A 144,179-nucleotide genomic window follows, 5' to 3' on the forward strand; every position below is an offset into this window, starting at 1 on the left:
AGAATATTGCAAGGAACGTTCATCTGGGATGGGGTGAAACCGCGAACCCTCATTGGAGTTTCGTTACGTAACCGAGCGATTCGACCATTCGCTGAACGTCACTTCATCGAGGGTCCATGCTTGGTGAGACTAGTCTTCTATACTTTAGTCCCCTTTTGGCTGTGTCTTTATTTTTTACTCCTAATACTGCAATAAAACGCACAATATTATCATGTGCCATGTTGATGGTTTTATACAAATGAATACCACTAGGTGAGATCGCACTAATACATGAAATAGGCCTATAATATTAATTATATAACATATCATACGAGCAAAGTGGTGAAATGGGTCTGATGACTGTACAATATAATACCATCTACATGTTACCTTGTTGTCTCTAAATCACTGAAGGGGCATGCTGACCATGAACTAGAGTAGATGCCACATGTTCATCACCATCCCTTTTATCACTGACACATGTACTTATATTATTATTGCATAATATTGCCGTTCGTTTTTACGCTAATTCACTGACATATCGTTATACTTTCTGACCCATCATGGATTCAGATTATGTATATACCTTCTCTTCAGTTGACGAGGCATACGATCGCCATGTGAGAGAGGTAAGATAGTGTATACAACTTGAACTACATGTTGATTGCAATCATCAACGTTCATCCACTGCGCTTTAGCATCTATAATGAAATCCAATATGCTGCTTGCGCCTTTGTTGTGCCGTTTCGTTCTTATATTTTGTGTCCATGAAATAGATGTCTAATTGCTCACTAATGAATGTCATCCGATGTGACTTGACTAGATGACCAATTACAAATACTAATTTACTCTTACTTCATCCCGTTGGCGTTAGCCTGTATGTTTATGATTAGAAACCTGGCGCTGTATCATTATGTAAGAAGTTATTTATTTTTGTTATCTCGAATTGGGGAACTTAATTTTACACAGTGTTTTTTGTAGTTGGATTTGGGTTATGTATTTATTTATTTCTTCTCCGCTTAGTACTAGTATGAGAGACTGCACTTGTCAGTGTTTATGAATGTACTGCTTTTTTATAGTTATGGTTTATATAGTTATACAGTTTTCCCTAATTTGAAGTGGCAGACTCTCTCGATCGTTCAACTCCATCTATGCATGGAGATATAATATCTCCATGAGTTACCAAACATCCTAAACGAGGATAAATGCATGGATATATAAGAAGAGATCTCCATGATAAATGCATGGTCAAGCAATTCATGTGAATTGTGATACGCATGTCTTCAATAAACTGAAAGTTGATTTTCCCCATATATTGGGGTCTATGGTCAATCAACAGAGCCGATCGAGGCAGTTCTGCCTACAAAAGTAATTTAGCAAAATAGCCTAATTGTTACCGTTGATGAGAGCGGTGGTGGTGGGGGGAGGGGGGGGGGAGGGAGGCTGTGCAATCAGAGCACTGAGTCACGTACATAGAGTCTACATTGTCTATAGATTCAATATAGGACTTATAATTATGATATACATGACTGACATTGATATACACAATAGGTCAGATACTAGTGTTTCAACAATGTGATTGCTATCGCCATCATCTGAGCTATGAAATGACCAATTCATGTACTTGACCGGTTGACCACTAATTCCAAGGAGTTTATGCCTAGAGTTTATGTTCCGCCGTTCTTGGGTAGCTAGGTAAACAATGTACAGGTCGTTCTGAGAATCGCAACTTGAGCGGAGGGAGGCTAGCGGAGCGGATCGTGGTAGTGTGTGTGTGTGTATTGGGTTTTTACACACGTGTAGTGGTGTGTGCATATTAGCCTTCCTCGTCGCTGGAGAAGCAGGCTTCGGTCCCCGTTTCTTCCCTTCCATGTTTATATCGAAAAGTATTAGCAAAGCCAGTCGTTTAAAACCGTTAAAATGTCACTCTCTAAATAAATCGAGATAGTATAATTATGTCAAAAGTAGGACCAGAGTGCGAGCAACGACGATATAATCAATGAACAACAGATGATGAACGCGAACGATAGGGAGGCAACAAAGTGTGTACTCTGAAATACCGTGGATCGATAATAATAATGCTGCTTGCCTGCGCATTTAGCGGCCACGAGAGGGAGGCAGAGCGGTAAATTTCAGAGCCTAAAACAATTCGAAATCTAACCGTCGGAACTCTCTCACCGGACCACGAGAGAATTCTAATTTACCAAATATATCAATTAGTAGGCGGTTTCCCGGCAAATTTTTTATCATCATGTATTAGTCAAAACATATTCTTTCACATGATTGGTAATGAGAGCTTCCATTTCATTTTTTGAAATTGGGGCGTTACCAATACTGGTCTTTACCTTTAAATTATCATATGTAAGTTTTATGCAACTCTTGCCGCAATTTGTTCATGTCATATTTGTATTCACTGTTTTTAGTTATATATATATATATATATATATATATATATACTTTTTTAGAGTTTATTATAATCATATTATATATATATATATATTTATTTTTTTTTTTTTTAACTTCCCTACCAGTTTCACTGTATTTCCTAGCAGTATGGATATAATACTTACAGAATGTTTATAACTCATATTTTGTTTGCTTTTGCTTCGATGACGGTTTGTCAGAGGAATGAGATATTTCAATATAAGGCGAAGGTCCCATTTCAAGGTACATACAGTTTGCATTATTTATTCAAAGAGATGCAGGTTGCAAAGAACATAAAAAGTAAACAAAAACTGACTGCCCAAATGATATGGATGCTTGCCTATTCATTAATTTGAACGGTGCAGGTGCAAATTTGAATGCATTTACGTGCATATTTAATTTGAACGCGCTTTGTAAACGTTTATCTGAGAAAATCATGAAATTGCATGTTAATACAATTAAATTGAATGAACTAGTTAGCTTCTTGAATGCTGATCTCGGTGATCATTCAAATTTGCCCGAAATTGAATGATCGCGTCGTTAAATCGGATGCAACGTTGCCGAAATTGAGTGGAAAAAACTCTATTACAAAGATTGGATTGTTCTCGGTCGGGGAAAGTTTCTCACTAAATCGATATGGATGACCCCGTACTTTAAGGCACATCGCAAGAGGGACGGGGAGGGATTATGGGAGTGTTACACCCCACTCATAATTCATGTGGGCAAATATGCCACCTCTTTTGGTAAAAAAGGGAAGGAGAAAGGAGGAAAGAGGGGGGGGGGATTAGGAGAAGGGAGAGCAAAACAAGAGAAATGAAATTATAAAGAAAGAAAGAAGAAAAGATAAAGATGCTATGAAAGAAAAAGATCAGAAAAGAGGAGGGAGTAGAGACATGAGATGAAAGAGATAAAGGATTAATAGGACAGAATTAGAATGTTCAACAGAAAAAGGAAAACAAAAAGGAGTAAAGAAAAAGCGACAGGATGGATACATAATAAATTAAGAGGAATGAAAAATTAAATAAAAGAAAGAAAAATGAGAAGGACAAAGAACAAGGCAGCCGAGTGAAAATGTCCCAAAATGTGAGTATCTTTGTATGGTACGGAATTTGAAATTCACACTGACCATAAACCCTTTATTGTACATACCCCAAAAACAGGATGACAAACAAGCGCATTATGAGATGGAATCTTGGAGGCTGTTCACACCGCAATGAGATAGCGCGGTCTATCGTAGCACCCCCTTTTTTCTAGCGCGCGCAAGACCGCGCTATCTCTCGTGGACCACCCCCAAGAGGTGCTCCAGTGGCACGCCGTTTTGGCTCGCCGTGGCTCGCTGTTGGGTGGACCGAAACGACGTTGTACCTTCCAAACCGCAGGGATAGCGCGGTCTAGCGCGCGCTATCTCTGCCGGTGTGAACAGCCTCTTTGAGGCTGTTCACACCGCAAGGGGGGTCCGCCCATTGGAATTCGCCGGATTCACACCGCAGTGAGATAGCGCGGTCTATCGTAGCACCCCCTTTTTTTAGAGGTCCTGTTGCCATGACGCGTGACGTCATGAGGTCAAAGCGGTCAAAGATTTCGCGCGCTATTACGAATTAGGAGTGTTGAGTTGTACCGATTCAGATTCAGATCGCACCAAAATAGAATGAGTATAAAATTCCCCGCGTGTAGAACGATGACTTCCGGCGTGCTATCGTAGCTCGGGTTCACACCAGCAGAGATAGCGCGGTCTAGCGCGCGCTAGACCGCGCGATCTCTGCGGTGTGGAAGGTACAACGTCGTTTCGGTCCGCCCAACAGCGAGCCTAGGCGAGCCAACACTGGAGCACGATAGCACGCCGGAAGTCATCGTTCTACACGCGGGGAATTTTATACTCATTCTATTTTGGTGCGAGTTGAATTGAATCGGTGCAACTCAACACTCCGGGTTCGTAAAAGCGCGCGAAATCTTTGACCGCTCTGACCTCATGACGTCACGCGTCATGGCAACAGGACCTCTCAAAAAGGGGGTGCTACGATAGACCGCGCTATCTCACCGCGGTGTTGATCCGGCGAATGCCAATGGGCGGACCGTGGGTCGCGCTACGAAAGCGCGATCCACGGTCCGCCCACGATCCCCCCCCCCCTTGCGGTATGAACACGCCCTTATAGTCTCCAAAAGCATAGGTTTCACCCCTTGTCTCTGAAAGGATCGGAAAATAAGGCTGCTGAACTCATGAGCTCTAATTCATTTTGTTTTGATGTATGTTTATTTTTATCCTCTCCAATATTGGATTTCCGTTTTTAGCTCCCCCTCCCCCCACCCCCCCCCCCCCCCCAACGAACAAAAAGAAAAGAAAATTAAAGAATAAAAAGGTACAGATGAAAGAGAGTGAAAGAAAAAAATCTAGCGACGCCGGGTAAAAAAAATAATTAAAGATCCATTCTGGATTCATTTTTAGTTAAAGCCGACTTGGTGAGATTTTTTTTGTTTAAACCACGCTCGCATGAGGAATTTTTTTTCTTCTAAATGTTGTGCTTTTCTTTTCTTGCTTCAATCGTTTTAAGGCTGTGAGGTGCCTAAATACCTCCTTAGTTGGGCATCGAGGTGCCAGAATATTTATTTGACAGGTAGGTGTCTAAATATCATCACATTCGGAGAGCAACGTGCCCGAATATATCTTATGATAATTCTGTATTCAAAATTATATTTTTTTACCACGGTTGTTTGCTTCGTTCGCTCGGAAACATGATAAGTATGGTCAACGAGATGCCCGAATATACTACAGCGGCGTTTATCGAGATGACCTTATATATGATTTTTACTCGAGGTGCCTGCATACCTAATTCATATAATCTCATCTGGTGTGTTTGGATAAAAATAAAAAAAATCTTTACCATAATTACATGACATTCTTTAGAAACAAGTGTGTCCATACGTGTGTACATGGGATTTGACGAGTACCAGAGTGATGCAAAATGAATCTCCTGTTATGATTTTTTGATATGGCTAACGCAACACTCTTTGTATTCTTAAAATACGCTTTGTAGGAGCACACTATATTTTTCTCTGCAGTTCTTTAAGAATTAAAACAATTTAAAACTGTTCACTGAGATGCCCTTTAATAATAAAGGAAGTCTAATGACTAAAATCTATCATCTTTTCTTTTTGCTTTTCATTTTTAAAGTGTATATTACTTGTGTTTTTTAATTTGTTGTTGGTAATATTTTTTTAAATAATTATTTGTAACTATTATCAATATTATTCTCTGTTTAGGCGAGGCGTCAAAAATAAATATACCAGCCAGCGGCAGCTAACTGCACTTGTGCGTCCTGGCTGCATTTTTTAAATTAGCTCAGCCGGCTACCGCTGGCGGTAGGAAATGGCATTCAAAAGCATGCGCCGGCTGCCGCCTTTCGAATGGAAACCGAGCCTCAGATCCCAGCCTGGCGCAAGCCGGCTGGGCTAATAAAAGAAAAATAATTGCCCCAGCCAGGCTTCGGCCGTAATTGCAGCCTCGATGCGCCAATACGTGAGGCGGCAGCCTGCTGGTATCGATATTTTTGACGCCTCGCCTTAATATGTTGTCTTCTTTTGCACACGTAGGCCTACATGCTGAAGGCAGGTTTCTTATCATCGTTTCGAAATCATTTGGAATTCATATGTGAATGTCAAACCGGTGAATTTGTTATCCGAAATGGACATTAAAATTACAAATAATATTCCTTTCTCTTCGATATAACGTAGGGACTATGCTAAAGATATCTTATAGTTGGCATGTTTCTCTATAAGCCCCCTTCACCTTCAACGGAAAAGAATCACGGTTGTGATGCAATCATACCTGAGCTACTTTGCAGTGGAGTCGCCTCTAGTTCATGTGGGTCCTGCAGCTGCTTTGGGAGATATTCACCTGCAGGAAATATATGCATAGTTATTCATAAGTTATGTATGCATCCATGGCTCGAGAGGATTGAACATCAAAGCATATTTTATATTTAGATACGAATAATATTTAAATTTCAGAAATCAACAATACACCTTAATACAGCTTGACTGCTAGGCTGATCAAATTTACTTTTGAATATCATGAACAATCACACAATAAAGTTCATTCAGTTACATTTAAGTTACTGATTACCTTTGGCCAATTTCTCTCCCAATCCTCCAAGCTCCATATCATGAAGCTTCCTGGCCAGGATCGATCGTGATCGACTTGTGTCTGCTTGTTCAGTACTCCACTTGATCAGTATTTCCGTCATAGCCTCATTGTAGTTTCCTCGATGTTTGGCGAGAAATGATTGATTCCAATTATAGGAGTACCCCATGGCGTCGCACAGTTCGGAGTAGCTAGTATGAGGTATGTCTCTCGAAAGTCGTATAAGCTCGACTTGTCGTAGACACGGTAAAGGCTCCATTGTTCTGTGAAGGGCAACAAATAAATGTATTACACGGGTTAACCTGGTGATTAAATCAAACCAAGGAATTGCTAGGCGATCAAACAAGTGTTAAACTGGTAATTATCGAATAATCAAAATCATTTCAAGAAAGTGAAATATTTCACATGGTTGAGATAAACTTCTTTAATAAATTTCCTAAACTAGTTATCCAGAGGTTACTCGAGATACTTAGGAATAGATTTTTCGGTTAACCTGACTAGAAGTGGTCAATCATAATTCCTGTGAAAAAAAAAGACATAAAATGCCAAATGCATGGTGTAAAGAGTTGTAACTATTCCAGGAAGAATGAATGTATAGTTAAATATTTGTTGGTACCAAAAGTTAATTATTTATTGCATTCACTTCCAGAACTAAACTCGCAAATTATAAAAGACATAATTATAAATCTTTATTTTGTATGCATTTGTATGGGGAAGCAAATCTGACAAAATATGCAGAGAGCAAATGTGTCAACTATACAATAAAGGCGAGGTTTAAACGATTTAATTTAAAGAAAAATCATGCATTATCCTTTAAAAGCATCGTTTCACAATGTTAAATCTGAGATGCACGGCCCTACGTGTTATCAGTGTCTGTAATACCGTATAATATTGAAGCCCTAACAAAAAAATCGTGCTTCAAAATGATCAAGATGTACCTCAAAAAAGTAAAAATCTTTAAGTGACCAGTTTTATCATACTCATTTTCCCCAATAAACTGTAGTGTTATGAACACCGTTTGGCAAACGCAAAATTTGGTTTCGACTTCAAATCATAAATATCTTGATAATCAGAAAGGCGATCGGCTTGTAAAAGTCATGGGGTTCCTGACTGACCTAAAGGGTCATAATAATCGTTGCAGCATGAGCTACATCCAGGATTTTGTTTCAGAATCTGAGACAAGGTTACCGGATCCCTTTAAGATATAATGGATGGGAATATTTAACCGATTCCGAGGTTCAAAGTTTCATTCCTTCTCTTGCCATACTTTTTTTCATGAACCTTTTTTGGAAAGAGGTTCCTTTTGCTTCACCCCTTTTGGTTGAACTTCGTATTGATGACATTGCATGTGAACCTCTCCATAGCAACCCCCGAATCAAAGCGAATTATTGATTAGTTTATCTTAGGTCTTGGACAAGGGCGACAGAGTGTCTTTCAGAGTGGGGGTGCAACAACAAAATGGACACTTTTGTAGACAAAAAGGGAGGCAATTACACAGGATAAAATGAAAGGGATTTATCTTTAAAATACAATATTTAGCCAGTGGCATATATCCCTTACATTGTGATAAAAACATGATCAAGGATGATTTTTGTTATCAATTTCTCGATACGTGGTCAAAGATGCTACTCCAGCACGATACTTTGCAGTTGTGTGTGATTATTAACTAAATATTAAAATACGAGCAAGCGAAAAAAAACACTTATTTGAAAGGAAAATGTACACGTGTCAGTAAAAGGGATAGTTATCAGACATAAACACAGACAATTATCGGAGGTGAAAAGGCAAGGGCGGATCTAGTGGGTGTTTCGGCGGTTCAACCCCCCCCCCCCCCCTCGGGCGGCCAAGTGAATAAAAAAATAAGTACAACGGTAAAACGGCGAGATTTTGGGGGGAAAAGCTACATCCGCCCCTGAAAGGGGTTTTTATAATTAGGAAAGAGAAAGGAGCACTTATTACAAAAGGAAAAGGGGCACCTATAAAAAGTGTAAAAAACACTTATTTGGAGGATTGTCAGAGAATGTTGTAACCAACTAGCATACGAAACTCCTTATTACATTTTATTCTTATCCTCCGAGTCGTCACTTACGATTTACGGAATATTGTCCATTTAATATATATAACGATATTAAACGATATATACTTACTTTGCTTGTTGTATAATAAGGCCCAGTATCAATTTTGATTCGGATTCTTATTATGAAAATAAGAAAACCCTTAACAGATTATTCATCCTGTTGATGGTAATATCATAGCAGTGTCGGATCTAAGGGGAGGAGGGGGGGGGGTTTAACCCCCCACCTTGGGCTGCCAAGTGAAAATGTGATGTGTATAGAAAAAAAACACCATCATGTGTCTAGACTCACACAGTATTAGTAGATGTTTGTAGATGCCAGGAAAACATCACTTACGAGGGTTCAAAATAGCAACCCCGAAAAAATAATTGGGTCAACTCTTCCCCCTTAGCAAAAAGCTGGATCCGCCCCTGCATAGTAATTAGTAGCAGCAGAATAGAGAATTCAGCTGCAGTTACTGCCAAAACTAACATCAATGTATAGAGGTCGAACAGATGAAAAGGGACAAATAAAATCAACGTTCAGTATATCTTGTATATGTTTACGATGCAATGATCACGTAATTTGAAACTGTAATCGGAAATTAAAATTTCCCTTCTTATCATGAAAAAATATTAAATATAAAAATAATGAATAAAATAAAGTAGGCCTAAACGTTTATGCAAACGTTTTACATATTCCCCCCTCCCATTTTAGTTCTTCATATACTACACGCCTAAACGTAAACTCTAAACGTAAATAATTGTTAAACAATATTCACACTGCTGACGCTATTTCGTTGTAACCACAAAATATTTATCATCAGTTTTTCATTTTCATCATCACTATCAATAATGGTAAATAATGCATTCTAGAGATCACCCGTCTTCAATCTTGGAAAGAGGTAGCTTTAAGAAATCTGTACTGCATCATTCTTATTTCCAGAATCACAGAGAAAGCAACTGGTCTCACTTCTACCACATCCCTTCTCCGTAACCTCCACTGGCTCCCGATCAACAAGCGGATTCACTTTAAGATCCTACTTCTCACCTACAAGTCTCTCTCTAACTCTACCCCTTCTTATCTGTCTGAACTCATTCACACCTACACACCCTCCCGTGCTCTCAGATCCCAGAACAAACATCTTCTCCAGGTTCCTCGTTTTAAGACCCAGTACTACGGCCGTAGCTCCTTCACCTTCAATGCTCCCACCCTCAGTAACTCTCTCCCGCTCGCCATTAGAACTGCATCTTCCATCCAGACCTTCAAGACTGCACTTAAGACCTACCTTTTTAAGAATTAATTATTATCATGCTTTGCTATCTATAATTTCAATTGAAATTGTATATGCCTATAACTTGTAATATATGAATACAATCTTGAACCATAATTGTTGTATCATTATTTAAGAATGAATTATAATGTTTATTTATCTAGTTACTGTTAAATTATTTTAGTTAAGATCTTGTCAGAATTTTTGTTTTAGGATAGTTCAATAATAGATGCATGTAATTAATTAAGCTTGTAATACAATGTAAAGCGCATAGAGACATACCTTGTATAATGCGCTATAGAAATATAATTTATTATTATTATTATTATGATTTGTTTTTGATTTTTTAAATGTAAGACCTTCGATGTACGGTGGAATAAACTAGATCAAGTTTGTTGTATAAGTCAGTGGCATTTCTCCAATTGTAATGAGTGAAGAAGAGGAAGAGAGGATGGGCGCATTGGCCAAGGGTTCAAATTCAATCTTCTTTCTTTCAAATTATTCAACCTGATACTGATGAATTCATCTACCATGCGAATGCCATGTGACGATACGTAAAAATAGTACCACATTGTCATCTATTGTCATCAAAATATTCAAATAGCTTCAAAGAGACGATGAGATAAGAAAAGACAAAAATGTATGAAACAGTCACCACCTTTACTCAAACCTCAAAGGTCGCTGCTAGCGTTTCCGCTAGCTAAAATACCAAAAAATAAAAAATTACACTATCGCAGTCAAAGAAATCTTAATATATGCGATTAAACTCTCAAAAAATAGAAATAGGGCGGTATTTGATTGATAATTTATTGAATGAGATGATTGTATCCTCAGGGAATGTCAACGTTAACACTTATGTCGATATATTTAATGTTATGTGAAGAACGGGAATATACATAGACATTTTGAGGGATAATCTCATAAAACCAACATTCAAAGAAAGATACAGTAAGGACCCATCCAATTATAGAGGGATAGCCTTGGCAAGCTCCCGTGCAAAACAATTTTCAAGAATACTCTACAATAGACCTAAACATACATTGAAGAAAAGAACAGAATAACGGCTAATCAGATAGGCTTTTGAAAAAGTTGCAGGACTACTGATCATATGTTCACTCTAAGAAGACTGGTAAATAGAATGTATAAAAATAATAAATATGTATACGTGTGCTTTGGATCTCAGCAGAGCATTTGATTATGGGAACAAAAACGCTCTTCTCTTAAAAAACAAACAAACAATATAACCGATTCATTCCATTATCATCGAAAATATTTATGAAGATGTACGATTTCCTGTTAAACTGCAAAACAAAATAACTCAATAGTTCCCTACTTCGTTAGGTTTAAACCAATGTTGTGTATTAAGCTACCACTTTTTTCTCTATTTAAATGAAATTATAGTTTTATTTGGAAATAATTTTCTCCCAGTTTAGGAGAAGAACATAATTTATGTTATATTCATATCACCTGTAGATAGTATCTAAAACGGAGTGTGGACTTCATACAGCATTAAACCACTTAAATGAATATGGTGTGAAGTGGAATTTATAAATTAATACGAGAAAGACAAAGATGAGGATTTGTTTGTAAGGGAGGAAGAGTGTTTAACAGAAAATATTTTGCATTTGATAACACCCGAAGAGAAACAACAAACGAATACAAATATTTATGAATTATCCTCAAACCATCAAGCACGTTTACACGCGCAATAAAAACCTAATCAACAAAGCCCCAACATGCGTATTTAGCCTACGATTTTTTTCCTAAAGACTAGATATCCATTAAAGGTAAAGACCAGTATTGGAAACGCCCCAATTTCAAAAAATGAAATGGAAGCTCTCATTACCAATCATGTGAAAGAATATGTTTTGACTAATACATGATGATAACAAATTTGCCGGGAAACCGCCTACTAATTCATGTATTTGGTAAATTTGTTTCTCTCATGGTCTGGTGAGAGATATAGGGTAGTCCCATATACATCTTTCTGGGTATAGTGCTTGTAACTTTACGAAGAATGGGCCAAATTTCTTATCATGTTGATGATTCCAGAACCTTGCAGATGCTAGATGCTAGATGATCGACCTTTTCTGATCGATTCCACAACGTTTCTTTCACAATGCAATCGCATGACCATTACTGGTCTTTACCTTTAAAACTTTTCGATACCGGTATAAAACCAATTTTTCTTTATAATTTTGAAAATGGGGGCTTGAATACTGGATCGACAATACGAAAAAAAGAGAAAAATGCTACAAAACATTCCTACGCGTATCCCTGCAATTGATTTTTTGTAAAGCTCTCATTGTACCAACAGACCAGTAATGAATAGCGCCATCCTAGCGGAAACCGAACGATTCTCCCTCGCACTAACAGCATGAATCAATGTTGTTTGCTGCTGGCATCACATGATAAAATCCTCGAAAAAAACTTGGTAAAACAATCTTACGTTGAGGGCCAACCCTTTAACATTAAATATTGCATACACATGAAATCCTTATTATTACTCATATTATATATAAAGCCTGTAAAGACAGTCAATCAAATGAAAATAATATTGAATATTGAATATAAGAGATTACAAATTGGAAAACCTTGTATTACTCGATATTGACGAATCACGTTATAGCTAAATACACGATAGTCAGAATAAGCAATAGTAACTGCATGATCGAGGAAGGTTGGTACTAACAAATTACAGTAATATATAAAAATATGCCCCCTTTTAAAACTGACATTGATAATGAAATACACTTTCTAACAAAATGTACACACTTTAAAAAAAGATCCCAGATTTAAAACATACTCTAAACTTTACAATATACAATTGGAATTTCAAAACCTAAACGACAATGAGAAATTTATACGAATGGTGTCCAATGGCGGAACCGACATAAACGCAATAATATTTGTTTGAATAAGCGAAATGTACGATAAGACCATAAATGAGATAAATAAGTCATTGAATGCTTTGTCGCTGCTGTTGGTTTTTCCCTTGTGTATTCAAACGGAATATTAATTGTTACCATATTAAATATCTCATCGACATTTATTATTGTAAAATGCATTATTTAGTGTCACTCCCATGACCACTGTCTTCCACCTGGTTGGTTTTGGAAAAGGGTAATAACGTTGGGAGGGGTTGGTAAACACGAATACAATATAAATTGTTTTACTATCATGTTTTATTTTGTTTTAATTGCTTGGATACGATATGAAACAAAAATACACTCATTTGACCGAGTCGTCAATATCACATCGAAAAATACCGGGAGTTACATATGCTAATTAAGATCCTCTTAATCGATTTTACGTGACGCGCTTCGGACCAATCACAACTTGTATCTATAAGAGCTATCTAATATACTCTACTGTGCTGTGATGAAAAAGGAAAAAAATCCTAACAGCGATACTTTACGGATACAACATAATAAACTACTGACAATCTTCTCAAACCAAGTGAGTCTTCGACAAAGATTTGAAGACGGTAACAGATGAGGTTTTTCTTTGAGGTATAGCTGTGTACTTTAATTGATAAAGTATATGAGTATGGATGTGATCAGAATATAATAATTCAGACAAATTATTTGACGCTTGACCATTCAAAGGTTAGTCAATAATAAAAAGCTTCTTGAATGCAGTTACATACCTTATTAACAACCAGTGTAACGTAATAAAAGCGAGTGTCGTAATTATGGGGAAAATGAAAAGAACTGAGCTGAAATTCATTATTTGTAAGTCTGGCAAACCAATCGTAGTAATAAACAGCTTACTTTGTTGATATGTTGGGGGATACTACATTTAATATTTGGTTATGATTTTATCATGACATATTTTTGGTCAGATAGCTGACAATTTCTTTCAAAAGTCAAGATGAAATGTAAATGTTGGGAGTTTCTGCGTTTTCAAGTCGTTTTATGTTTGCTTAATAGGGTATATATAGAAACTACTTGACACCTGATAATGTAGTAGGTTACTGTATATGTAGGTATACCATTTGGTTCTGACTGGTAAACAGTGTAGATTTAGTCGAGATAATTTATTATTTTATTTATTACTGTATTTATTACTGTATATATTACTGTATTTACAACTCTACAATAAACAGAGTACTCACGGTTACGTTTATTTGTGAGTGCAGGGCTTGGCAACCCTTATCTATTTAGATATATCTCATAAGAGAACATGCAGATACCTTTAACAAGTTTCTACCTTTGTAAAATTTCAATATTCTTTTCTTCATATGCCGGACAGTCCTTCATTGTTACAATTTCGTACAACCCTTTTGTTGAAACATATGCTTGAACTCTTATGAACTTATGATGCTTCACTCTGTTTCTCTCGCTTTCTCTCTCTCTCTCTCTCTCTTTCTTTCTCTTCCCCACCCTCCTTCTTGTTCTTTCTCTTTTTCTCCTCCTTCTTCCTTGTAAATCATATTCTCTTCTTTTTCCCCTCTGGTTTGATCCCTTTTCCCTTTTCTCTCTTCCTCCTCCTCCTTCCTGTTCTTTTATATTTGCTCCTTCTTCTTCTTCTTCTTCCTTGTCTGTCCTCTTCTCTTCACGTTCTTCTTTCTGTCCTTGCACTAAACTCGCTAGTTTCCCTTTTTTATCCTTGAATATAAGTTTGATTTTTTTTTCTCCAAAAAAGGCGACTTATACCTTTTGAAGCTTTGCTGTTGTATAGGTTTTTCCTATTTTTTTCAGATCAGGATGTAAATAAGAACAATTTTATTTTCCACTAATCTTTGATAGTGGTACAATTTAAACGTTCAGTAAACATGATTTAATATTTGCAACATTATCATTGTACCGACTTTGGTAATGCACTGCTATCTTTTTGATCATGTTTAATTACACATGTAATGAGAAAGTGGAAATGAACTTTAATTGTAACAAAAACAACAACAAACATACAAACATGATAAATGTATATACATATTAACATGAATTAAGGACATTTGTTTTAAACTGCTCTGTGTTGTTATTCTTTGATTTTCGCACACTCATATAAACGCAACCCCCTCCCAAAACAACAAGTACAACCCCACACTATAACACCCGAAACAAACACCCATCCACAGAAAAGAAAGCCCTTTAGATTGTTAATATTATACATGTACTTCTAATCAGATTGATGCATATATCAAATCTACTCATAATCTATGTTTGGTGCTGTTATTATGAGTTGTTTACTTTGTTGTTACATTTTAAAAACTATCTTTGAACTACTCAACTACATATATTTTAATAAAAAATACTTTTTGTTTGTTTAGATTTTATATATTTTACTAATACAAAATGGAAATTGTTTACTTTAATGAACTTTGATTTTCCTTCCTTACTATTTCTTACCCCAACAATTTTAATGCAACCCCTAAAATAACATTGGTTTAGGGGTCTAGAGGTCTCGAAGTACTCGCACAGGAACTCGAATTAACAAGGACCCCTGCATAATAATATGTTTATGTTTTGCGACCATCTTAGCAAAATATCCAATAACACGGAAACACCTCCTCATTCACGTAAAATCCGGACGAGAAACCTGGAATCGTTTTTACATATCCTAATATAAATAGACCAGATTCTGGCGGGTTTTAAAGGCATCGTTTAACAATGTTAAATCTGAGATGCACGGCCCTACATGTTATTAGTGTCTGTGATATGGTGTAATAGTGAAGCCCTAAAAAATTGAGCTTCAAAATGATTAAGAAGTGCCTCAAAAAAGCAAAAATCTTTGAGTGACCGGTTTTACCATATTCGTTTTCCCATTAGACTGTAGTGTTATGAAAACTGTTGGGGAAAACGCAAAATTTGATTTCGATTTCCAATCATAAATATCTTGATAATCAGAAGGCGATCGGCTTGTAGAAGTCATGGAGTTCCTGACTGACCTAAAGTTTATTATTATCATTGCAGCATGAGCTAAATCCAGAATTTTGTTTCAGAATCTGAGACAAAGTTACCCAATACCTTTAATAGGTTTCCTTTGATCGAGTGCGTGCAAACGCGCTCACCCCACGAATTCACCTACCAGGAAGGAAAAAAGGGCGCGTATATACGCCGTCGTAGTTCTCTTGCACATATACTACTATTGCCGCTACACGTCAACAGTTAATATGCTATCACTCCTGAGTACATATGACGTTTTTGTTCCTCGAAAATATATAACAGTAAGATATACTCACGTATTGTGTATAGTCAATCAGTAGTCCATTAATAAGTGCAGGTCAATTACGCCATTTAACGCCTTTGGTTTAGGTGCACGATAATGATAATTGAGTAGTATAAAATGAACTATAAGCAACTGGCTCAGGACGTTGTCCGTAATAATATTTCGTGTACTAAAATCCTGCCCAACGAGTACAACGTTTTATAAACGGCTCAAACTGGTGTAAACTGTGAAAATGAAAAACATTTAAACAAGAATCTTTCGAATCAAAATTCCAGCCAAATTCTCGAGTGTCTGATTTTGCTTGTATTGAAATCTTTTCATTCGCCAAATGCGATGTAGCTTGCTTTAAGTTCAGAAAGTATGAAAAGATCCGAAAGTCGACTCCTTTTTCCGAAGCGACCGACGCACAGCAACCTACGAGGAAATATTAACAAACAGCGTCAACAAGTCTAGTTGAACGCGATCAAATTGAGGGAATACACATAAATTGAGCAATGCCTCGCTCACATGGATGAGCATTATAGAGATATGTATTATTTTGTGACGATGCAACTTCAATAAGATTCTTGGGGACGGGGGCGGTGAACGTGTACGCCGGTGCCATGCACGATATGCTTAATGGGGGCGAATAAAGAGAGGGATTACTGAGTGTGTGCGTTGAAGGGAACCAAAACCTTCATAGTAAGTTGCTTTTATTGTAAAGTTTAAGATATATGAATAAAATCAGTGAAAATTTGAACAAAATCGGGGTAGGAATAAGGAAGTTAAAGCTTTCTGAAATGACTAGTCACTAGAGGGCGATATTCAATTTGATGACATCATCTGTGCACAACTCTCCTTGCCTTTTGTACATCAAATTTCATGTTTTTCCTCTTCCTTGTGAGTAAGATAATCTACTCCCCTGAAAGCAAGATATAAAATGCAAAATGATGTTCTACTTCACATGTTATGAAGTCGGATTAAGAACACGAATAAAATAATACAAAGAAAACGAAAGAATTGTGAAATCTGATGTACAAAAGGCATGGAGAGTTGTCCACAAATGATGCCATCAAATTGAATATCGCCCTCTAGTGACATGTCATTTCAAAAAGCTTTAACTTCCTTATTCCTTGCCCGATTTTGTTCAAATTTTCACTGATTTATTCAAATATCTTAAACTTTACAATAAAAGTAACTTAGTATGAAGGTTTTGGTTCCCTTTAACGGAAGAGAGACAGAGAGAGAAAGAAAGAGAGAGAGAGAGAGAAAGAGAGAGAGAGAGAGAGAGAGAAGGATTGGAATTAATTGTGAATGAATGGGTTAGAAAGATAAAGCGAATCGGGATTGAGTTTTAGAACCATTGCCCTACGCTTGCAATATCATCAATGGTATGAAAGCATAATCATGATAATTCCACTAAAGGTAACAAATGAAACCGACTAGATTTTTAATGTTATTCAACGGTTTAGAAATACAGAAAATGAACTCAACGATATGTAATTTGGAAGATTAATATAGAGAAAAGGGGTTTGGCTTTTATTGATGGATCATACATGTATATGGTCAAAGAGCTAGAGTCGTGCGTTTGTTACTTTGTGTATTAGGGGCCTGTTCCATTTGAAAATTAAACTTTTATATCAGGGGATTTGCCTTTAATGGTAGCCAGGCAACCAGACAGTTGAATACATATCTCTTGCCTAGTGAGACGGAGAAGGCATTATGTTTATCGCAAATCAGACATTTGGCATGGGAATATTAGAGGAGTATTTATGAAACTGGGTAGTGTCTTAATAGAGAGGGTGTGCATTGACATGAAAGACAGTGTGAGAGAGTAGGTGTGTGTGTGTTCGTGTCTGCGAGAGAGAGAGGGCAAAAAAGGAAAGGGAACAGTAATCGAGAGAAAGAGAGATAGGAGTAAGAGAGAGAGAGAGGGAGAGAGGGAGAGAGAGAGAGAGAGAAAGAGAGTGGTTGGGCATATGCCTGGAAATACTTTTATTACAAAAAGGTCTCTGGTATAGGTTTTTAGAATATACCCATGGATTGAAAGATGTCACACTTATTTGCAGGTTTAGGCTGAGGATGAAAACTACATCGAACATGAGGAACTTCAACTAAATGAAATCTGCCAAATGAGTATGGTAGAGAGGAAACGAAAACGTAGATTTTATGGCAATCGGTTATTCGGGCATTAATTCTAATTCGCACGATTTAGAAGAATTTGTGTTTGCTTTATGATTTGCTCTATCTGACGAGAAACCCAATATGACAGGATTTGCATGTAGCCAGAAAACCAGACAATCGAATACATATCTCGTGCCCAGTGAGATGGAGAAGGATTTATGTTGCAAATCATATATTTGGTATGGCAAGGGTAACAGAGTTATTTTCAAAGGAGGCGGGAGAACCGACAAAATGAGGCATTGCCTGGCAAAAATGGGAACCCTTAAAGGATAATCTCAAATCGTGAAAATTACAAAATTTAGATCTTGTAGATTTTCCATTGCTTCAACACCATACTATGTTGTTGTGTGTAACGGTTTGAAAATGGCTCTCAATCATTTACATTGAATTACATGTTAGGGAGGTTCCACTGCCCACAGAAGACAGTGACAATGACAATTTGCATTGTGTCATTCTAAATTTGGGAAGACGACATTGTCCACTTTTTTGTCTTGTGGAATAGCAATACTGTATTAAAATAGGAGGCAAATATTTATTTAGTAGATCAAACATGAAAGTAGGAATTTATAAATCCTTCAAATCATATCTTCTCAATTTTGGAGTTGCATGTTATAGATGCAGGAACTGCCATTTTCTGCACAGTATACTTTTTAGTAGTCTTATAAGTGCTTCACAATACCTCTAACCGGCAATAAAACATGTGGTTGAATAAATACATAATATAATGATATCAAAGTACGTCTAGGAACACAATTTCGAATTCTAAGTAACAATTCAATTTCCTTTACCATAAACTGATTTACAAAACGAATATTCCAAGACAGATGTCTATCAATATTAAACTTAACAAAATCAACCTCTAACATTTCCTCTCCAGCGAATTTCAGTTTACCAGTTTTACCCATTTTACCCATCCTTTTACTTATTATTAACATAATACTAATCGTGGAAAACAATGTATTATCGTTTTCCTTTCAGATAGCAATTGACCACATTGAACAAACATAAATCGTTTACTAAGATAGTCCATAAACAATTCAAGAGGTACACATCGAATAGCACAATCAGATAGTTTACCTGGTAAAACATGTTATGATTAATTGTGTTAAATGCTGTCTTAAAATCGATGAAGATACCAAGAGTTACTTTCCCGTGATAAATATATTTAAACGTTAAATTTATCAAGCTGATGAATGACAATTCAGTACTACAATTCTTCCGAAATCCATATTGATGGTAATAGAATGCATCATTTGTTTACAGAAATTGGATTATTCTGATATTTATCAATTTTGTGTGTGTGTTAACCTAGAAGAGGTAGAACCGATACTGATATGTAGCTACCTGGATCTTCTATAGGCCCTTTTCTGTGTAGGGGAGCAACCTTTGCAATTTTAATTTCATCATGAACCTCGCCAGTATCTACTGATAATTAAAATATATTTGTCAGTGGATGCGATAGAGTTAGCACTATTAATTGCACTGGAATTGTTTCGTAACAGCAAGCATTTTTGTTTTCAAGTGGCAAAGCTTGACGTCTATCTTCAACTGCAGTTATTTGCTTCCAGAATAAAGATTTCTGTTTATTCTGCCCCAAACCATCTTATGTTATCTCTTTATTAGGTAGCTGTAAATAGTGTTCCAGGGTCTCATTACTACTGTTTTTTATTGTAAGATATGCTGCCTGGAACAAGCTCGATAATGTTGTGTATAGTGGTTGCGTAGCTTCAATGAGGGGGGGGGCACGTACATTTCTTCAATCGTACTGAGAGAGAGAGAGAGAGAGAGAGAGAGAGAAAGAGAGAAAGATAAAGGGAAGGGATATAGCCCGGGGTTAAAATTCAGTTTCTTTCAGGTTATTATGCCTTGTAATGATGAGTTTATCTGCAATGCGGCTGCCATGTGACGGATCCTTATAAATAGTACCGCAATGTGTATTGTCATCAACATTTTCAAATGGCATTGTAGAGACGATGAACCAAAAAATCGAAATAACACATCAACGTTCACTTCATTCTATCTCTGCTTGATCCTCCAAAGAATAAAATCGACCAAGCGGAATCACCTGTTAAACGAATTATTATGAGTCCTACCAGAAATACTAAATTGCCACGTCATGACTGGATTAAAGGGGGAACGGTTGCTGCTTAAATTCAGCATGAGACATAAAGCTAGATAAAACTATAATAAGCAACTGTATAAGATGAAAATAGTGAGTACTGATAAATGTTCGTTTTGTAAAAAAAGAGCTTGAAGATATCGTACATTTCTTTTACAATTGTGAAATCAGTAAATCAATCTGGAATGAAACGATGATGGATAAATGAAGGTTCTCGATTACAGATAGAGTTTAATTTAGAAAATGTAATGTTTGGTTTTGAAGACAAAAGAAACGATGCTTTAAATTGCATGGTGACTTTGATTAAGCATCAACTATTTTTTCAAAAGCTTAATAACAAAATTCCAAATGTTAGTTCTTTGAAGAAGAAATTATTCACTATTATGAAGACGAGAGATATATTAATTCTATATCTGGTATGTATAACAATTTTTGTTACTAAATGACAGCCACTTCAACATTTGTTTGTATGAACAACAAGGAGAGAAATGTGAAAGTATCCTGTTTTGTTTGAGTTAAGGAAAGACTTAATTTCATTGGATTGTAAAAATGTTTATTTGACTCAAAATAGCCTATGGAGGGCTAAAAACTTTTTTTTTAAAGAGATAAAACTATAATCGACAGAAATTGAAATTATTTTTAAAACAGAACATATTGAAAATAGAATGAATAACAGGTTAAAATGATCATGCAAACAAGATTTGTTAATCTTCCAGCACCAACTAACCAAGCACAAATCAGGGAAAATGCAAATAAGAGTATACTTGAAGACAGTAATGTAAAACCTGATGCTTGTTGTTAAGACAATCAATGAAAACAAATCAGAAAGGTATGGGCACAACCACTGTCATGACTGCAATATTGGTAGATCATTTCCGCTGCAACTTCAATAAGTTTCTAAGGGGGCGGGGCGGTGAAGGTGAACGCTGGCGCCATGCACGATATGCTGGATGGTGGCGAATGAAGACAGGGATTAAGTGAGTTCGTGCGTCGATGGCAGAGAGAGAGGGATAATAATTGATTATGAATGAGTGGGTGAGATAGAGAGACACAGAGAGAGAGAGGGGGGGGGGAAAGGAAGTGAGTTTGTTGAATTATTTAATGTCAATAGAAGAAATAGGTCAATGTAGGGAAAGAGAAACAGCAAATTTGAATGAGCGAGAGGAAGAGCGAAATTAAAAGAAACGAATAATTAAGTGGTCAATCACAGCGAGATAGTGATAAAGTGATATTGTGTTTGTGAGAAAGAGAGGAGGGAGGGGGGAGGTTGGAAGAGGAAAATTGAAATATTAAGTGTGTGTATGAGAGAGAGAGAGAGAGAGAGAGAGAGAAACAGAGAGAAAGATGAACAGATGACTGATGGACGAACAGTGAGAGGGAGATTAATTTTCATTGTGTACCAGTTATTATGTATGCCTTTCAGAAATTGAAATAAGTCTCAAATAGTTATGAAAACAAGTGTGAATATGAATATGTCATCACTACGTCACTACACTATACAAGGAATCAATTATGCGTGAACCCTTTGAAGAGCTTTCCTTTTCAGGGGATTGTTGTTTTCGTATTCTTCCACACTAAGGCCAAGTAAAAATCATTCCGAGTTTCTCGTCCCCGCAAGCATTCCTTTTGCGCCTGCTTCCAATTTGTCATTTTTTTTGTTTTCGTGTTATTTGATATTTTTACTATATTAGGATACCAAAATAATTTGGTAATATCTTAGACGTAGAGCTAGCATAATTTTAAGCGAAAGGGCATAGTATTGATATCTTTGACAAATATTCCATAATTATTGTAAGCATTAAATTACCATTTTAAAGTGTATTTAATGGTAACTTAATTAAAGTCCAAAAATAAGCATGGATGTGATAACGATTTAATGAGTGGTCTCTCCAAACTGTGTCAAATGATGTAGTGCAAAGCAAATTTTATGACATTAAAGGGACTTGGTAACATTGTTAAGATGAGAGATAGTGGTGCTAAGGTAGTGACTTCCATGCAAGATGTACAATTAAAGATAATCTTAAATTAGAGTGAAAACGGACCATTATTCATGGTACAAATAGGAAAACACTGATCTGATCGATTCCTTAATTCTCCCAACTATATTATTACAATTTAATTACATTTTAGGTGAATGAAAATCGTCACAAAGCAATACAATGGCTCTACATTCCATTCCGGACTTTTAAGTGTTGAAAGATTTTGAATAGCCTGTTTTATGTCTTTTTTTCATGGAAAAAAGGTTGGGAAAATTCAAAAATGGTTGGGAGAATTTACTGTTTATCACTGTTAGAGGGTGTCATAAATCGACCGTTTCAAAGAAAACCATAGATATCTTCGTGGTTTGAGATTTTTTTCCGGATTGTTTGCATGTCAGAGGGTTAGTACAGTAGAAGGAATATGGTAAGCAGCATTATATACAAAAATTAAGCAATTTTTTTCATCAACCTTCAACAATGTTACCAAGTCACTTTAATAGCGGTTTCCAAACTGAATTAATTCTGATTAAATGGGATTAAGTTTTGATCTTGAGTGTCGTTATGTTAACAAGAAAATGATACAAACTACACTAGATATGTGAATAAGTTTGCCTGAATTTCCTCCAAAATTAGTCTTAACAAGTATAAGAATATATAAAACAATTTAGTGCAGCGCGTTGCCGACGACTCGCCAGCTGCTTTAACTGTAGGGTGTGCGCAAGGGGGCATTACAGCCAGAGCTTCAGGGAGGAATCCTTCAGTAACACCCCACCCCATCCGCTTAGCTGGTGACTGCAAGATTTGCAATAATACCAATGATATAAATGTATATACCGCAGCTTTTTATATATAAATATAATACAGATATTGACCAAAAAGTAGTGTTATATAACAAGTGTGGACCACCGTAGGAACTTTCAAAGGGTTATATTTTCACGAGGGAAAAATATAACTCATGAGCGGTTCAAAATGACATATTCCACATTCTACTACTCAATATTTCCCATTATATAGCGTCCATTACCATATACAATTTGTAATATATAATGAAGGTTATTTGTGATATCATGCCGCTTAAAATATTCGAGTAGTCCAACATTGCGCTAGTGCATGCGGTCAGTATTGCCTGGATACGGTATGGAACCAAACTATACTCATTTGATCGGGTGTCACTATCACATTGACAAATGACCAGTAGGTAAAATGCAAATTACGATCCTCCTAATCGATTTTACATGAAATCGAGTTTGGGACCAATCACAATTTTGTATCTTTAAGATCAATATAATATGCTCCACTGCGCTGTGATGAAAAAGAAGAAAACAAAAACAAAAACAAAAACAATTTCATACCAAGCGCTGCTTTGCGGACACACAATAAATAAATTACTAAAAAGCTTCTAAAAATAAGTGGGTCTTCAACAAAGCTTTGGAGACGGCACAGATGAGGTTTTTCTTACGTCTAGTTGTAGGTTGTTTGAAAGCTATGGAGCAGCACAACTGAGCTTCTTTAATTTAAGGTATAGATGTATACTTTACTTGGGGAGTTATTTGAGTATGGATGCGATCAAAATATAATAATTCAGACTGTTAATTTGGCGCTTGACCATTCAACGGTTACTAAATAAGCAAACGTATCTTAAATGCCTTTTTACCAACAAATGTAACGTAATGAAAGTGATTATCATAATCATGTGAAAATTTCGAGGAACCGAACACAAGTCTGGCAGAGGCTTTCTAAACACGCTGCCAATTCATTATTTGTGAGTCTGGCTAAACAAATCTTAATAACTAACAGCTTACTTGTTCATATTTTGGGGGGCATACTACATTCGATATTTGTTATGAAATTATCGTAACATATTTTTGGTGAGAAAGCTGACAATTTCAAACTTCAAGATAAAATGGAAATTTGGGGGTAGTTCTGCGTTTTCAAGTCGTTATATTTTGATGAGGGTATAGAAACTACATGACACGTGCTAATGTCGTAGGTTACTGTAAAAGTATGTTTACCGTTAGGTTCTGAATGGTAACGACTGTAGATTTAGTCAAGACAATTTATTATTTTTTCGATGTTACATGTATTTTCAAACAACATGAATAATAACAGCAAACTGACATACATGATGAATACATATACATATCGTCATGAAGAAGACTGTTTCTAAACTTTGTTCTGAGGTGTTATGCTTTGATTTGTTTTCAGATTAATTGAAACGCAACCACCTCTCAAAACCACGTGAATAAATCTAAACTCACGCCCGAAAAACAACACCAATCTACAGAAACACGCATAACATTAAAAAAAATCCTTCAGATTATTAATAAATATGCATGTACTAATAATAAGTTTGATATTTATATCGCAGCTACCTTCATAATAATGCCATGTTGTTATTACGAATCGATTACTTTTTTGGTTATATTCTAAAAAATATATATGAACTCAACTGGTTGTATTGTAATAACGAATCCCTTTTTAAGTTAAGACTTTATAGATCTTCTTAATTCAAGATTTCCATATTTAATTTCATGAAATTAGATTTTATTGGGGGTCTAGATGAACTCCCACAAGAACACAATCTTACAGGGGCCCATGCACAACATCATTTGTATGTTCGGCGACTATTTAAGCAAAATATCAAGTAACATGGAAACGACTTCTCCTCACTTATGAGAAATCCGGACGAGAAACTAGAAATCGTTTTTACATAGCCTTATATTAATAGACCAGATTCTGGTGGTTGTTAATATTTTACCTGTGATCGAGTGCGTTCAAGCGCGCTCACCCGATGAATCCACGTACCTGAAGAAAAAAGGCACGTACGCCATCATAGTTCTCTTGTACGTAGAGTTGTTATTAGGGATTTTTAGATTTACACGACGAGAACGTGGACCGCCACGTGTGACATCATTTAAAGGTAATGTGACGTCCGTTTAAGGCATTGCCGGGCACGGCCCAGTGCCTTTACACAATGCCACACGCGGCATTCCACGCTCTCGTCGTGTAGATCTAAAAGTCCCTATTACTACTACTGCTACTACACATGTGATTTTTCTCCAAAATAGAAAACAGTATGAACCACTCACGTTTTGTGTATTCTCAATCAGTAGGCCTTAAGTGCAGGTCGATAACGTCATGTATATGCCTTTAGTTTAGGTGCACGGTGAGTTGTTTCGATGTAATGACGAATTGAGTAATAATTTAACTATTATCAACTGGTTGTGAATGTTGTCCGTAATGATATTCCGCTGAAGATAAAAGCCTGCTTTATACCGAGTACGACATTCTATGAACGGCTCAAACAGTTGTAAACTGTGAGAATGAAGAAAACTAAAAAAAAATCTGGAATCACAACTACAGCCAAATGATCAAGTCCGATTAAGATTTATTGAAATCTCCTCATTCCCCAAATGTGATGTAACTTGCTTAAGGTGAGAAGGTATAAAAGTTCTCAAAAGTCGACTCCCTGTTCCAAAGAGACCGACATGCAGCAGCCTATATGAGGAAGTATTAATGTACAGTGTCAAAAAGTCTAGTTGATCGTGATCACGTTGAGGAAAATAAAACGAAACTTAACAATGCCTTGCTCGCATGGGTTAACATTAAAGAGATATGTATTCGTGACGAATCTCAATGTTGCACTGCAGGAGTCCTTCAAAGTAGGGGTGCATTTACAAAAAAGGGCGATTCATGGGAAAAAGGGGCGTCTACAAATTGTAACCTCAAAAGGAAAAGAAAACATGTTTTAGACATGGGTACATTCCCTCACATTGTATCTTGGATAATCTGCAACATCTCCTCTTTCCTGCTTCCTGCATTATCACCACACACACGTGGGAAGGAAGCATCTATCATTTTGAATACATTTACTTGATTAACTACTTCGCATTATAAATCACGTAATCAAGAAAATTGCTATGCCCATGTCGTGCTGGTATAAACTGTATATTAGGCTAAGAATGTCTTGCGATATACCTCTCATACACTTTGGTGGGGAAGCTTGTAAATTAAAGGACAATACAAAAAAAATTCTCTGAATAACTAAAGTTATTTCTTCGGGTGAGGTCTCCTTTAAGTTTGCACCTCGTGAGCCGAAATCACTGAACTATACAGGGCTGTTTGAAAGAATGGGTAAGTTTTCAGCACTACAGGTGTTATTTTGTGCATGCTGTTTGTGTGTGTTCTTTACCACTATATTGGGTGCAAATGTGTTAGCACTAGTAGTGCTGTTTTGGGGGCTCTAAAAGGGGTTATTTAATGTACTAAAAGTGTGGTTTTGCGAGCTGCATGCGTCTCATAGCACCATAAGTGTAAAAAGGCTTACACTTACAGTGTTTAAAGTAGCACTTGGACTGGTGTTGAATTATAGCACGTGTAAAGGTGCTACTTTAGCACAATTTGGACAGTCCCTATGAGTGCCCTTACAGGTGCTGCCTCCAAATCTTGAGGTGCTAAAATTAGCACTTGATTTTTTAGAGTGTAGATTTGACATTTGTTATGAATTTATAATACCATATTTTTGGTCTGAAAGCTGACAATTTTAAAAATTCATGATGAAATGCAAATTTGGGGTAGTTCTGCGTTTTTAAGTCGTTATTGAATTGAATTGAATTGAACTGAATTTCTTTATTGTCATGCACAAAATAAAATGAAGGCATAAAAATCGTTTTACAGCTAACATTTGTATAAATATAACAATACATTAACATATCATAGACAGTAAGTACAAATAACATAAATAACATAACAATGTTATATAATTTAACCTCTCTGTTGAGAGCCAGGGGAATTATTTGATTATGTGTACTCCCCTGGCTCCCAACAGACAATACTAACTTAAATAAATAGCAGGAAATGTACATGACAACAATCAATGTCATATATTTTGATGAGGGTATATAAACTACATGGCACGTGCTAATGTCGTAGGTAACTGTAAAAGTAGGTTTATCGTTAGGTTCTGAATGGTAACGACTGTAGATTTAGTCAAGACAATTCATTTATTTTGTCGATGTTACATGTATTTTCAAACAACATGAATCCTAACCAATAATAACAACAAACTGACATACATGATGAATACATATACATATCGACATGAAGAAGACTGTTTCTAAACTTTATTCTGAGTTGTTATGCTGGGATTTGTTTTCAGATTCATTGAAACGCAACCGCCTCTCAAAACCACTTGAATAAATCCACACTCACGCCCGAAAAACAACACCAATCTACAGAAACACGCATAAAATAAACAAATTCCTTCAGATTATTAATAAATATGCATGCATGTACTAATAATAAGTTTGATATATATATATATATCGCAGCTACCCATATAATAATGCCATGTTGTTAATATGAACTGTTTATTTTGTGTTGTTTTATGTTTAAAACTATCTATGAACCCCTCGACTGGTTGTATTGTAATAACAATTTTGTTTTGCATAGTTAAGACTTTATAGATCTTATTTCAAGATTTCCATATTAAATTTAATGAAATTAGATTTGTCTTTCTTTGCAATTTACCCAGAATCTGTTTATGCAGACCACTAAAATGGGGGTCTAGATGAACTCCAACAAGAACACAAGTTCACAAGGACCCCTACATAAAAGCATTTGTATATTCGGCGACCATTTAAGCAAATTGTCAAGTAACATGGAAACGACTCCTCCTCACTTACGAAAAATCCGGACGAGAAACTAGGAATCGTTTTAACAAAGCCTAATATCAATAGACCAGATTCTGGTGGTGGTTGATATTTTACATTTGATCGGGTGCGTTCAAGCGCGCTCACCCGATGAATCCATATAACTGCAGAAAAGAGGCGTGTACGCCATCATAATTCTCTTGTACGTAGAGTTGTTATTACTACTATTGCTACTACACGTCAATAGTTATTATGCTAAGAATCCTCAGTACTTGTGAATATTTTCTTCCAAAATAGACTGATGAACTACTCACGTTTTGTTTATTCTCAATCAGTAGGCCTTTGTGCAGGTTAATAACGTCATGTAGGCCTTTAGTTTAGGTGCACGATGAGTTGATGTGATGTAGCTTGCTTGAGATGAGGAAGTATACAAGTTCTCAAAAGTCGACTCCCTGTTCAAAAGAGACTGACATGCAACAACCTATATGAGGAAGTATTAACGTACAGCGTCAACAAGTCTAGTTGATCGTGATCACGTTGAGAAAAATTAAAATAAACTGAACAATGCCTTGCCCGCATGGATTAACATTAAAGAGATATGTATTCGTGACGAATCTCAATGTTGCACTGCAGGAGTCCTTCAAAGTAGGGGTGCATTTACAAAAAAGGGCAATTCATGGGAAAAAGGGGCGTCTACAAATTGTAACCTCAAAAGGAAAAGAAAACATGTTTTAGACATTGTACATTCCCTCACATTGTATCTTGGATAATCTGCAGCATCTCCTCTTTCCTGCTTCAGCACCGTACATCGCAGATCTGTCTAACTGCATGTCTGAAGATTCCTTTCCTAGCACTACACAAATCTATTTAATGTATAGGCCTACGAAATCTTCACTCCAGAAGAGCAAACAATTGTTTAATGATTTTGTTGCGTTCAGACAATTGCAGTTCAGAAAATAAAAGCTGGTGAATGAAATTCATTATCACCACACGCACGTGGAAAGGAAGCACCTATCATTTTGAATACATTTACTTGATTAACTACTTCGCATTATAAATCACGTAATCAAGAAAATTGCTATGCCCATGTCGTGCTGGTAGACTGTATATTAGGCTAAGAATGTCTTGCGATATACCTCTCATACACTTTGGTGGGGAAGCTTGTAAATTAAAGGACAATACAAAAAAATATCTCTGAATAACTAAAGTTATTTCTTGGGGTAAGGTATCCTTTAAGTTAGCACGTCGTGAGCCAAAATCACTGAACTTCACGCACTGTGTAGAGTGAAGTTAGTTGACCGAAACATGCCGCGTGTTTTTGTATGGTGTCTTCAAGGGTATTATTTCGTCACGGGAACACTTGAAAAATATCATATCTAGATAAAATTCATAAGATGGTGGCTTGGGGGGGGGGGTTACAGGTGGCATTGCAATTTTGCCAGATTATACACTTTTATGAAAATGTTGTTATCATCAGAGGGTACACTTATAAAAATTTCACACCAAACGTTAACAATATAATGGTACTGAAATTAGGTTGAAATGCCATATACGTCAGTAGTGGTATGGCTGTGTAAAAGACTGGCAACAAAGGAAGTTACGCATTTTTTATCCGAGCTCTGTGTTTTTAGACAAGAAATGTCGAGCATATTACACTTCACGGCATCTTATAAAATAAGAGGGAGCCATTTCCCTTCATAGTGTATGTTCCTGAAGAGAATAAAACAGCAGCAACCGTGAACCAAAAACATCAGCAACAAAAACAACGAAGGCAACAAAGACGAGGACAAAATCATGAAAAGAATGTTGATCTAAATTGGTTGATATGCCTATGAATACAAAATACTGGTAATTTCTTTTTTGTCTTTCGCTTTCAAAAAAAGAAAAGAAAAGAGTGGAAAATCTCGTGCATCATAGCGGTATGTCAATAGCTAAATATGGTTAGAGTTGTATTGATGCATTATGTACTAAATGTTTATGATACCATAAAGATCAAAAGCTGTGGGTGGCCATATAAAAATAAAACAAACTCAGTAAGACAGGATTTACTATACTTCTTTAAAGAGAAGGTTGAGTTCTGGGAAGAGGTGAAACACAATTTGTAAGAGTTATTATTTTCAGTATGCAAGTGTGGAAGAACATCAGATAAAACATGGTCCCTGAAAAACATAGCTCTTTAAATGCCTTTATATTCTGAATATGGCATGTAACAGCATAACAATCGGGACAGATTTTTATGCCACATGTTCGTCTAGTCACTACATCTTTCTGTGTACAATGCTTGTAACTTTACCAAGACAAAATTTCTTTTCATTTTGATGATTCCGGAACCTTGCAATACACATGCTAGATGATCAACCTGTTCTGATCGATTCCACACCGTTTCTTTCACAATGCAATCGCATGACTTTGGCTTTAACACGTCGTACGTTATATTAGAGACTTCAACTCTTGGTTCGGAGAAGTGACGTGTGCGATACTGATATAACATTTTAACGGTTATATCATGGCAAAACTATGAAAAAAAATCTTTGCAAATGAACATATGAATCAGGGTGAGGCAGGCTAACCCTGATAAGCTCGTACTAAATTGATACAAAATCAAAATATGGATTCAGAAATACAAAATAATACATTTAAACAAACTAAAACCTTAAAGGCATACGAATTTATTTTTAAAAAACGCTATTAATACTACTAATATTGCTATTACTACTACTGCTACTACTACTTCTACTGCTACTACTACTACTACTTGTTGTTTATGTAGTCTAGTCTGAACCTGAGAGTACTGTGCAAGGTGACATAAAAATGATTATAACACTGTATACATTTTTATGAAGTGGTTTTCTGGTTGTGCTTAAAGACCGTCAATAGGCCTACTACTGGGCCAGAAGGGATTATACCACCCAGCCAGGTCATTGACAGGTGGCTATCCCATCAACTCAGCTCTCAACTAACATAAGAAAAAGAGGATCACGGGGACCAACAGGCATCGATTGGGGAAGTGTTCTATATAGAGGGAGCAAGTAGCTACAAGTAGGACAGTGGGGCTTTAAGCTTTGCTTGAGAATAAAGCATATCCTGTCCTTAATGTTGCCTTGCTATCAACGCAACGTACAGATCTTAATCTGATTTACATCTACAGGATATCAAAATGATAGTAGTAGGCAGGGACGTAAAGAGATTTAGTATTACAAATTCAAGATCAGACAAACATAGCCATATTGAACACTGTAACATTGCAATTTTTAGATGTATATAGTGCGTCCACATTTGTAAGTTATATGGAAGAAATTATAGTCTTTCGTCAATGCTAAAAGCTCAAAGTAGACCATGCTGACAAAATATATGTCTAATGAGTTATAGCTTATAATCTCACCATGAGATATTTCAGTGGTTTTGTGGTGACTGAACACATGTCATTTCTTTTTGAAAACCTAATCGTAGCCTATTTTTTTCGTAAGCGAAGTACACAGTGAGAGGGCGCTCGACAACAATGCATTTTAGTGCCGTTGATTATAGGACAGTTTGTCCAACACGGATCGAGTTGGGCCAAATATGGCGAATACTGCTTTGTTCGGATAGCATCACCCCCATACAAAAGAATATACGCCATGTTGTCACCAATTAGAACGCGGCAAAATCCTGTGTATAGATGGCTTTAATCCTTTTAAAAGATCTTTTGAATATAGCGAAGCCCACTTTGAGTTTTGCGCATTTTTGAATAATCATAACAAATTAGTTATCGAGGTGCCTTTCAGAATATATTTGAGTGCCTTATTGAAAACATACTTCCGGCTGTCTACCATCGCGGAAGTGGTTTCTTCAAGCTCCCAAGCCACCACATAGTTTTGTCTTGTGTGGGTCCTTACAATATAAAAATGATAGTAATAGGCAGGGACGTAAAGAGATTAAGTATTACAAATTCAAGATCAGACAAACATAGCCATACAAAACACTGAGGGCGCTCGACAACAATCCATTTTTAGTGCCGTTGATTACGGGACAGCTTGTCCAACACGGATCGAGTTGGGCCGAATATGGCGAATACTGCTTTGTTCGGATAGCACCCCCCCCCCCCCCCCGTTCGACCCCCTATGTTCTTCTACATTTACTCCTGATCTGTGTGTTTGAATAATTATTACATGATTTGCATGACCACATATCAGTTGTCATCTCTATGGCCCGAATTCACAAAGGAGATTTGTCGACAAACCTTGGTTTTCGTACGTCATATGACGCGTTTTACGCGTTTTTTACAAACCTGGTTTGTAAAGAACAAAAGGAGGTTTGGCGAAACGAAAGGAGGTTTGAGCTCAAACCTTGCTTTGTGAATTCGGGCCTATGCGTTTTGTACTAACGAATCCTTTGATATACATGCGCTGATAGTATCTGCGGACTGGAACCCCCCCCCCCCCCCCCCCCCTTATCACGCTCTTTGTTATGTCATCCCTCCGATATGGGCAAGAAGATGGGGGGATAGTCCTCATGTGTATGACAGTAGAAAAATAATGCAATCCTAATGGTAAATGGGTTAAAATAAATCGGACCAATAATGAAAGTTTTCTGAAAGTTTGAAATATGAGATCACTATAGCTATGCGAATCTCAAAGTGCAAATTTTGTCAATGGATTGTAACGTACTCAAGGACAACTGTCCCGTTTGTCGTGTACAAAATATGTTTTCCTCTATTTTTCTCTTACATGCCATTTTTATTTTTGCACTAGTAAATATTTATCATAGATAGCATGTTATTACAAGTCCTCTAAAAAGAAAAAACTCCCTGAGTCATATTTTGTTTGTTTGTTGTTGTTGTTGTTGTTGTTTGTTTGTTTGTTTGTTTGTTTTTGTTTTGTTTTGTTGTTGTTTTGTTTTGTTTTGTTTTTTTGTGTTTTTTTTGGGGGGGGGTAACATGACATTTTCGTAATATTTTTGTTGGTACAAGTGTGGAAACTGTCCACCATTACATCACAGTGACATTACTGGTGAGTGCCAATTTAAGTATAGTGATTACAACTTTCAAAAGTTCATAGCTGTGATAACTTAGGGACGAAAATAAAACCACGAGTTACACGTCGGCTACCGGGTTTCAACTGCACAGTTTTTCATGTGGTTTATTACAAAGTCAGTCACAAGGTGGCGCTAGAATAATCCACTCATGTTAAGGAAAGAGTCATCATTTGTCATGGATATCTGTGTTAGCATTCATGTTTGCTTTACACATACATGTTATATGCCACAATTTCTGGAATCAAGTACTAGATTGATAACTTGCATTTGTCACTGAAACAAATTGAAAACGTACACAGCATGGACAAAGTAAATAATAAGACCGCACTGTTTAGATGCGTTTGATGATTTACCTGAATGTATATTGCCCCAAAACATAAGAACTTGTTTACATTTCCATCATAAATACAAAATAGTAACAACTCGATTTCGTTTCTATGCTGTTAGCTTCAAAATCGGTAACTAATCGGTAACTGATCTGAAGCTGGGGTATACGATGCATGATGAGTATGATTCGTGAGAGATTGAAGGAACAATAAAGAACAAAATACAAAGAGGTTTAAAATATAAAGCTGGGGTAATTAATCTTAGAGCATCTTGTGCTCTTTGTATGACGGATATGAGCACAATAAAATATCAATTATTTAGTTAATTACAATTCTTTTATTTCATTCCCTTGTGTCTGTTATTATTATTATTTTTTTCTGCATTTCTTCCCTTGGTCTTCAGTATACTTTTGGAGCGGACCTCGAGAAGGGTTTGATCCGGCCACTTACACATCACCTAACCCCACCGAACTTGGAGAAGAACTATTGTCCCAAAGCAGTCTTAACACCAGTCACTCCAACACTAAGGAAATATGTAGACCAGGTTATTCCCATCAAAGATCCTGTATGATAAAGCCTACATTGGCAGGAAGATGTGTGACTCCAGGGATGTAAATGGGGTCTTTATAATAGTCACTTCTAAAGTAAAGAGACAATCTGACCAAGTTATTTTCCCCTAAAGCTCCTGTACGATAAAGCATACATGTGCAGAAGGATGTGTTTCTCCGGTAATGTAAAGGTAGTCTTTATAACAGTCACTTCTACAGTAAGGAGACTGTGAAAGTTGTAATTTTGTATTTGTCAGTTAAAGTCATTTTATTTAGTATTTATTGATTTAGCTTGACATTGCAATAATAGAACAACAGAAGGCGTTTGGTCAAAGATTACTTTGACCAATCCTTAAGTTTTTCTAGTTTAAAGGTCAGAAACTGGTTTGGCGCCAACTGTTGTTGGCTGATTTGAAATGATCATGTTTGCAAAATGATTTCTGTTTTGTTAGGAAAATCTGGGGTTTTCTGGAGCATCCTTTGTTCCTGAGAGCTGTTTCTACAGTATTTTGGGGGCACAGACGTTAGTTAAACCACATATTTGAGCATTATGAAAATGAATGTAAAAAAGGTAGTTTTTAAGATGTTAACATTGTATAAACCTTACACAGTGGCACAGTAATTTGTATGGCAAATGTATAACATGTGTAAACTGTGTACCCACACATATGATATTACAATTACCTTCACAGAGATATCTTTTGAACATTTAATATGTCATTACATCTATAATTGATGTTTTGGTTTTGCTTGAAGTTGAAAGAAATAGTAAAGTTAAACGTATGATGCAGAAGAAGACATTCTACGATGAAAACGGATGAGGAATATGTTCCTATTTGTGTGAATGACAGGTCAAGGTCATGACTTTGTTGTGTTCCTTGACTTTGATAAAGTCATTCAAGCTCGTTAAATATGGTCACATTATTAGTTGAAATCGTGTTAAATCTGATTTAGACATGATAAAGATGATGCAAGTTTAATTGTGTGTTTACTGTGATAGTCTATATGAAATTTAAAGAGAGTTAGACACTGAATTCAGACAATGCCTTTGATTTAATAGAATGCTATAGCTGCTAAAATGTTGTGAAACTTATATTTATGAACACATACTTTTATATTATGCATTTCTGTTATGCTCTATCATGTACAGTTTTCACGGAGTGAGGGTACAGCGAATAATTAAACGCCAAGGAGAAGAAACCGACACTCCCGTACAAAAACCTGAGTCATTGTAATTATTCAGCCTCGCAAGCAGTCACAGAGACACTCAGACCAAGTTATTTCCACTATAAAGCTCCTGTACGATAAAGCCTAAATGTGTATAAAGATGTGTTATTCCAGTAATGTGAGGGTAGTCTTTATAACAGTCGATTATACAGCAAGGAGACACTCCGACCAAGTTATTTCCACTAAAACTCCTGTACGATGAAGCCTGTATCTGCAGGATGATTTGTGACTCCAGCAATACAGTAAGGAGACACTAGAACCAGCTAATTCCAATGAAAGGTCCTGCATTGCTTTTGAAAAATCGCACTTAAAACTTGCAATAATCTAGATATTTGCAGGTGAATTGCTTGCGAGTTTCCAATGTTATTACAAAGTTTTTCAACAGGACCTCTGGCATTCCCTGTGCAAGTCACGTGAATATTTGATTTGTACATAAATTCTTGCTGTTCCAAGCGGGTTGCTAATAGATCCAGTAGTACACTGAAATCCCCTTTAAAGGGATTAATCTACCTTTGCCTCGATCACTGTCTGTAAATGGGTACATGGCAGGACTCATCAAGATGATATTAATGGCAGCCATGCTAATAATCATTTAGCGCCAGACAATCTGACAGACATGAGGGCTTTACAAGATCCCACTGTTATTATTACTATTACAGCATTATTATTATTATCACATTGGCAACCCGGTCTCTAAATATGATGTCAGCCTCTTACATTTTAACCTTTGTTGAATGCAAGAAATTGTATTAATTATATTTTGATCAAAATATATATGTTTCATGCCTATCTTGATACTATATCACGGATTACATGTTCTGTCAGGCACCCCCATATAAGATAGGTCTACTATTCCATTAACATTTCAAAAAATGGAAAGTTTAGGTCATTCTCTCATTCAGACCAGTGGTGAATTGCAAAGGGATGACATCACAACATTCTGACCGCATTGCAAATTAGTCTCACAGATTCCAGGATTTTCATGATTTTGACGGATTCATAACTTTCTTCTTGATTGTCTGATTTTTCTCAAACTTTTAGTGAATTGTTTTTCAAATTGTTCTGCTTCTATTAAAAATAATTTAATATCAGGGTGAAATTCCCCTTTAAATGGTTTGCTTGATTCTTTACAAATGTCAATTTATTTCATCGTTAAATGAAAATTTCCTGTTCAAACCGCTGACTTATAGTTATTTTTGTTATTAACACCAGTGATCATGTCAAAATATTCTCATTTTTTGGGACAAAAAAAGGCATATTTCCTAAGCGATACATTGCATACAGAATCACCCTTAAGCAGTTTCTGTTTTCGAACAGTACATATATGGGAGTGCCACTATAGACTTTTGTCACACAAACAGTGTGTGTGTGTATATATATATATATATATATATATATGTATATATATATATCATTGTTGTCAGTTTATCATCTATAAGGGTAATCAAAGGTTGGGTAAAGACAAAAGCAAAATATATCTGAGAAACAAGTGGTGATTGATAGAAAATTAGGAACACTGAAGGAAATTGTTAATATTGAAACTTTAAAAAAGACGTTCTTAAAAGTGTGGGTAAAATGTGAACTGGCAAATCTGGCATGAGACTGTAACGTATTTCTAGTTTTTTTTAAAATAGTTTATCCAATTTTGTTTGATCAAATTTTCTCCTGCCCTTTTTTAAATTTGTATCTTAAAGCTTTCCAAATAGTTACTCCTGAAAAGATTTATTGCATTTGTATGACTGTTTTTTTAAATATTTTATTTTACTGTTATGTATTACAAATATACAACAAGCAACTAGGAAACGACAGGAGTGTATTAATCACGTAATGTCGAAACATTACTAATTTGGTAACGAATATCCCTATTACGATATTGTTTTCAATACCAAAAAGGTTAATTATGTGAAACCTGTGTTTAAAGGCCACTCAAGGGAGACAACAAAATCAGTCTTTATAAGCAGGTAAATCTTCATGTACATTTTGTATAACTTCCTCCAATAAATAACACATTTCGAGAGAAAAAGAAATAAACGAAGTCTTTCATTTAGAGGCTCAAAAACATTTCAGATTAGTGTTCTTTATAGCATCGTACTCGGATCGCAACATAAATCATGCCCATAGCTGGCGCTATGACCCATAATCATTGGACAAAATCACATCTCCAAACAGTGTATACAGTGCAGAAAACAAAATCAGCATAGAATGCTATAAACATGATATGAAAGAATACAATAAGCAAAGTTAGCAAACAGGTCAACAAAATACTAAAATATAAGCAGTGTTCTCAATATGGCAGTATGAAAGATATGTATATATGCATCTACAACTGATGTCGAGATGAAAATACACAAATTAGCATATTATAATACATCATATACCGACAGAAATGAATGAAAAACAGGATGATTATGGAACTGTAAGGCAACGGCATAATATACAACCTATGGAAGTGATCCTATGATTTTTAAATACATGTTTAACAGTATATATTAATACTAAATCAAAAGCAATCAAATATATATCAAACACTTTGTGATAAGTGGTTTATCCTATTTTTTCAAAAACCTTCCTACATTTGATTTTAGGTGAAGGTGAGATACATATGAATGACTCCTTTTTTTCTTCTTTTTTCAATGTAGATAGATTACGATCCTACATTTCTATGGATTATGGAACATCAACACTATACAGTGCGTCCCATAAGAAACGTAACCAAGAATTATCGATGTTTTGTCATAACTTAATTGCCATTATAATTAATAAATTACACATGTTTGTAAAGGCTTAGATCCTCCCCTTTCATTTGATGCAACTCATATGATGCATATTTCACGCATAAGTGATTAAAAATATTTGAAGAGAGGAATTAAAAAAAAAATCATCTGGCGGGCAGTATCTGAATTTCAAAGTTAAAACCACATTTCTAGAAAGTTCAATTTCTGTCCTTTCATATGACACCTCAATCGGGAAAAATGAGCCAGAAATAACAAAGTTTTATTTGTTTAAAGTAATGCTTGGATTTTCATAATTGGATTAAACGTGTTCGTTTTCACTTGCTGCCTGCCATAGCAACACACAGAGTTGACAAAAGACTTAACTCCGTTTTGTTTTGCATTAAGTCTTTGGAAGTAACGTTTGTATTTGTAATATCTTCTTTGACATATCTGCTTGCAATATTTTATATTTGTAAAGATTACATAAAATATTGAATATTTCACATGAAGGCCGTATTTCACCTAAGAATCTGATTTTACTGATGCCTTGTAACAAACCAAGATGGCAAAGATGATAAGATTGGCCGTCGCAACAACAAGAGCAATACCAAACGATATGAAGACTGTGTGCATCGAAGATGTGACATCATATATGTGCCCTGATCGAAATGAGATAAAGAGAACAGTTAAGTTACATAGTCATGTCAAAATAATAGAATCTGAATGTTATATTTTATCATTATCATATGAAACAATGATAGGCCAGTGATGTGGTTAACGTGATACGCCCCCCCCTCCCCCTTGCCTTCTGCGGTTATTTTAATTTAAAATGACCATGCTGGACCATACAGGCTTTATTAAAAGCCCTCATTGTTGCTATAACTATCCACAAATCGCTGAATCGGCAATACAGTCGCGACGGCTGCTGAGGTCAGATTTGGATTTTTACGCGCCTTGTGAATGATATCATCTTCCCGTTAACAATAGTAACTGAATGTGACATTTATGAATAATCCTGAAATATACTCTGTGTTGCTGAGATTTCCACAAAAAACACGCTATTTTAGGATCTGCTGCTGTACGTAAGTACTTGAGAACTTGCTAGCCGCCGCAAGTAACAGGTGTAATCATATTTAAAGTGAAAAATTATGCATGTGATTTTTAGAAATTACTTAAACTACACATTTTACTTATCTAGCTTATGCTTTTACTATAAAGATTTGACTAGTTAGTAATTATTTATTTTGTATGAACACGGCTTATTGTTTGTGAGTTCATTTTTCATGGACCTATATTTACCCTGGGCTGTCAACAATACAGTGATGCACTGACATTTTTTTGTGTATATTTTATTTGAAAAATTAAAAGGATAACACAGAAAACATTTTGAAATGCATAATCAGTACTTGCACTTGTATTTTCATTGGTAGTTTAGGTGGCGTCAATAAAACATTGTTTGTGAGGAGAGATAAGCATATTTCCCAACAAACCATAAGACAAAAATTTTCGCCCCTGACAGACATTTTAAAAGAGGAAAAGTAAAATTATGGAGAAGGAAAGGAGAATCCCATCTCTCTCTCTCGCTCTCTCTCTCTTCAGACCAAACCTTTTATGTGCCTGTTTAAATAAGTAGATTTAATCACCAATAATTAATCCGTGCATACCAGGGGCCTGTTTCATATAAATTTCAATGACAAATTTGCTCTCAGCCAATCAGATGCCATGATTTCAGTAGCTTATAACAGTAGCTTGTAACTTGTTATTGATATCAAGTTTAATGAAACAGGGCCCAGTACCACCTATGTATATATACCTGATATTGTATCTCCTGCTCCTACACCTACTGCTTCCAAGAAGAAAAAGAGGGAGAGTGCACTTGGTATATTCTGTGCATCTCTTACTGCTAGCTTCGCCATCACGGATGAAATAGTTCGAACCACGAACAGGGCTAACCCTTGAACACCTGCCATTACTGCTAAGAAGACAAACGTCGAGCTGAGTGTGTCCAAGAAGAAAGAGATGGCAGACACCAAGCAACAGAAGATGATGATGATTGTTGTGTCGTAGTTAAAGTGAAGGAGGACCAAAAAGACTATGCTTCCAACTGTACCAGCAATGCCTGCAATCGAAGACAAAAGTACGGCTCTTGATGGATCTATTCCCAAACCTTCTGCGTGAGGGACTAGGAATAAGAGCCAAACATAAAAGACGTAGTTAGCCAAGAAGACGGCAGGCATAACTAGTGTACATAATAGCTCTTCGACCAGAATGAAAGATTTTAAAAAAACTCTCCAACTGAGGGAAGAGAATGAAAGAAGTCTACTACCACCTGCATGTATTCCGTGTTTGAGCGTGAGAAGCCATCATTATCCGATTCAGTTCCCCAATTTGCACCTCCTTGATGCTTCTCGTTCTCTATGATAGAATGGCTATCACCTGATGAATGTGTGACCATAAGCTGCGTATTTTCTTCTGTACTCGAAGAGAGGTCCTTTGGTGGTCTAAGAATCATCGCAGAGACCACAGCATGAAGTGAGATCCCACCTAAGATGAGACAGGCACCGTCATAGCCATACGCTTCAAGCGACCTCTCGACAATAATGGGTACTGTGAAGACACCACATATGATACCAAACTGCGTTAGTGAGTTCGAGAAGATAAAGGACTTTGGGAAAAATCTGGCGAGGGTAACCAGTGTGGAGAAGACTGCCATAACTATTCCAAATCCTATAGTAAAAAAAGAGAAAGAAAATTGTAAATAAATCACATCTTAATTTTGATAATAATGTTGGTCTTAATGCATCAAACTCAACGTATTTTTTCTTCTTCTTCAAAGACCGGTTTATGGTTTTAATTATTAACATTGAAATTAATTTTAAAATATCTTTGTCTTCAAAACACTCAACAAACCTTATTTAGAAACATTACGGTTTCATGAGAATTAATAGGCGAATATCAATACCTCAAAGACAATAATATCTATTAGCATAACACAAATTGGGTATTTATTCTTTCAATAAATAGCAAGGTTCCGGAGAGTCTCGATGAGGGGTTAGGAAATGAAAGAAGAAAGGCTTGTCATTAACCCTTACTTTACTGTGGGGGAGGAGGCGTTCGCCATTGTCTTGATAACGTGAAGTACTATGTAAAGTCGTTTATCAAGTAAATGTATTCAAAATTGTTGCTGTGTGTGGTGATGAAGCATTTCATTCACCTGCTACTATCTTTTGTACTACAATTGCCAGAGCACTAATTGTATGAATTATCTGATGCTCTTCTCAACTGCTATAGTTTAGTATTTTTTAAGGAATTATAGTAACAATTTCCCCCCTGTTATATTTTGTTCACAAAACATAATTTCTCTCTTCTTAGATATGATTTTTCCTCATTGAAAAGTAAAGGTTTTGTTAATAAATTTTGAAGGAGGTTCATTGATTTTAAGAACTAACTTTATTGTCATTATTGCAAAGATGAAACTTGTTATATTTATTCACAAAATATAATTTCTTTCTTCTCAGATATGATTTTTCCTCATGAAAAATGAAAGGATAAGAAAATGAAGGAATATGTCGCTTGTAAACATAATAAGACGCCATTGTATTTTCAGCTGCATACACCGCGGTATGTTCGGCGTTTCAAGAGGTAACAGATGCTGTCCATGCTATTATTCCAGTTTTTTTTTCAATTTGAAATGGTTGTTTCTTTGATAGATCATTAACCCCTATCCTGTGTATTTACCAACAAAATAATTCAGTTATCAGAATCGGTTTCATATCCCTTTAGAATGGTGTAAAATTCCATAACATTTATATACACTAAACTCATTATAATTTGAGAAATAAGAGCATTGCAATTGTGTTCATTCTTTATGGGATGTCGTCTGCTTGGGCATGATTAGTTCATATTGTGAAGGCTTTAAAACATCGTCATTTTTCTGGCGATTCTCTCGCATATCTCAGATGCTATGGAGGTGGTTTTATTTATATTGTTTTATAAATCACCCGATTTGTAGTTGACCTAAAACTTGTACGATAGCCATCTGTTACATTACCAGTTTTTAGTTATACGTTATTTGCCATATTTGTGATTTTCTTTAAACAGGCACTTCAAATTCTTTCCAATTAAAGCTTGGTACATGGTACATGTATAACTTCACATGGTACGTCACATTTTCAAGAAAATAGCTGAGCCCATGTCATGCTAAAAGGCATCAAATCATGCCCATAATATCTTAATTTATATATCTCTTTTACATTTCGTTAGAAATATTGTACACAAAAGGGCAGGAATACATCTAATTTTTATTCTTTGGGATGAGGTTTCCTTTAAAACCCATTATCTAACCGACATGATTGTGATATGTCGAATTCCTTAGATGGGTTATTTTTAAACAGTTCCGGGAAGATATCACAGTCAAAATAAAAAAAAAGGAAAAATATCGTGGGGTATTGCATAGCTCTAACCGTTGCGATTTAATGAAAAGGTAACAGATAAATCGAAAACTGTTAATCTAATTACAATTTAGTCTTCATAAAGATTTAAGGTAGTATACATAGGCTTATACACGCGGCTCGTTTTCTTCCCCACGTGCATGGCCCTTTACATAACTGATTGCTATCATTGCTATGTTAATCCATTAGGCAACAAGAGGTATTTGAAATAATAACAATAGAGGGCAATGTATATTGAGCAGGGCAGTGGCGGTTCGGGGAGGGGGTTTCAAGCTTCTGAAATTGTTTTGCAAAGCAAGAACCCCCAGGTCCCTCTCCAACCACCCCCCCCCCCCTCACCCAAAATTCATTATCATTATTATTATCATTATTATTATTATTAGTAGTAGTAGTAGTGGTATTATTATTATTATTATTATTATTATTATTATTATTATTATTATTAATATTATCATCATTTAATATTATGATGATTATTATTATATGCGGGACAGAGAGACAAGGAGAAGTTGGCCTAATGACGTCATGTTTTGTGACCATATCATAACCAGGAATTACACGTCTACTTACCTGTTAAAGATATCAGTATACCGAGTTCAAAGACTGAGTTTGCAAGCGGGGCGCACATTATAGATATTGCGGCCAGTAGTCCACCGAATATTCCTAAAGTTCGAGGCTTCATCACTTTCAGCAGGACATTAGCAATGGGAGCTATTGGGGTTAAAGAAATAAAAATTAAGAAATATAATATACATGAATTTAAAAAATCACAGCGACAAGTTATAATGCTGCATGTATAAATGTTGTTGTAGCACAAAATGGTGAAGCACATGCTTCATAATTGTAGACTTATTCGGCAATTATTAACAAGCATTCTAATTCTGGCTATAAAGTATTGTTTCATGTTTACTACTAATTTGTGTTTACATGTCCAAGTTTTGCTCCACAGTATATAAATACACTTGTAAGAACGAATATATAGTACATATTAAGTTGGTTCACTTAAAACAGACGATGAGAGTTAGAGATCAAATAACGTTATGTTTTTTTCCTTAGTTTTAGGTATTCTGTAATTTCCTATACTTCTACGTGCAAGAAAAAAGATATTCATTGGTATTACCAATATCAATGGATATCGTCTTAGAAGCAGACACAAATATACTGGGTCGGTGGAAGATCGTATTAACTTAATCGTGGCAACTTGATCTAAGTAAGAGCGTAAGGACAACTAATGGTGTAAGTCAAATATTCATGGAATATTTATTGCTGCACGGAAAAACTTACGCCGACTTGGCGGCCACGTCTGAACATGGCTAATGTTCGAGTCCCGCCATTCCGTTCACTTGAACACTTCCTTTCACTTCCATTGTTTATAATAACGTAAGAAAACTACTGTATATCAATATTATGAAGGATTTCGATGTCATGGTATATCGTATATATTATGCAGACGCGTATTTGTATGTGTGTAAACCCCCCTTTGCTTGTTGTTTGTTTTTTTTAATAATAAAAAAATAAAAAAATAAAAAATAAATAAATTATTGCCATGCTGACCTAAAAAAGGTGACCTTACCCCCCCCCCCCCCCCCTAACGAAGCAAAATGTCAAATTTTCAAATTTCGAAAAAAAGAAAGAAAAAAAAGTGACCTCTTACCGCCCCCCCCCCCTTGCCTCCCCCCCCCCCCCCCCCCCGCTTATTCAGCGGCTGGCTGAGTCGTTGCGAAATTTTCGGCCCGATTTAAAAATGTTAACCCCCCCCCCCCCCCCCTTGAAAAAATCCTGCGTATGCGCCTGATATTATGTATGTCAAGTTATCTTTAGTCTTTGTACGTTTATATATTGTGAGGAAATCAAATTTCCAATATCGGACAATCAATTGAGATTGAAAAAAAGGAAAATAAAATTAATTATATTACCTGTCATAAACATCAGTGAATGCAGACTGCAGATAAAAGCAATTGTCTTGTAGTCACTATCGTACCGCTCCACCATCTCGGGAATGAGAACTCCAAACGATTTAGCCATTCCGCCATCCACAAAGAGGACTAGACACTTACTGAGAACTATGGCGTACCGCTATGGATCTTGGGAATCATTCAGATGTTTATTTTGAGCCATTGTTGTTGTTGTATGGCGCCCTTGATGTTGTTGTAAAGAGACACGAAAAAAGAGAGTAGGAGGAAAAAACTAATTCTCGCTACTCTAAATAGGTACGAAAATCTCGAAATTCGCGAGACGAGGTAATTTTCTCTCTCTCGGGTCGTCACTACAACTTCCGGTATAGAGTCCCATCCCGCTGGCGCTAGCGCCTGTGTTCGCTGTGCAGAGTTTTCACGCACGCTAAAATCAATGCCAATCAGTGTAATTTGTACAGATTATAATATATGCATTAAATTTAGTTTGTTTTTATTCAATTTGAATATACAATAAAAAGCAAAAAATAGTTTACAGGAAAGATTTTATTTTTATTCATGTTTTTTTTCTGTTAATCTAAAAGTTAAAAAAAATAAGTGTCTTAAAATTGTGCATGTAGCGACCAGCGTCACAATCACGAGCAAACGATACAGTAAACAGTGTAGAGACAACACTCAGTTCATGTATTTCTCGTCGACCACAAAATGAATAAAAAAAACAGTTTCGGAACTTAAAAAAATCTTAACGGACAGAGGAATACCATGCAATGGAAAGCTTCGGGCAGAATTAGTGACTTTAGCACAAAAGGCCGTTAAACTCTACCGTGAAAGAGAGGGTTGTGATCACGAACTTTCCGAGCGAAAGCGACGCTGTGTTGTTGTGGAGGACGGCACAGGAAGCTGTAATGTCGAAAAGCTATCCCATAATGCAATGCGCGTTTTCAAGATTTTCCCCGGATCTCGGCAGAATCGCTATTTGGGGTAGCGAGAATATGTGAGCCTTTATTACTGGTTTTAGGTTTACAAGCCTTATTATCCATAGCTACAAACGTAGCTAAGTTTTAAGCGACTGAGAACTCCGTCTTCAGACGACGAAGTGCGAGGAGAAAGCGGCAATTTTAAAACGAATGAGGGATGCGCCACACCCATCAGAGTGTTAACAAAGCTGACTCTCACTCTACGCAGGGAGGTGATAGAGAAGGAGTGGAAACTCTTGTAATTTATTGAAACGCATGCGTGAGTTCTAAGCGTAACACTAGGGACTTTTAGATTGAGTGGACGAGAACACGACGAACGCCGACTGATCATGCGTGTCAACGTACTCAACTGCCCATGTTGACTACAATTAGAAACCTTTTAAATTTCACATGTCACATGCATATGCACCAGTTCTACACATTTTTACATAATAGCAGTTATTTCGACATAACTATAAACTGCTGATTTACATTTTGATATAGTCCTTACGAGCAGTTCGTGCATGCAGCTGCTCAAATTGGTGTAAACTGTGATAACGGCGAGGTCTACTTGAATCTTTTGAATAATAATTCTAGCCGAATTCGTAACCGTCCGGCTCTGATTGCATCAAAATCGGCTAGTTTGCCAAATCTAATAATGGTAATTCTTGATATCAAGAAATATGTTTTAATGATAAAACTGCTTGCCATAAGATCGCGCCAGCTCGCCACAACTCGAGGCTCCAACTCGGCTAAGTGGGAGCCCTGCTTTACAAGTCTTTGGTATGACTCGGCCGGGTTCGAACCCACCACCTCCCGTTCATGCGAAAAGCCCTTGCCTCCCCCCCCCCCCCCCAACAAACCTAAAAAAAGAGAGAAGGAAATGAAGGGAAAGGGAAAGAGAGAGAAAGGGAAATATTTTTTTTTTTTTAAAGAGAAAGAAGAAATACTTTTTAAGCCTTTTTTGAAAAAAAGTATATACTAAAGAGAAATAGAAAGAGAGAGAGAAAGAATGAATAGTGACCTGCCAGTGTCACAAAATAATGAGGTATCAAAATATGTTTTAATGATAAAACGGCTTGCCATAAGATTGCGCCAGCTCGCCAAAACTCGAGGCTCCAACTCGGCTAAGTGGGAGCCCTGCTTAACAATGGGACCTTCTGCCTTCTAGCTAGGCGCTCAGCATATTAGATTAGAGAAGGGTAGTAATAACAAACTATGTTATGCAGGGCCCGCTGGAAGAGCAGTTTCATAACTGAAGTGGCTACCCCCGGTAAATAAAACGTCACTGAAAATTCACTTTGCATCACTCTGACACTCGTCATTTGCCATGTACACACGTTCGGGCATATTTGATTCTAAACTTTGCGAGAGAGCGGAACCCTTAGAGATAACCTGCGGCACCCCGGTTAAAAATGATAATCGTCAAGATTTGAGGGGGGATTGACCAGGTCGTTAGGGTAAATACTCCTTGCCGTAAAAGAAAGCAGTACATTTTGAGAATCAGACAGGTGACATTTTGAATAAAATCGCGCAAAAATTATGAAAATTAATTAAATTGTAATTACTAGACGTACGGGCGATGAAATTGGCTAATTCAATAATTTGAAGGTCGGTAGTGTCGGACAACTTTCTTTTTGTTGTATCAACCCACACAACTATTATCGCTTGTATAAATTGATGACTCAGGAAGGCCTTTTCTAGTGATTTTCTTTTGATAATATATTTTAGTAGTGCCCAAGGCGAGAAGGTATACTTAGGAGGAAAACAGAATTAAGGATATCTTTGTACACGACAAATGGGAGTTGTACGTAACGACATCATGACCATTACATAAATTGTCAATTTGAGATTCACATTGATTAAGGGGTTGTATGTATATTCATTCATAACGCTCGTATTACTGTCTTGTCTGATTTATTTCAAACTTTTTTCCACTCTGATGTTCCTTTTTTGCTTCCATACAAGTGAACTTACTTACAATTAAAAGGTTGGACTGCCATCTTAATTATCACAGTAAACACGGCACGCATGGAAATATGAATAGCACCATCTAGGGCTAATCATTGTTTTGCCAAAGCAGTTTTGCCAAAATAACCTCCCTTTTTCGATTCAAGGTAGCTCTCATTTTCTTCCATATTTTCATATCAACAAAATACTCAATTATTTATGAATATAAACAAAATCACGAAGGGCATATCGTCTGTTTTAAAACACGAAGAAGACGTAAGTTAAATAATTACAATTATTGGGTTATTCCGGTCCGCCTTAAATATAGATATGAGAACGAAAGAGATTCAGAGAAGTAAACATGAAACGGGAAAGAAAATATAAGAAAGGGGAAATGAATTGAAGGTAACGAGGTTGTAAACATACTCCAACAAATTACAAGACAGTTCAAAACAGTTATACATAAAGATACTGTATATATTACAATACACGAGATATAACTGAAAGAGCAAGGTTAAAACTGATACTGAAAATATTATAATCAATCAAAAACAAACACGCAGTCCCATCCGGCGAACATTGTGCTGTTTTGTTTGATTTTTCTCTTGGAAATGTAAATAAAACTGAAACTACATCGAATTATTTGTTTTGTAATCTTTGCAGGCTTCCATTGTGATTTGTGAAGATAGATTTCAGCGAGGTTTGTGATTGTATATACCACGTATTCTTTCAACATGGTTAGTTGGCCCTGGAAGTGCCCACTCATGCTCTATCTCGATGTTTCGATAGGTTGTATCTATCGTCTTCTATTTATCATGAATACGTGGTGTACCCGCAAACCTAGCTCAAATATATACTTTGTATCATCACGAAAATAAAAAGAAACACAATTATAGCTGACCGTAAATAGAATATTAAGTAATAATTGAAAAAATAGAAGATAGAATGAGTGACAATTAATGAGAGCTGTAAAGCATTCATTCATTTTTTTATATTTTTTACTAAGCGCATTGTAAAATCTCATGGCATCTAAAATATTAACTTGCCTTTACACCAAGAGGGCGCACTAAATCTTGCCTATTCTTTATAGAGCGTCATAATAAGATTTCACTCCGAGTTTATAGAGTATGATGAAAATGGTACATGTACATGTCAATTGCAAGTGTCTTTTGTATATAATAAAGTGGAAATGGTGGCAGTTTTTGTTAATAAAGTTACGAATAATATACGGTGGTATGTTTTATTGAATTTTTAAAAGGGTTGTCAAGAATAATATGAAGAGCAATTCATTAAAGTCGAGCAATGTAGTTACCGTAAGCGCACCACCCCTATCTCTCTTCCTCCTGCTTCTCCCTCTCTCTTCATCTTTCTGAATTATCTCCCTCTATCAATCTTTATAAAGCTCTTAATATTCCTCTTTCTATGTTGCCCTATATGTCTAAAGGATTTAATGACTGTTATTTTTTACTTTTCATTTAATATTATGTATTACAAATATACAACGAACAACTAGGAAACGATAGAAATGTATTAATCATGTAGTGTAAACACATTTATAATTTAATAAAGAATATCCCTAGTACGATATTGTTTTCAATACCAAAAGGTTATTTATGGAAAAACCAATGTATAAAGGCCTCTCAAGGGAGACAAGAAAATCAGGCTAGTTATATAGGTTTGTCATCATTATGTATAACTTCCTTCCATGAGAAACGCTCTTAAAGGAAATGATAAACATCTAGAGTCTTTCTAGACGGGCGATCTTATTTTTTTTATACAGTTAAAACATGGTGATACTGTGTATTGATAGACGATGTAAGTGTCGACCATCATGTAAATAGTAATTCGCCAACAATGTGTTATGATGCCTTTTAGTATGAAGTCATAATAACAAATACATCTAGAGGCTCAACATATTTCAGATTGGTGTTTTTATTAGCATCATATTTATTATCAACATACATTGTGTCGATAGCTGGCGCTATAAACTATGTCATTACAGAAAGTCACATCTCCAAACAGTGTATACAGTATAGAAGAAAAAAATCGGCATAGAATATAGATATGACAGAAGATAAAGCAAACAGGTCATAAACATTTAAAACGGATATTGAATCAACACAATACAAAAATGGAAGCAGGTTTCACAATATGGCAGTATGAAAGACATTTACATATGTATGTATCTACCATATGTCGAGATGAAAATACAAAAACACAAGCATATTATAATACATCATATACCGACTGAAATGAACGAAAGACAAGATGGTTATGGAATAGTAAGGCAACGGCGTAATATACAACTTATGAAAATGTTCCTGTGCTTCCTGTATATTAATGTATAACAAATATCAATACTAGAATAAATGCAATCAAAGCTAGATATCGAACACATTGTGGTTTATACTTTTTTGGTTAAAATGTTGACCTCTCTATTTCTCCGATGTTAAAGGTACTATATCCCATTTGCAGGTCCAAAAAATGAAAAGGATAAATTCCAACGGCATTTGAAAGATAATACTAATTTAGAACTTCCCTAAAAAGGGGAGCTTGAAAATGTCTTTAAGTGGGAAAATAACGACTATTAGTTGTCGAATCGACTTAAGAGCTATAGAGCCAGTAAGTAATAGTCTGATTTTCAGACCATCGTTCCGAATGGTCGTACGTTTAGTGCTGCGCAAAGATTCAATCAGTTTCATTTTGGCCATTACAAGAAGTGGGTTATTGCTGTAGAAAAATGCTCATGTACCATTTACAGCTCATGTTACGTATGTTATTACCAAAGAAGAAAAAGGCCAGTCAGTCACTCAATAGTGTCTGACAGTGAAGTCTAGCAAGTAAACGGGTTTCCTTGCATGATTTGAACATTAGGACACTGCAACGTTTACATGTAACGGATAGGACATACCTGACATATTCATAATTCCTGCAAAATTCTACATAATTTGATGTTGGCTGCAAAAGGGACATAGTATCTTTAAAACTTTCCTACAAATGACTTCCTGTAAAGGCTAGAGGTATTTATATGATTGTCATGTTGCATTTTTTTAAAGGAAAAAATATACGAAACTTGTTGTACCACATTTATATAGATTATCTAGCAGAGGTCAAGAAAGAGACCTTTTCCAATCAAGGTGCCTATTCAAACTATAAACAACAAATAATATAGTCTTTGTAGACGGGCGATCATTTGTATACAGTTGAAGCAGGGTAGACGCTGATGCTGTCTCCCATCATGTAAATACTCACTGGCTAATAATGTTAAACGATGTCTTTTAGTATGGAGTTATAATAACATTTTCTTTTAGAGGCTCAAAACATTTCAGGGTGGTGTCCTCTATAGCATCATACTCCGATCTCTACATAAAGTGTATTGATAGCTGGCGCTATAACATATATTATTACATCAAACAGAGACAGAAAATTACATCTCCAAACAGTTTAAACAGTACATAAAGAAGAGAGCATGGAATGCTGTTCACAGGAAATGACAGAAGACAATACGTATTAAAACAGGTCATAAACATTAAAGACGGATATTAAATCGACATAATTAAAAGATATAAGCAGATTTGACAGTATGGCAGTATGAAAGACATTTGAATATGCATACACATGTATCTACAACAATTGACGAGATGAAAATACCAAAAACATATTCATAATATAATGTACAATATATCAACTACAAAACACATAATTATTGCAATTGTAAGGCAACGTCATAATAGCCAGCTTATACAGTAGGCTTACAGTTCCCCAATCTGCAAATCTTTCTTTCTTGAGTGTGTGTAGTCCTAAAAAGGAATGTTGGTAGTCCTGAGAAGGACTGTTGGTAATCTTTCTTGAGTTTCTAGTTCTAAAGAGAACTACATAGCGGCTGTAAGTGAGGGTGGGTAGAAGGAGGGGCTAAACATTTCAAACAAATTGAGTATCCACCGTCGGGATAGGAAATAATCCTGTGCTTTCCATGTACATGTACAACATGTTAATACTAGAATAATGTTTTAAGATGTAATTTAATAACGAATACATTTAGAGGCTCAACAACGATTCAGGTTAGTTGGTGTCCTTTATAGCATCATATTCGGATCGCGACATACATTTTGTCGATGCTGGCACCATAGCCCATATCATTGCACAAAACAGAGACAAATTCACATCTCTAAAATGTTTTACAAACAAAACAAACATATAATGCTATACACAGGATATCACAGGACATAATAAGCCAACAGGTCATTGTACATTAAAAATGGATTAAAATACTAAAAGCTACCTCAAGTGTTATTAACAAGTCATTATGATTAGGGTCCATTAACACTAAGTTTATCACTTGATCTTACGATTGAATTTTGCGAATGATTGCATTGATCACTATGTGCAATAAATTAAAAATTGTAACGAGTATTTACAAATGATGAGACACTTTTGACGGGACTGTATAATTAGATACTGTTAATACAAGTACCACCTCATAAAACTTGCATCATCAAAATACATTGAATATTCTGGCAGGGACAAACAGAATACTTGCTCATCGCCCTGCTTGAGCTGACGCTGCTACGTTAGGATATTAAGAATTCAATCAGAGATGGTGAAGAAATATCCAATCTACAAAATATAAAAATGGAAGTAGATTTATCAACATTATATCTATGCACAAACCTATATAAATTGTTGAGGAAAATAAAATTATGAGCATATGATATTACATCATATAGCGACCGAAATGAATGCTTGAATGACTGGTCACTTTTGACTGGACTATTGATACAGCCAGTACTATAATGAGCAGAATAACTGCCTAATTAAATCTTTATCATAAAATTAAAATGGTATCTAAATAAAAGATAAGTACTTGCAACTTCAGAACATTAGAATGACAATCAGAGAGATGAACCAGTATCAAATTAACACAATACAAAAATGGAAGCAGACTGATTTAACAATATAGCAATATGAAACATATTATGCATGTCGAGATACAAATACACAAATATAAACATATTATCATACATCGTATAATGACTGAAATAAATGAAAACAATATGATTATACAATAGTACTGCTTAATATACAACTTATGGAAATGACCCTGAGCTTCCGATATACATGTACATCAATTAACGTAAATAGTGCATTAAATGCAAGCAAAGCTGTACATGAAACATGTTTAATCAGTAAAATGGTAACAAAAATAACTCTAAAGATCGCACCGACATGTGCCGTTAGAACATGAGAGAAAACAGACTCAACGGGTAGAACATCAAATTAACATAATTTAACGCCAATATTACAATCTATATATAAATGTAAAAACAACTTTACGTTCATTTGTTCTGACCAGTGTAGAGCAAATAAGAAATAACTATATTCAACGCTTATGTATGTCCACAATATAATGTTTATTGAGTTTATCCCATGCCAACAACTGTTCATTAATTTGCTGCACACTTTGTTCGGCTTCTATATTTGGGTAGCACACTAATATTTCACATGTATAAACATGCATATTGCATATATACACGCACGCTGAAAGACTCATTTATTGCACCATATCTTGTATAGATATTTCACACATTACAAATATTTCTTTCCATTCTCTTTCTGTAATATAATGATATTCGTCAACCTACAACAATCGCTTACAGATGGAGGTGGGTTATTGTTATACGATTACATCGTCAAAGGAAATGACCGCAAGCTATTGGAAAGGTTATGCTGCACATTACCGTATATAGTGAGGTTTGGGATCATCATATCAATAAGAACATTTTGACTTAGTCTTGCTGAAAGCCACATGGACCGTACTCAGATATGGATGTATGGGACTACATAAAAATGTGGTATGAAATTATGTCCGAGATTTGTATTAACATATAATTATATCGACTATGAGAGAACATTTAGTGATCCATTTTCTCAGGGTATCCTTTTCCGTGGTGAATTTCCCAACTTTCAAAAGAGAAGAATGAAGTCAACTCACAACTTATTCTATGCCTTTCCCATAAATCAACTTTCGATCTAACATAAGGCACAGCAACGACATGGCGTCTTACGGTTTGTCTTCTTTTTTGTCTCCTTTGGAGGTCTAAGCAGACCGTCATCTTCGGAACCATGGCTCTTTGATTGGTTGTCCCCTTTTGTGTCATCTTCATCGATAGAGTCAGTCTTACGGCTTGTCTTCTTTTTTTGTCTCCCTTGGAGGTCCAAGCAGACCGTCATTCTCAGAACTATGGCTCCTTGATTTGTTGTCCACTCCTATGTCATCTTCATCGGTAGAGTCGGTCTGTCGGTTTGTCTTCTTTTTGCTCTTCCTTGGCTGTCCAAGCAGACCTTCCTCCTCGGAACCTTGGCTCTTTGATTGGTTGTCCCCTCTTGTGTCATCTTCATCGGTAGAGTCAGTCTGTCGGTTTGTCTTCTTTTTGCTCTTCCTTGGCTGTCCAAGCAGACCTTCCTCCTTGGAACCTTGGCTCTTTGATTGGATGTCCCCTCTTGTGTCATCTTCATCGGTAGAGTCAGGCTTAGGATTATTTGGGATGCCTTCCCCTCTATAAGTACATGAAAAAAAACATCAATCGATACAAGTAGAAGTTGAGGGAGGTTAAATATCATTTTAAAGCAAAGTTTGTATTTCACTTAAACACTAATGATGAAAATAATAATAGTAATAATAACAATAGTAATATACAGTAGGCTTGCGGGTGCACCATGTGTGAGAGAGAGGGACGATATAGTTCTCCGTAGAACTATAAGCTAAAAAAGATAACCAGCAGTCTTTTTCAAGACTATACCAAACAGTCCTTTTCAGGACTACAAACCCTCAAGAAAGATAACCGAGAGTCCTTTTCAGGTCTGGCCTCCTCAGTCCTCCCTCTCTCTCACATGGTGCACCGGCAACCCCACTGTATATCTACATCACCATGCAAACCGACACTTACAAGCAGCATATAACAATAGTAATAGTGCTCATTTCAACATTTCTACTGTTAAACAGGTATAAAGCATGACAATATGACCTCTATTTAAAAAGAATACTTTTATCATCCTGTATAAATCACAATAACCGGTTTCGGAATGTCGATTATTCCAATATTCAGGATTCTAAGGGAAAATTAAATTTCAACAACTTAAAGGATATTGCTATCTTAAACTAATTAATATAAAATAGCATAAATATTAAGAGAAATTTGGGAAGGCTTAACGATTATCAAGATGATTAATAAATACATTGACAACAAGATGAACCATTATCAACTTATTACATCGTTCATAATTATTGCCCATAACACAAGAAAGTCATTAACATCTATTTTTAAGGAATAGGTTGGAGGATGATAAGTAAGTGTGACATTAAAGATACTATGTCACTTTTGAAGCCAACATAAAATTATGTAGAACTTTGCAGGAATGATTAATATGCCATGTATGTCCTATCTGTGAAATGTAAACATAAGCAGTGTCCGAGTATTCAAATTATGGAAGGAAACCGGTTTCCTTTTAGACTTCACTGTCAGACACTCAGTGACTGACTGACATTTTCTTTTCGTTGGTAATAACATACATAAACTGAGCTGTAACATGTATAAGTTATTTTATAATTTGTCATGGGGTAATAGAGCAAAAGTGAAAAAGGAAATCATGATGAATACTCTTCAAAATGGAGGCATGAATATGGTTGACATGTGTACACAATTTATGTCGGTACGAATAAAATGGTTGTTTAGCTTTCTAAGTTTTAAAAAACTCCAATAAAAGAAAGGGGTATTGATTATTTGTGTTAGTATTGGATTGAAAAACTGGGAGGGATTGGTATTACTATAAATTGTAAATAATACTTAGGTGATTGCAATAATTTAGGTCTAATCGACAAATAATGATCATTATTTTCCCACTAAAAGCCATGTTCAAGCCCTTTCATTTTGAAGGAACTCTAAATAAGTGTTGTCTTTCAAATTCCGTTGGAAATTAAACTTTTTATTTTTTGCCCTGCAAATGGGACATCGTACCTTTAAGGTATACAAATTGTCATAGCGAACAACAAGTATTAGCGTGTGTGTTATGGTTCTCTTACTTTGGTTGTAGATGATCTCTCGTTACTGCAGATGGACCTGTAAGGTGAGAAAGAGAGAGAGAGAGTTGATTAAAGATAGTAAGAGAAAAATAATGATTTGATAAATAGACAGAGCAAGAGAAATAGGAAGATAACAATATGAGGAATCAAATTGTACATGACGTGTTTTGTACACAGTTAAAGCATGGTCATACTGTCTATTGGGAGACGGTGTAAATGTCTACCATCATGCAATTACTCACTCGTCAATAATGTTTTATGATGACTTTTAGTAGGGAGTCCTAATAACGAATACATGTCGAGGCTCAAAACAATTCAGATTGGTGTTCTTTATAGCATCATATTCGGATTCGGATCATATTCGGTGGAAGAAACGAGATTTAACCATGTTTGGCAAAATTTAATTTGTTGAAAATATAGGTATTTTCAAAACTAAATTATATTTTGTCTTTTATGACAGTCCCACAGAATTTGTTTGAAAAATTGAAAGGATTTCTTTTAATTTTATTTGGGAAGGGAGAGACAGAATAAAAGGGAAAATACTATATCAAGATTACTGCGCTAGGGGACTCAGAATAACGAACCTTGAGGTATTTGTCAAGACTCAGAGAATAATGTGGATCAAACGGTTGCTCTATGGAGAAAAGTATTCAGGTTGGAAAGTAACCTTTGACCACTTTTTTCAGATCACTGGGGGGGGGGGTCGAATTATATTTCTTTGTAATAATGATATAAATAAATGGACTTGAAGGGTAAACCATTGTGTTATAAAGACATGTTGAAAGCATGGCAAGAATTAGATAAATGCAGACATTCTAGAGAAATGAGAATAATCCCATTATATTTAGTAATAAGTGTGTATGTCTCAGCAATACAACATTTTTTGATGTCGAATTACTTCAGAAAGGTATACTTCAAGCATCAGATATAATCGCCAGAGGTCATTTAAAACCGATCTTACATTTTTTTTAATCTGGGTTTTGCAACTGAAAGCTTGCTTAGAATTCAAATGGATACAAAGTGATTTAATGGAACCGGACATTGAAAATTTTGAAACCGAATTGATGATATTTAGACGTTTACAGAAACTATGTGATATAAAGTCTAGGCGGCTATATGATTACTTCATTGAAGAACTTCAAAAAGGGTATACATTACATGTTACAGACGGTAACTGTCAATTTGATCTTGGAATGACGGAGTTGAAAGAAACATTCACAAGGATGAAATGTGCAATGTTATGTATAAAAACAAAGATAGTTTCAATACAAACACTTACAAGGGGGCTGTATATAGGAAAAGAGAGCTCTTTAAATTTGGTTTTGAGACGGACCATTTTTATTCCTTTTGTAGACAGGAAGTAGAGACATGCCAACATTTATTTTTAGATTGTCTTAAAGTTAAATGATTATGGCAGGAGGTAATTAAAAAGTTACATTTAATCGAAATTCACAGTGATGATTGGAAACCCATTTTTTATGGGAATATCCGGCAATACTGCTAGAATATTTGTAATAAATTGTATCATATTTCTTGTAAAGTATTTCTAGAAAAAGAGGAACTCTGCCTTCTGTACAGAAAGTAGTACATATGCTGAAAGATTACAGAGACGAGGAATACAAAATACCCTTCGAAAAGGGAAAACTGGGGATACACTTACAGAAATGGGAACAAATCGATGCATTTTTACTTTAAAGGTAAAGACCAGTATTGGCAACGCCCCAATTTCAAAAAATGAAATGGAAGCTCTCATTACCAATCATGTGAAAGAATATGTTTTGACTAATACATGATGATAAAAAATTTGCCGGGAAACCGCCTACTAATTCATATATTTGGTAAATTTATTTCTCTCATGGTCTGGTGAGAGAGATAGGGTAGTCCCATATACATCTTTCTGTGTATAGTGCTTGTAACTTTACGAAGAATGAGCCAAATTTCTTATCATTTTGATGATTCCAGAACCTTGCAGATGCTAGATGCTAGATGATCGACCTTTTCTGATCGATTCCACAACGTTTCTTTCACAATGCAATCGCATGACCATTACTGGTCTTTACCTTTAATGGATGTGGGTATTATTTAAAAAAAAACAATTCTCTCTTGTACAGGTGGACAAACCGGAACAGGGTGCATGCAGTGTGTGTGTTGGTGTGAGATGGGTGGGGTAGAGAGAGAGAGAGAGAGGGGGTTGTCATGAGTATGTGTGGTGCGAGTTGAGGTTGTGCGAGTGTGGGATTGGGTAGAACTGTAAAATGGATACCTTCATCTAAGGCTATTTTGATTGTACATGTTTTCTTTCATGTAGCAGTTTATAATCATGTATAATTTGAGATTTTTCTATGTTAATTAGTTATTGATTTATGTAATTTGTGCAGCGTTTTATATTGAAGATCTTGTTTTGTATTAAAAAATGAGATCATTTTCTGAAATGTGAATTTCATGAGGAAGGAAATAAAATATCATTTAATTTTTTTTTTTTTAAATTTAATTAGGAGACTAAATTTCGCATCTCAACGAAAAGGCATTCAGAAAAAAGCCATAGAATGCTGCAGCTATACACATGATATAACAGGACTTATTAAGCCAACAAGTCGAAGACATTAAAGACGGATTAGAATCTCGGGATCCATGATGGCTCTTTGTTTGTTTCTCCTCTCTTGTTCTTTCATCGGTAGAGTCACTCTTTGTCACACTGTGTAGTAGTGCACAAGTGTGGTATTGATTGATATAATACTTGAATTGACGACTCGCATACTCACAGTGTGAAGATCATTACATTAGTATTTGTTGGAAATTATAATTCGGGCTAAATATTTTTGGGAATCACTCTCTCTCTCTTTACATTCCCCTTCTCTCCCCCTCTTTCTGTATCTTCAAGACATGTGCCATACGCATGATTATTGATCCTAACGAAGAGATCTTTTTTAATTAATGAAAACAGTGGCGTTATCTAGGTGCCATTTTGTTCATTTATATTATTAAACATGTTTCCGTCATACTTTTTTCCTTCTGAATAAAATTTAATATGCATAAATTTTGCGTCAATGGTTAACTTTTGGTCACGCCGCTGTTCGTGCGAATTGGTCAAATTTAACATTTCAAAATTTCGGGCGCACGTTTTCGCGTTTTTTCGCGCGTTTTTGCGTGTGCCGTCCGTACTGAATGTATTAAATAAATTGTGTTGACTTGTATTGTGTTGCTGACTTTCGTTATTTCTCATTTTTAAAAGGCTGTATGTATTAGGTCCTTGGGACATGGAAAATTAGGGGTCACCAGCAATTCTAAAGAGTTAAAGCGGTTCTTGTTTGTACCACTTTTGGCAATGTTTGCATGTGCGCGCGTACGTTGAGGTTTAACGAACGTCCACGGGCTAAATTAAGATCCATTATAGCTAAAAGTGATTTGAAATTACTAATAAACGTGTCAGTAACACATTATATATCTGAGTTTGATGGTAATCCGTCCATCGGTTCGAATAGCGATATCGATGACGAGCTATTCTTGCATACATAATGAGCCATGTGACCTTTGACATTGTGATCCCCAAATCTAATCAATTCATTAGTTTTGCAAGATACATTCATGACCCAAGTTTTGCAGAAATCCATTAATCGGTTCTTGAGATAACGCGATAACGGGAATGGGACGTTCAGACGGACGGAGGGCCAACCGAAAACATAATGCCTCGGGCTATTTCGTTGAAGACGCACAAATGGGACTCGCATACAAATCGAGCAATTAAAAAAGAATGCACGTTGTGGCTACATTCCAAACACACTTTCAAATTTACCATTTCAAAGGCTACTTCTACCACTGAATCAAAACTATTTTTGAAGGTAAAAGTGTGGATTTAATAAGAATTTCGCCGTTATGTATTCTATTTAAGTATAAATATAAATAATTAGCACGCGTGGTACAAAATTAAACCATGGATATATCAAAAATGTTAATATTTAGTTATTTTGTTATGCCTGGTTCATACTCACTTGCCTTTTCGTCGTTCAGGAGGTTGTCTGCCAGACGATGGTGATTAATTGCGATCAGGGCTTTCTTCAATTGTTCACGTTCTCCGGACCTTGAAGTCCTGTTCCTCCAATCACGGAGCATACTTAGTGTTCCCATGTATGTGACGTTTTGGTATTTTTCGTTCGTTTGTATGTAACGTTGTATTTCAGGAGGTCCAAAATCCAATTCCCTGCCCAGTTTGTTGATCTCAGCATTCTTGTAAATCTGCTCAGCTACTTTCTCGAGAATTTCGTCAAACCCCCGTTCCCTGAATTCCTCGGAAGATCTATATTTATATAGAGAAAATATGTTATGTTACTTTTGATATAATAATCTCACTTGACCGATTTTACAATGTATAGCACATCAAATAACTGGAATTGCAAGTGGATATATAAACAAATGTTTTCTTCTTGAATTGTTTTGTTTTCGTATGTCTTAAAATAATTTGTGTTATATAACGTATACATACTCTGATAAAATTTCCCGGATATTTCCGAACCAGAAGCACGGATCCTAATTCTTTTCATCTTTCTTGTCTCTCTCACTTTCTTATTAGATGCAATTGTACACATTTTCTAGTCAGATTAGCCTATACGACACATTTCCTTATGTGTAGCGCGGATGACAGGAGTTTAAAATAATTATCGACGAGTGTCAGAAGAATTTGTTCAAGTTCTTTCAAATAGTATTCTTCTATTCTTTTTTTCTCACTCCATTTAGTAACATCCCCAGAATAAATGTATCTATATAAATCTGTATATTAGTCAAAATGGACTTAGACGATGGCATTGCGAAATCGTTAAATATAAATATTGAAACGGAACAATAATGACAATTCTCGCTTATAACTGTTGATCTGTGCTTGCTTTCACTAGATAGTTATCTAAGAGCGATATCGGAATATTATTTTATAACATATATATCATCCCATTAATGATATTCCAATCAATAATGATTGGCGTTTATCGACATTTGCGCTTAGGAAACAATTCTTACTTAGCTTTAGAAGTATAGACTTCACCGCTGCCGGCTGCTGCTGCTGCGCCTTGAGGATGAATGTCGACTGATGTGGATGCCGACGGTCTCGGGGATGCGGGGTCTGTTTTTCCTTGTGATGTCTCGCTTTTTTCTGATTACAAGAGGGGAAAAATTATTAATATCGTAAACATATTTATTAATTTGATTCGTGTTATTGACTGTAATATCATGTTGCATTGTATGTTCAATCGCGATTTAATCGAACAAATAATCATGTTTTAATGAGTATTTCTTGTTATTATTATTTTGCCTTATCTGCTAACGGTTACAATTCATGTTGGTGATTTTAAGATTTAGTTTAAAAGATTTGTATTGATTAATGTAAGGAAAATTTCTTACATCTCCAATAAGCATCTTTCGCAAAATTGGAGAGGAAGGGAGATAGTAAATAATACAGATTAAACAAAGAGTACAAAGCAAAGGTGAGATTTTATCTTAAAGCTATCGAGTTCATTGTGTGTGCATGGTGAGTGTAAGGCTATAATTATTTTCATGTCCATTTTGTAAATGATTACACATTTTGTCTATGCTGTGCCTTCACCCACATAATTATCATGATTACGTAATAGTATAAACGGATAGTTGAGTTCTGTTGCAGAGGGCGCTACACAAAATATTTTTGTGTGAGATAATGAAAAACTGAGTGTCAAATTTGAAAGAACATTAAATTCAAATGACAAATTAATTTTTGTTTGATCAAAATCGGTTCAAAGACGGATGAAATATCCATTAATATAACCATGTCTAATATTTGTGTACCACCACAAATATGAGATAATTTGAAAAAGCCGTTGAAAAAGCGAAAAACGTCTTATACGTTTTATTCCAGCCAATGCCGATGTTGGCTTTTTGTCGGCTTTTTCCTGTTGGTTATAATACACACAACCAACCGGCCCATGTATTGTTATTAATTAATTAATTAAAGGTCACCGTATTTTTGGGAAGTGGAGCTGAATTGGTATGATCGTATATTGGCTAAATTTCACACATTTTGGGGTCTTAAATTACCTTCTTAGCAATGTTAGGTCCTAAAACGGCACTAGAAATGCCTTGGATAAGAATAAGAGCAATAACCATGCACTTTGAAGGCATTTGTGATCTGAAAACAGAACTCAACAATCCCTTTAACTTAAACAGATGGCTTTCTGAGCACATATTTGTATACATAAAATGAAAAATATAGATTTAACAAAAAAGTTCAAAACACACAGTAGGTATGTCTTTATCTTAAAAAGGAAATTGACAGGGTTTGTTAAGTTTAATGTCTACCCATGTAACTCACAATGTATGTCCATGTCAAAAGGAATTAGCACATCTGTATCAGAATCCGGAGCTTAGTTTAAAAAATTGTTTCAAATTTCTTGACTTAAATTACCCGTTGATAATAAATGTCAATTTCAGCTAGTTTAGATAGAAAAAACAAAGCGAGAAAAAGATAAGATTCCCGCTTCTATCTCATCAGTCAATGACGATGAACATTTGATTTATTGTGTATCAAGGAGGTAACCAAAGCAACCAAATATTATGAAGTTTCAACACCTTTGGTGATATATGTTAAAGTAGAATATAAACAGGTCGCTATATATGATGCATTGATTAATATCTACATGCCCTCAACCTTTCAAGACTTGTAAAATGTCGGTCACTGACAGATTGAATGAATGACAAACATTTATAGATGTACTGGTTGGTTTGATTCTAGTTCATGTTGTTTACCTTCTAAGAACATTGTAACAATGATCTGCTTTTTTGTGCTTTGTTTTAAGATGAAGTTTAATATCACTTCATTCACATCAGTGGTTCGGGTATCCACTGTGAACATCACTTTGTGCTCAGTCAGATGGCGAATCTCACTTTCCTGTAGAGTCTACAAAGAAAAAACAAACATTTGTGTGTGTATTTATCTTTAGACACATTGTACATTTGTGTAAATACGTACTATGACTGTATGCATCAGACTTAAGAATAGACTTTATAAATTGTACGTAACGAGTCAGACAAAAATGCTGCTGAACGGAATACAGTTGTATTCGAAGTATTGGAATGACCCACATGCTGACTCTTTATTTCAAACCTAGCTACCTTCAAAACAATGAATTGTTAAAGTTTTTAGATGTCTTTAAAGAAAAAGGCTGCAGGATCGCACGAAAAGGGTCCATATCGTCAATTGATATGTTAAACCATATTTTAACTATTCTGTCATATATTTAACACATTATGATACAAATAAAAACAAAAACAAAAACTAATTATACGAGTTGAGCAAAACATTGACGAATTTGGGTAGCATATACTGTCCACTGTATATTAGGTTTTAAGTTTACGAACTAACTTTGGTTAGCTAGAAGTGCCAAACAGGAGATAACCAACCATTAATTGCCCCAAACCCCGAATTGCTAAATTAGGGGTTACGCAGTCTGTGGTCAATCAATACATTGCTAAAATAGATTTTCCACACAAGTCATCATCCAATACTCTTCATTATTGAAATCATGTAGTCCTAATTGCAAATGAGGCATTTGCCCAAATACGATTTTGGGCAGTGATTGTTTGACTTTCCTTTTCTCAACTGATACTGAGCAATCCAAATGCATAACAACTTTAAACAGGTTGATTTAAACTGCTTATGTGAATGTTACCGTGACCTCTTCTTCCATTGGGGTGCTTTCTTTGCAAGTTACCCTCAATCCTCCAGAACGCCACTTAAGTAAGAATTGCTCTCCCTCGAGTGGAGCTACATATCCACGAAAGACCTTAAACAAAATAATATTAAGAAAAAGCAACAATGATTTAAAAGTGCGTTTCCACTCAAAGCATTATCACAAAACAAAGGATTCTATATAAGTCTAAAAGAGAGACAGGAAAACAAACGAAAGAACAAAAAGAAACATATAAAGACAACAAATTACATTGACACATGAACATAGCGAATTCAAAAGTGCTGAAGTTTAGAATTCAAAAGTCTAACTGAGGATTTACCGAAAATAAGAATCTGCAAACATTACTAGAAATATTTCAGCTTTAATAATGACAATTATTAACAAAAATGATGGTAGCAATGATAACAGTGTTGACCATTTTTTTCTCCAAACATCACTTTATTGAGCAAACTTGCACGACAATTAAAGGGGCCATGATATTGGCCAAGAATAACACAAATGTATTGGTCGATGCAGGGCATTATAAACCTGACAATTCTGGGTCTTATTTACCAAAGGTAAGCACATCGGTATTAATGTTTTTCTTTCCTCCAATTATCATTACCTTATCATTGTTACATCTGGGTGGAAAATAGCAATTGTGGATTAATGTCTTGCCAAAGGACCTCAGTCCCTGGATGTGACTCGAACCCCGACTCTTGGATTAAAAGTTAAGTAAATGGCCAACTATACCGCCATGACACCTTTATGCATGTAATCCATTTACTCTTGAATTTTGTGAAAGTTTACGGCCGTATGTAGGGTTATTATGAGGGAAATTAAGAAAATGATGATAAAGGGCAAAGAAGTATAAGATGAGGAAGGAAAGACGAAAAAATAACCAACCTTTTCTGTAATGTTTCCATTCCTCACATGGACAAACAACACGTGATTAGCATATCTCGGAGTTGACACTGGGATGTATGGTGTACAAATAACACGTTTTCCGATGAATACCCATTTGATTAAAGCTACGATCCAAATTTCAGAGAAGTGGTGCATGTAGACATCTAGGTCGTGGTGTCTTACAACACATCGTAGGCTTCCGTTGGTAGAAGGAATCGCTGTAAAACTTTCAGAAGCTAATCATGCAAAATATCAACCAATAAATCTAGTAAACATACGATTACCAAGACCGTAGCACAACTTTATATCAGAAAATGTGTTCTAGGACAATTACCCCCTGGGCAATTACCCCCCCCCCCCCCGAAAATCATCCCCGGAAAAATACCCCGAAGGACAATTTTCCCCCGGAAAATTACCCCCCGGAGAATTACCCCCCCCCCCCCGAGTACAACTACCCCCCGAGGACAATTACCCCCGAGGAAAACTACCCCCTAGGACAATTACCCCCCGAGGACAATTACTCCCCGAGGACAATTACACCCCAAGGATAACTACCCCCCCCCCCCCCACCTAGGACAACTACCCCTTGGACAATCAGGATTCAATAGCAAAAGTCGAGCCAATAAGATCCCCTGCATACAGTGGCGGATCCAGGGGGCCCGGGGGGCCCGGGGGCCCGCCCCCCCCCCCTGGAAAAAAAAAGGGAAAAAAAAGAAGGAAAAACAAAATGGAAAAAAGAAGGAAACAAAAAGAAGGAAAAAAAAAGAAAAAAAAAGAAGGAAATAAAAGGGGAAAGATATCAAAGGTATCAAAATATGCTCATTTGACTATAACTAAACGCCTAAAACCCCTAAGTTTCCGGGGCTCCACCCCTCGACCCCACAAGGGACCTTAAGGTGGACCCCTGCATGCTTGTCTGACCGTTATAAAATTCCTAAAACCCCTGAGCTTCAGGGGGCTCCGCCCCCTGTACCCCACGCCAATTTGTTTCCTGCCAGTGTCACAAATAAGGTATAATTATGCTCATCTGACGTAATTAAATGCCTAAAGCCCTACGCTTCCGGGGCTCTGCCCTCCCCCCCCCCCCCCCCCGAACCCAACCAATGGCCCTAAGGCGGGCCCCTGGATGTTCATCTGACCATAATCTATTGCCTAACGCCCCTGAGCCTTTGGGGGCTCCGCCTCCTTGACCCCAGGTCAATTCGTGACCTGCCAGTGTCACAAATAAGGTATAAAAATATGCTCATCTGACCGTAATGTGTTGCCCCACACCCCTGAGCTTCCGGGGACTCCGCCCCTGGACCTCACGCCAATTTGTGACCTGCCAGTGTCACAAATAACGTATAGCATTATGCTCATTTGACGATAAATTGATGTATTAACTTCTGAGGGCTCCGCCCCCTGGACCCAACACCAATTTGTGTCATGCCAGTGTCACAGATAAAGTATCAAAATATGCTCATCTGCATGACCGTTATTTATTGCCCAAAACCCCTGAGCTTCTTGGTGCTCCGCCCCCTGGACCCAACACCAATTTGTGTCCTGCCAGTGTCACACATAAAGTATTAAAATATGCTCATCTGTGAGTAATTTATTACCCAAAACCCCTGAGCTTCCGGAGGCTCCGCCCCTGGACCCCACGCCAATTTGTGACCTGCCAGTGTTACAAATAAGGTATAAAATATGCTCATCTGACGATAATTGTATGTATAAAACCCCTGAGCTTCTGGGGACTCCGCCCTCTGGACCCAACACTAATTTGTGTCCAGCCAGTTTCACAAATAAGGTATAACATCATGCTCATCTGACATTAATTTATTGCCCGAAACCCCTGAGCTTCCGGTGGCTCCGCCCCCTGGACCGAACACCAATTTGTGTCCTGCCAGTGTCACAAATAGATATAAAATTATGCTCATCTGACCGTTATTTATTGCCCAAAACCCCTGAGCTTCCGGGGGCTCCGCCCCCTGGCCCGAACACCAATTTGTGACCTGACAGTTGTCCTCGAGGGGGGGGGGGGGGGGAAGGAAAATTGTCCTCGGGGGGGGGTATTTTCCGGGGGGTAATATATACATATATTTTTTTGGGGGGGGGAGGGGAAGACTGCTAATATTGCATGTTTGTTACTGCGCAATTAACTTCATTGATCATATATATTACCTAATTTAATGTTTGGCAATGTGAATGGGACAGAGAGAGAGAGAGATTGAGAAAGAGAATACTTTACCACTCTTGCGATAATAAGTGACGACTTCCGCAGCCTCTGGCTTTGTGAATATACCACAATGGGGCATCGTTATCCGAACCGGATTGTCAAAGGTTGCATTTGAGGGCGACATTCTCAGACCGAAGGTAATGATTGCTTCTGTTTCCTTCAACACCAACTCAGGTGGAATGTCATGGATTGGTTCGACAGTGATGTCATTCGTTCTATAAGCTTCATTGGGTGGAATTCTTACTTCAATACCATGCTTCTCAAGCCGAGTCATGCCGGCATCATCAATCGAATCCTCTCTGCTTTCAAGATTTTGAACCTGAGTTTCATCCTGACTGGCGCTCGGTTGAGGAAAATGGTGAACGGACTCTATCATCTGTCCCTCGTCATCTGTTAATGAGTGTGAATGTAATAATGCTACTGATAATAATTACTGGATTTCTATAGCGCCTTTCCAGAGGATACAAGGCCCTGTCCCTCAGTTTAAGAAAGACAAGTTAAATACTATTTTTGTGTAATGCAGGGAGTTTTTTAAATATGAGTCAACTGACTAAAAGGATTTGAAACAGCATTTTGGGGGAATTTGGGAATGGGAAGGGAAGAAGCTGATGTACATCGAAATGAATATGATGTTTGCTATTGCTGAAAGAGTGAGTATATGTATGGAGTATGGTTTCACACAAAAAATATAAAAAGTTTAAAAGTTTGAACAAGCATCCAGTATTCCATTCTTTAAGTCACTGAAAGCAATTGCAGTCAGTGTAACAATAAGGGTAGCATGGGGCCATTATTTTATGCTTTTGATAGATTTGCCAATTAAGTTCGCTCATTCTGTAGACGTTGGAGGCTAGCTTCCAGATACCTCCAACCCCATTGTGACATTTATCTCTTTCCAAAAAAGTTGCCGGTTTAGGGTACCAAAAAAAATCGGAATCATGGTCAGACATTCTCATTTTTTTTCAATCAAACACAACACACATATTCCTGATGGTAGGTGAAAGGTGGAATAACAATGTGCCTGAGAAATGACTTTGATTATAAACAGAAAGATAAAACCTACTAATCATTCTACATTACATTTATTTTCAATAATATTGTTCCTAAATGTTGTTATAAAAGGGAAATATGAAGGAATTCTTTAGAAAAATCCTACATCCAAATATTTTCGAAAACTATATAATTACTTTTCAAAGAGTAATTGTACAATAAAAGTAGTCACTAATATAATATATAAAAAGCATAAACATTCCTCTTTTCTCGTTTTTTATTTGTACTTTGGGTTATGGAGATTTTGAAACAAATGCCATTTGATTAATATTGTAAACATGGTCGAATACTAACGTTACTTTGAACATGGAAGATGTTTCATTTCTTCACTTGCCAATAATAAAATACATGTACATGTACTAATACAAACAATATAAAGGGGATACCTACCTTCATCTTCATGTTGCTCTTCGAAACTCAGAGCTCTAAGAGAAAGACACAAATTTATGGTAAAACTTGAGCAATATGCAGGTGATTATTTGCACTCACTCCACCCGACCTTTCGTAATTAAGGAGCCATTAACCGTAACAGATAATGGGCTTTAATCATACATTTTGGTTGGAATGGTTTGAAAAAGCTTATAATAATCCGGGGTTACAGTTCGCACTGATAAAAGAAGTGTTATTGACCCTCTTCATGACAATTTGGGCATTTTGACAACTTGTTTTGGCCCAAAGTGACCATTTTGGTCACGTTTGGTCAGGGTCAGGGTTATTTTCATATCATCAGTAAAGGAAGTTGTATGTAGTTGTACTGTTTAAAAATGTGCCCTGATGGTAGGAAAAGTGGTCAATTGACTTCCATCAGCACAGGCAAACTGAGCTGCAGTTGAGTCACTCGACTCGACCAATATGACTTTCCAACATTACGTCGTCTGGTCTAATAATTTTGTTTTATCTGTCGTGTAATAAGCTAAGACAAATTGATCATAGCTATCAAAGGTAAATTTCTCAAACTACACATGTTCTACAAATGTTAATTTTGTTTATTAAATACAAGCCCTGGTTTTACAACATACCATCCATTTACTCTGCCTGAATTTCTTTTCTTTCTGTGTTGACCTAAGTAATTTTAAAGTCAATTATTTTAATTGTTCTGATGTTGCTGATATCAGCACACGTTTTCATACACTTTTTCGACGTCCAAACTTACCTGTGACCAGTTGATTATAACTGAACTAAAAAGGTCTGAAAGTGGACAACAGTTGATTTTTTTTTTTTTTTTTTTTTTTTTTGGAGGGGGAGGGTCAATTAGATTACTTTTCGACCATCAGGAAACATATTCTAACCTGGCTCGAGATGTATAAACCTCACCAGCTGCTGCTGATGCATCTTGAGGAGCAATGTCGACTGATGTGGATGCCGCCGGTTTCGGAGATTCGGTTATTCCTGATTGTAAGAGTGGGAAATTATGTAAACTTTGTAATTAGGTTCATGTTATTGTTTGTATAATTATTGTTCATTAGACATTTAATTACACATATAATTATATATCAGTGACTGAGATTGAGTGTTGTCACCAGCTCAACCAACAGTATAAGGTAGTAATTTGTTACTCGCGTTCACGAGATGAGTTTAATTTTTTAAATTGTATATTGATCAATGTAACCAAAATCCGCACATTTCATTCAGGCTTATATGTTAAATGGGGGGGGGGGGTTGACCCTTTCGATTATCTATAAGACATTGAAGGACTCTGCACACCAAACACGACACACTACAAAACGACCCGACAACACAACAATATTTTTACAAAATCGCTCTAACGCGAATCGTATGACACTGGTCCCGTGCTTACTGACCGTATAGGAAGTATGACACAACATCAATTTAAAATGCCTACGATGTTTGTATCAATTCCGAAAAATCTATGAAACGACATTTTGGCTATCAATCATTTTAGCGCGGAGGATTTCCGATGACGTCATATTTATCTACGCTTGGTTACAGATTGTCAGCAGCTTTTCTTCCCTCACCCTCAAATCTCTATAGGATTTAATGTGTATTTGTGTTATTATGCTGCCTTAAAATTACCATACGGAGCCTAGCCACACTATCTAGTACACGGCGTCTCATCGAGTCCTAGATCCTGCCAAAGACTTGCGGTCTGATAGTCCCCGACTTTGGTTTAAAAGTTGCTGCATGTTTCTTTACGAGATTACGGTAAGTGAGAACAGTATAATAACTTTATAACTAGAGGCCTAGAAAAATATTCTAAGTTAGATAAGGGTCTAAATCTTAACAAAGAGAAAGTTAGATTATACGTGTGACGTGCCAGTACTACTACTACTACTAATTCTACTACTACATAGACATCATTATCATCAAGCTAGGCCCATGCCTATACGGGAGTGTAGGATATCATGTTTAGCCTATATTATATACCTCACTTAAGAAATCCAGCCATCTGATTGGTCGAAATTGCATTCATAAACTTTAACTATTCCTGTAAAATTCCCGGTGAAATTCCAAATCCATGTAATAGTTCTAAAATAATAGTTCTAAAATCCCGGCAAAATTCCAGTTACCATATCGTTACCGGGAAAATAGTTCAGTCTTGGTGAAATACCCATAGGTTCACATGTTAAAAACTGATATGAGCGATCGAGGATACCGTACGTGTGCAAAGAATTGGTCGATATTTTTAATACAGCACAGCACAGAGCAGACGACCGTACGTACGGCATTCTCGGGCAAAAATGGCTGAAGAAACTCTCCCAAGATTTTAACTTCTTGATGATGATCAAATGCAAGACTTGCTGACAGCAAGAACATCAAAAGGGTACGTCAAATTCTCCATAATATATTGAAACTAGATCTAGTAGTAGTGCTAAAATCCTTCCCATAGACTCTCATGAGTGCGCAATGCATAGGGATGTGTGCAATCTCTATGATAGAGATTGCACACATTCCTATGATAGAGATTGCACACATCCCTATGCATTGCGCACTCATGAGATTCAAACTAATATTGCTCGTGATCCTGAAGGTGATACTCAATAAGTGAGGTGTCATATGAAAGAGCAGGTTTTTCTCCATATTCCCCACAGGGCCGGCCCACCCCCAAAATTGTAAAACTATCTTTTTACTTAGACTAAAATCTAGATCTAGTCTACTCTCAAGATACACTCAGTCATACTCATAGTCATAAAAAACAACCGTGCAGATAAACTAGAGAAATGCCAAGGTGGTGCCATATGTTGACTCTTTTTTGTTGGCATATAAAAGTATTAATGACTGCTTTAATATTCGAGAAATAGTTGTTTTTATACGCTCAAGGGAAGGTTACAATTGTGCTATTGCCCGAGGCGTTCTCAAAGCAGTCATTAATACTATACTATACTATACTATAGGTCTACCGGTCATATCAATCACTTGGTACATTAGTTTATAAAACAGTGCATGCGTGGATGTCAGACTATGCTATTTTACAAAGTGTTTTTCTGACCAAAATGAATCCAAGCAGTGTTTAAATTAATTGATGCTGGTAGCAGTTACTAGAATGTAGAGACACTGTCACTTGTACAGGTAAACGTTCCAAGACTGGATGACCCGTTTGTTAAAAAAAGACATATACCTACATGTAGATAGTCAGTCTACGGCTGGCGCCTGCCTGGGAGATGACTTTAACAAGACAGATTGAATTAGATCTAACGACTTGAGTAACGTATAGACCTATATCTTTGTAGATAAACGTTTATACTTACGTTGCCAGGTCCAATTAGTCACAGGTTAGTTTAGAAAGTTAGTTAGACTCTGGATTTATCAGTTTGCTCTTTACCTGTAATCTATATATTCATGCAACTTAGCCTTAGGACGATTGAAAACAAAGGTGTTACTCGTTCTTAATTATCTTCTAGACTATATTGGTACAGATAGCTAGTCGATGGTCATACTCATAGTCTAGACATACTCTAACTGTTAGAAACTGGACTTGTTAATTCTCATTAAATCACTGTTTAACTGGAATAGAAGTTCAGAGTTTGTTAAAGACTCAATAAAGAAGATCTATAAAGATTGTTTATAGATCTAGAGCTCGACCCTGGCCTCTGTGAAATGTAAACTAGATCTCTATCAACTTAGAGTCTTTTCTAACATACATAAATTTGTTTGTTCGGGTAGATCTCAGACACTTTAAATGAATTCCATCACAATATTCTCATCATCAAACACGACATCGTCATGTCGTGTAGCCTCTATAGGTGTGAACGGTTTGTTGTGGTTGCCATCTAGCATGTCGTATCACCATGTTGTTTTGTCGCATGGCGTGTTTGGAAGGGATAAAGAGTGGTAGTTTTCAGAGTTAAAAATGTTGTTATATTGCCAATTCTGGGTCATTTTGCTTCGTTCGAACTTCAATTTTAGTCCTCATTTAAATTATGAGTGACTTTTGGACATGGAAACATCTCAAAGGTATAGTTGAGTTCTGTTGCAGAGGGCGCTACACAAAATAATTTTGTTGTGACTGGAGATAATGAAAAACTGAGTGTCAAATTTGAAAGAACATACAGTTTAAATGACATAATCATCTTTGTTTGACCAAAATCGGCTCAGAGACGTCTGAAATATCCATAAATGTAACGATTTCTAATACTTGTGTACCTCTACAATTATTATATAATTTGAACCAGCAGTTGAAAGCCGTTGGAAAAACAAAATAGCGCCTTTTAAGTTGCCTATGATGGCTTTTTCCTGTTGGTTATATTACGCACAACCAGCCGGCCCATGTATTGTTATAATCAATTAATTAATTAATTAACGGTCACTGTAATTTTTTGAAAGTGGAGCTGTTATGATCGTATTGGCTAAATTTGACACATTTGGGGGTCTAAAATTACCTTCATATCAATTTTAGAACCTAAAAGGACACTAGAAATGGCATGGATAAGAATAAGAGCAATAACCATGTACTTTGATTTGTATTGGTCCCCAATACAAATCGTCCATACTGTATTTCATGTTCAGTTTATCTAATGTTAATTTCATTTATATCAATTATGTCTAATTTAATATATATAAATTATTAATGGCCTTTAGTACACCTAGATCGACACCACTTTAGAATAAGAACAGCTAGCTCCTTCCTTAAATGCTTTACCTTGGAAATGTGTGTTGAATTTGATCATCTGTGTAGTGGTTTGAACCAAGCTAAGCGTCACTAATGTCTCATCACTCCTCTCGGTTAGATTGAGTGGAAAGTACTTTATCTCTTTCGTTTTCGAACTCAAATCGCTGTGCTGAATGGCCTGACGAGACTGCCAGATAATAACAAATGATCATGCATGATTTAATGAAATATGCACTAAAACGTGCATGATGAAAATAAAAACAAAATATAAGATTTTCCGTCTTTTCAAACATTTTTTTCCAATCAAGTCCATAATTGTGCATGTAATTTCGTCAAAGTCAATTAAATATCGTCACCCCCGGCCGCCAACCTGCAGTTGCATGAATTTATTTCGTTATGTACACAGTAAAAACGCTGTTTAAAAAAGTGATGTTCCCTTACAGTTGTACACTATCTTAAACAACAGTTGAACAAATTGTAAACAATGTTGCTCGAAACGAAAGTAATTTTGTTAAACATTCGTTGTTTAAAATTTAATGACTGCTATATTTACTATACGAGAGCTTTTAGACAGTGTTGTTTACATATGACGTCATGTGTCTCGTGCCAGTAAAGTGCGCGCTGGCTAAAAGCTTTATTTCACATTGTTATGTTTAGAAACAGGTTCCTTGAAACTAACATGCAATTGAAATTAACATGCCACTTAGAAATGCAGTGCTGCTGTTCAGGCACAGCTCATTGTTATTCATATTAGATGCATACACACAATGCAAGTATATGCAAGGGTCTTCTGTTGACTACACAGATTGATACATATGTAAAAGCACATGGACATTGAGTCTGGATTAAACTACCAAAGGAACCACACGTGTTTCTGCAGGCTCCATATTGTTTGTCTCTATACTTACATTTATTTAGCTTAATAGTTTTTACTTTCCAACCCACAACACAACACACATCATGGCCGACCAAGCTACCGACGCGCTTCTAAGTGACTGGGGATTCAATGTCTTAATTGAAATCACTTTTCTATTAACCAATTTGAAGTTTTTAACTTATAGCGTAAGTTCACAGTTACAATTTTCAGTATCTGTACGCAAATGTCAGAATAAAGGTAGACTTAAAATCGTCGCGTCATGCAGTGCGGCTCTGATCGCGCACTCGTTTATAACGTGTGCTAAATTCCTTGCCATATAGATTGCATGTATCCCTATATATGCAGTTTATACGTGCGTGCATGCGCGCTCATGCAAAATGGGCACTGTTTTGGCGCTAATTCATGAATTGCAGAATTACCCTACCATATTGTAGTCTTGTAGTCTTCATATACCTATATAGAGACCCAGAAGTAGTGGTGCACTTATTCAGAGTATCAAACCCAAATTATACCCCATTATACAACCCTTTTGTTGTAAACAACCCCCACTGAACAACAGCTCCTTTTTAAACAACTTTCTTTAAACAACCCAGTTAGTGTAAACAACCCCCACTGAACAACAGCTCCTTTTTAAACAACTTTCTTTAAACAACCCAGTTGGTGTAAACAATCCCCACTGAACAACAGCTCCTTTTTAAACAACTTTCTTTAAACAACCCAGTTGGTGTAAACAACCCCCACTGAACAACAGCTCCTTTTTAAACAACTTTCTTTAAACAACCCAGTTGGTGTAAACAATCCCCACTGAACAACAGCTCCTTTTTAAACAACTTTCTTTAAACAACCCAGTTGGTGTAAACAATCCCCACTGAACAACAGCTCCTTTTTAAACAACCGTCTTTAAACAACACCAGTTGTTTAAATTGTGATTTTAAACAAGTTGTTCAAAATGTTGATCAACTAAGTGTTTAAACTTTAAACAACTCGAGTTGCTTAACATTTTAAACAACTCTTAGATCAGGTCACCCGTTAATCAAGAGTTGTTTAAACTTTTAAACAACTTGTTCACAAAAATTTTAACTGTGTACGTGTAATTCCATAAACAAATCTTCGTAAAGTGTGTTGAGTTCTCTGTCACTTTGTTTTTAAATATTCTCCTTTTGATCCACCTTTGATCATGATCTTTCCCTGCTTTCAAAATACGAGAACGCAATAGTACACATTTAATTCATTTTACCAATGACATGTATGAATGAATTCGATCATCATATTCTGTAGCAATCCGTCAGGGGAAACACTTTCATATGTAATTTGCTGAAAATGAATGCAAAGGCGTTGAAATCGATAACAATCGTCCAAATTGAATGACAAATTACTTATTAGTTTTAACATTAGAACGTTCTCAGATTCGGAAAAAAGTTCTAAAATGGACAGGAAATCCTTAAATATAATAATATATTGTACATAAAGAACATCAAATGTGTCAATTGCAGCTGTACTATCAGTCTCCTCGTTCAATTTAAATTGTATCGCCACACGAAGAAAATGTAGTACATTAAAAGTGACGCATGTGTTATAACCATGATATAAGAAGCATTTTTACCATATACTAGTTTTTTATTCGGGTATATATGGTGTCAAAGACCAGTTGGTATTGATACATAATTTTAAAAATTCAAATGTTTGTTAGTAAAGCCACACTCTTCTACGTGTGGCTACTTGCTCCCTCTATGTAGAAAACAATGCCTAATCGGTGACCATTGGTCCCCCATGATCCTCTTTTTCTTATGTTAATTTAAAGCTGAGTTGATGAGATAGCCACCTGCCAGTGACCACCCTGGGCGGTCTAATCCCTCCTAGCCAAACAAGTACAGACGGCCTTTAAGATTTGAATGAAGCAAAACGAATTGGTTTTATGGACTATTAAACATAAATTTGAATTGTTCTCTTTCCAGCTGGCCCTTGTTTCAATTTATTTTAACTAAGTATGGCAATACCTAGACCAGTCGTCAAAACACACTTACATCTGTCTCGGGACTCGTCTCACCAAGCTGGCAAGAGACTGTTAGGGTGCTCCGCCGAAACACAACATAATCGTCCTCGTCCTTGACTGGATGTGAGAAACTGCTTCCCGTTAATGCATGGGCATCATTCTAGAAAATCATGTATCCAAAAAGAGTTTTGATAAAGTTATCTGTAAATTATCAAGTAGATAGAACTCATTTTCACATTTGTATCACATGTCTTCTCTCGGGTTTATATCATTTCAACTACAGTCCATCCCGCGCAGGAATCGTTCTAAAAGATAGTATGAGATTCCAGGTGTCCAGGATTATATTTAGATCAGTTAAAATATGCTTAAGCTGTCAGAAAAGTAGGAAAACCAAGATGGCGTCTGAAATGGCCAACCGTTGAGAGATACAGCTAGAACAGTATAGAGCTTGCTTATCACTGTAGATATGTCACAGATAAGTCTAATAGTATATTCAGGCTTCAGGATATTCATTATTTTGTTCAATTGATATTATCAAAGTAGAAAAGTTACAGGGTATTGTCCGAAATGCAAGATAGCAGTCAAATTGTTTATTAGACCAAGCCCAATAAAAATGTACGAACATGAAGAAAGAAAAAAGAGAAAAAAAGAGAAAAATCTAAACAAAGGGAAGGTAAAATTTTGTTTTTAACATAGAAATATGTGTGGTTACAGAAAAGAATTTGCCTCACCCCTTACATTCAGACAAGGCTCGAAGAATGCTAATTTGAGACAGAAAGATTTATTGGAGAATGACACTTACCAACCATCGACCCCAGTGTGACTGCCTGAATTGATCAAGCTTAAATACATCAATAAAGGCTTTTAAAAAAGTTGTTGTATTGCCCTTTACGACCGACCCCAGAATCTTAAAATATACAGTCGGCTTGTTATCATCTTTTTTTTAACCGCTTTTTAGAGAAAAAAACGTTTTATGAATTAAAACAAGGATTAAAGCATTCAAAACTGAAGAAAACAAATCAGCCCAAAGAAGGAAGATTTGTTTTATTTGTTAAAGTCGACCGACCGACCGAAGTAATGGCACCTAAAGGGTAATACAGCATCTTTTTTAAAGGCTTAATGATGCTTCACATTTACATTTACCCAGTTTTTGTCATGAAGCATCTTGACGAAACAGACTTCCAGAACAGGTTGTCTATTGTAAGGCAAGACTCTAGGTAGAAACGACATGCATGACAGTAATATGCCCTTCAGAAATAGTAAGTCCCAAATTAAGGCAAAGTACCCTCCAGAAAAACGGCTGATTGAGACCTCTAGCCACCGTTCTTGTACTGAACAAATAATGTCAGACGAATGAGGAAGTCGTTTAGGTGTACCTTCGAAATAAAACAAACAAATTCATTTCAATGAAGAAATGACGGGGAAAGGACTTAAATATCAGGGACTTTTCTTAGCTAAGTAAAGTTAAAGGTATATACCAGTTCTGGTCATGCGATTGCATTGTGAAAGAAACATTGTGGAATCGATCAGAAAAGGTTGATCATCTAGCATATAAGTATTTGTGTGTACTGCAAGGTTCTGGAATCATCAAAATGATAAGAAATTTGGCCCAGTCTTTGTAAAGTTACAAGCACTGTGCACAGAAAGATGTGAATGGGACTACACTATATCTATCCAGTCCGGATAGATATAATAATTTACCAAATATATCAATTAGTAGGCGGTTTGCCGGCAAAATTTGTTCCATCACATATTAGTCAAAACATATTCTTTCACATGATTGGTAATAAGAGCTTCCATTTCATTTTTCGAGAGGGGGACGTTTCCAAAACTGGCCTTTACCTTTTATCCTTATTACACATCGTGTTTTGAGAACTGGAATACAATTGGAATGTTAAAGTTACAACAACAAAAGCAAACACAAAAACGAGATTAATTCCAATTGTTTAAACATATTTGTGGCTTACATCTAGTAAATTAGATCGACTGATCGATCCATACTTAAAAATAATTCGGAACCGATTTTGAAGCCAGCGGGATTTGAACATTAAACATTTTTTTCCAATACAGATCCTATTTACTGTGTGTGAGCCACAAATAGGTTTAAGCAAGTGAAATTTCTCCCAGAACAATTAAATTGTGATATTGATATATTCAATTTGATTCAATAAACATTATTTCCTTCACAAATTCAAAATGAACATTCCAAAACATATTTTTTCTTGTAATAATTTTTCTGTCGAGTAACATAACAATCCCCCACATACTTATATAAAGGCTAGGCCTCAATCTTTTAATGGAGGAAATTGGAATTCTATTTTCTGATCACCTTGTTTACTTTACCTTTAAACCAAGATTAGCCACTGTTAAATTTTCTGTGACAATTCATCTATAAATAATGTATTGCATTTAAATTAGAAAAAATGTCGGCTAAGTCCCCCCAAAACCACAGAAACTGTTTAAAAAATATCCAACAGATTGGGGATGTAAACATCATAATAAATGGATCACGGCATATACGTGTACACGTATTCACAATTTATAATGCATGCTAATTAATGTTAGGCTTCATTCAATTAATGGACATCCTAACATAATTCTATGTTTTGGCAACATCGCCATTCCTTGGGCCGTGTTTTGTAACGTTTGTGTTATTCCACTATTACATTTGTTATTTATTGTCAAACTTAGTAAATATGAGGTCACGAAATGATATCCAAGTTAATCGTTTCGGAGGACCATAGTTTCTTGTCTAATGAGTTCCCAACTGGTATTGTAGATATTTTCGGTGAACTTGCTATGTTTTTTTTTTAGCGTGGACGTATCCGATATCGCAATCTGAAAATTGTAGAATGGGCATTTATCTTCTGTACTAAAAGTTATAACAATGTTTATCAAAGTCTGCCAGTGTCGGGGTTTGGGGAGTTATGTATCCCTACATTAATCATGTTAAATGATGTACAGTCTGTAGTGCCAATGATGACCTCCATTTGCAGAGATGAGTGCCCCCATCTCCAACCAAAACAAAACAGAAAATCGAGAAAACAAGCTCTTAAAATACAAAATAAGCCAAACTCATTCCATAATCATTTTGCCTCATTAGGTATCATGTTTTAGAGTAATGTCAATGGGAAGTAACTCCAGTAGATTATGTGCCACCTCACACCAAAAAATACTTAAGAGACAACAACACATAATTTGCTTTAAAATGTTTATACATACGGAAAAGCTGAAAACTTGATTTCGATACCTGACTGGTTCCAGGAATACAGTACGGACTGTATTTTATTTGGAGCAGTGACTATTGCACAGTGAGGTATTATCAGCTTTGCCGGTTTGTTAAAGCGTAACCCAGACGGGTAACACTGGAACCCATGGCTAACAAGAACCTCGTCGTCTTTCAGTGTGAGGCCATTTGGAATCTTGGTCAGTACCCCAAGACTGATTTTCTGATCTTCTTCAAGGGCACCGGGTGGAATGTGGAGTGTAAACCCATGGGATTCTGAAGACAGCTCTCCTCCAAGGGCTCCAAAAATGCCATTTGCAGAGCTTCCATCTGAAAAAAGCAAATGTATGTATTAACAGAATATGTTACATTATATGTATCATACAGTGCGTCCCAGAAAAAAGAAACCAAGAATTATCAAAATTTATTATAACTTTATCACAATTATGATTAACAAATGACACATATTTGTAAAGCTTAGGTCCTCTTTCATTAGATGCAACTCATATAATGCAAATTTGACGCATGGTTGATTAAAAAAATTTGAAGAAAGGGTACCAAAAAGTTGTTTGGCGAACGGTATCTGAATTCCAAAGAGAATATCACATTTTCCAAAAATGTTCATTTTCTGACCTTTCATATGTCACCTCAATTAGGAAAAAACCAGGAATAACAAAGTTCAGTTTGTTTAAAGTAATGCTTGCATATCCATAATTTTAGTAAACAAATTCGTTTTTCCTGGCTGCCTGCCGTAGCAACAAACAACAAACTCCGTTTTGTTGACGATCAGCCATGTATGAAGTCTTTCGTCTTCTCTGTTGTTAGGGCAGACAGCCAGTGGAATGGATTCGTTTAATTGTTGAAGGTTGATGAACAAATTGCGTAATTTTTGTCTGAAATGTTACTTTTTATATTCCTTCTAATGTATTAACCCTCTAACATGCAAAAAATCCATAACAAAATGCTCAAACCACACAGATATTTATTGTTTTCTTGGAAGGCGTCACTGTGCAACACCATCTAACAGTGATTAACAGTAAATTCTGCTAACCATTTTTGAACTTTCCCAACCGTTTGTCCATGAAAAAAAGACATAAAACAGGCTTTGAAAAATCTTTCACCATTAAAATGTCTGGAATGCTTTATAGAGCCAATTAATTTCCTTGTGACTATTTACATTCACCTAAAATGTAATTAAGTTGTAATAATGTAGTTAGGAGATTTAGGGAATCGATCAGATCAGTTTTTCCCATTTTGTAAATTAATAATGGTCCGTTTTCACTCAAGTTTTCAGATTATCTTTAATTGTACATCTAGCACTGAAGTCACTACCGTAGCACCACTTTCTCTCATCTTAACAATGTTACCAAGTCCCTTTAAACGTGGTTTAGTCCTGGTAGTCCTTCAGATTTGTGTGGCCTTAAATTACCCTCCTTTCGATTTCATTTGAGGATTCTACAGACCACACTCTGTGATATTCCAAGGAGATCATCAATATAGGCTTTATTTAGCGTAATGCCAGTGGCGGCGGACAAGGCATAGTCTATGGAACTTACGCGTCCAATTTGGTTGAAAATGATATACTTCCAATGCTGATAACATGGACTCATCGAGTACAGTTTCTTCAAAGGAAATTGTATTGCCTTTATTAGCACCAAACAAAGGGATAGCTTATGCATTTGAATGCTATGCATAAATGCATTTAACCTCTGAGATTTGGACTCATTTAATCATTACACCTTGTCAAAGGTGATTACTGACATCTTTCAATAGAAATAAACAGAGGAATCTGTTTGAAACAAAATTATTTCAAGTTCATGGGAAATAGTGTAGTTGGATTTTTTAAACAGTACGTGATTTTAAAAATAAAAATAGATATTTATGTTATGAGGCAATTAGGCATTCAAAAAGTCCTTTATTTTCTCCGTACTTACTGGTATGGACTATTTATTTAAAGGTCCCCTCTAATCAAAACGGGCTTAAAATTGGAAAAAGAGACATACAGAACAAAATTTGACGGAGATTCCGAATATGACAATGATTTTTCTTAGAAATCATCAATAATTCTGGAATCTAGCTTTAAAAATGACGATGATGATGGGGTGCGGACGCACGCGCGTGCCTGAAGTAAGCGACTTTACTCTCAGATCCTCATCAAGTTCATGCAAGTAATTCACATTATTAATTGATGATGATCATCCCAATCCTTTATTGGTGACCTGATAGTATCGGCAGATTCCAGCCATAAAATTGATAATACAAAACTAAGCCACAAGCGCAAAGGCACGAAAGCCCAAAAACAATTGATAACAATAGACACCGTAGACTCTTTGCCCCATTCGTTTGATAGTTTGTGTTCTAGACGAAACTGACGCCAGGCTGACAAGAACACACACGCAAAATAATGAAAGGACTGTGGTATGAGTCTAAGCAAAAATCATCTGCTTGCGACTTTTCGGCGAAAAGTAGGGTGATTTAGGCATTAAAATGTCTTTAAAAAGGCAAAGTATGATATTAATTGAAGAAAAAAAAGAGACATTGATCCAAAAAATAATAGCACTTGATAATTCCAGAACTTTTCTGATCATTTCGTCATTCCTAGTTATGAATTACAATGAGATTGTAAGATCCTTAGTTGAATATTGCTCCGGTCGTCTCATTTTCGCTCGCTGAACAATTGCCAGCACAAACGTAGCTACTTCGACAGAACTACCAAACTAGAATATTTCACTGTGGGTGAACCGGGTGTGCGGAAATGGTGTGTTGGGGAGGGGGGTGTGAGAGTGTGCGTGTGTGGTAATTGTATGTGTGTCAACAATTAAATTCTAATAATGACAGATGGCTAATCATAGATCTACAATGACGAGTAAATTGTCAATTTACATCACAGTCCACGGATGAATGTGCTTTGAACGTATAGCAGACGGCAATCGGCGGATCAGACGACAATTGATAGTGATTTTATATGTGAGATTGCTTTGCTAAATATGAAATACAAGAACTTTTCCATATTTCTAAACTACCATTGATATCTGATAATTAAACAGTTAATAAAATAAACCTACTAAACTACATAATACAATGAAATACTTGACTTAAAGTAGGGGAGTTTGATGTGGTGCACAATTGCACCCCTCTGTAAATAATCGAATAGTCCATGGCGATCATGAATATTCATGTTTTTGCTTACCTCGGCAAAATGCTTGCCTATACTAAATGGAAAAATTACGGTGGGGTTTGGCTGAAATGAACATAATGAATCATTCAGAACTTATCTATGATAATTCATGCTTGTTTTCCTTTGTGTGCTTGACCTATAACCTTACAATCGGGTGGCAAATTGCGTCCAAAGTTCGCCTTGTTTCACATGTGTTATTTAGGCAATGGCGAGCTAGCGACCTATTTTGACCAAATTACGGTAGGTGAACTTTCAAAAGTCAATGGGACATAAGGGTTCCAATGAAAGAGCTAGTGTCAACGTACGTCGGGGTGGATGTGCTTTTCGTTTGAACAAAAAATGAACTTTTAACAATTTTGGGGGGTGAAAGTCCATAGGCTAACATGTTAGGCTGCTGGACTCTGACGATATGGGGCGTTGTCCAATGAGACTATTCGAAGCCATATGTATGACAAATACAAGGACATTCTCGCAATGACGTCAAATGCGTCACCAAGCCATGTGACCGTATTTACCTTTTTTCGAGGGGTTAAGCAAGCGTGAGATCTCTGAAAAATGGATGGTTATTATCAGTTATAAAGATCTTTGGTTAAAATTTGATCATGCGTTTTCAAGAAGAAGATGAAAATGTAAAAGGTTTACGGAGGGCAAACAGGGACGGACGGCCATATCTCACCTCGATCCTCCGGCTCAGGTGAGTTAAAAATATAATGATTATGCTAGTATTTGGGTAAAAAAAAAAGGTCAAGAAGGACCAACAGAAATGAAGATTTTTTTTTTTAAAGGTTTGACAAAACCTCTGTGATTCATGGCCTTTCACAATTTTACTTCTGACATTTTTACCTCTGACGTATTACCTCCGTATTAGCCAGCCTTATACATGTTTCACGCGCGCGCCGTGGTACACCAGAAGAATGCAAGTCTTGGAAGCTGCTCAAAATTACATCAAGGTATTCTGTGTCTCAACATTTTTCAAATTTCATAAAAGAGAGATAAAAAACTGTTTTCCAACAAGTAATATGTTTCCTTTGTTAGCCTTATCTCTTCCATCCCATTTCCATGATGTGTTGCAGTCTTAAGCGTGTGAAAGACTTTCAAAATTTCCATTTCTTGCACATCCATTTTTTAAAGGCATCGTTTAACAATGTTAGTGCCTGTGATATGCAGTAATATTGAAGCCTTTAACACAAAATTCGCTTCAAAATGATCAAGAAGTGCCTCACAAAAAAGGCAAATTAACCCGATCTGAACTTGATATGAACTGACTATGGATGGGGTAAAGAGGAGATGGACGTATTGAGGACAGTTTATGAATGAGCTAGGATCGTATTATAGACATTATTTACACATTCTACCCCGACCATAACCCGTTCTACGATTTTCTAGGACGGTTCCAGAACTTAGTTATATGTAGTTTGGTGTCATGGGGCTTAAACTACTGCTAATTGATGCTCGACCGCGTCACGTTGTAACACGTCCCTATTAGGATCAAAGTACGGCACTTCCGTTCATAGTACGGCAATCAGTCCATTCGTAGTACGTCTCGTTTTAAGTACTCCACCTAATTGCAGGACGAGGACAATGTTAAATAGGATATAAGTTCTAGAGCACCCTCCTATCCTAGTCAGTCCGAGCCCGTCTGTGAAGTTCTTAACCCTTACTGTACTGGGGGGGGGGGCTGGGAGGCCCCCCCCCCCTCGACATTTTCAGAGATTGCGCCGCAACCGCTTGGAATTTTGAATTGTCGTTTCAAGACTTTTTTCCCTCAAGTCTTACGCACATTTTGATACCATTTTCGTCGAAATTGGATATACCTGTAAGGCGTTACATAACAATTAGTATGCGCATGTCATCCCAAAAAATAACAATAAATAAAAATCGCATCAAAATTTGCATAAATTATCATTATTAATTACATTAAAATAACTTTTTTGTGTTAGAAAAGAAGTTTCATATGAATATTGAGTTTCAACATTAAAAAAGTGGAGTTTGACACATTTTCTGTAAAATGCATAAAATTAGCATTTTGCATAATTAATTAGGCTAACAACAAAAATTTGCATATTCGGAAAAAACTAATTATACTATCTTGTTCCTTACGTAAATATCTACAAACATGCAAATTTTTGTGTTCATCGGACAATCGACGGCCGAGATCATAGGGGGGCGCCCAGGCCCCCCCCCCCCCCCCCAGTCAGTGGGTGCTCAAAATAGCCCAGTACAGTAAGGGTTAAACAGATCGTCAATAGTTGCTACTACGTTCAACTCCGTTCGCACACAGTTTGAGCCCGTTTGGCAACATTTTCAAGAAAGTAGTGAAAACTGGTTTGTTGTGATAAAAGCTTAATCCCAAGCATCCGGTATTTTATTATCCTAGTAACTGGAAGAAATTGAAGACCGTGAAACAATAGGGGTAGCATGGGACCATTTTGTCTTTTGACATATTTTGACAAAGTTTTGGGAAATTTTGAAAATTGGCTGGAAAGTGAATTTTTACAATTTTGAACTGTTTAGATGCCCCTGTGGATGTATGATAAGCACTAGAAAATTTACCCTCTAAAACACTTCTGCTTTTGAGAAAAATTGAATATCAAAATTTACCGGTGCTCCCGGTAAATTTCGATAATTTTCAAATAGTGCCACACCTTTGTATCTTTGGAGAATCTACATATTTCACAGTTGGAAAATTTAATGAATGTATTTCAGCATTTGATTGTAAAACAAATATATCAATTATACACCTAAATTGTCGTAGTTTAACGAAGAATTTTGACAATCTATCTCTATATTTAAATGGTTTTGATAGACAATTTAGTATTATTGCATTGTCGGAAACATGGTTGAAAAAATCACATCCTAATCTATGTCAACTCAATAATTACTCTTTTATCAGTCAGGAAAGAGAAAATAGACGCGGTGGTGGCGTTGGTTTTTTTTATCTTGAATAATCTGAATTACAGTATAATGCATAATCTCAATATAAACAATGAATATTGTGAAGCTATATTTTTGAAAATCAACGAGAATGTTATTATCGGCTGTGTATATAGACCACCTGGTCAACCAATTAATGATTTTTTGAATATTTTACAAAATACTCTCCAACATATTCCACGTTCCATGTCATGTTATTTCTTTGGAGACTATAATATAAATCTTTTATCGTCTGAGGGCAATCTTTTCAATAATGAATTCATAAATATGTTTTGTTCTTTTTCATTTTACCCAGTTATTGATAAGCCCACCCGCATAACGAAAGATTCTGCTACATTAATTGACAACATGTTTACAAATAAGCCTGATACGGTCAGGGAAAGTGGCATTCTCTTTGGAGACATTAGTGATCATTTGCCCATATTTAGCGTTATTTCACCAAGTTGTATATTTTCTAACTCTGACAATGTAAACAGTTTTAAACGTGTAGTCAATGATTATAATATTGCAATATTTTGTAGACATTTAAGGGATTTTGACTGGAATCTTCGTGTGACAAATGTAAATGACATGTTCAAAGACTTTGTGGATATTTTTCTAGATATATACGACAAGTGTTTCCCTCTCAAAAAATCAAAAAATATGAACAATCGGAAGAACAAGGCTTGGTTCACAAAAGAACTAAAAAAAATGTGTAAAAAAAGACAAACTTTATACAAAAAATTTATATCACGCCGAACAGTAATTGATGAAAGAATTTACAAGTCATTCCGTAACAAATGCACAAAGGCAATACAAAAAACAAAACAACAATATTTTCAATCTAAATTTTGTGCCGTTACAGGGAATTCCAAGGCTACTTGGAAAGAAATTAATACGGTTTTAAATAGAACTAAAATTTAAAAAAATATCCCTTCCAAAATTGTAAATGACAATAATGACATATCTCACCCAAGGGAAATGGCTAACGAATTTAATAAATATTTCATTTCGATAGGCCCCAATTTACAAAAGAAACTGGATGATCCCCATGATACATGTAATAAACATTTCTCCAAATATCTTTCAAATCCTTGTTCTTCTTCAATATTTTTTCAACCGATTGTTGAAAGTGAAATTATATCCATTGTTGACAAATTTAAAAATGATACTTCTTCTGGTTTCGACCACATAGATGTAAAAGTAGTTAAGAAAGTAATACCGTTTATTTGTAAACCATTGAGTCAAATTTTTAACATGTCAATGTCGACAGGTCTTGTTCCTGATAATCTCAAAATAGCTAAAGTTTTACCAGTTTTTAAATCGGGGTCAAAAGAATGTATGTCGAATTATAGACCAATTTCTGTACTTACTGTTTTCTCAAAAATAATCGAAAAATGTGTTTTCAGTAGAATTTCCAATTTTTTATCTTCCAACAACTTATTAAATAGCACTCAATATGGATTTAGAGAGGGTTTGTCAACATCATTAGCAATTACAAAATTCACTCAAGATATTACAAATTCCATTGAAATTAAAAAAACAACAGTCGGTGTATTTTTAGATATGTCAAAAGCATTTGATACAATAGACCATAATATTTTAATACAAAAATTATATCATATTGGCATACGAGGTGTTCCCCATAAATGGATTGAAAATTATCTTAGCAATAGAAAACAATATGTTACAATTAATTCTACAGACTCAAATATGCTCAATGTTGTTTGCGGGGTTCCACAGGGTTCTATCCTCGGCCCATTATTATTTCTAATTGACATAAATGATATTCAGTGTTCATCAAATGTCCTAAGTTTTATACAGTTTGCCGACGATACAAGTATTTTTTTTACGCATAAAGATATTCCCCTTATTAATACCACGTTTAATAAAGAATTACAAAATGTATATCAGTGGTTAGAATGTAATAAGTTAATTATAAATATGTCTAAAACTAACTATATGGTTTTTAGCAATATGAATTATAATATTGATGATATAAGAATCCATATGGACAAATCCCAACTATTACATACAAATCATACCAAATTTTTAGGTGTTCATATAGATGAATCCATGTCTTGGAAATATCATTTAGGAGATGTTTGTTCTAAAATTTCTCAAGTTGTTGGTATCCTATATCGCCTGCGCAATTTATTACCCGAAAAAATTCTTCTTACTATTTACAATACCCTTTTCCTACCCCACATATCATACTGTAATATAAATTGGGGTGGCTGTCCTAAGTCATATTCTGATAGAGTCTTTAAACTACAGAAAAAAGCCATTCGCCTGATATCAAAATCCTCGTATAACTCTCATTCTGCTCCGCTATTTCATAAGCTCAATGTATTAAGCCTATCCGATATTTGTCAGCTACAAACTGGCATGTTCATGTATAAATGTAAAAATCGCTTATTCCCTCGTTATATTACTGATCTATTTCCTATAAATGCAAGTATTCACTCTTATCAAACTCGGTCTTCTAATGATTTTCATTTCCCCAAAATACGTACGTCCTATGCAAAATCTACTTTATTTTTTACCGGCCCAAAACTGTGGAGTTCTTTACCAAATGAAATAAAAAAACTCAGTGTCACTCCAATCTTTCAAACGCAAACTAAAAAAACACTTGATAAATTCATACCGTAATCAACTACAACGTTAGTAGAGCTTCTTAACCCGTCCTTTCTTTCTTTATATACAAATTTACTTTGCTTTTTTTTTTTGTTTAACGCAATTATTCAATTGTTATTTAATGTATTAAGATTATATTTAATTGATCATGATGGGTGCCAACGCACTTAAGACTATTTTTCTGTCTTCCAGTTGGCTCCCTCCGCAATAATAACATGTTCTATATCACTACACTTTAATCAATCACTTATGCTCATTTTCCTCTTTGTCAATGTTACTGTAAATGTTCACATTTTGTTTTGGTATTTGTTGTTGTTATTGTATATACATGTATATATCTGTTATATGTAATGTACATCTTTGTACTTTTATTATTGTGGAAAATAAATGAATGAAAATGAATGAATACAATGGTAGCTGCGACCATGAAATTCTCAGAATATGTAGTTCTGATATATAATTTCCAAACGGGAATAGCCAATCGGTCGATTTTATTCAAGAAACACTGTTTTATAGCTTAATTAATATCTTGACCTTGAGAGGGGGCTATACAACAAAACAAGTTTATTATTTACGATTTCATCGCTTAGGCTCGATTTCAAGCGCGACAACGATCACTGAATATTGTAGGATCGTACGATATGTTTCCAAAATGTTCATTTGAACCACATTCATGACCCCATACCAAAACTTTGTAATACCTTTAAAATTCAATTGATGTGACAAGGAAACCACTTCTTTGACCAAATTTGCCGTTGAGAGTAAATGTCAATGTCAGTTTAAATGGTCTCAGCAGTAAAAAAAAAAACACGCCCGAGGCTGCAGGCGATTAATCAGATAATTTCTTTGTCAACGTGACCATGTCCAAATGTCTGACAGCGCAGTGCATTTCATGGACTAAGAGCGATTTTTTTTTTTTTTTTAGGAGAGACAGATCGCGGGAGAGAGAGAAGCGAAAACATTTGAATATCTTTAGATTTCTATCAATTCTTAAAGTGCATTCTGTAACCTTTCCGGCACGCGATATTAGGGACTTTTAGATTTGCACGTCGACATAGTGGACTGCTACGTGTGACGTCTTTTTAAGGCACTGTGACGTCCTTTTAGATCACGGCTGGAATGGGGATTAACAGAACAATGGATTTTGAGGGGGGCATTCTGGCAGCATTCCCAAAGCAAGTTGAATAAATCTGTGGCGCCTTAGTTTAGATAGAAAAACAAAACAAATAGAGCTTAAGCCCTCTCAGTGGAACTTGGGTTTGAGGATTAAAGCCTTATCAAAGGGCACGAGCGAGTTGACATGGTTTTGAACCCGGGACCTTTCGCTAACGAGATCACTGCTCTTCCACTGCTCTTCCACTGATCCATGTTTTGTGAATAATTATAGCATTCATCTGATTCGTGCTTACTTTGGTCGGTCTCTGCCACAATCACTGCCTTCTGACCCGAGTGCTGCACAGACTCTTCAACAATCACTGCCTTCTGACTTGAGTGCTGCACAAACCCTTGAAGGGCTTTACTTGTTGGACGGGGTGTTATCTCTGACAATGTGGGGTGAAAGAGATGTCTGATGTATTCACGTTGTTGCCAAACATCCATTTGCCTCAACTCTTCTGACCTTTCATTCCAGTGTAGTTTCTTGTTAAAAAAATGGTTCTGGGAGTAAGATAATGCAAAACTCTTTCAAACAATAATTAAACGATGGTATTTTGTATTCTCTCTCCCCCTCTCTCTCTTGCTCCTTCACAAACACACGCACACGCACTCACAAGCACACACACTGGCCTTTAGACGAGTTCTTAAATCATAATAATTTATAAACCTTAAAGCTTTTCCCCTTGAATAATGAGTACTAACTACAAACAAAATTAAAAAGATTTGAATTCGTCACTTTGACGTAGTAGGTGATACGTATGCGGTAACCCGACACATGCTCCGCCGACGATTGCTCCGCCGACATTTACTCCGCAAAACGCGACAATTGCTCCGCGACATTTGCTCCGCGACATTTGCTCCGACGTCAAATGCTCCGCCGACAGTTGCTCCGCCGACAGTTGCTCCGCCGACAGTTGCTCCGCCGACAATTGCTCCGCCGACAGATGCTCCGCCGACAATTGCTCCGCCGACAGATGCTCCGTCGACAATTGCTCCGCCGTCAATTGCTCCGCAAAACGCGACAATTGCTCCGCCGACATTTGCTCCGCCGACATTTGCTCCGCCTGAAGCGACACTTGCTCCGCCGACATTTGCTCCGCCGACAATTGCTCCGCCGACAATTGCTCCGCCTGAAGCGACAATTGCTCCGCCGACATTTGCTCCGCCTGAAGCGACAATTGCTCCGCCGACATTTGCTCCGCCGACAATTGCTCCGCCGACAATTGCTCCGCCTGAAGCGACAATTGCTCCGCCGACATTTGCTCCGCCGACATTTGCTCCACCGACATTTGCTCCGCCGACAATTGCTCCGCCGACAATTGCTCCGCCTGAAGCGACAATTGCTCCGCCGACATTTGCTCCGACGACATTTGCTCCGCCCAAAAAGTGTCCCATAAACTACAAATGCTACTAGTACTACGACAAATGCTTCGCCGACAATATTTTCTTTACACCTATTTTTTTCGTTTCTTTTTTTCTTCTTCATTTTCTGAATGCATTTCTTGAAATAATGTAGATGAAATGAAATGAATGAATGTTGATGAAGTGGGAGGAAAAAGGAGTTACCTAAAAGTCATTTCGAATATACTGAAATAACTTTCCATCTATCACTGTACGTCCCATATAATGTATACTAAACACTCATTACATGTCGTGGGAAGTTTTTAAAAAAAAGTAGAGCAGCAAGCCACATTCCCCAATACGCGCATACCTCCTAGTTAATTTCAAGTAGCTCATCAATATGTAATACCTGAAATTACCTCGATCAATGCATCTTACTAGGTAAAGCATTATACAATGTAATAGGTCATCATGGAAGTTTAGAAAATAAGTAAGAGGGATTTACCAAGTGTTGATCTTTTTAAGAGTTTTATAAAGAAACAAAAAGATATTGAATATTTCTCAGCGAAAAAAAGGAACAAGCTTGTTTCGCATTTTAAGAAATGGCGATTTGACTTATGATACTCATGTTGATTTAACTTTTATTCCTGTGCCCCCTCACTCCCCTTTATGCACTGGAGTTCAAACTATGATTTATATGTGTACAGTGTATTTTTTTTTACTATAATGTTTTTTTTTATAACTTTCTTGTCCTTTCATTATTGTTAGTTGTTCTTATACATATTGGTTTTTTTGTTTGTCTAATTATTACCAATGACTTGTAAATATGTAATTTTAATATGATTGAAAATTTAATAAACACACAAATATAAAAAAAAAAGTTTAGAAAATAAGGGCACTTATATACGTAAGGAAGAGAACCCATTCAGACGGGAAAATGAGATGGCAGCCTTTCTGCTTATTCACATTTATACAAATCATTTTGTTGCAGTTTGATGTTAGTTCTTCATGATAAGCCAATTGCTCTTCTTCCGGTGGCTTCGTGAGTCCCTTAAATTATTTAGTGAAAACAAAGTACTCGAATGAAACGGAGTGTTTTGCACACTAACATATATATATTAAAGCTACATACACTTAACTAAAGGAAAGAAACCTTTAGAAAATGGACTGGATATTATTGAAAATATTATTCTAAACAAGAATGTACTACATGATTGTATTACTTTACGTTTCAATTTCACGAGAGAAATAGAACTCGAGAGGGGGAGCAGAGAAGAAGTGGTGGAAATGAAAGAAGACTAATAGCATGAGAGGAAAGAAAAGAGCAAAGAAGACAAGAAAACGGTGTAAACAGGAAAAGGAGGAGCATGGGAGAGGGAGAAAGAGAGAGAGAGAGAGAGATAGCCTTGAGCTTTGGATCAGCTAATGAGTAATACATGAAACAGATTTTGAGCGGAGTAATTATCTTTCGCCGGAGAACTTGCGTAAGGAGCTATAATTTTATTTTTTATTTTTTTAAATCAAACATTATGGGGAATAGCAAAAAACGGTTGTCTTTTTTGCTCTTTTCTTTCCTCTCATGTTATTAGTCTTCTTTCATTGAGGTAATTTCAGGTCTTACATATTGATGAGCTCTTTGAAATTAACTAGGAGGTATGCGCGTATTGGGGAATGTGGCTTGCTGCTCTACTTTAAAAAAAAAAACTTCCCATGACATGTAATGAGTGTTTAGTATACATTATGTGGGACGTACAGTGATAGATGGAAAGTTATTTCAGTATATTCGAAATGACTTTTAGGCAACTGCTTTTTCCTCCCACATTATCAACATTCATTCATTTCATTTCATTTACATAATGTCATGAAATGCATTCAAAAAATGAAGAAAAAAAGAAAGAAACAAAAACAACCCGTGAAAAAAAAATATTGTCGGCGAAGCATTTGTCGTAGTACTGGTGCCAGGTAAAAATGTCAGAGGTAAAAATGTCAGAGGAAAAAATGTCAGAGGTAAAAATGTTAGAGGTAAAAATGTCAGAGGTAAAAATGTCAGAGGTAAAAATGTCAGAGGTAAAAATGTCAGAGGAAAAAATGTCAGAGGTAAAAATGTTAGAGGTAAAAATGTCAGAGGTAAAAATGTCAGAGGTAAAAATGTCAGAGGTAAAAATGTCAGAGGTAAAAATGTCAGAGGAAAAAATGTCAGAGGTAAAAATGTCAGAGGAAAAAATGTTAGAGGTAAAAATGTCAGAGGTAAAAATGTCAGAGGTAAAAATGTCAGAGGTAAAAATATCAGAGGTAAAAATGTACAAGCAAAAAAAAATGAGTGCCGTTTTAATATCTCAGCACTTTTATCACACAGAATGTCGAGACGTAGAGCTACTGCATGGGCTTGTCTATTATATTCCTTTCTTCAATAATGTAAATTGTATAAATGGCTGTTTGTTGTATTTCGTACATGTCCTGAGGATAATACAATGTGGAAAATAGATTTTGAAATTTATTTTTTTGTGATCAGGCTTGCATATAATTATATTATGTATGAATGTCTAACATTTTTTGATATTTTGAATTGGTTGATGTGTTAATGTTTGTGAAACGGACCGGTTTGGCCGGTGGCAGCCTACAACCTAGCCCGTGTAACGTCCCAGAGACGAAAAAAGTCCAAACGAAGAAATGAAAGTTCTCGACAAAAGTCAAGTGTTAAAGTGAGTAGTGCATTTAGTGCAAATAATTACATATAATCACGAGGAATCACGAAAACACGAAAAATTTTATCAAAATGATAAAAACTTTGGCCCAGTCTTGGTAAAGTCACAAGCACTGTACACAGAAAGATATTGATATGGGACTACACAAACATATGGCAAATCAAATCAGGCCTCATTTTAAAGCCGTTACTTGTCATACCTGGGATATGAAGTCATTTGAAATAGATTTTCAGGGAATAACTTTTTTCTTTGATGTTCTTCCACATTTGCATAACAAGAATGATAACAAACGCTCACAAATTATTGTTCACCTTTCCCCAGAACTCAACCTTCTCTTTAATTGATGTAACATGGTCGGCTTTCTGCTTTTTATCGGAGTAACAAAGCTGCTTATTGATTTTCTCCCAGACTATTTTATACCGCAATAGTAATCGACAATATTTTATTGGAACGCGCGCACTTCGGGAATGTGATGGGTTAGCATTGATAACATGGCTTTCTGCTTTGTTTCAGAGTATCAAAATACCAAGCCCACAAGAAAGTGGAATTGTCGGAAATATGCATTTATTGGAAATTACATATAATAGTAGTCATTGCCACGCAGTTAAAATGTCCAACAATCTTCAAAAGTGAAGGAGAAGTGGGGGGCGGGGGGGGGGGGAGGTTCATTCATTTCTTCTCGTTCTGCACATTACTTCCTCCTCATTATTCTGAGCAACCTTTACATTCTTTCTTTACTGAGCGATTCTGTTTTTGGTGCTTTTTTGTACAGGCGCGGATCCACGGGCCGATTCTAACGGCCCGCCCCCCTAGCCTCCCAAACCGGTAAAAAAGTAGGATAATAACGTAAATTTAACTTAACAACCCCCTCCCCCTGACCTGCCAGTGACGTAAATGCGGCATCAAAATATTTGTGCTTCTCTGACCGTAATTAAATGCCTAAAACCCCTGAGCTTCCGGGGCTCCACCCCCTGAGCCCCCCACACCAATTTACGCTCGCTACCCTCTACCTGATCGTAAATACTTTAGCCCCCCCCCCCCCCCCACTTTGATAATCAATTTTGGCACAAAAGTCGTACGGGGGCTGTTTCAGTGACATACCGTACCACACTATGACATATCTTCTTCTCCCCTTGCATTAAAGAATGGAACAGTCTGCCTGATGATATAAAAAATAGTACAACTCTTTCTAGGTTTAAAAGGTTATCTAAAACGTACCTACTTGAAAGACTGACATAGTTTTTATTTGCATCTTAGTATTTTCTTATTCTGAAATGTTTTTTGACCACTAAGGACCTACTTGTCAGTGTGTGTGTGTGTGTGTGGGTGTGTGCGTGTGTGTGTGAGAGAGTATTTGTATGTTCTATATTCTGTAGCTTAGTATTTTCATCCATTGTATAATCATACGTAACATTCTTTTTACTGTAAATGTATGTACTTTGTTGACTATAGGGCCCCGCTCACAAGCTTAGCTTCTAAAGGGGTCCTAAAACCATTCAGTTTATTATGTAATCAAGTTAGAATATGTTGATTGATGTACTATTACCAGTCTCTTTATTATGTAACAGATTATATCATGCTTTGTGTGGTTTTGAATAAAATGAACTGAACTGAACTGGAACGAGCAAGAAAACAGATCATTAAAAGGGATTAAGCGACAAATAATGATTGTGATTCAAATATTTGTTTGAATAAGCACTGCTATTCACCAGAATCTTCTTTGTAAAAACAACTTTTACAAATCTCAGCCATGCTTACTGAGTTGAGACGTTCCATTCAATTTAAAATACTCATTGAAGAAATACACTTCTCCTAATGTGAAAGTGATCTTACAACACAGTGGCAGAATTGCATGGCTGAGATTTTTAAAAGTCGTTTTTACAAAGAAGATTCTGGTGAAAAGCATTGCTTAATATTAAAAAAAAAATCCTTGCATCAATTTGAATCACAATGATCGTTTTGTCCCATGATCCTTTTATTAAATAACCTTGTTTTCTTTTTTGTTTGCAGGGGGAGAAGAAACTATGTCACGTTAAGAAATCACAAAGATCAGTTGTATTATGCGTATATACATATGATAACAGAACAAAATGTTGATTATCAGAATGTCATTTTGGAATACCTCTATACAAATACCCGATCTTACTGTGCCGATACCACATTGTATTTAGCCCGTATCAGTATTAGTATGAGCCAATTTAAAGTTATTATTCTTTATTCAGTTCAGTATAATGCTTTTCCTCAAAAATAGTTTCGCTATTTTTTTAGGGTTGAGACGCTAAGAAATGGTTTCAAACGTACATTACACAAACCCTGAACCATTGCATAATGATGGTGGTTCTCTCTCTCTCTCTCTCTCTATTTATTGTAATCATGCATTATCATCTACATATAAAGCAGCAACACAAAACTTAGGGTTATCTGGGATAGGTGAAAGTGAGAGTTAAAAAAAAAAAAAAAATTAGTGGTCCTCCTCTCCAGCACCCCCCCACCGCTTTAATATTCACCGGTCGCCTGAGTCTGCTCAAAAATGTTAAACCCCCTAAACCCCCCCCCCCCTCCCCTGTAGATCTGCCCATGTTACCATATCATTCAACAACATCTTGGTCTTCCTCTTCTTCCCAATAGGGACTTTTAGATTTGCGTGGACGTGTTACGTCCTTTTAAGGCACTGGCAGTCACAATCATGTGACGTCCTTTTAAGCACTGGCAGTGCCTTAAAAGGAGGTCACACGTTGCAGTACACGTTCTCGTCGTGCAAATCTAAAAGTCCCTAATTTTGGTTTACTGGTCGAGGTTCACTATTTGCTGGTCATTTGAAATCACCAGATTTCAGCGGGTATACGCTTTTCACGACGAAAAACTTCTCCATGACCATGTTCCTGCCCTTGCGCGATCGCCTCCAGCTCCAGCAGATATGGGGCGGCAGCGTGAACACGTACCGTTACTAACGGCGCAGTAGGCCTATAACCACTGCTGACTGCAGCACTGCACTGCGAGCTGAATCGTTAATAAATACTCATATAGAACGAGAAATCTTGCACGCTAATCTAAGTTCCATTTCATTGGTTTAAGGTTTGAAAATTGAAACTCAATATTGTGTTAAAGTTATAACAGAAAAGATAATCTTTATTTTATAATTCCACGGGGGCGATTTTAAATTTTGCAATCGCCCCCGTGTATTTTGAGCGCTGCTAATGGGACATGCATGGTTGCTACTCCGAGTTTCACGCCTTGCAAGCGATCATCAGACAACTGATAGCATTCTTCAAACTTGTTACATGATTCCTCTGCAACCTTGGTACAAATACACTCAAAATAAGACTTAACTAATATATACAATACCTGAATAAAATATAATAAGAATTACTCATGAGTAATTCTAATTGTATTTTATTAGTTAAGTCTTATTTTAGGGGTATTTGTACCCTGAAGGTTGTATAAGATAATCATGTACTTTTAAGAATGCTATCAATAATTGCCTGATGATTGCTTGCAAGGCGCGAAACTCGGAACAGAAACCATGTCCCATTAGTCTGCCTGCTCTGCCTAGGCATTGACCACTGTTCAGAAGGATATATAGCAAAGCATAATATAAGAGGAAGGGGAGAGCAGCCCGGTCACCGTGCCCCAGAAGAAGAATACCCCCCCCCCCCCCCCTCGTCTTCCTTCGGCAATAATCGGGCAAAAAGTCACAATTTGGGACCGAAAGGTAAATAAATTTTAACTGGGAAAGTAGAAAATAAAGCAGCGGTGAAATAACGACTGCAAATTATCCCTCGCTGTTCTTTTTCGATAAGCCTAATATATGGCCCGGGTGTAACCATAACAAACTTGCCACATGATTTTGTTTTTATTTTATACCTCTAACATTTATACCTCTGACATTTTTACCTCTGACATTTTTACCTCTGACATTTTTTCCTCTGACATTTTTACCTCTGACATTTTTACCTCTGACATTTTTACCTCTGACATTTTTTCCTCTGACATTTTTACCTCTGACATTTTTTCCTCTGACATTTTTACCTCTGACATTTTTACCTCTGACATTTTTACCTCTGACATTTTTTCCTCTGACATTTTTTCCTCTGACATTTTTACCTCTGACATTTTTACCTCTGACATTTTTACCTCTGACATTTTTTCCTCTGACATTTTTACCTCTGACATTTTTTCCTCTGACATTTTTACCTCTGACATTTTTACCTCTGACATTTTTACCTCTGACATTTTTTCCTCTGACATTTTTTCCTCTGACATTTTTACCTCTGACATTTTTACCTCTGACATTTTTACCTCTGACATTTTTTCCTCTGACATTTTTTCCTCTGACATTTTTACCTCTGACATTTTTACACCGAGCCGTAGTACTAGTAGCATTTGTATTTAATGGGACACTTTTTGGGCGGAGCAAATGTCGTCGGAGCAATTGTCGGCGGAGCAAATGTCGGCGGAGCAATTGTCGACGGAGCAATTGTCGGCGGAGCAATTGTCGGCGGAGCAAATGTCGTCGGAGCAATTGTCGGCGGAGCATATGTCACCGGAGCAATTGTCGCTTCAGGCGGAGCAATTGTCGGCGGAGCAATTGACGGCGGAGCAAATGTCGGCGGAGCAAATGTCGGCGGAGCAAGTGTCGCTTCAGGCGGAGCAAATGTCGGCGGAGCAAATGTCGGCGGAGCAATTGTCGCGTTTTGCGGAGCAATTGACGGCGGAGCAATTGTCGGCGGAGCAATTGTCGGAGGAGCAATTGTCGGCGGAGCAATTGTCGGCGGAGCATCTGTCGGCGGAGCAACTGTCGGCGGAGCAACTGTCGGCGGAGCACCTGTCGGCGGAGCATTTGACGTCGGAGCTAATGTCGCGGAGCAAATGTCGCGGAGCAATTGTCGCGTTTTGCGGAGTAAATGTCGGCGGAGCAATCGTCGGCGGAGCATGTGTCATGGAACCACGTATGCTAATGTCTTTAATAATGAAGAATGCATTTTCACGAGTTCATATTATTTTATAAAATGCTCCTTTCATTATGGTCTATCCATATGATAATTTTCAGCTGTGTAGCCTTGATCATTATGAATCTATGGAAGATAGATCGATACAATATGACCAGGGGCGGATCCAGCTGGTGAGTGAGCACTACTTTTTTTTTTTTTTTTTTTTTTTTTTTTTGGGGGGGGGGGGATTTGAAAAATCGATCTCCCCCCCCCCCCCCATGAGCGCCAGGGGAGGGGGCCCAACTCCAAAAAAAAGAAGGTAATATTAACGTGTTTTTACATGGTTTTCCCCAAGGGATGGGGGCCCGGGCCCCCTCCCCTGGATCCGCCACTGAATATGACCATTGACCCTGTACAATAACCAGTTTCACCTTTGACTCTAATTTACATCATAAAGAACGCATTTTGATGTCTATATCCTGTGCGAAATTGAAGAGGAATGGAGTTGCGACGTTAGAGTTTTTGTAACTTTTGTTTTGTAACTATGTTTAATTGAATTCAAGGTCGATCTCAAATCTAAATATTGTGGGCATATTATTGAGTGCTCTTCATTTTTCTAAGTAATTTAGCTTTGATCTATTTCTTATAAATTTAGTTGTTCTTAAACCACCGTGTATAATTCTGCTGCAATAACTTAATTGTAACTCAACTTCAATTTACAATGTAATGTGGAAACTCAAACATTATAAGAATTTGTTGATGCTCATAAGCATTATACATCACTTTATATGAAATACTTTAATGGTATATTTTTAATGTAATAATTCCATTCAAAATATTAAATTTGACCTAATCTGTCCCATAAGAGATGAACCTGCATGTACACTCATTCAGTTTATGGATTTCATTTTGACAATTGCTATATAGTTCTCCTCTCTTTATTGTTTCAGATTATGTTTACTTGCAATAATTGGTTCAACATTTCAAGTTACTTTTACAGTTGTTCATCCATCTACTATCATTTAGCATAATATGAATATAACTTGAGGAATGAACAATTATATTATCTTTATGTTTTATCATTTTTATTGTATACATGTCTATGATCATTCCTGTTTTTATGCACATTTTATGTAAACTTTGCATGATTGGTCCTTGGACTACTGCATGGTACATTGTATATGTTGATAATAATAAACCGGAATTGAATTGAATTGAACATATCTGAGGTACAAGCAAGACGAGTAAAGTCATCATGAGATGCTGTTGCAATGTTGCTATTTACATTATAATCTTTTGTTAGTAGCTTTTCCGTCATTTTGTTCAGAAGTCATTCCTTTTGAATAACACTGATAACCAATGTGACATTTTTTTCAGCAACTCAATTTAAAGAGCGACGGTAATATTTCAAACAATAATTTGCATTTAAGAGTCTACAGGTTTTATTTGAAGGAGTTTTCTAAAGATCTAGGTGTTGGAGACTCTACCTGAGCTGTGAAAAGTGTTCTACTGTCTTAACCCCCTTCTCCGGATTGCCGACAATGCTTTTTGTTGTTGGCGGAAAGTGGGAGAAATAAACAATGTTATCATTTGTTACCTTACCTTTGAGGAAGAAGCAAGACGAGCAAGCTCATGGTAGAAATCATCATTTAGCCTTAGATGGTCAGAATCACTCATCGTCAGGTCAGTGAGACAAGGCAGAAGACAAAGAAACTTGGCTAGGTCACGTGATGCCGTTCGATCATTTTCCTTCAGATTACAGCCATCTATACAAAGCTTTCCAATCTGCTTAGAAAGTAGAGATAAAAACAACTAACAACTCGTAAGAGTGTTTTCATGTTACACATATTTTGAATAGCATACCCTGTATTTAGATATACCTTAAATGTTGTACTCTACAAGTTGTATTCCACCAGTTACGATTTAAAAAAAAATAATACCCAAAAAACGAAAACAAATCCAAAATATTTAGATACCTGTTTGAATTTACATTCACCTACCAGGGAATTGAGGTCAGCCAGTGATCCTCTCCCTCTCTCATATTCAGTTACTTGCACATTAGCTGATGATAGGTCATAATACTGTATCTGCTTCATAATACGTGAAAGATCTACCTCTTCGAATTAGACTTCATCAGTTATTACCTTCAGGAAGGCCTTGAAAACCAATCATTTATACAGTTTGTAGTTGTAAGATTTTTTTGTTATTGTTACATGTATTTATGAAATTGTTTCTTACTGTAAGCGCTTTATATTTAATAATAATTATAATAATAAATAGCTATTATATAGCGCTTATTACAATCACTAAGCGCTTTATATTTTATAATAATTATAATAATAATAATAATAATAATAATTAGCTATTATATAGCGCTTATTACAATCACTAAAGCGCTTCCAAACTTGGAGATTATTATCCCGGCTTTACCTGTTCTGCCATTGCGGCGCTCTAGCATTTTAGAGTCTACAAGTATTATTTAAAGGCATTTTCTAAAGATCTAGGTGTGGGAGACTGTACTTGAGCTGTGAAAAGTGTTTTACCGTCTTAACCCCCTTCTCCGGATTGCCGACAATGCTTTTTTTTGGCGGAAAGTGGGAGAAATAAACAATGATTGTTTATCATTTGTGACCTTACCTTTGAGGAAGAAGCAAGACGAGCAAGCTCATGGTAGAAATCATCACGTAGCCATATATGGTCAGACTCCATCATCGTCAGGTCGGTGAGACAAGGCAGAAGACAAAGAAACCTGGCTAGGTCACGTGATGCCGTTGGATCATTTTCCTTCAGATTACAGCCATCTATAAAGAGCTTTTCAATCTGCTTAGAAAATAGAGATAAAACAACTTGTAAGAGTGTTTTCCAGTTCCCAATATTTTGAATAGCATACCCCGTATTTAGATATACCCTTACGTATTCCACAAGTTGTATTCCCCAAGTTATGATAATCAAGGGATTTTTGTTTTGTTTTGTTTAAAGGACTGTCTACTGTAGACTGTTGTAATGGGTTTTGTAATATATTTGGTGTTTAATTGTCTTTTTTTCAGTTGACTTGAAATAACGCAGTTCTTCATACTACTTACTTCGTTTTAATTCTCTTTGTGTAAGAGGTATGTTTTCATACATCTGAGGTAGAACCAAGACAAGCAAAGTCATCATGACATACTGTTCAAATGTTCCCTTTTACATTGTAACCTTTTGTTAGTAGCTTTTCTGTCGTTTTGTTCAGATGTCATTCCTTTTGAATAACACTGATAACCAATGTGACATTTTTTCAGCAACTCAATTTAAAGAGCATTTTGTAAAGATCTAGGTGTGGGGGACTGTACTTGAGCTGTGAAAAGTGTTTTACTGTCTTAACCCCCTTCTCCGGATTGCCGACAATACTTTTTGTTGTTGGCGGAAAGTGGGAGAAATAAACAGTGATTGTTTATCATTTGTTACCCTACCTTTGAGGAAGAAGCAAGACGAGCAAGCTCATGGTAGAAATCATCACGTAGCCATATATGGTCAGACTCCATCATCGTCAGGTCGGTGAGACAAGGCAGAAGACAAAGAAACCTGGCTAGGTCACGTGATGCCGTTGGGTCATTTTCCTTCAGATTACAGCCATCTATAAAGAGCTTTTCAATCTGCTTAGAAAATAGAGATAAAACAACTTGTAAGAGTGTTTTCCAGTTCCCAATATTTTGAATAGCATACCCCGTATTTAGATATACCCTTACGTATTCCACAAGTTGTATTCCCCAAGTTATGATAATCAAGGGATTTTTGTTTTGTTTTGTTTAAAGGACTGTCTACTGTAGACTGTTGTAATGGGTTTTGTAATATATTTGGTGTTTAATTGTCTTTTTTTCAGTTGACTTGAAATAACGCAGTTCTTCATACTACTTACTTCGTTTTAATTCTCTTTGTGTAAGAGGTATGTTTTCATACATCTGAGGTAGAACCAAGACAAGCAAAGTCATCATGACATACTGTTCAAACGTTCCCTTTTACATTGTAACCTTTTGTCAGTAGCTTTTCTGTCGTTTTGTTCAGATGTCATTCCTTTTGAATAACACTGATAACCAATGTGACATTTTTTCAGCAACTCAATTTAAAGAGCATTTTGTAAAGATCTAGGTGTGGGGGACTGTACTTGAGCTGTGAAAAGTGTTTTACTGTCTTAACCCCCTTCTCCGGATTGCCGACAATACTTTTTGTTGTTGGCGGAAAGTGGGAGAAATAAACAGTGATTGTTTATCATTTGTTACCCTACCTTTGAGGAAGAAGCAAGACGAGCAAGCTCATGATAGAAATCATCGTGTAGCCATATATGGTCAGACTCCATCATCGTCAGGTTGGTGAGACAAGGCAGAAGACAAAGAAACCTGGCTAGGTCACGTGATGCCGTTGGATCATTTTCCTTCAGATTACAGCCATCTATAAAGAGCTTTTCAATCTGCTTAGAAAGTAGAGATAAAACAACTTGTAACAGTGTTTTCCAGTTCCCAATATTTTGAATAGCATAACCCGTGTTTAGATATACCCTTACGTATTCCACAAGTTGTATTCCCCAAGTTATGATAATCAAGGGATTTTTGTTTTATTTTGTTTAAAGGACTGTCTACTGTAGACTGTTGTAATGGGTTTTGTAATATATTTGGTGTCTAATTGTTTTTTTTTTTCAGTTGACTTGAAATAACGCAGTTCTTCATACTTCTTACTTCGTTAATTCTCTTTGTGTAAGAGGTATATTTTCATACATCTGAGATAGAACCAAGACAAGCAAAGTCATCATGACATACTGTTCAAACGTTCCCTTTTACATTGTAACCTTTTGTTAGTAGCTTTTCTGTCGTTTTGTTCAGCTGTCATTTCTTCTGAATAACACTGATAATCAATGTGACTTTTTTTTAGAGCAATTCATTTAAAATAGCTATGGACATATTTCAAACAATGTTCTGCATTTTAGAGTCTACAAGTTTTATTTGAGGGATTTTTCTAAAAATCAGTTGTGAAAGACTCTACTGCAGCTGTGAAAGAAGGTCTACCGCCCAAATCCCCATCTCCGGATCGCCAAAAAATGCTTTTGTTGTTGGCGGAAAGTGGGATTAATAAACAGTGATTGTTTATCATTTGTTTCCTTACCTTTGAGGAAGAAGCAAGACGAGCAAGCTCATGGTAGAAATCATCACGTAGCCATATATGGTCAGACTCCATCATCGTCAGGTCGGTGAGACAAGGCAGAAGACAAAGAAACCTGGCTAGGTCACATGATGCCGTTGGATCATTTTCCTTCAGATTACAGCCATCTATAAAGAGCTTTTCAATCTGCTTAGAAAGTAGAGATAAAACAACTTGTAAGAGTGTTTTCCAGTACCCAATATTTTGAATAGCATACTCCGTATATTGATATACCCTTAAGTATTCCACAAGTTGTATTCCCCAAGTTACGATAATCAAGCTCCGAAATATTTAGATACCTGCTCGAATTTATATACACCTACCAGGGAATTGAGGTCAGCCAGTGATCCTCTCCGTCTCACATATTCAGTTAGGGCATTTACTGTATATGCTTCATAATACTTGAATGATCTACCACTTCGAATTAGACTTCATCAGTTATTACCTTCAGAAAGGCCTTGAAAACACATCTTTTATGCAGTTTGTAGCTGTAAGAATGTTTTTCATATTACATGGATTTATGTAATCGTTATTTAAATTAGCGGTTTGGTCTTACGGGAGAATTGCAGTATATTAAGTAATAATGATAATTACAAAAGTTGAGGGTTGATCTAAATTCTATTGGGAGATATAGAAGGGGATGAGTTACTTCGAATCGCCGAGTCGTCGCGTCAGGTCAGGTGGTCACGTTACCCGACTATTAGTGAAAACATTCCCCTATATTCACAAAATGTCGGGTGTAATAGAGAGAGAGAGAGAGAGAGAGAGAGTAAGAGTGTGGGGTGAGGTGATGCATAATAGTCATAAGGATTGTCTACTGTAGACTGTTGTAACGGGTTTTGTAATATATATGGTGTCTAATTGTCTTTTTTTCAGTTGACTTGAAATAACGCAGTTCTTCATACTTCTTACTTTGTTTTAGTTCTCTTTGTGTAAGAGGTATGTTTTCATATATCTGAGGTAGAAGCTTGACGAGCAAAGTCATCATGAGATGCTGTTCAAATGTTCCTTTTTACATTGTAACCTTTTGTTAGTAGTTTTTCTGTCGTTTTGTACAGCTGTCATTCCTTCTTAATAACACAGATAATCAATGTGACTTTTTTTTTTAGAGAAATTCATTTAAAATAGCTATGGATATATTTCAAACAATGTTTTGCACTTTAGAGTCTACAAGTTTTATTTGAGGGATTTTTCTAAAAATCAGTTGTGAAAGACTCTACTGCAGCTGTGAAAGATGGTCTACCGCCCAAATCCCCATCTCCGGATCGCCGAAAAAGGCTTTTGTTGTTGGCGGAAAGTGGGATAAATAAACAGTGATTGTTTATCATTTGTTACCTTACCATTGAGGAAGAAGCAAGACGAGCAAGCTCATGGTAGAAATCATCACGTAGCCATATATGGTCAGACTCCATCATCGTCAGGTCGGTGAGACAAGGCAGAAGACAAAGAAACCTGGCTAGGTCACGTGATGCCGTTGGGTCATTTTCCTTCAGATTACAGCCATCTATAAAGAGCTTTTCAATCTGCTTAGAAAATAGAGATAAAACAACTTGTAAGAGTGTTTTCCAGTTCCCAATATTTTGAATAGCATACCCCGTATTTAGATATACCCTTACGTATTCCACAAGTTGTATTCCCCAAGTTATGATAATCAAGGGATTTTTGTTTTGTTTTGTTTAAAGGACTGTCTACTGTAGACTGTTGTAATGGGTTTTGTAATATATTTGGTGTTTAATTGTCTTTTTTTCAGTTGACTTGAAATAACGCAGTTCTTCATACTACTTACTTCGTTTTAATTCTCTTTGTGTAAGAGGTATGTTTTCATACATCTGAGGTAGAACCAAGACAAGCAAAGTCATCATGACATACTGTTCAAACGTTCCCTTTTACATTGTAACCTTTTGTCAGTAGCTTTTCTGTCGTTTTGTTCAGATGTCATTCCTTTTGAATAACACTGATAACCAATGTGACATTTTTTCAGCAACTCAATTTAAAGAGCATTTTGTAAAGATCTAGGTGTGGGGGACTGTACTTGAGCTGTGAAAAGTGTTTTACTGTCTTAACCCCCTTCTCCGGATTGCAGAGGCGGTTCTCCCGGGGGGGCAGGGGGGGCACAGTGCCCCCCCCCCCCCACTTTTTCAGATACCCCAAAAGTGCCCCTTTTTACATAGGAAAAGTGCCCCTTTTACTTTGACAAGTGCCCCTATTACTAAATAAAAGTGCCCCTTCCCCCCTTTTCACCTCTGACGAGTGCCCTTTTATTTTTGACACGTGCCCCTTTTCCTTCGACACGTTCCCATTTTCCTTTGCAATAAGTGTCCATTTTCCATTCTCATAAATCTTGAAATTATCTTTAATAAGTGCCCTTTTTAATCTCTAGTAAGTGCCTCTTTTCAGGTACGAGAAGTGCCCCTTTTCACTTTTGATAAGTGCCCCCTTCACCTCTGATAATTGCCCTATTCAAAACTGAGAGGTGCTCCTTTACTTTGACAACTGCCCCTTTTTTCCTTTGTAAGAAGTGCCCCTTCTCCTTTTAATAACTACCCCTTTTTTAAACTCGGATGAGCACACCTTTAATTTTAACATGTGCCCCTTTTATTTTCTAATAAGTGCCCCTTTTCCTTATGATAAGTGCCACCATTAAAAAGAGAGAGCTCCTTCCCCTTCTCATAACTACCGCTTTCCCTTTCTAATAAGTGCCCCTTTTCCTTATGATAAGTGCCCCCATTAAAAAGAGAGAGCTCCTTCCCCTTCTCATAACTACCGCTTTCCCTTTCTAATAAGTGCCCCTTTTCCTTATGATAAGTGCACCCATTAAAAAGAAAAAGCTCCCTCCCCTTCTCATAACGGCCCTTTTTTTAAATTTGAACGGTGCCCCCTTTTCATTCAACAAATGCACATTTTCCTTTATTATAAGTGCCCCTTTTACATTTTCATAAGTGCCCCTTTTCATATCTGGTCAGTGCCTCTTTTCACCTCTTATAAGTGCCCCTATCAAAATCTGATGGGTGCCCTTTTTCCGTCAACAAATGCCTATTTCCCATTTTCGTAAACGCCTCTTTTTCATCAGGTGAGTGCCTCTTTTCAGGTGAAAAAAATGCCTCATGTTCACCTCTTATAATTATCCTTTGTACTTTGACACGTGCTCCTTTTCAGTTCTAATGAGTGTCTTATCCCTTTCGATAATTGTCCCCTTTTCATGAAATCATTAAACATGCCCCTTATTTAAAGCGACTAAGAGCAATTTCCCCCAAAGTTCGCTCGCTGCGCTGGCTCACATTTAAAGATGATATAATTATGTAAGTTATCAAAGGTCTTTTCAGTCTTCCGTTATGAGAATGTGCTTAATATAACCCCATCACGATTGGTTTTTTTCCTCTTTATAAGATGTAATTTTTCGCACTGCGACCTCGCAGATCTTTAAAAATTTTCTCGCTCGCTTCGCTAGCTCGTAAATGCATATTCAGACATCCCACCCAACTGTAAAGTATGATGCTTAAGCGATATCTTGTATGATGTATGAAGAGAAACAAATATTGAAATCATCCCTGATAATGTAATCACAATGCAGGGGTATGTACCAATGTCAAAAAAATTGTATATTTTCGCTTTGAGATTTCCCACTGTAGGTGCCCTTTTTTCTTCAGAAAGTGCCCTTTTTTGTTGGTGCCCCCCCCCCCCCACTTTGGAAGTCGCTCGACAGCCCCTGCCGGATTGCCGACAATACTTTTTGTTGTTGGCGGAAAGTGGGAGAAATAAACAGTGATTGTTTATCATTTGTTACCCTACCTTTGAGGAAGAAGCAAGACGAGCAAGCTCATGATAGAAATCATCGTGTAGCCATATATGGTCAGACTCCATCATCGTCAGGTTGGTGAGACAAGGCAGAAGACAAAGAAACCTGGCTAGGTCACGTGATGCCGTTGGATCATTTTCCTTCAGATTACAGCCATCTATAAAGAGCTTTTCAATCTGCTTAGAAAGTAGAGATAAAACAACTTGTAACAGTGTTTTCCAGTTCCCAATATTTTGAATAGCATAACCCGTGTTTAGATATACCCTTACGTATTCCACAAGTTGTATTCCCCAAGTTATGATAATCAAGGGATTTTTGTTTTATTTTGTTTAAAGGACTGTCTACTGTAGACTGTTGTAATGGGTTTTGTAATATATTTGGTGTCTAATTGTTTTTTTTTTCAGTTGACTTGAAATAACGCAGTTCTTCATACTTCTTACTTCGTTAATTCTCTTTGTGTAAGAGGTATATTTTCATACATCTGAGATAGAACCAAGACAAGCAAAGTCATCATGACATACTGTTCAAACGTTCCCTTTTACATTGTAACCTTTTGTTAGTAGCTTTTCTGTCGTTTTGTTCAGCTGTCATTTCTTCTGAATAACACTGATAATCAATGTGACTTTTTTTTAGAGCAATTCATTTAAAATAGCTATGGACATATTTCAAACAATGTTCTGCATTTTAGAGTCTACAAGTTTTATTTGAGGGATTTTTCTAAAAATCAGTTGTGAAAGACTCTACTGCAGCTGTGAAAGAAGGTCTACCGCCCAAATCCCCATCTCCGGATCGCCAAAATATGCTTTTGTTGTTGGCGGAAAGTGGGATTAATAAACAGTGATTGTTTATCATTTGTTTCCTTACCTTTGAGGAAGAAGCAAGACGAGCAAGCTCATGGTAGAAATCATCACGTAGCCATATATGGTCAGACTCCATCATCGTCAGGTCGGTGAGACAAGGCAGAAGACAAAGAAACCTGGCTAGGTCACATGATGCCGTTGGATCATTTTCCTTCAGATTACAGCCATCTATAAAGAGCTTTTCAATCTGCTTAGAAAGTAGAGATAAAACAACTTGTAAGAGTGTTTTCCAGTACCCAATATTTTGAATAGCATACTCCGTATATTGATATACCCTTAAGTATTCCACAAGTTGTATTCCCCAAGTTACGATAATCAAGCTCCGAAATATTTAGATACCTGCTCGAATTTATATACACCTACCAGGGAATTGAGGTCAGCCAGTGATCCTCTCCGTCTCACATATTCAGTTAGGGCATTTACTGTATATGCTTCATAATACTTGAATGATCTACCACTTCGAATTAGACTTCATCAGTTATTACCTTCAGAAAGGCCTTGAAAACACATCTTTTATGCAGTTTGTAGCTGTAAGAATGTTTTTCATATTACATGGATTTATGTAATCGTTATTTAAATTAGCGGTTTGGTCTTACGGGAGAATTGCAGTATATTAAGTAATAATGATAATTACAAAAGTTGAGGGTTGATCTAAATTCTATTGGGAGATATAGAAGGGGATGAGTTACTTCGAATCGCCGAGTCGTCGCGTCAGGTCAGGTGGTCACGTTACCCGACTATTAGTGAAAACATTCCCCTATATTCACAAAATGTCGGGTGTAATAGAGAGAGAGAGAGAGAGAGAGAGTAAGAGAGTTGGGGTGAGGTGATGCATAATAGTCATAAGGACTGTCTACTGTAGACTGTTGTAATGGGTTTTGTAATATATATTGTGTCTAATTGTCTTTTTTTCAGTTGACTTGAAATAACGCAGTTCTTCATACTTCTTACTTTGTTTTAGTTCTCTTTGTGTAAGAGGTATGTTTTCATATATCTGAGGTAGAAGCTTGACGAGCAAAGTCATCATGAGATGCTGTTCAAATGTTCCTTTTTACATTGTAACCTTTTGTTAGTAGTTTTTCTGTCGTTTTGTACAGCTGTCATTCCTTCTTAATAACACAGATAATCAATGTGACTTTTTTTTTAGAGAAATTCATTTAAAATAGCTATGGATATATTTCAAACAATGTTTTGCACTTTAGAGTCTACAAGTTTTATTTGAGGGATTTTTCTAAAAATCAGTTGTGAAAGACTCTACTGGAGCTGTGAAAGATGGTCTACCGCCCAAATCCCCATCTCCGGATCGCCGAAAAATGCTTTTGTTGTTGGCGGAAAGTGGGATAAATAAACAGTAATTGTTTATCATTTGTTACCTTACCTTTGAGGAAGAAGCAAGACGAGCAAGCTCATGATAGAAATCATCACGTAGCCATATATGGTCAGACTCCCTCATCGTCAGGTCGGTGAGACAAGGCAGAAGACAAAGAAACCTGGCTAGGTCACATGATGCCGTTGGATCATTTTCCTTCAGATTACAGCCATCTATAAAGAGCTTTTCAATCTGCTTAAAAAGAAAAGATAAAACAACTTGTAAGAGTGTTTTCATGTTCCCAATATTTTGAATAGCATACTCCGTATATTTATATACCCTTAAGTATTCCACAAGTTGTATTCCCCAAGTTACGATAATCAAACTCCACAATATTTAGATACCTGTTTGAATGTGTATACACCTACCAGGGAATTGAGGACAGCCAGTGATCCTCTTCGTGTTACACATTCAGTTATTCGCGCATAAGCTGGTGATAGGGCATTTACTGAATCTGCTTCATAATACCTGAATGATCTATCACTTAGAATAAGACTTCATCGGTTATTACCTTCAGAAAGGATTTTCAAAAACATCTTTTATGCAGTTTGTAGCTGTAAGATTGTTTTTCTTGTTTTATGGATTTATGTAATTGTTTTTTACCGCTTTTAGTATTACGGGAAAATTGCGGTATACGTAATAACAATAATAATAATGAAAATAACAAAAGTTGAGGGTCGATCTAATTTCTATTGGGAGATATAGAAACAGATGGGTTACTTCGAATCGTCGGGTCGTCTCGTCAGGTCAGGTGGTTGCGTTACCCGACTATTATTGAAAACATTCCCCTATATTCACAAAATGTCGGGTGTAATAGAGAGAGAGAGAGAGAGAGAGAGAGAAATTGGGGTGCATGAGGTGATGCATATTAGTCATAAGGGTTAAAAGAAAAAGGTCTACTGTAGACTGTTGTAATATATTTGGTGTCAAATTGTCTTCTTTTTTAGTTGACTTGAAATAACGCAGTTCTTCATATTTCTTACTTTGTTTTAGTTCTCCTTGTGTAAGAGGTATGTTTTCATATATCTGAGGTAGAAGCAAGACGAGCAAAGTCATCATGAGATGCTGTTCAAATGTTCCCTTTTACATTGTAACCTTTTGTTAGTAGCTTTTATGTCGTTCTGTTCAGCTGTCATTCCTTCTGAATAACACTGATAATCAATATGACATTTTTTATTAGCAATTCAATTTAAAGAGCGACGGTCATATTTCAAATAATGTTTTGCATTTTACAGTCTACAAGTTTTATTTGAAGGATTTTTTGAAAAAGCAGGTGTGAAAGACTCTACTTGAGCTTTTAAAAGTGTTTTACCGTCTTAACTTCCTTCTCCGGATTGCCGACAATGCTTTTTGTTGTTGGCGGAAAGTGGGAGAAATAAACAACGATTGTTTATCATTTGTTAAACGCGATAACGTCTTGAGAGAAGACGATGTTGGACATGTGTTGTCCATGCTCGTCTACTTTGTCTTGATTGGTCTTGATTTGATATTTTGATCGCCATGTAATTGTGTTGAACAATTCACTTAAGCCTCTGGGAGACATTTGGATTTACTTTTTACGTCATGAACTTGCTAGGACATGGATTTTCACCCCGTTTTTGATTGAGGAAATATTGTCTTTCAACTAGGTATGTGCTTACTGTTGTCCCACATATAATACTTTTTGTGAGTATCATGTGACATTCCTCAATTCACTTTCACTTCCAGTTTATTACCCCTCTCGCTCTTCATCCTCGTTTACGGAGCTTTCTTCCCCACTCTCATTTTTATTACCATCATGTCATCAACCGGTCAAGGCTCTTCTACTGAGAGTAGTCTCTCTTCAGAGTTTTCTGATATCCATGATATCATTAAAAATATATTTCGTGAAGATGAATTTGTATCAGCTTTGGAAAAGTGCATGGAGAGAGTTCTTTCTAAGCGCCAGCGAGAGTTTGAGGAGAAGATTGAGAGGCAAGAAGGCGACATCCACGATCTGAAAGTTGCCCTGGATAAAAAGGAGGCCCAAGTTCAGTCCCTCACCACTTCCATGAAGTCATTGGGGAGCAAGATTGAGGCTTTCGAGAGTCGAGCCAACGACTTAGAGCAATATAGTCGGCGGAACTCTGTTCGGGTGTTTGGGGTGCCGGAGACATCTAAGGAGAGTACCGATGACTTGGTACTTAAGGTGGTATCAGAGCATCTCAGCTGTCCTATGACCAAGGCCAACATCGACAGGTCACACCGTTCAGGGAAGCCCCGCACCGACGACAAGCCCCGCCCAATTTTAGTGAAGCTGTCCTCGCACAGAATGAAGGCAGAGTTGATGAAGGAGCGTCGCAAGCTGAAGGGGTCAGGTATCTCCATCCAGGAGGACTTAACTTCACTTAACCACAAAATTCTGATGAAATTGGCGACCCATCCAAAGGTGGAAGCGGCTTGGTCGATTGATGGAAGAGTCATGGCTGCCCTCAAGACCAACGAAGAGGGGGTTCAAGTCAAAAAACTTTTCTCATCTTTGCAGCAAGCTGCGACTTTGTAACTCTTTATTTTTCTTTTTACTTCCAAGTGCCTCTCCTAGAGGTTTGCATTTTTACCCGTGCGTTATCTAACGTTCTTTACACCTTTTGTTTTCCCTCTTACATTTATATATATATATATATATATATATATATATTCTCTCTGTTTATTACGTCTTGTTTTCTTTATACATCTTTCTTTTTCCCTTTTTATGCCTTATTTCTCTTTCACTTTTTACTATGTGCACTTGCACTTTTTTTTATCAATATACTCTGTACATCTCTATATATTTTTATGTTCATGTCGTTCTGAGTGTGTCTGTGTGTGTGTTCTTGTATGTGAATGAATGTGATGGCTATCCGCAAACTGCTTTGTTTTATCTCTCTGTTTTGGTATTTGATATTTTTTATGACCGCTTCAGATCTGTTGTTTTTATATACTGTTTACATCTAATCTTTCCTCATGGATGATGATTTTGAAGATATTAATGATGCTGTTGTTAATGAGTGTAGCTATATCAACTGCAGCGATTTCCAGTTTAATGGCGATAAAAAACTTTCTCTGATGCATATTAACTCCAGAAGTCTTTTTAAAAACTTTGATGATCTGGTAGTATTACTATCCTGTATAGAACATAATTTCTCTGTTATTGGTATTTCAGAAACCTGGTTCAAACCATCTACAGATGTAGCTATGTTTGATATTCCAGGATATTCATTTGTTCAAGTCTGTCGATCAAATAAGAAAGGTGGTGGAGTAGCATGTTATGTCCGAGACGGGCTTGATTACAAGATACGTAATGATCTATCTATGGCTAATGCTTATTATGAATGTGTATTTTTAGAAATTAGTATTGCAAACAAAAAGTCGATTGTCGGATGCATTTATAGAGCGCCTGGTAATGACATTAGATCATTTATTGATGGCTTTGATCATGTAATGCAAATACTGAGTAAAGAAAGGAATGACATTTATATTATGGGTGACTTTAATATCAATTTGTTAAATGTTGATGTAGATGAAAAGGTAAAAGATTTTGTTGACTTTATGTTTTCGTTTGGGTTGCTTTCCCTAATCACTAAACCGACTCGTATCACGTCATCTTCAGCAACCTTAATCGATAATATATTTACAAACTGTGTTCAAGACCATTTCTATTCTGGAATATTCTGTTCTGATTTCTCTGATCACATGCCAATTTGTAGCATTAACAAAGGCAATGCAGTCACTACAGGAAAGGTACACAATAAATTATTTAGACGTGTGATTACTGATGAAAGAATGAATAATTTCCAACGCGATCTTCTTCAAGTTGATTGGTCTAGTTTATATAGCTTGTTTGATGCAAATGTTTCTTATGACTATTTTAGTGATATTTTTTCCAACTTATATAATTTACATTTCCCTTTAGTTGAATTGAGTGTGAAGAAGAAATGCAGGAAACCATGGATTACTCCAAGTCTTCTGAAATCTATTAATCAGAAACATAAGCTTTATCATACATATATTAAGAACCAAAATGAGATTAATCGGAAAAGTTATGTTGACTATAAAAACTTGTTGACAAACCTTGTTCGTCAAAGTAAGAAGGATTATTATGATAATGTTTTTCGAACTACTCAGAATGATATTAGAAAGACTTGGTCTCATATTAATGGTTTGCTTGGGAGGGGGAAGAAGACGCCACTTCCAAATGATATGTATCATAATGATTTACTGTTAAAATCAGACTTACAAAAAGCAAAATATTTTAATGAATATTTCATTGATTTGCCCTCTAAAATAAACAAGGAAATTCCTCCTGTCCAAACATCATACAAACAATTTTTGTCAGTGCAGAATCACTCCTCGTCCTTGTACTTTAGACCAACGTCTGTTCATGAAATTTCTAACTTTGTTTTAACTCTAAAACCATCCAAGGCATGCGGTTCTGACGACATTTCCCCAAAAGTCATTAAAACTTGTATTCAATGCATTGTTGAACCCTTGTGTGATATTTTTAATAAGTCCTTGTTTCAGGGTATTGTCCCAAACAAATTGAAAATAGCTAAAGTAATCCCTGTATTCAAGAAGAATGATCGTAAGAACATTGAGAATTATAGACCAATTGCTTTGTTACCCATATTTTCAAAAATTCTAGAGAAAATAGTGTATAAAAGGTTGGATGACTTCCTTCGACTTCATGATATTCTGATCCCACAACAATTTGGCTTTCGAAAGAATTGCTCTACAAGTATGGGTGTCTTGAATTTGGTAAACACTATTATAAATGCAATTGATGCTGGGAAGTTTTGTCTTGGTGTGTTTTTGGATTTATCGAAAGCATTCGACACTATTGATCATGATATATTATTAAGCAAGCTTGAGCATTATGGCATTCGTGGGATAGCTTTGAAATGGTTTAAAAATTACTTACATAATCGATTACAGTATGTAGTGGTTAATGGAGTTAAATCACAATCTAGGAAGGTAAAATATGGCGTACCCCAAGGCTCAGTCCTGGGCCCCTTATTGTTCTTGATTTATATTAATGATATTATAAACTCATCTCAGTTGTTTACTTATTCACTTTTTGCTGATGATACTTGCTTGCTCTCTCACCACAAAGACATGCATAATCTGATTTTGTCTGCAAATAATGAAGTTCACAATATATTTAAGTGGTTTTGTTGCAACAAACTTTTGTTAAATGCTAGTAAGACTCAATATGTTGTTTTTAGATCAAGGGGCAAAAGAATCCCAGATAATATTGACCCCCTGACAATAGGTGGTCATCTGATCAACCGGAGTCAAAATGTAAGGTTTCTTGGAGTTACAGTTGATGATCATTTAACTTGGAAAGATCACCTCAGCAATGTTTGTACCAAGGTCTCGAGGAGTGTTGGTGTGATTTTTAAGTTACGCTTTTTTTTACCAGAGCAAACTTTAGTAACTCTTTATAATGCTATCATTATGCCTCACTTAACTTATTGTAATGTTGCATGGGGAAATACGTATAGGAGCCATATAAACAAGTTAATAGTCCTTCAGAAGAAAGCTATCAGGCTCATTACAAATTCAAATTACAGAAGTCCAAGTAATCCTTTATTTGTGCAACTTCAGATGTTGCCTCTTGATGAATTAGTCTCCATGAATTGTTTGATATTCATGTACAAATCTCAATCTGCTCAAAATAATTCATTTTTAAAAGATGCGTTTATTGTTAATTCGACTGTCCATTCGTACAACACACGTCAGAGAAATCTTATCCATCAGCCGTTTGCGAGAACACAAACTGCTTCGAACTCTTTTGTAATTAATTGTATCAAAGAATGGAATAAGTTGCCACAAAACATCAGATCCAGTCCAACACTACCTATGTTTAAACATACATGTCGAGAATATCTTTTTGAGAGATTACAAAATATGTTAAAGTAAATCCTGGAAAGCCATGTGTGTATGTGTGTATGTGGGTGTGTCTGTGTGTGTGTGCGTGGGTGTGTATGTGTATGTGTGTTATCTTTTTTTCTGTTCCCATATTTACTCATTAGTTATCATTGTAAATATGTTTTTGTCATCGGTTATTCTAAATACTGTTATTTTGTTTTTGTTTATGTACCTTTTAAGGGGCCCCTTATCACAAGCTCTGCTTCTCCGGGGTCCCAAACCTATCATGTTTTTTATTTCTTTTGTGTCAATTGATTGTAAAATGTTGTGTTTGATTGGTTTGAATAAACTTGAACTTGAACTTGAACTTGTTACCTTACCTTTGAGGAAGAAGCAAGACGAGTAAGCTCATGGTAGAAATCATTATGTAGCCATAGATGGTCAGACTGCCTCATCGTTAGGTCGGTGAGACAAGGCAGAAGACAAATAAACCTGGCTAGGTCACGTGATGCCGTTGGATCATATTTCATCAGATTACAGCCATCTATAAAGACCTTTTCAATCTGCTTAAAAAGTAGAGATGAAAACAACCTGTAAGTGTGTTGTCATGTTAAAAATATTTTGAATATTATACCCCGTATTTATATATTCAGTTATGCGCACATTAGCTGGTGATAGCCTGATAGGGCATTTACTGTATCTGCTTCATAATACTTGAATAATCTACCACTTAGAATTAGACTTCATCAGTTATTACCTTCAGAAAGGCCTTGATCTGAAAACACATCCTGTATGCAGCTTGTAACAGTAAGATTGATTTTCTTGTTACATGGATTCATGTAATTGTTATTTAGTGCTTTGGTCTTACGGGAAAATTGCGGTATAAGTACAATAATAATAATGATAATACAAAAGTTGATGGTCGATCTAAATTCTATTGGGAGATATAGAAAGGGATGAGTTACTTCGAATCGCCGAGTCGTCGCGTCAAGTCAGGTGGTTGCGTTTCCCGACTATTAGTGAAAACATTCCCCTTTATTCACAAAATGTCGGATGTAATAGAGAGAGAGTAAGAGAGATTGGGGTGCATGAGGTGATGCATATTAGTCATAAGGTTGTTTTTTTAAGGGTCTACTGTAGAGTGTTGTAATTGGTTTTGTAATATATTTGGTGGCTATTTTTTTTTTTTTCAGTCGACTTGAAATAACGCAGTTCTTCATATTTCTTACTTTGTTTTAGTTCTCTTTGTGTAAGAGGTATGTTTTCAAATATCTGAGGTAGAAGCTTGACGAGCAAAGTCATCATAAGATGCTGTTGAAATATTCCTATTTACTTTGTAACCTTTTGTTGGTAGCTTTTCATTCATTTGGTTTAGCTGTCATTCCTTCTGAATAACACTGATAATCAATATGACATTTTGTATTAGCAATTCAATTTAAAGAGCGACGGTCATATTTCAAATAATGTTTTGCATTTTACAGTCTACAAGTTTTATCTGAAGGATTTTTTGAAAAAGCAGGTGTGAAAGACTCTACTTGTGCTTTGAAAGATGGTCTACTGCCTCAATCCCATTCTCCGGATTGCAGAAAACGCTTTTGTTGTTGGCGGAAAGTGGGATAAATAAACAGTGATTGTTAATCATGTTTTACCTTACCTTTGTTGAAGAAGCAAGCCGAGCAAGCTCATGATAGAAATTATCATGTAGCCATAGGTTATGAGAGTCCTTCATCCTCAGGTCAGTGAGAAAAGGCAGAAGACATATAAACTTAGCTAAGGCACGTGATGCCGTTGGATCATTTTCCCTTAGGTTGCAGTCTATGCAGAGCTTTTCAATCTGTTCAAAAATTAGATATTATAACAACTCATTAAACTGATAATACAAATTTCTGGTCCTATGAACCAATCATTTTTCTTCAGGTTGCAGTCTAGGCAGAGCTTTCCAATCTGTTTAAAAAAGTAAAGATAATTGAAAAATAAAAACAAAAACCTAACAAAATTCTTCTCCTGCGCTTTTCCAGTGCAGTGACCTCATATATAACTACTGATAATTACGTAATATTGATACGTAACGGCTTGGGTTTGGGCTGCACTCGAAATTCAAAATGCCCCTTTTCGTTTTCCGAAAGCTTGATATTCAAAAACAGTTCATACAGGAAAGATAATTGCATGTTATTTCAAATTAATGACATTCACTGTAAGATGGATGTTGTGTTTCCATTAAAGAGGTAGCTAGACGAGCAATTTTACATTAAATTTCATCACGCAGCCATAGATGAAAAGACCCTCTCATCTTTAAAGGTACCTTGTCCCATATGAAGGCCAAACAAATGAAAACGTTACATTCTAACAGCATTTGAAAGATAATACTAATTTAGAACTTCCCTCAAAATGAAAGGGCTTGAAAATGTCTTTTAGTGGGAAAATAACGACCATTAGTTGTCGAATCGAATCAAATCAAATCAATCCAAATAATAGTCTGATTTTCAGACCCTAGTACGGAATGGTCGTACATTTTGTGCTGCGCAAAGATTCAATCAGTTTAATTTTGGCCATTTTAAGAAGTGGGTTATTGATGTAGACAAATGCTCATGTACCTTTTACAGCTCATTTTAAGTATGTTATTACCAAAGAAGAAGAAAAGCCAGTCAGCCACTGATTAGTGTCTGACAATGAAGTCTAGCAAGTAAACAGGTTTCCTTGCATAATTTGAATATTAGGACACTGCTAACGTTTACATTTCACAGATTGGACATACATGACATATTCACAATTCCTGCAAAGTTCTACAGATTTTGATGTTGGCTGCACATGGAACATAGTACCTTTAAAACTGAATCTTCCGTTATAATGAAAAGTAAGTCAATGACATTATCAGGAGAGAGGGAATGAGAGATCAAACGAGAGAAACAGAGACAGAGAGAGCGTGAGGAAGAAAGATATGGGGTGATGCATAATAGTCATAATGGTTAATAATAGGCCTATTGCAGAATGGTGATGAAATAAAGTGGTTATTCAAGAATCTAGCCAGATTACGTGATGCATACTCATCGGAAATTTCCATCAATAATGAGTGATAGTCGTTTAACCTATTATGGTGCAGAACAAATGGGGATCATCATAACTAGAGAATTAATAAAAGTATGCTTATCATTCCCTTTTGCGAAAAAAATAAATTTTCCAAAAACTTTCAGAGCGAGTCGAACATCAATAACTGAAGTTACTGCACTATTTCATAGTCATCTTATTTTTGTTTAAGCGGAATATAACAGATAGAAATATGGTAAGGCTTTGATCAACTAAGACATTGTAAGAATGTCTGGAGAGAGCCGTTTTGCACCCCCCCCCCCCCCATGCAGATAATCCTCATTCCGCCCCACTTTGCCTCATTCATACTCTCTACGAGGATTCTTCATACCTTTGACGTCTTGATTTTACTCTCTAGGGTGCTATAGAAGTCGTTATCAAGCGCCGTGCCACTGAGTTCCAATGCCGTTAATGATGTAGATGAGCATATAGCGTCTGCTAGGTCACTGGACACTGTTGGACCACATGATCTACTCAATATTAGAGTTTCCTATAAATAAAGCCAAATATGTTAATATAACTTATGTGCACCTAACTGTATTTGAAGAAAGTTTGTTGAAAAACACAATTTCAAAACGATTGCAACGATATGTACGATCATCTGTACAAAGTAACTACTTCTCACTTCAACCCCACCTCTCTCTCTCTCTTTCACTCTCTTTCTCTCTCTCCCAATCACTCTTCAATCTCTACCTATCATTTTTTCTCTTCTCTTTGATGTATTTTTGCAATACCAGGAACCCCCTAATTTATGTATTGCATCTGGCTTCGCTTATATTGGAGCCCTGGCCAATTCTGTTTGAAATAAGTTCATATTTCTTCATGTTTGTGTTTTAATACTGATTTATTATGTATTCACTTAAGAATTAAAACTGTGCATTTAGTTGATTGTCCCCGATCAACATTACCTAAGCATATATACAAAAATAATAAGTTGTTTATAACAAATTCCACTAAAAAATAAATCCCCCAAAAGGAATCATTTATATAACTAGATGGATCTTCGACTGCGCGCAGTCAAATATGATGCCTCTGCCATAGAGCGATTTTACGAACCAAAATAGAAGCAATTTAAACAAGTAAAGTTTGAATGTAATTCATTAACCCATGGATCCATTTGCCTGTCGGTTCTAATGATAATGCATTCACAAGCTTTTTTTTGCATACATAATGAGCCAAATGACCTTTGACCTTTGACCTCATGACTCCAAAATGTAATCGGTTCATTCGCTCTGCAAGATACATACATGTCCTGAGTTTGATGGTAATCCGTCCATCGGTTTCAATGATAGAGTGATCACAAGCTATTTTTGCAAACATAATGGACCCTGTGGCCTTTGAACTTTGACCTCGTGACCCCAACATCTAGTCAGTTCATTGGATTTGTGAGATACATACATGACTTAAGTTTGGCGGGAATCCATCAATCGGTTATTGAGATAACGCGATCACAGACGGACGTCGGACGGACAACCCAAAAACATAATGCCTCCGGCTACTTGGTTGCGGAGGCATAATAATAACATGTGGTGTTTTATTTGTGTATGTTACATTCCTTTTTTTAAGTTGTGGCATTTTTCAGCAACTATTCAAACTTACCACTGATATCTTATCCATGATGAAAAGATATCCAGACACAGTGTGCGCTGACATCTCGTCGTTGATTTCTAGGGACTTTTGTTCCGCGAAGAGGTGCTGTCCGACCAGTTTTGCCAAGTCCCCATCATACACTTCGAAGGCGATATCCACTAGGAAATGTCTATCCAAGCTATAGTATCCCTTGTTAATTAGCCTGTTAGTGACATCAATAGCGACGTTCTTCGATTGAGATGCAGTAAAGTATAAAAGGTAACGGAACTCTTTTGCTCTTGGAATCACATCACTAATAGCCGTTTCATACTGCTCATGATCAGACTCGAAAAGAGAGGCAAGATACATACCGGCGATATATTCCTGGAATAACTTGTGAGGGAAGAAGACACTTGCTCTAGATCTACCAAGAACCGTTGACTTGCTATGTCTATCTTGTCTACGAACTAACCGGGTTTCATGACTGAGTACTCCAACTCTACAACATGTCTCCATTGCTTCTTCACATGAACGGAAATCATCTTTACCATAAACTAATTTCTTGTTCATGATGCCAGATAATGCAATTTTCCCAATTTGTGAGAAACAATAGTCGAGCTGTTCATATTGTTTCACAGTTTTTTTGTCAAGATCTGTGACCTGCTTGGAAACGTAGTGGTCTTTCAGCGATATAATGATTTCTTGGAAAAGCTGGGAAAATGTCTTCAGTCTGCGAATTAGTTCTCGTTTCTTGCTATCAGAATCCCGCCATAAAATACAAAGCATTGCAATGTAAATTGGAAAGGGAGCCATATTTTCTTGAATTACATCATTGTCTTTAATGAGTTTGATCAAATCTCGACTTGCCTGTGCGTCGTCCGCAAAATATTTGTTGATATAAATTGAAATATGTCTTTTATCAAATCCGGCCACAGCAATAAAAGCATATGTTTTCATTAAATTTGCGTTTGACTTGATTTCGTCTGCTTTTGAAGGCCGTGTTGTAAAGAGGACCCTGCATTCCTTGAACTTTTCTGACCTGATTATCTTAGCAATGTCGTTCCCTTGTTTGACAAGATCATCGTCGTATTCATCCAGCCCATCAAATATAATGAATACCTTTGAGGGATTAGCCAATATGTATTCGTCGATTTGGTGTGGTTGTACCGAGTTACTATCTGAGAGATATGTTCTTGCGATATCCCCTACTGTTTGATTACTTTTGATGTCACGCAGAGGAATAACAAGAACCCAGACAAACTCTTGAAAATTGTCAGCTCCATTCGTCCAGTCCCATGCCATCTTGGAACAAAATGTTGTTTTACCTGATCCTCCTTCGCCTTCAACCACGAGACGTTTTGGTAGTTCCCCGTTTACCTTTGTTTTGAGAAGTTCCTTGTAGTCTAAGGGTATCTTCTTTGTCGTTCCCTGTTCGTTTCTGAGGAGAACTAGGTCAGTGTAAATCCTTTCTAATTCTAATACTAAGCTGAAGTCAAGTGGATCTGCCTTGATCTTGAACAACTGTGTTCGGTAGAAAGTTTTGAAGTCATCACCACAACGAGTGACTTGTTCAGTTGTGAGAGGCTTTTTTTCGTTTGCGATGGACGCTAGGGAAGAAAATTATAATAAACTTTTACCAGTAAATCTATACTGTATCCCCCAAACAATATTTAGTATATGTTTAGTGTGCTTTTTATTTACGTATACGCAGTTCAATTTTATTTTGTTTCAGTGATGTACAGATCAAAAGAAATATTTAAAAACTCCAATCTTAAAATTTACCCAAGGATCAACATATGGTCATTTCTTTGAATTAGGAAATATAAAGTGTGAAGAAACAATATTTCACACTCTTTATAATGGATGAATGTGCTCTAAAATTTCTATAAAAATCATTCAAATTTCCATAGTGCAAAACTACGATTTTGTTTTCTGATGTAGTTTTGATTTATAATAGTCTAATCACAATTTCATGATAGTTTTAGTATGTAGTGTTCTAGTGGAAGGACAAAAATCAAATGAAGATATCAACTAAGGAATTTTGAAATGCAAATTTTCCGATTGAACTCTCCTTTGTCGGTATTTCACCTGACATGTGATTACATAAATAGACCCCTGTATATTCACCGATTAGATAAATATGCTACACCGGTACAGGTCTCAGCCTACTTCTGAAAAACCGAAGAAAATTAATCATGTCATTAATGATCCCTGATCTGAGACGTATTATAGTGGAGCAAACTATAATTACCAAGATAATGTCAACATATGAAAATTAATGTAACCCAACACGTTTGAGTTATTACATATCAAAAGTGACATTTTCAATGACTTAACAAAATAATACTTGCTTACCAGTTGAAGCTGCTTCTTGCGGGAGATAGCCACCTGTTGGAGAAAATTGGTACAATCGTGTGATTTTGATTATAAAGCGACAAAACCTACATGTAAGTTTCGAACAATGGCCTGAAAATGTGTTCTTGATCTTTCTATAAAGCAGCAATAGGTGAATCATATGATTCATGGAAAAATACGATATATTGCGATAAATATGAAAGTTAAAGAATGTATTTTCCAATTTTCCTGAGGATTTGTATAGAAAGACACTGCAGTGTATAATGATTGCATTTGTCAGCTTATATAGTATGCCTGGGGCTCCAGATAGGGGTAACACCTTTGACGTGTGGCTACTGCACTCTACCTGGTAGGATAGACAGGTATCACTGGTCCTTATCCATTTCCTAAATCTCTCACGTGCTGGCTCCAAGCGCCACATCCCGGGACCTCGCCTCAGCAGGCGTGCTAAACCACATGAGGGGGTGATGTTAACACGGCATCACTGGGCGAATGACCTTCACGAATTACCGGCCGGGGCGGATAAAGTTCCCTCACGAACTCAACGGCTACGTGTTGAAGATCAAGACAAACCACCTAAATTGGAGGACATCGGCTGTGGTCTGACAGGGGAGGGATGGGCTCCGCCATGCGACACTGCCCAAGACACACTACATGAAGATGACAACCACAACTCAATCTATACCGGCTCGGTCGTCGCCCGGAACAAGGACCGCACCTTCCGTTGCTGGCCATCAGAACGGAGGCGAAAAATATGTTAATGATGGACCAAAATCATTACGTGCCAGGAAACAATATCACCATTGGCACCTGGAATGTGAGGTCACTGAGAGCAGCAGGAAAAGTTGAAGAACTAACGCACGAAATGGAGAGATACCGATGGAATATCCTTGGACTATGTGAAGTACATTGGAATAACTTCGGAGAAACGTCTACTCCAGAGGCCACAAACTCTACTTCAGTGGCAGTGAAGTCAGACGTGAGCATGGAGTTGGATTCCTCATTTGCAAAGACACTGTGAATGCCATCATATGGATCAAGATTCAAGATTCAAGATTTAATTGTCCATAATATAATACAGAAATTTGTTTTCCATTGGTGTAACATGTAATATATAAAACATAAGACAAAAACATGTTGTCGTGTGCTGAAAGCCAGAAGGGCATCAAGACTCTATAAAGAAAAAGTCTATGAGCAGGTACGGTCCTCCGGCTTTCAGCACAAATCCAAATACAATTCTGAATCACATCATGAATAAATTCAGGAATGAATATAAATGTGAATATGAAAGTAGAACAGGAGCAACATCACAGTCGAAATTGATGCTGCCGACCAATATCTAGCCGACTCATTACCATTCGTCTGAAGGCATCACCTTTTAACATCATCATCATCCAAGCTTAAGCCCCACCTACTGACTATGTTGACGATGTCATTGAAGACTTCTATGATCATCTGCAAAAAGTCATAGACCAGATGCCAAAGAAAGACATCATTGTAGTGCAGGGCGACTGAATTGCGAAGATAGGAGAGGACACAAGCAAGAACTGGAAGGGGACATGTGGCCAATATTGCAACCCTGAGACCAACGAAAGAGGCTTGAGGCTCTTAGAATTCGCCAAGTATATTTACCTGAAGGTGGTGAACACATTTGGCCCACAAAAAACCATCTAGACGCTGGACATGGCACAACCCAGGAGGACAATATCACAATCAGATTGACTACATCATGGTCAAATGACGCTTCCAGTCAAGTGCGAACATCGCAAAGACCAGGAGCTTTCCAGGAGCCGACGTCGGATGTTACCATGAGCTTAAGATGATGACTTTCAGACTACGCCTCCAAAGGATGAAAAGCCAGGGCAACAAAAGGATCAGGTTTAGTCTTGAAAAACTCAAGGACCCCAACATCGCAGAAATGTTTCGAGCAACGATAGGAGGAAAGTTTGCTCCACTCCTCGTCCTTGGTAATCAGGACACCAAAATAGACACTCTGATAAACAGATTTAACACTGCCGTGACAGAAACAGCCAACGACATCCTTGGCGACCAACAAACAAGCCCCGGGTCACAGATCACATACTAAAGCTATGCGAAAAACGCAGAGAACTGAAGCAAAAGGAGAATACGGTTGAAGGTGTAAAATTATACAGAGAAGTTAAAAAAAGGCATGAGAAAAGCATAGGTGACATGGATTGAAGAACAATGCCAAGGTATCTAAATGGCATAGAATAACATTAAATATCAAGAAAGAGTCTTTAAAGTGCATTTCAAATAAACAATAACTTTACCTCTGGACATTTTTTCACCGTGTGCGTCCAGGTCAACACCACGAAGCGCTGCAGCAATAACTTGACGACAATCTGTGCCATCCCTCTGTCTTTCCCTCCACTGAAAGAATACCGCATTCAGTGATCTCGTTAAATCAAAGAGATGCCTGTCAAGAATGGTTTGGCTCTGATTGTAGGATACACCAAGTGCAATGCACAACTCTGCGTATTTTGATGAAGGTACATCGTACGCCAGGTTTACCAGTTCTTGTTCTTGAATATTTGCTGACCTGAGTAAATAGGAAATTTGGGAAGATAACCTAAGTTGTTTCTTGTATGTCTGCTGATCTGTTTAAACAAGAAACCTGAAACGATAATTACTCTTGAAAAATAAACACATGGAAGAATGAACATGAAGCAGTATATAAAAGCGTTATATTCACCAGAGAGTGGTGAGTGGCCTAACTAGTGTTTAAGTGAATGGTTTAACTGTGCTATCAATAGTTACTTTCATATTGAATTGGGAAAGATCTCTGAAACCTAGAACGATCTTGTTTACAAGTCAAAGTAGGATCCATTTGGGTCTTCTGGTGCCGATATTTTCTCCCTTTGAGTGATCAATTCTGAACATATTTTTCAAATTTATACGGCAATTTGGCATGGTCGATAGACGGAATAATAGTGCTGTCGGATGTATTCTAAGGGCAATAATAATAATGATAATAATAACATTGTATTTATCTAGAGCAGTTTCCATCTACATGCTCAATTGCGCTTTACCTTGACACATTTTCTGAAGGCATTGAGAGATACCTCTCTTTCCTTTCCTTTCCCATCGATGAACATTTGTTTGACTTTTTTTGTAATTGCATCTAGTAGAATGTAAAGAATCACTTTTCACACGATGAGATGTAAACAAACTAGTTTTCAGCAGTGGATGGACGTTTGTGGTTAACATAAACCTTCTTGGGTTGTGTTTCATCACCAAGATAAAAGGTAATATAAGAAGTCTTGAGTACTGCCCCTCCCCCCCCCCCCCCAAACAAAAAAAAGAGCAAGATGTTTACCTGTCGAATGGACCTGGATTTTGTTCTACATCTCCAGCCTTGACCAGGATCATTTCAGGGAGGCAGGTGCTCTCTTGCATGACAGGATCATCAGTGTTTCCTTTCAGGCTGCTTGGAATCTGACTCGAAATACTGTGTTTTCCGTCTGAGGGTACCTATGGAATTTTGTGGAAAGGCTGAATGAATCTAAAATGATATTTGCACATACATCAATCGTTATAGAACAAACAAATATGAATACATAATTTGAGCTGATACAGTTTTCAGTACTGAAATATAACATGTTGAAGCTGAGAGTTGTAAACATTTCTACATATATTCATAAATTTGTCTGCATATGTCATGGCATTAGGTAATGTGGATGATGTTGCTTAATCTTTAATTGTTTCTACATGTATTTCAAAGCTGTTGAGTGAAACCGGAGTGGAAGAATATAACCTAGTTAAAATACATACACACCTTTTGGGTTCCGGATCCTAAGGTATATTCTGCCTGCACGCTGTTCACTTTCATGGGTTGATTGTCTCTCTCTCCAGTGGGAGTTCTAGAAGGAGTGTTTTTCTCTTTAATAGCATATATACTTGTAGTGTTGCTGTCTTTTGGGGTAGATTCACTTCTAGAGTTGTTGCCTTTGATGGGAGATTCACTTGAATGGTTGTTGCTTTCGTTGGTAGATTCAGTTGGAGAGCCGTTGTCTTTGATAGAAGTTGTAGAGCTGGTTCCTTTGAGAGTAGATTCTGTTGAAGTGTCGTTCTCTTCGTGTGTAGATTCAGTTGGAGTGTTGCTGTCTTTGATGGTACTTTCTTTTGTAGAGTTACTGCCTTTGTTGGAGGATTCAGCTGTAGTGTTGTTCTTTTCGTTGATAGATTGAATTGTAGAATTGTAGTCTTTGATTGTAGATTCACTTGAACGGTCGTTGTTTTTAATGGTAGAGTCAGTTAGAGAGTTGTTCTCTTCGATGGTAGATTCAGTTGGAGTGTTGTTCTGTTTGATGGTAGATTCAGTTGGAGTGTTGTTCTGTTTGATGTTAGATTCAGAGGAAGTGTTGTTCTCTTTGATGGTAGATTGAGTTGGAGTGTTGTTCTCTTTGAGGGTAGATTCAGTTCGAGTGTTGTTCTCTTTGATAGTAGATTCAGATGGAGGGTTGTTCTCTTTGATGGTAGATTCAGTTGAAGTGTTGTTTTCTTTGAAATTAAATTCAGAGGGAGTGTTGTTCTCTTTGATGGTAGATTCAGTTGGAGTGTTGTTATCTTTGATGGTAGATTCAGTTAGAGTGTTGTTCTCTTTGATAGTAGATTCAGTTGGAGTGTTGTTCTCTTCGATGGTAGATTTAGTTGTAGTGTTGTTCAGTTTGATGTTAGATTCAGAGGGAGTGTTGTTCTCTTTGGTGGTAGATTCAGTTGGAGTGTTGTTCTCTTTGATGGTAGATTCAGAGGGAGTGTTGTTCTGTTTGATGTTAGATTCAGAGGGAGTGTTGTTCTCTTTGATGGTAGATTCAGTTGGAGTGTTGTTGTCTTTGAGGGTAGATTCAGTTGGAGTGTTGTTCTCTTTGATAGTAGATTCAGTTGGAGTGTTGTTCTCTTTGATGGTAGATTCAGTTGAAGTGTTGTTTTCTTTAAAATTAGATTCACAGGGAGTGTTGTTCTCTTTGATGGTAGATTCAGAGGATGTGTTGTTCTTTTTGATGGTAGATTCAGTTGGAGTGTTGTTCTCTTTGATGGTAGATTCAGTTGGAGTGTTGTTCTCTTTGATGTTAGATTCAGAGGGAGTGTTGTTCTCTTTGATGGTAGATTCAGTTGAAGTGTTGTTCTCTTTGATGGTAGATTCAGTTGAAGTGTTGTTCTGTTGGATGGTAGATTCAGTTGGAGTGTTGTTCTCTTTGATGGTAGATTTAGCTGGAGTGTTGTTCTCTTTGATGGGAGATTCAGTTGGAGTGTTGTTCTGTTTGATGTTAGATTCAGAGGGAGTGTTGTTCTCTTTGATGGTAGATCCAGAGGAAGTGTTGTTCTCTTTGATGGTAGATTCAGTTGAAGTGTTGTTCTCTTTGATGGTAGATTCAGTTGGAGTGTTGTTCTCTTTGATGGTAGATTTAGCTGGAGTGTTGTTCTCTTTGATGGGAGATTCAGTTGGAGTGTTGTTCTCTTTGATGGTAGATTCAGTTGGAGTGCTGTTCTCATTGATGGTAGATTCAGTTGGAGTGTTGTTCTCTTTGATGGTAGATTCAGTTGGAATGTTGTTTACTTTGATGGTAGATTCAGTTGGAGTGTTGTTCACTTTGATGGTAGATTCAGTTCGAGTGTTGTTTACTTTGATGGTAGATTCAGTTGGAGTGTAGTTCTCTTTGATGGTAGATTCAGTTGGAGTGTTGTTCTCTTTGATGGTAGATTCAGAGGGAGTGTTGTTCTCCTTGATGATAGATTCAGAGGGAGTGTTGTTCTCTTTGATGGTAGATTCAGTTGGAGAGTTGTTCTCTTTGATGGTAGATTCATTTGAGGAGTTGTTTCTTATGGTAGTTTTAGTTGAAGTGCTTTTGTATTTGATGAAAAACTCAGTCGAAGCACTTTTTTCTTTGATGGTAGATCCAGTTGTAATGGTGTTGTCCTTCATGTTAGATTCATTTGGAGAGTTGTTTTCTTTGATTATTGATTCAGTAATGATAGTGTTATCCTTTTTTAAGGTAGATTTAGTTTGAGTAATTTTCTCTTTGCTAGTAGATTCACTTAGCATGTTGTCCTCTTTAATATTCGATTCAGTTGGAGAGTTGTTTGCTTTGCTGGTAGTTTTAGTTGCTCTCTTTTTCTCTTTGGCGGTTTTTTTCTTAGACATTTTTCTCTTTGATGTTAATGTTTTTCTCTTGGGTGTTTTTCTCTTTGGCGGTTTGTCTGTCATGGTAGAGAGAGTGTAGATATGACTTTCTTTTGGGGCAACTCTGCCTCTGATTTTAGATTCAGGTAGCGCGCTCTTCTCTCTGATGGTAAATTTAGTTGTAGTATTTTCTTCTTTGATGGTTTTTCTATTTGATGTTGTTGTCTTTGATGTTTTTTTCTCTGATGGTTCATCTCTGATGATAGAAGGAGTGTTTCTCTCTTTGATGGTATCATTCATTGGAGTTTTGTTGCATTCTTTGGTACATTTAGTGTTTTCTTTGATGGTTGTTTCACTTCCGGTGTTGTTTTCATTACTGTTCGATTCAGTTGGAGAGTTATTTGATTTGACAGTAGTTTTAGTTGAAGTGTTTTTCACTTTGATGGTAGATTCAGCTTTTGCAATCTCATCCTTTATTACCACCAGACTATCCTGCAAGTCATCATTGCCTTTTATTACGTATGAAAAAACAATGTAGGCAAAACTGCTGCACACGATTATTATTATGAGACATGTAATCCTCCAGGTAGATTGAAGACCCCAGTTCAGAAAAGGCTTACAACTCTCTAGCGAATTTGAAAAATCAAAGACGAAGAAGAAGAGCAAGGATAACAACAAAGTGAACAACGGTAGCAACAAAGTGAAGAAAAAAGGGAATGTAGAGACAGTTCCATTGCTCTTATGATTTGTGGTAGATTCCGTTTGAGTTGTGTTCTCTTCAATTGTACATTCACTTCCACTGCAGCTGTCTTCTTTGTGAGAATCAGTCGGCATGTCCTTATTAATGATGCTAGATTCATTTGGGGCGTTTTCCACTTTAGCGCTCGAGTCGTTTTGCTTGGACTCGCATTCACCTTCTGATTTTTCCTTCTTTTCAAGGAGCCTCTTTTCCAATAACTTGAGTAGTCGGATTCTCTCCTTCAATAACTTTTCTTTTCGCTCTCTTATGTCGTATTCCCTGCCCCTATGTATGAATCTCCCTATCCGCACCCGCCATTCTCCAATGGAAACAGGCATCTTGGATTCGTCTAGGAATCAACCTTCTGGGAAACTGGTGTTCGTAACCTAATGACAAGAAAGGAGACAAAATGTACATGTTAAACATATCATTTTTTTGTAAAATGAAGAAGAAAACAATAATTGGAATGAAAAGTAAACATTCAATATATTATTAGGCCTATACTCTTACCTGTTATTGTGTAAACTGCGATCAAGCTTTGTCAAACACATTCATGATAACAGTTGAATTCTCTTCTCTCTGTCTCTTTCTCTCTATATTAATTACACCTTTAAAATGTTTGTAAACTCTGATTTTCAACATTATAAAGTGTGTTCATTCTTTTTTAGAATGATATCATTTTTTGTTTTATTTGTTATGGTGTTGCTTCCATAGAGTGGGCAGTAAAATGGAATAAGATGCAGGGTAAAATATGCAGAATTGCTAAATTAACTGTTAAGCTCTAGAATTATTAAGCAGAACACTCTTCTTTGACATATTAAAGAGAGTGTGGTTTATAAATGTGAATGACATTGGGTCTATCGTTCCCTCCTGGTCATCCAATTTATCTGCAAGAATTAATTGAGGAATACAAACCCTCACGCAATTTACGGTCATCTTCACAATTAAACCTCGTATGTACTTCCGTGTCAACTCTCTCTTATGGTAATCGCTCCTTTCGCAAAGCTTCTGCTGAACTTTGGAACAGATTACCTTTAAATGTAAAAAACTGTCAAACCGTTAACCTATTCAAAACTAGTCTCAAGACACATTTATTCAAAATTGCGTTCGATGATTAATTAACTCTGTTCACTTTGATGTGTACTCCATAGGTATTGTAATTTGTAGGTTTATTTTCATGTTTAGTTTTGTATAAGATGTAATTGTATATCAGTCTATTTTGTGTGTATAGCGATTAGAGACTTCGGTGGTAAGCGCTTTATAAGTAACGTTTTTATTATTATTATTATTATTATCCATATATGCCAAATTCTAAAGAAACTAAAATTGAAATTCATGCACAATGATGACTTGTCAGACAGATTAGCTACTCTTTGGTTATCACCTTCATAAAGCATTGTGTCTAGGTTAATAACTTGAAAAGGGACAGGCAACTACAGAAACCATCGTAACAGACAAATTTTCTGCTGCTTAGGACCCGTAAGACACCCCTAAATGGCCCCTAAAATTGGTACTAGATTAAACGGACGAGTTACCAATTAAAACCAATTCTACTATAAGAAAGCATCTCACAAGGTGGGCATGCATGTAAACAATTTGATGCAATCTTTTGTTAAGATAAACTTGAGTTCCGGTATAAAAAAAAATGAATTCTCACAGAATCAAACGAAACTTACACTGAATGTTCAAGATTACAAATAAATGTCATGTGCCGAACAATTTTGGAAGAAAATGTTACTGGCTGAGTAATGAGCATAGAAAGATAAGAACATCAGGTAGTATTAGCCCCGACACCATTTGTGAAGTCCCATATACATCTTTCTGTGTACAGTGGTTGTTACTTAACCAAGACTGGGCAACATTTATTAAGATGTTGATGACTCCGGAACCTTGCAGTGCACCCCGATACTTACATGCTACATGATCAATTTTTTCTGATCCATTCCACACCTTTTCTTTCACAATGCAATCGCATTTAATACCAAAACTCACCTTTATATATTTTTAATGGCATTTACTCAATTTCCTATTCAACGGTCAACCTTAACAAATGATTCTTGCTGTCTTGCTACATGTATATCAATGGATATAATCAAGTGAACTTATGGATGATATATATATATAGCCTAACGTTTGCTGTCATTTATATCAGGTTGCACGAATGAATTATGAATTATCTCTTCCAATTGATTTCAATTTTCAAGCATAAACCAGTTCTGTTATCAATGACAGCATTTCGTCACCGAGGCCAATGACCTCAGACTCTTGTAGATGCCCACAATTATGTGGAAGTATATATTCTCAAAAATATACAAATTGAGCTTGTATCCTTTATGATTCATAAGCTTACTTTATCTTACCCTAAATCTAATCTAAATAATAGTGCAACCTTAGCCTAACCCCACAACGTTAGTACAATATATCACGGAGCAATTTTTACCTTGCAGAGCAAATGTTAAATCACTGCAAACCGACAATAATGTTCCTGAAATGGAATAGACTCCATGGTAATCTTTCTTTATTACACTATTATCATATTATATTTCAGCATGCACAATTAGCTAGTCTAAATGGCTAATCTAAATTGAATTTATTGCACTATTATCGCCACATGAAGATAGCAGATGTTATTGAAATAATGTATATAACACAATATACACAAGTTGTGTATAGCCTCAAACAGAAGCTATACCGTAAGCATGTTTACAACCTTACATGCTTTCATTTGCTTCACATGTATAAAGAGCAAAACTGCAGTCAGGTACAACCCATACATATCGATATGGAAGGGTCGTCGCCTGAACCAAAGTTCAAGAGATAACAAGGCCAGGCAAAGTAAACAATAAGAATGAAGGGGGCACTTGGTAACCTTTGAATACAGAAAACGTACATAGCTTTTAATAACTAGTGTGTGAAATTTGACATGGGTTACACCTTTAGAAAAAGCAAAAGAAGCCATACAGGAATTTATATGATGACAGATGATGAATACAATGGATTGCTTTAAAAAAAAAATGAAACGGTATGAACTACTTACGTTATGTGTATAGTCAAGCAGTAGGCCTTTCAGTGCGGATCAATGACGTCATTCACTACCTTTAGTTCTGGGCACATCAAGTTATTTCGACAAAAAATTAATTGAGGAATAATGAACTATAAACTGCTGATGAACAAGTCTAACGATATAGTCCTTACGAGCAGTCCGTGTGGTAAAATCGGAAATTAAGTACAGCGGTGTATACAGCTCAACTTTGTATAAACTGCGATAACGGCGAAATTTGAATCTTTTGAATAATGATTCCAGCCGAAATCTCAACTGTCCGGCTCTGATTGCATTGAAATTACTTCGTTTGCCGAATCCGATAAAACTTGCTCGAGTTTAGAGAGTAGGATAGTTCTGAAATGTCGACTCCCCGATCCAAACAGGCCGACATGTAAAGCATACGTACGAGGAAGTAATAACACACAGTGTCATGAACTCCAGTGGACGCGATCGAGTTATGAATATGAAAGCACAATGCCTCGCATGAACACACGCATTGTTTGATAATATCATATTGATTTGTATTTGTGACGGGTTTCATTGTCCCCCCTGGGGTCTTTCAGTTGTATTTTAGTTTTGAAAAAGAATATGATTTCAATCTAAATCCACAGAGAGAGAGGGGGGAGAGAGGGGAGAGAGAGAGGGGGAGATTAAGTGGGTGGGTGAGCAGTGGCGAAGCGTGGGCTTAAGCAATAACCAGAGGGATGTTAGATCAGTGTTTTTCAACTATTTTTGTCAGGGCATCCCTAAGAATCCTTTAAAAATTAATCACCCCAATCCCTAATTCATCACAGAAGATTCATATTGCATTACTCTGTCACTAGTCATTGCTAGAGAGCGGAACCACTAAGGATGTATTGCGGCACCCAGGTTAAAAAAAAAACGATGTGCCAAATGATCGAGATCTGAGGGGGCGGATTGACCATTGCAGGTTGTTAGATCATTATACTCCTTGCCCTTAAAGAAAGCAGAAAAATTAGAAGAGCAGACAGGTGACATTTTGAATGAAATCCGACAGAAATTATGAAAATTATGAATTTTCGAAATCTTTAACCACTAGACATTTGGGCACTTTAAATTGGCTGATTCAATAATGTCGGTAGTGCCGGCCAACTTTCTTATTTGTATCAACACACAAAACTACTAACATTTGTTTTAATGGTTGACTTACATGTAGGAGGGCCTTTTCTTTTCACAGGACCTATAGTAATTTGCTATTGATAAAAGATTTTAGTAGTGCCAAAGGCGAGAAGGTATACTTAAGAGAAAGACAAAATTAAAGATATTTTTGTACACGGCAAACGAAAGAGTTGTGCATGATGACATCAGGATCCATTAAATAAATTGCCAATTTGAGGTTTGCATTGATTTAGTGGTTTCATGTATAGTCATTCATAACGCTTTTATTACTTGTCTGATTTATTTCAAACCTTCTCTTCTCTGATTCTCTTTTCCTGCTTCCATACAAGTGAACTTATGGTTGGACTGCCCTTTGAATTGTCGTAGTAAACGCTGCATGAGCGGAAATATGAATAGCGCCATCTAGCGCTGATCATTGACGTGATTCGAAACCTTGTCGTTTTGCAAAAATAAAAATCCCTTTTTTCGATCTCCATGGTAACTTTCATTTTCTTCCATATTTTCAACATTAACAAGATGACAAGGATTTATGAATAGCATTTCGACTGCTTTAAAGCATGGAATAAGGTGTAAGTATTACAAGTATTGGCTTATTCGGTTCCGCCTTATATCATGAAACAATCATATAGAAAGAGAATATACAAACAAATTCTAGATTGATACTGAAAACAAAAACAATCAAAAGCTTTGACGCAGTCCCAGCCAGCCGATAACAAACAACGACGACATTGTGCTGTTCGGGGGTCGTTGATTCGTTTCGCGTGACTTACATATCACTTTTATAAATATCGTGGTAGGGTATCATTCCAACCAATTAAACAAAATGGTTTGTGAATTCTTCAGGAGTAATAATCGTCTGAGTTTTTAGATAATTTATTGTCTGAGTTAATCAAGGATGTCAATTTTAAGGACTAAATTAGACTAAATTTGAAAAGAAAAAAACATTTTTTCAGTATTCTATATGAGATATATATGTGGAAGGGTTTTATTGAACAAATTCCATCGTCGCAGTCTTTCAACTGAATTGCCATTGGAATACAATTGAAAAGTACATGTATTTACAAGTTAAAAGTACAATAATCTTAGTACTATGGCATAATATAAAAATATCATATTAAAACTCTATATCAAAATTCAATGACTATGGAAAGAAAGGAAGGAAGGAGGGATAGGAGCAAGGAGCAAGAATCAACAAAAGGTGAGAAAAGAAAGGAAGGGTAAGTAAGAGGAATATATCAAGAAAGATGAGGTGCAAAACATGTGTAATGAGCCTTCTATTAATTAGCTTTAAAATGTACAGATCCTCATGACTGGTACACACCACCAATATATAAAACGTGTATTACAAATTATCAAACTAAACATTTGACAAGAATCATCAAGCATTGCAGTATTGTAGTTATGGAACTTCTCCAGGTGGTCAAATTCAAGCATAGTACAATAAATTAAGTATGATCAAAGATATCAGTCATGATAAACGTACAGTAAATTCCCCCTTTTTAAGAATTTGAAAACTATATAAGTGTGCCTGTTGTTGGTCGGATCATTTCCCCTGCTATCTGAGTATTAAGTATCACCCATCACCTTCAAGTTGAAATTGATTTATTTATTTTTTGTTACAGATATCCAAACAAACAATGGAAACAAGATTTGTAAAATGCATAATATTCATGTACATTGATTTTTGTGATTGATTTATTGCCATGAATCTTTATATTGATTGTTCTCTTGGAAATGATAATAAAAGTGAAACTAAAACTAAATTGTAATATTATGTTTGGTAATCTTTGAAGGCTTTCAATATGAGGATAGATTTGAACGAGGTTTGTGATTATACCACGTATTCTTTCGACATGGTTAGTTGGCCCTGAAAGTGGCCACTCATGATCTCTACGTTTCGATAGGTTGAATCTATCGTCTTCTATTCATCCTGAATACGAGGTGAAGCCAATACCCGCAAACCTTGCTCACATAGTCATTCTGTTCTAAAAAAACGTCATCATCACGGCAATGTAAATAGAATATTGAGTAATAATTGAAAAAAATCACATACAGAATAAGTAACATTTCATGAGAGCCGAAAAAACATTCATTCATGTTTTCCTGTGCTATGCACATTGTACAATCTCGTGGCATCTAAAACATTAACTTGCCTTTTAACAAAGAGGGCGCAATAAATCTTGCAAAATTCTGTGTAGAGAGTCATGTAAAGATTTGACGTGGTAGGGAGACAGAGTTATGTTTCGGTTTTCGTTCGGATATCAATTTATATTATCTGAAATGTGGTCATTAGGTTTCCCTTTCCAAATATGTTTCCATCTGTCTTCTGTTTTAATATCTAAAACAAAACTTTTAACGAACACTATTCCTACTGATGTATCTATACATGCCAACAATTAATTAATTAATTCATTCATTTATTCACTCATGTTTTCATTTACCCATTCTTTCATTCATTCACTCATTTTCTCATGCACTCATTATTTCATTCACTCATTCTTTCATTCACTCATTCTTTCATTCACTCATTCTGTCATTCACTCATCATGTCATGCACTCATTCTTTCAATCACTCATTCTGTCATTCACCCATCATGTCATGCACTCATTCTTTCAATCACTCATTCACTCAATTTCTCATGCACTCATTCGTTTATTCACTCATTCTTTCATTCACTCATTCGTTCATTCGTTGATTGATCCATTAATTCACTCATTCTCTCATGCACTCATTCTTTCATTCAATCATTTTCTCATTCTTTCTTTCATTCACTCATTCTTTCATTCACTCATTCATTCATTCGTTGATTGATTCATTCACTCATTCTTTCATTCACTCATTCTCTCATTCCCTCATCCTTTTAGACATGATAATACAGCTATCCCCACTGTACTTATAACTATCATTTCCCATGTTGTTAACTACTATATATCTACAATGCATATCGTATTCGGTTTCTGTCAAACACAGTATTTTGGGACACATATATGCTTTACTTCTTTTTCCCAAGTGATTCATTGTTTTGGTCGAAGATTATTACCGCTTTGTATGGATGTTTTATAAAGTGATTTATTAGATTACATTTCCAGGAATTAACATTTTTAAACACACACTGACCTGATGATGGGAGCACCAAGCAGTTGTAGAATACAGACATTAAGCCTACTACGTTAATCTCAATGCTTTACAAATAGAATGAACGAGATAACACTCCGAGCCAATGCTAAATGTAATTTGCAGTAAACACCCCTTCGATCGATTGGATCAATCCAACGCCCTAGACAGTGGTTAGAGCCATTCTCCTTTTCAGGCATTACTTCCCAGGCACACTGCGCATGCGTTTTAGCAGGTGTGTCCACTCCCACTTTCCTTAAAAGGTAACAAGAGAAGCGTTAGCGGAGAGCTCTAGAAAATCCGTGTGAAATAAGTGGACGGGGTCCGCTGCACGTTTTCTGCACAACTCATGTTTTTTTCTCTCACCCTCTCTCTCGCTTTGTGGCTCTCTCTCGGACCGCGCCCTGTACCGTTAACTGGGTGCTGTCAGCTATACGCGTGCAAACATACTGATTCAGACGCCTAACAGATTGGATTATTATACGACGCAAATAAAGCCGAAAAGACTCGCAAAATCCTGTTGGTTTTATATCGGAATATTCTAAAGCAGTTTTCGAGTGAGATTTCAAAAATGGCTGATACAGAGCAAGCACCAGCAACCGAGGAGCAGACCCCGACCAAGCAAGAGGTGAAGACAGAGGAGGCAGCCCCGGCTCCTGCTGCTGTGGAAAACGGAGAGGCGGAGAAGAAGGAAGAGGGGGAGAAGAAAGCGGAGGAGGAGGAAGGGGAGAAGAAGGAAGGAGGGGAAGAGGAGGGAAAGACTGGGAATGGGGAAGGTGGGGAGAAGGAGAAGGGAGAAGAGAAGGAGGAAGAGGCTAACGGAGAAGCTAAGCAGGCTGAGGCTCCTGTAGAAGTGTGCTTAGACGCGCCTACGGAGAATCCTCTGACCGATGAAGATTACCAGGACATGCTGAAGCTAGATGCTGCAGAGAGCGAGGAGGGATGGGAAAGGATCAAGAAGCATAAAGATGTCATCGTCTACAGGAAGGCTGAGAAGAATGGATCACCAGTCATTAAGGTAAGGTCATACTATGTCTGTTAATGTTTTCTGCGTCTGTTTAGCAATAATCATGTCTTTTACGCATGTCTGTTAGAATTATGCGTGTCTGTGAATTAATTAATCATGTCTTTAACGCTAATGTACGCGACTAACTATGTGACGAATGTCTGTTGCGGGACCAGGTTTTTTTTCTTACTGCTCTGTTACGCGACCATGTCTTTTACGCTTGTCTGTTACGCCGACAGACAGACTGACAGACATGTCTGTGATGCATATTTCATGAACGACCATGTTCTCTACGAATATTAAGCGTATTTGTTACACTTACATGGCTTCTACGCTTCCTTTTCAACTGATGTTATATGATATGCTTGTGTCGTGCAGGATTATATGTCTCTTTGTCAATGTGAACATCTGTACTACACGACAACCTATCGTGAATGTGTTGTATGTCATGTTGTCTGTTGTACATGTCTGCAAACAGCAGTATGTCTGTCCATGTCAATTCGACATCACAATATCTATCAGACACGCATGGGTGAGGCCTATCCATATAATATTATCATGAGACACATTCTTATGTGTCTGCAGACACACACCTACTTCTAAGTAACACTTCATTAAGTCCGATAGATACCATTTAAGTGCAAAATTAATAACACCAATAATGATAATAATGATTATGATAATAACTCGTTCTTGTATACGCCAAGCACACCATGATATAATGTTCCTATGCGATTCCAAAGAAGTTTGGGTCTTATTGTCCTGTCTTGATTATAGCTCTGGCACCCGTAATGAGCACACATTGCTTTTCAAGGAATAAATCCTGGCAGGTACCCATTTTTCACCTGGGTGGAGGGTGGAAATGTGGATCAATGTCTAACCAAATGACGTGAATTCAGGGCTGGGATTCGAACCATAAACCCGTCGATTGATGGTGAAGTGAATGAGCCACTTTACCACGGCACCTCTGCATACAATGTATCTATCATTACCATAAACGAATGGAAACTAGGACCCTGTTTCATAAAACCTGTTATCAATAACAAGTGCCAAATTTCTATAACAAAATTGCTCTCAGCCAATCAAATGCAACGATGTTAGTAGCTTTCAACAGTTACATCAACTTGCTATTGATAACATGTTTTTTTTTGTGGAACTGGGCCCTTATGATACCTCAGGCGCACCAACGAGACCCAAACTAGACCCAAACGAAACCCAACCAAACGAGAACCAAACGAGAACCAAACGAGACCCAAACGAGACCCAAACGAGACCCAACCAAACGAGACCCAAACGAGAACCAAACGAGACCCAAGTGGGACCCAAACGAGATCCAAACTAGGGCGGCAAAAAAAAACGAACAAAAAATACATTGCTCGAAGGCTCAGCTATATCGGTCGGTTTTTTATATTATTTTACCATAATAGAAACAACTTTGATCAACAGGATTGTTCATGGAATACCCTAATATTCGATATATTGGCGAGAAACCGCTTCGATGAATTACAGCTTGGTAAACAACCAGTTCGTCTACTAATCAATTGGTCTATTCTGTTATTGTCTACGCCCAGTCCGTCTACTATCCACATGGTCTAATAACCATTTCGTCTACCTATCATTTGGTCTAATGTCCATTTAGGGTCATAAGTAGTATAAGTAGTAGTAGTATAAGATTTGTATATTTCTCTGTGTTGATTCATTTTATGTGATTATAATTATGCTTGTACAGCGCAAAGAGAAACTTATGTTTATTTTGCGCTATATAAATATTGTATTATTATTATATATAAGCATTAGGTATAAATTCCAAGAGGCCATTCATTTCATTTATTTATTTAAACACGGTAACTCTCTCAGCCTAAATGGTTGCTTTTCAGAAAGTCCGTGTTGACTTAATAACAAATATACAAATTATATTACAAACAAATGCCAGTAACAAAACATACGATAAGTCTACTACCCATTGGTCTATTGGTCATTATGTCTAATAACCAGATACTCTAATTCAGTTTGTCTAATGCCCATTATTTCTACTATCCCATGAGGTCTAATAATTATTCAATGATTAATATTATTTATGATTACAAGATTATAAGACCATGGGGGTGTTTCACAATAATCCTAAGTAGAACTTAACTCTAAGTTGGACTTAAAAATTATGGACAGCCATTGGAGTCTTAAAATGAAATATATTCCAAAGCAGAAATTCAAGTATTTTAGACTTTTTATGAATTCCACATCCAGAACATGAAATCTCCTTGATGATAGACAATATGAATGATTTGAATAAACAATTAATGCCTTTCAAAATAACTTTTACAAAATATTTCCAAAGATGCTAATGGCTTTCCATAATGTTTAAGTCCAACTTAGAGATAAGTTCATCTTAGGATCTTTGTGAAACACCCCCCATATGGATTATAAGATCCCGTGAATAGTAGACTGGCAGTGTGTATATGGGAATAGACCAATTGGAACGTAGACGAACCGGCTGTAGACCAAATGGCAATAAACCCTCAGCTTTATGTTCAATGACAACCGTTCTCTTGATTGGATGTCTTGAGTTTATTCTCAAAGGTGTTGTTCATCTTATTGCAGCTAATATAAGTGTTTCCTCACGGTTGTGTTTTCTCGGAATTCATTTCGGCAAATAACTATGAAATGACTCACAGAAATCGTCTCTCGTGCTTTACAAGTTGTTGTCCTTCCTCTAATATTTCACAGTATGCTCTCTCTCTCTCTCTCTCTCTGTCTGTCTCTCTCTCTCTCTCTCTCTCTCTCTCTATATATATATATTTCCTTTCTGTCTGTCTGTCTCTCTCTGTAAGAACTTGCCCAGACAAAGACCGAGTGATAAGATTCACAATTTTTTTTTTTTTTTTTTTTTTTATCTCTCTTCCATTGTTTGTTTCTATTTCTCCAATCTTCCTTTACCCATCACTACAATGTCTGCGCATCGGGCAAGCCTTCTTAAGTGTAGACAATCTTTTGTAAAAGTCTGAAGAAAGGAGATGTGGAAATACTACGCTCCGCATCCATAACGCAGATTATTTTTCATTTGCGCGCGTGCCGCACTTTCCCCCCAAAAGTCGACAAACAAAGCGAAAGACCATCCGTAACGATAGGCCAATACATGCTCGTTAGAGGTCACAGCGAAAGGGGGTCACCAGAAATCACTATTGTCATTTAAGGTTTAGCTTCGAGAAGGCCCGCGCAAATGCTAATAAATGGCAATACAGACGATCCCATAATAACAGGAGCGGGTCGTTTGCAGCCTCGCATGCTTGATTAACCGTTACGGTACCAAATATATTTTCTCTTAAATTGAGCTGAGATAAGATGAATAAGTGAGTTTAACAAACAATATTACATGAGGATATGATGATATGGATTTCAGTTTTCAATATAGTCAGTAACTAAGGGTTCTGAAGAGAAACGAGCCTACATTTAAATACATTAGTAGCAACAATCTATTCTTGCGTACTACAAATTAAATCTTTCACGATTCATATGTTCTTACAAGTGAAGTTCTCAGTTCTATTTAATGAAGTTTTCACTTTGTCTTTATTTCACAAATCGTGATAAAGACATCGTATGAATGAAATATATGTATAAATCTAATGGTATAACATTACATTGAAGTATTGAAAAAAGCAACATCGTGATAAAAGCATTGTATAAATAAAATATATGTATCAATCTGATGGTATAAAACTACAAGAGAGAGAGAGAGAGAGAGAGAAGGAGAGACAGAGACAGAGAGAAAGAGAGAGAGAGAGAGAGAGAGAGAGTCTGTAAAACAAGACCAGCATGTAATGATTCCACCAGTTTTCGTTTAGGTACCGTTTCTAAAGGTTTCCTACCAGCATAATTATTATCACCAGGCTATGTTTGAGAATAAATTATGCTTCATAAATTATCATATGGTTATTAATATCTTTAATCACTAGTCCTTTCAATCATATAGGTGAAGTCAGTTCAATGAACGGATTTGAGGTTATTACTTAGTAGCCTTAAATCAAAATATGAAGTAAATTTTAAAATTTGTTGGCTTTAAATATAAACTTGAAACAATAATTTTGCCATTCATTCATCCCTTCGTGGTCTGCTCCCCTTTCTCTCTCTCTCTCTCTCTCTCTCTCTCTCTCTTTCTCGTCTCTCCTCTCTCAACAAATGTAATGTGCCTCATAATATGTTCGATGAAGATTAAAGTCATGTCACGTGATGCACTGAAATATTCAAAGTAGATTTTATTCCTCAAGAACACAGTGATGATAATCACAAGAACGTAACGAAATTATACGGAAACCCAGAATGCCATATATGATATATAATAAATACTTTTCATACTCAACATACATCCTTTACAACAATCAACACAACTGATCAGGAAGTTCAAAAAAATTAACTGTAATAATTGATTAATCTAGACATAGTGAAAGGAACAAATGCGGAATTGTGAATGAAAGAGCAGGTTCAGTTCTGGGAAAGGTAACAGACAAATTGTGAGATTTTCATTATTTGACATGTTGATATGGACAAGTATCAGAGAGAAAAGGGAACTCCCGAAAAGGATGGCTCTTTAGATGCCTTCATATTAAAAATATGACAAGTAAGAGCTAAGGCTTCTGGACCACACCTTTCATGCCAAATGTTTTGTGTAGTAGGTCTACCGTACACATTTTCTGTAAAAATTGTTATTAACAAGAGTGTGCCAATTTTGTAATCATTTTGATGATTCCAAAACCTCACAGTACACACCTATTCTCATGTGCTGCGTACATGATCAACCTTTTCTAATTGCTATCAGGCAGTTTGTCTCATAATGAAATCGCATTACCTGATCTTTGCTTTTCTCTAAAAAGCCTAGCTTGTATCTCAGAGCCCCAGTCGGACCGGGGAAAAAAGAGGAAATAACCATACACCGAAGAGATAACATGGGACTATAACTCACATTTGAAGGGCGGATGTAGCAACATAAGTCGGGTGTTAATTGCTTTATTTCACAATGCCAGGCTTGATAGATTAACTGCTTATGTTCTGAGCATTGGCGTAACTAAAGAGAGGGGGCACAGGGGTCACTTTGCCCCCCCCCCCCCTCCACCTTCCATCGAATGATGATGAAAGGCAGGAAACAAGGAGATAGGTTAAAGAGAGAAAATGAGTAAATTCGGGAAAATTAAGAAAAGGAGAGGATAATACCTCCACTCTACCCTCCCTCGCGGAAGGGTTAGTAAATTAGCTTAATTTCTGGTGCACCTCTCCCCCATATGGCCAATGCCCCGCGATAGGTGAACTTATGCTACATAACTGGTCCTTGTCATTATAATAGGATCCCAGCTCTCCCTTTCCTTCATCAGAAGCTTTCAAATTTTCATGTTAAAACGCCCCCCCCCCCTATAATGCCAGCGCCCCGCCCCCTTAATGGGTTGCCTCACCCTACGCCCATGGTTGGGATGATATCGTTATCTTCCTGTCCTGATGAGATGCTGCAGCGGATATCATCCCCATCCTGTTCACATTCATTTCCATGCGATTTCATGTAAAGCAGCCATCTTGAATAGTACATTGTATTACACCAACGATAGAGATTAACCCATTGTATATGGGAACTGGTCAACTCCTGTATAATGTCAATGAGACTCAGAGAATTCAGTAGTCAAAGGGTTTATAGTGTCAGTAGGAAGAGGCTGATACGTCACGAATAAAGAAGATGTTCAATATAATTTATATACTGTCAAACTTGTCAGGAAAACAGGAAAATGTTCACTGTAGGCAGGTGGCCTTTCTAGACAGGTTCTAGAACACACATCTCTCTCTCGAGTGAGACACGAATTGTGGCCTCGGTAGACAGATTGCCTTTAAAGAGGGGTGGCCATCCAGACAGATTTGGCTGTATGTTTACAGGACAGAGACTCCCCTCTAGTGTTATTTATATTGCGAATAATGAATGAATGGAGTTTTAACGTGTATAGAGAAAGAGGTTATAAAGAGAACGGAATAAAAAAGGAAGGTCGTAGGGAGAGAGGGGTGTATATATCATAGAGAGAGAAAGAGAGAGGGAGAGAGAAAGAGAGGGAGAGAGGAAAAGACAAAGACAAAGAGTGAGAGAAAGAGAGAGGAAGAAAAAGTAACTAAATAGGAAAATATATATATAAAGAGCAAAGAGGTATATACATCTGTCAGTAAATCAGTGCATGTATAATTGTACATGAATAATAATTGAATGCTTTAGACACAACATGAATAGCTTCTCCTTTACCGTACATAGTCTACCCACAATGTTTACCACTGTGGCTTGAATGTGGAGGAAATAAGCTATAAATTATTAACAAGACGAAGAGGGTGGGCTATGTTTACATTTAGACATCAAGCCAAGATGCGTTTTAAAGGGAAACATGAAACGAAGAAAAGGTGTGAAATATGATCAGACAAATATTGGTGAACAGGAAGAAGGAAAAAAGAAGAAGCTCTGCAGCATTTCACGATATCGCCGACAGACCATTGACATCGTAGATTGAATTTCACACGTGTTTCAATGTGATGTCGGTAAAATTGTACTGTGCCTAGTATTGCAAGACCTGTTGCATGAACAAGATGAATCCATAATGCAGTGTCTCCAAAACCGGTTGTAAGACACTTGCTCTTGTGAAAACTGCTCCACGTTAATTTCTTTCACAAATAGGATTCCTAACCGCAACCCTTAACCAGCCATTTTTTTGTGTGTATATCTAACTCTAACACTAACCCTAACCTTAAACCGAAAACCCAACATTAGACCCTATCATTATAATGTTGATTAAATAATGCATGGAGCCATCGTCGACTGAGAAATGATCAGAGCCCCATATAATCATAAGCCTATGTATAGACAGTATCCCCAGTGAATGTATATTCCGCAACTATTACATTTATAGCAATGACTTTCCACAGCAATCCCTTGGCTATATTAATCTTAATTATTATTATCATCATTGTTATTAATAGTATTATATTATTACTACTAGTAGTACTAGTATTATTATTAGTAGTGGTATTAGTGGTAGTAGTAGTAGTAGTAGTAGTAGTAGTAGTAGTAGTAGTAGTAGTAGTACATGTAGTGGAAGTAGTAGTAGTAGTAGTAGTAGTAGTAGTAGTAGTAGTAGTAGAGCGGCAGTAGTAGTAATAGTAGTAGTAGTAGTAGTAGTCAGGTAGTAGTAGTAGTAGTAGTAGTAGTAGTAGTAGTAGTAGTAGAAGTAGTAGTAGAGCGGCAGTAGTAGTAGTAATAGTAGTAGTAGTAGTAGTAGTAGTAGTAGTAGAGCAGCAGTAGTAGTAATAATAGTAGTAGCAGTAGTAGTAGTAGTAGTAGTAGTAGTAGTAGTAGTAGTAGTAGTAGTAGAGCGGCAGTAGTAGTAGTAATATTAGTAGTAGTAGTAGTAGTAGTAGTAGTAGTAGTAGTAGTAGAGCAGCAGTAGTAGTAATAATAGTAGTAGCAGTAGTAGTAGTAGAAGTAGTAGTAGTAGTAGTAGTAGAGCAGCAGTAGTAGTAATAGTATTAGTAGTAGTAGTAGTAGTAGTAGTAGTAGTAGTAGTAGTAATAGTAGTAGTAGTAGTAGTAGTAGTAGTAGTAGTAGTAGTAGTAGTAGTAGTAGTAGTAGTAGTAGTAGTAGTAATAGTAGTTGCATTGTGTATACAAAGTAAGCGAGCTCTAACGTTGTGAAATGTTTGGATTGTTTCTACCACATGTAATATACATGACACTTTTTCCTGACATTAGCAACAAGGAAGTTGATACATCGAAAGCTAAATGTCAAAGCTGAACTTAAAGTGAAAATCTTATTCATTCAAATAAATAATCAGAAAATTTGCGTTCAACATTAAATTTATGGATATCTGCATGACAAAACTACTCATAAGTTATTAAGATGCAATAGAGGCTG

At 36.5% G+C, this 144,179-nt stretch overlaps 4 protein-coding genes across 4 annotated transcripts; all 4 read right to left on the bottom strand.

Moving 5' to 3' along the window:
- Positions 1-38,034: 38,034 nt before the first annotated feature.
- Positions 38,035-40,052, bottom strand: LOC588727. The gene is made up of 2 exons (XM_030993323.1): positions 39,593-40,052; positions 38,035-38,438 (listed from the first exon to the last, which is right to left on the bottom strand). Exons 1-2 carry the CDS (start codon positions 40,014-40,016, stop codon positions 38,302-38,304), a joined length of 561 nt encoding a protein of 186 aa, XP_030849183.1. The 5' UTR covers positions 40,017-40,052; the 3' UTR covers positions 38,035-38,301.
- LOC115927437 (monocarboxylate transporter 2-like) lies at positions 40,046-44,483 on the bottom strand. The gene is made up of 3 exons (XM_030993322.1): positions 44,147-44,483; positions 42,801-42,941; positions 40,046-40,506 (listed from the first exon to the last, which is right to left on the bottom strand). The coding sequence occupies exons 1-3, from the start codon at positions 44,253-44,255 to the stop codon at positions 40,058-40,060; spliced, it is 699 nt and encodes a 232-aa protein (XP_030849182.1). The 5' UTR covers positions 44,256-44,483; the 3' UTR covers positions 40,046-40,057.
- A 7,683-nt stretch (positions 44,484-52,166) lies between these two features.
- On the bottom strand, positions 52,167-108,370 carry LOC105443050. Its single transcript, XM_030993917.1, has 22 exons — positions 108,213-108,370; positions 106,839-107,021; positions 105,968-106,150; positions 103,519-103,701; positions 102,143-102,325; positions 101,271-101,453; positions 100,459-100,641; positions 99,647-99,829; positions 98,612-98,794; positions 88,287-88,416; positions 78,307-78,479; positions 74,955-75,083; positions 72,084-72,240; positions 68,275-68,374; positions 67,376-67,410; positions 65,951-66,328; positions 63,724-63,959; positions 61,895-62,045; positions 60,137-60,269; positions 59,119-59,423; positions 55,130-55,166; positions 52,167-53,606 (listed from the first exon to the last, which is right to left on the bottom strand). Exons 1-22 carry the CDS (start codon positions 108,285-108,287, stop codon positions 53,228-53,230), a joined length of 3,882 nt encoding a protein of 1,293 aa, XP_030849777.1. The 5' UTR covers positions 108,288-108,370; the 3' UTR covers positions 52,167-53,227.
- Positions 108,371-120,702: 12,332 nt separating this feature from the next.
- On the bottom strand, positions 120,703-131,411 carry LOC105436739 (GATA zinc finger domain-containing protein 14-like). The gene is made up of 8 exons (XM_030993918.1): positions 130,995-131,411; positions 126,780-128,343; positions 124,873-125,993; positions 124,414-124,568; positions 123,368-123,636; positions 122,496-122,587; positions 121,077-121,109; positions 120,703-120,717 (listed from the first exon to the last, which is right to left on the bottom strand). The coding sequence occupies exons 2-8, from the start codon at positions 128,293-128,295 to the stop codon at positions 120,703-120,705; spliced, it is 3,201 nt and encodes a 1,066-aa protein (XP_030849778.1). The 5' UTR covers positions 128,296-128,343; positions 130,995-131,411.
- Positions 131,412-144,179: the final 12,768 nt, after the last annotated feature.

The sequence above is a fragment of the Strongylocentrotus purpuratus genome, unplaced genomic scaffold (assembly GCF_000002235.5).
Source record: "Strongylocentrotus purpuratus isolate Spur 01 unplaced genomic scaffold, Spur_5.0 spur5_scaffold_20, whole genome shotgun sequence".
NCBI lineage: Eukaryota > Metazoa > Echinodermata > Echinoidea > Camarodonta > Strongylocentrotidae > Strongylocentrotus > Strongylocentrotus purpuratus.

What these genes read in the sequence shown, in the direction of transcription:
- LOC105443050 (XM_030993917.1), bottom strand. Translation starts at nt 108,287, where the DNA reads ATGAGGGAGTCTGACCATATATGGCTACGTGATGATTTCTATCATGAG. An exon ending in AGACGAGTCCCGAGACAGAT is followed by an intron (nt 72,241 to 74,954) that starts GTAAGTGTGTTT and finishes ATTATCTGGCAG; the next exon opens with TCTCGTCAGGCCATTCAGCA. An exon ending in TGTTACAATGTTCTTAGAAG is followed by an intron (nt 60,270 to 61,894) that starts GTAAACAACATG and finishes TCTTGTAATCAG; the next exon opens with AAAAAAGCGAGACATCACAA.
- LOC588727 (XM_030993323.1), bottom strand. Translation starts at nt 40,016, where the DNA reads ATGCCTGCCGTCTTCTTGGCTAACTACGTCTTTTATGTTTGGCTCTTA. An exon ending in AGCAGGAGATACAATATCAG is followed by an intron (nt 38,439 to 39,592) that starts GTATATATACAT and finishes CATTTCGATCAG; the next exon opens with GGCACATATATGATGTCACA.
- LOC105436739 (XM_030993918.1), bottom strand. Translation starts at nt 128,295, where the DNA reads ATGCCTGTTTCCATTGGAGAATGGCGGGTGCGGATAGGGAGATTCATA. An exon ending in TAGGATCCGGAACCCAAAAG is followed by an intron (nt 124,569 to 124,872) that starts GTGTGTATGTAT and finishes AAAATTCCATAG; the next exon opens with GTACCCTCAGACGGAAAACA. An exon ending in AATCCAGGTCCATTCGACAG is followed by an intron (nt 123,637 to 124,413) that starts GTAAACATCTTG and finishes CTATTTACTCAG; the next exon opens with GTCAGCAAATATTCAAGAAC.
- LOC115927437 (XM_030993322.1), bottom strand. Translation starts at nt 44,255, where the DNA reads ATGGCTAAATCGTTTGGAGTTCTCATTCCCGAGATGGTGGAGCGGTAC. An exon ending in TTCACTGATGTTTATGACAG is followed by an intron (nt 42,942 to 44,146) that starts GTAATATAATTA and finishes TAACCCCAATAG; the next exon opens with CTCCCATTGCTAATGTCCTG. An exon ending in TATACTGATATCTTTAACAG is followed by an intron (nt 40,507 to 42,800) that starts GTAAGTAGACGT and finishes TTTTTACTATAG; the next exon opens with GATTTGGAATAGTTATGGCA.